The sequence below is a fragment of the Adiantum capillus-veneris genome, chromosome 30 (genome assembly GCF_014529385.1).
Source record: "Adiantum capillus-veneris isolate H3 chromosome 30, ASM1452938v2, whole genome shotgun sequence".
In the NCBI taxonomy this organism is placed as follows: domain Eukaryota; kingdom Viridiplantae; phylum Streptophyta; class Polypodiopsida; order Polypodiales; family Pteridaceae; genus Adiantum; species Adiantum capillus-veneris.
This window is the reverse complement of record NC_140960.1, coordinates 8,933,807-9,077,985: the sequence shown is the minus strand read 5'-3', so window position 1 is coordinate 9,077,985 and position 144,179 is coordinate 8,933,807. Positions and strand designations below refer to the sequence as shown.

General features: G+C 43.3%; 2 protein-coding genes across 5 annotated transcripts; one reads left to right on the top strand and one right to left on the bottom strand.

Annotated features, from left to right (window-relative positions):
- Window positions 1-39,476: 39,476 nt before the first annotated feature.
- Window positions 39,477-111,335, top strand: LOC147417518 (Chlorophyll A-B binding family protein). Of its 4 annotated transcripts, none has more exons than XM_086507531.1 (8): window positions 39,477-39,780; window positions 39,862-39,942; window positions 40,030-40,196; window positions 56,841-56,987; window positions 58,220-58,352; window positions 58,540-58,632; window positions 92,230-92,452; window positions 110,843-111,052. In XM_086507531.1, the coding sequence occupies exons 1-8, from the start codon at window positions 39,721-39,723 to the stop codon at window positions 110,911-110,913; spliced, it is 975 nt and encodes a 324-aa protein (XP_086363657.1). In that variant the 5' UTR covers window positions 39,477-39,720; the 3' UTR covers window positions 110,914-111,052. The 4 variants fall into 4 exon arrangements, with proteins under 4 accessions (XP_086363657.1, XP_086363658.1, XP_086363654.1 ...); XM_086507532.1 differs by having other exon boundaries at window positions 39,478-39,780; window positions 92,230-92,462; window positions 110,843-111,019; XM_086507528.1 differs by having other exon boundaries at window positions 39,480-39,780; window positions 92,230-92,466; window positions 110,843-111,335.
- On the bottom strand, window positions 92,489-95,980 carry LOC147417519 (uncharacterized). The gene has a single exon (XM_086507527.1). The coding sequence runs from the start codon at window positions 95,577-95,579 to the stop codon at window positions 93,939-93,941; it is 1,641 nt and encodes a 546-aa protein (XP_086363653.1). The 5' UTR covers window positions 95,580-95,980; the 3' UTR covers window positions 92,489-93,938.
- Window positions 111,336-144,179: the final 32,844 nt, after the last annotated feature.

Genomic DNA, 144,179 nt, shown 5'->3' with positions numbered 1-144,179 from the left:
TAATATCCTCATGTTAGAGAGGATAGATGAAAAATTCTTCTTTGTCAACGTAGCTTTGAACATGAAGCCTCAACTTCCCAATCAAGGGAGTAACGGAGGCTTGCTGTCCCTTGAAATCTCCATTGGCAGTTACAGTATATCCCATCTCAAAATCTTGAATGCCCAACTTAGTGGCCAACTCCATTGATATGAAGTTGTGAGTAGAGCCAGGGTCAAACAATATGAAGGCATCATGCTCCCTTACCTTTCTCCAAGCATAGGAGAGAGGTGATCCTTTGCAATGAACATCCTCTTTTGGAGAATCAATCATGGAATCTCTAGGAGTCTCATTGTGGGCATTTCTTTTTGGGCAAGAACGGTAGACATGTCCTTGCTCCCCACACTTGAAGCATTTTTGGTCCTTACGAAAAGCTTCTAGCTCTTCAAGAGAGAATTTGTTATTACCTTCTCCTTGGATTGATTGTTGTTGTTGTTGTTGGAGTTGTCTTGGAAGAATTTTTGGCATTGTTTTTCCCCTTTGCGTCACTTTTGTCTTTGCTTTCCATGGGCTTGGCATTCCTTCTAGCCCCTTGTTGGAAATTGATACACAAAGCAACCATAGTGTGGTGGATAACTTCAGTGATAGAAACATGCCATTGAGAGTTGACATACTCGGCCATTTCTTTAGGTGGAGAAACTCATTGGAGAGAACCTTCAAACTCCACCATTCGGTAAGCACTTTGTCATTTGCATCGCTTGCAATAAATTGCTTCATGATGGAAACTCATATAGTTTTCCATGTCTTTGGGGCTTTGCCATTGCCACAAACGCTAGCCCATCATTGTTCACTCTTCGTGTTATCATAGAGGAAAATTGGTTGAAAGGCAAGCGATTGCATTGCTACTTTGTGGACTTTAAGAAATCCTTTTATATGATTCCATGTAGCAATTTGTGGAGAAGGATGGAAGAATTTCAAGTGCCAAGTGAGTTTATGCTTCCGGTTTCTCGAATCTATAAGAAGGTGATGTGTTTATTGTGCATGTGAAGAGGAATTTTAAAAACTTTTGCAAGCACTATTAGGGTCAAACAAGGATGTCAATGTCACCAACTCTCTTTGGTCTATGCATCGATCAATTGGAACAAATGGTACTTGAGTTTATGCAAGAAGAAGGCATTGAAGAGGTCACTTTTTGCAATGCAGTAATCATGATTTTTTTGTATGCAGATGATGTAGTGCTTCTAGCACACACTTTAGAGGATGCAAAAAAGTTTATGGGTGCCCTTGAGAGCTTTTGTTTCATAGTGGGCTGATTGTGAATGAATCCAAAACAAAGGTTATGTTTGTGAAAACCAACCATAAGGAGAAGCCATGCATTATGTACAACAATCAGGCACTTGAAGTTGTTGAGAGATTTAAGTACCTTGGCCTTGAGGTTCTAGCCAATCACAAGTGGCATGAATGTGCTATGCATCATATGGAACCGGGAAAGAGAGTGTCCTATACATTTGAGAACATGTTTAATGCGAGAAACATCAAGCGTTGGGTTCTCAAGAAGTACCTTTTTGACACATTGGTGACAACGGTTCTTCTTTATGGAGTTGAAGTGTGGGACGGAAGCATCTCAAAATCTACTTGAAACGAGCTTGAGAATGTCCAACAGCATTTTCTTACAAAATTTCTCCAAGTTAAGATACAAACACCATATATGCTCCTACTTCTTGAGTCAGGATCTCTTCCAATTGAGGTTATGGGCATGGAAAGGGTTGTGGAGTACATGATAAAGATGCATCAAAACCCCTCACGTCGACTTCCTACAATTGCATGGGAAGCAAGCCAAAAAGTTCAAAAGATGCATAAAAGCAAGATCTTGAGCACAGGATGGATGCAAGACATAAAGAAGTGGTTTGGGAGATGGGATGCATTACACTTGCTACATGATGCCTCAATTGACTCCCAAGTGAATAAAGCTTTTCTACAACGCCAATGTATTACGGCCTGGGAGGAATCCGGTGGGTCATACTTCATACATTACACCACCCATATTGTCCTCAACTACAAAACCATGTTCTTTGCTGAAAGAAAAAATTGTACTCACCCTTACATGCTTGAGCCTATCCCTGGGGGATTCACCGTGGAAAACTTGCCGCACCATGTAAGTGCAAGGGAGGGGTTTTTTTTAATACAAGCTACATAAGCGTATAAGTTATGGGTAAGCCCCCAATAATTTATCTTCCAAACTTAAAAATAAGGGGGTTGGGGTATCATATTTATGGGGGAGAGTGAGAAAAAGGAGAAAATGAGAGGAACTTTTTATGTTTCAAAATTATGGCTTCCCAAAAGAGTCTGCGCTCAAACTTTTGAGTCAATAGCTACAAAGATACATGCAAGAACTAACATTGCTTTATATCAATTGCTTGTTTTGTGATTATAATTCATTTGTTGAGGGATGAAAGCTATAAAGAGTTTGTATAGATACAAATTTACACGAAGAACCTAACACGACTTATAGCCATGTTTTTTGAGTAATTTAGATGGGTCAAAATTGTACGAGTAGCTAGAGTGCAGGCCGAATGAGCACATAGTTTGAAAGTGAAACTAAGACACATTGAGGGTACATCTAGTTATCAATAGAAAGGGTTCCTTAGTACGTTGACAGTCACTATGCTACACTCTCTTTGACTAGTTTTACTCAGTTAGATAATGTGAGTCCTAGATTTTATATGTAAGATAAGGGTATGATAGTTTTCTGCATTGATTGTCATCTAAGCGTAGAAAGGGGGGTCATATTCCCTAATATGAGTCGTATATAGGGGTTTTATCAAAGTTGTCCGCTCGCAGGTGGCATCCTGTTAGGTATATAGAGTAAATCCCCCGGGAGCCTATTCCCTTGTCAACGATACGCACTATCACAGCCATTCTGCTTGGCTCCCAATCCCTTCCGATTCAAGACAGGGCGTTGGGGAAATGGAGAAGAGTCAAATCAATTGTGCACATTATGCTCTTTGCAAGTTCAAGAGTTTGAGTACCACACACTACTAGAGTGCTTAGCTTTTGGTCACCTTCTAGCTTGCTTCCCTCACATTTTTTGCCATGACTTTGACCTACATACTTTCCTCTCCCAGAACAGTGTGCCCTCCATTGCAACTCTCATCACCACAATTTTGGAGCATCGAGAGTCACCATCAACCACACACATAGAACATCACATGTAATTGTGGTCCCATAGGTCATATTTGACTTCCAAGGATAATAATAAAATTTAACTATCTATTTATCTATATTTGATTTGTGTCAGTGCATTTAAGGAGATGCAAACAATGAAAGAATTGTATATAGAGATGGCTCATTTGAGCTAGTTTTTTTCTTATACTAGTGCTCTTTCCTCCTTTAGATGTCCACATATCCATCCAACCCTCCTTCTCTCTCACACCCATTTTTCTCTCACCCTCCCTCTCTCTCACCCCTCTCTCCACACTTTCTGACCCCCTCGCTCCCTCCTCAACCCTCATGGGACCCCCATCTGCCTTCAGTGTTCTCTCTCTCTCTCTCTCTCTCTCTCTCTCTCTCTCTCTCTCTCTCTCTCTCTCTCTCTCTCTCTCTCTCTCTCTCTCTCTCTCTCTCTCTCTATGTTGTCCTCTACCTTTACTCTCACTACATCCCTCTTTGCACTCTCCTCCCATCTCTTTCTTTCTCACCCTATCCCTCACTCTATCTAACACACTCGCCCTCCTCCCCCTCTCATATCCCCTCACACACACGTCTCTCTGTCTTTCTCTCTCTCTCTCTCTCTCTCTCTCTCTCTCTCTCTCTCTCTCTCTCTCTCTCTCTCTCTCTCTCTCTCTCTCTCTCTCTCTCTCTCTCTCTCTCTCTCTCTCTCTCTCTCTCTCTCTCTCTCTCACACACACACACACACACACACACACACACACACACACAATAGAAAGCTCTTGTTTCATCATTCATGTGGGTGGTGTAGGGGTGGGAGAACAACGATGTCTGTTGTCAAAAGACACACAGTTGGTTCTTTCAAGAGCTTATATGAATGCACCGATTGGTTTTAACATGTTTGTATTAGCGTACAGTGATCAAGATGAACATATATCGTTGCCTTTGCAAATGCACAGAAAGGTAATAGCTTTCCTCTATATGTTTTGGATGCTAGAATTTCAGGTGAGTGGGAGTTGAGTATGTATCACTCTTGGATCCCCTTGTGAGACCTCCTACGTTGCAAAATCTTGATTTAGTGTTACTTTTTTTCCAATGAAGAAGAAGAAGACTTCCACTTCAACCCCAACAACAAAGTAGCCAAGAATGGGGTGATCGACTAGACTCTCAATTGTGAGGGCATCATAAGAGAGGCTGGGGTCCTACCAATAAATCTTTTAACATAGTCAAGCTAGCTTTACATCCCTCCATTTAATCCTTGAAGCTGAAGACATTGATCACATGATCCAAATGGGAGTGGGTGGAAGAAATCCCATCATGCTACAGTGGAAACGTGATATTTGAATTGCCACCCTGGTCAGATATTGAGAAGTCAGCTATGGACGGAATGGAGCAATCAATGGATGGTATGTGAGGGACAAATCCAACTACCACAAACTTCACATTTGCGACAACTATACGGAAAAGCTTTTGTGGAGTGGATTTTGAATGTATCTTTGCAGAGTTCTCTCAAGTGTTGTCTTCTGGAGTACCCAATTGATCATCTTGGATAGGTATTCATCATATATGGTTCCTTATTATTTTACTTTATGTACAAGGGCTGAGAAATGAAATGACAAGTATCGAGATGTGATATATGGTTAAATTGAATGAGAGATTAATGCTAAATGGTGACTTGTGAAAGTATGGAACCTTGAAGTGCTTTTATTGTCAACATGTGGTTGTTATTCAAAAAACCTACAACGCCAAGCATTCTACACTATGCAAATTGACAAATGCCATACTCATGCCATGGTGCACCAAGAGTTCCATGACCATGAAGTCAAATTAGGGTCATCCAAAAGGATCAACGCAAGGGCAAAGAAATTGGTGGCTAAGGATGTGGATGCACTTGGCATACAAGTTAGCCCAAGAAAAATCCAAATGGAGGTGGTTAAGGTCATTTCCCAATCTGTCCTTCAACCTTCTTTAGATGAATGCACATTGGTTAGAGAAGTTGGTTTGTCTATTCTGATGCAAGTAATATTTTCTCTCATTAAAAGTCAAAGGTATGGAAATTGCATTTTTTCCAACTAGAAGTGTTATATGTTTCTAATATTTCATCATGACATCCATAGGATAAAGAATTGGTTGCATAGATTCCATGGAGAATCAACTGCTTGCATGGAAGAGCCACTAGTAATTGGTGCTTGACATTTTCGTTTATCCACAGCATGCTCTTTTTTAAGGGCAATCTCATAGAGAGGAGGACAAATGTTTTCTATTCAAAATGTCGACAATAGGGCTTGGCTCTGGCATTAATTTTTTCAATAGAATGCAAAGATCTAGAAATGGAGATCTAAAAAGAGCGTGGGTGTGATTTGATCATGTTCCATGGGTAGAAGGATTGACGGCTCTGGCGGCACATGTTTACAACTCGAGGCAAGTTGTCTTTCTATGTTCACTCCAAGATTGGATAGCACAAATCACCTCTATAAACATTGATGAGGAATGAATGTTAACGTGGAGTTGTGTTGGTATTTAGTGGCCAAGAGTTAATGACGATTTCCATGTGCGAGATGAAAGAAGAGGACACTATAGCCTAAATGATATTTTGGCAACAAATGATCAATATGGCAGAGTGCAATGGGTTTATGGTAGATGAAGCTCGAGCAAACTGAAATGCGGTATGCACTATCTTCAGCAAAGGGACATATAAGGTGATGGAAGGTAGGGAGCAATCTTGCTTTTCCATTTGAAAAAAATCTAGGGATCCACACCATGAAATATGTAGTCAATGCATTTCAAGATGAGCACAAGCAACTGTATTGAATGTGGTAGTGTGTGCAAAGCACTGAATTTGTAGAGACCCAATATCTATTCATTCGAGCTTGGTGGGAAATAGGGAAGGTGGCAGATGGGAATCTAGGCCCAATAGAGTGCTGGTTAAGTTGGTGGCATGTGAGGTACCCTCATTGGAGGAAGGTAATCATTGGGGTAAGTATTGATTTATGTTTTTGGATAAATTTTAGGATGTCCATCTAATTAATCCTTATATGACGTCAATTACATATTTTTCCATCATTTTATAGTCTCTAGATGAGCACTGCATCAAGGTCATCCCTTGAAAAAATCTTCATAGTCACGTCATGCATCATGGCTAGTAGGTGAAGGTCACAAGCAAAAAGATCTTTGTACAATGCAAAATTTCAGTCATTGGAAACACACTCCTTAAGCTATCAAATTGTATAGCATATATAGAGGGTAAGTATATAGCACGGGGACCAAGCATAAGCAACATGAGAAACAAAGTAGCTTCACGACAATTCCACACACCTACTCCATCACAGACTAGCCGTGTTGTGAACGATGCAATAGGAGGCACCAGTCTTCCAAGGATGCCTGAGTTTTTTGGAGACAGGGTTATAGTGATGAAGCGGCACAAGACATTCGCCAATGTTAAAGACGTGGAGATGAATAGTTTGTATAGACCAAAGCATGCCACTCAAAACATCACTCATCAAAAAATTGTCATTTGGTGGTGCAACATAGACAATGAAAGTACCCCCTATGGATGAAGAGAATTCCAGGGAGAGGATTTGGTCCATCGAGGTTGACATAAATGACACCATGTGGTGGTGGGCCATCCATAGGAAAACCGGGGTATAGATTCACTTCCCAAGGAATCATCAAAGGAGGAAAGTGTAAGAAGAAGGTGAACCTATGTGTTGAAGGAACATCGACACCAAGTTTTTGGAAAAAACACAACTGAGAGGGATGAAACACTAACACATGGATATAGTTTTATAGCGATGATGTCAAACATGTCTAGAAATTTTCCAACATGGGTTTTTTAATTTGCCAAATTCCTAAAATCGATCTCTCTCTCTCTCTCTCTCTCTCCATATATATATATATATATATATATATATATATATATATATTCTTGCAATGGGATGTCCACATATATTCAACCTCCACTTGGTTTCTTAAGTACGCTTCACATTCAAGGGTAGCACTAGTAGCTAGGTACCTCTGGATGCAGTCGGCTCATGGCCTAAACTCCATGCTAGGTTGGGTGTTGAAAACTCCTCCCCTATTGTATCATTTGCACACTCTAATGAATATTGAAATTGTATTGAAGTGTAAATTGTGTAATTTTTGCATAGACCCTTGGGAGGGGTATCTTTCAATATTTCTACCATTGGATTTTGAAAAATCCTTTGACAGAATACAATGGGACTTTATATGTAGAATCTTAACTACGATGTGCTTTGGCCCTACGATGAGAACATTTATTTTTATGATGGATCAGGGATCTACTTCTAGAATTCTTGTCATTGGAAAGATTTTCAAATCTATTCACATTGTGAGATCAGCTAGAAGAGGGTGTCCATTAAGCCCTTCACGTTTGTATCACTATAATATAAACACTCTGGTGGAGCATAATGCCAATGTAGTTGTCCCCTCTATAAAGAAAAAAGATTTTATGTATTGAACCAACACCATAGAAAAGCTTGTTTATGCTCTTGTGCTGCATCATAGTAGCCTCTCGTAGCCTCCTCAAACATTTTACTAACTCTCTAAAGTAAGAACCAAGTATATATCGTCACCACAATTTCAACTATAAAAAGATGGTGTGTATATATATATATATATGTATGTGTGTGTACATACACATATAATATATATATATACAGACACACACACACATATATATACACACACACACATATATATATACACACACACATACATATATATATACACATATATGTATAAATACACACACACATATATGTATACACACACACACACATATATATATGTATTATATATATACATACATGCGCACGCACACACACACACACAATGCTCCAACCACTTTGTGTGTCTGCTCTTCTTTTCCCTTGCACTTTGCAAGCACCTGCCAAAAGAGTCTGGATCTCTTGGGGAAAACTAGCAATAAAAAAATCTCGTATGAACATGCAACTTGTAGGTGGGCATGTTGAAAGACCTCTAGGATTGTTGGAAGTAATAGCCACCACTTGTGGGATCATGAATATACTTTTGCCATCATATATTTTGGGACCAAATCAAACTATGAAATCATATTGGGGAGATTGTTCACAAGAAAACTCCATAAGATTCAAGTTGGGCCTATGATGACATATATCATAGGCAATCTGGGGTTATAACAAGAATGAGCTTAGTGGACCATTCCTACAGGGATGTAAACAGGACCCTAATGGAAGACTTGGATACCAAATCACTTGCCTCTAGTAATATGAAGCTACCATCATGTCTTAAAAATGATACACCCATGTGGATGTATGTAGCCTGAGAACATAATACTCTGCAAAAGAAAGATTGTATTCTAAAAGGAATGTGGTAAATGATGCATATGTTTTGGAACCCTTTCTAGAACACTTGTCAATCCATTTGGATGGATGGATATTTTAGCCATTATGGATGTATGTTTCAACGAATCTAAATAAATCAAATTCTACGACAAAAAAGGAAATGAAGTCATACCCATTTAGATTATTTCACTTGTAAACACCATTGGGATTGAAGTAGAAAAGGAAAGATCACGGGCTAGAATGTTGAATATAAAATGGAGAGAAAAAATGATTGGATTGATGTGGTGATCAGTGTATCATATATGGAACCTCAAGGATAGATGTCATGTATGGAACGTCAAGGATAGATGTGGATGCATCCACATGATAAACTTGTAGATGAAATCATGAAAACAAATCAACCAGTTAGACCAAGAGCAGAGCGTATGTCCAAAATTTTCTATTTCAAAAAAATAAAAGGAGAAATTAATAAATCAACTCATAAAATCACGTGATAATTTTCAAACTTAGAACACATTGTTAGAAAGTCGTGATAAAAATATCATGATCTAATATTTAAAAAAAGGAAAAAAATAATAGATTAGATCAAAAAATTATGTGATAATTTGTGGAGCTACAAAGTACTGTTGAAAAGCTGAGATAAATATATCTTGCCAAAATATTTAGTTTAGATAAATACTATGCTTAACCTTCTCTATTTTTTATCATAAATCAAAAAGAAAAAAATTAGTAAATTAGCTTTAAAAAACTATGTGCTAATTTGCAAAGATAAAACATGTTGTAGTGAATCTAAGATAAAAGTATTTATAGTTTACATAATTATTATGCTCAAATTTCTCTATTTTTGTTATAAATTAAAGGGAAAATTTAGTAAATTAACTAAAAAATTATTTCATGATTTTTAGAGCTAAAATAAGATATTAGAAACCTATGATAATAATATCATAATAAGAAGAACTATCTATAGTACTATTATCCAATAGAAGATTTAGATTTTGGAAAAATTGAATTAAATAAACTAGAGAAAATTTGTCGTGGAATTTCTTATGGTAAATTTTAAAGTTTTTGATAATTTAGCCAATGGTTAAGCATCCTTCTAGATAAGGAAAAAGAATATGTCTCCACTAGATGGAGGAGGCGGCCACTCCAAAAAGGGCTAGGGCCACTAATGATCGTGAGGCTGGTCCAAGAAGCATCACAACTTATAAAAGTGTTTGTGCACTTGAGCCGTAGTAGGTCCCAACTTTGGATCAATCCCAAGAAGGTCCTTAGCTATTAGGATTGTATAAGTTAGCGTAAGTTTTTTAGTTATAACATTACATCCGTTAGGAAATAGACACCTGGTACTTAAGAAATCATAAAATTGAATGAGAAAATTGACCAAGAACGGAATGATATCTTCCAAGAAACATTGTGCACTTGTTTGCAAAACTAAGAAAAAAAAATATTTTGGTCCAGTTGGATGAACCAAGAAAGAACAATTTGATCATCCTTAAGACAACTTATTTCAAGACCACCTATGATTCCTTGATATACTTTTCACTTTAGATGATGAGCAATGATGTCTATATGGCACCTTTTAAGTCGACCAACCCCATGAACGATGAGTCTCTACTATGTTTATGTCTATGTCTCTACATATGTTAGGATATTGTTTTTTTATCTTATGGGATCCATCTAAATGTATGGGCAACTGATTAGGGTGTATGGATGCCCGAACTTTTGCGTGACGCTTCTTTCATCCTCGGCTTTTGAATTAAAAAATGGTGCCATTGTTCACCCCTGTATAGGTTATCTTGAGACAAGTTGATTATCAATCATGATTGTTTAAGTGCAAACAATATCTTTTCTTAAGTTTCAAGATGTTTGCTTACTGCTTCAAGGATTTTTTTTTAAGAAACACTATTATGAAAGTATTAAAAGCATGCGGTAGTAATTTAAAAATCAAGAATCCCACATGGGTGTGGGGTCGTAAGTGGGGATTGACTAAAGTTGTCGATCATAGACAGGTGGATCCAATTAGTTGGGTATCTATCCATCCCCACTGCATTAAATGTCTAGGAGACTTTTCTCTTGGAAGGTGAATCCACCAACGGTTGTGATCTCACGTACATATAGAGAAAAAAGCATTGGAACAAGATTCTTTGGCCCCTATATGGAGGTTATAGGGTGGAAATAGCTTTAGGTCTTTTAGGTTTTTGTCCCGTTTCTACTAGCGAGAGAGAAGTAGGTCTTTTTCTAGGGCTATAGATTCAAGCCATTGTCAATGGTGAGGGCATCTTGTTCCCTAGATTTTTCTTACTTAGGGACTCTATTTTTCATTAGGCTTATATACATGACAAGAATCCCATCATGGCTTTTGAGTCAGTGGGTTGGGAACCTCTTACTTGGTACCAAAGCATGGTTATTTTAAATCGTACATCTAGAAAAGAATTTGAGAATGTGATTGAAAAATGTTACTTTGTGAGTACATTGGTGGTATATATTGAAAAGAAAGAGAGAGAGAGAGACAGAGAGAGAGTCTTTCCATAAATGCATGAAGATATCCATCAAACCTACCGTATGTCCATGATTTTCAAAATTATGCTTGAGGGTGCATGTAGATCTCTACACTATTCAGTCTACAAAAGTGTGATGCATTGCTAGACAAGATGTTTTCTCCTCCCTCCTGGGGGATCAGCTGGTCAAGATCTAGTGGAATCTTCCTCATTGATGTGGGACAGCTAGGAGGCCTTGCATGAAACTTGAAGAGACTCAAATGGCTTGAAGTACTCATGGTTATTGAAGTCTAGTTTTTTATTAAAATAGAGAGCCTAGATGAAACCATAAAACTTAATGGTGTGCAAGTATCTCTGGATCAATGCGTATTTGATCATGTATCCAAGGTTATTTACCTAGGTAGGACTAGACCCATGGGTGTATCCCCAATCTTTAGGAGGCCAAAATACGTATTTTTTTTCCTTCCTCTAACCCACCCATAGTCCACATGATTCTAGTTTGGGATTGTTGCTACCCTTGTACATAGAGGATCTTCACGGATTGTATCGACTCGTGTACATGCTAAGTATAGAATGAAGCTAATTAAAAATATATAATGAAGCTAATCAAGATTATGAAGAAGCTTAATCTTTTTTAATTTATGGTATAAGTATAAAAATGAAACCTAAACTTATTTTTCTTTTACTAATCTACAAAGTTTATGATTAATTACCTCGATTAGTTCACTTAAAGTTTTGCTCTCTTAGTGAATTTGAGAAAACTCTCTCTAAGCTAGAGAGAAGATGATCGAATCTCCGAGTTTGAGAGAAATTGTGAGAGTTATAGGGTTTTTTATAGATTCTCAGCAAGCAGGGGTTGTCCATAAGCACACTCCCACCTCCCCAAGAGGTGGGAGGGTTATAGGGATTTTTATAGATTCTCAGCAAGTATGCTTATGTGATAAAATTTTTGCTAGGCCATGTGATTTAATATCTTCTAGCTAGTGTTATAATATCTTCTAGGTTTTTCAATTATTTAAATATTTGAACTAATCGTATAACCTTCTAGATGTGATTCTGAGGTTGGTTTCTACTCGAATTGGATTCAAAAAATTTATATGCTTAAGATTCCAAAAATACCAAATTTGACTACTTTTATGTTAAGGGTTGACCAATTTTTATTCCCAACATTCTCAATTTAAGATCATGACACATTTTCTTCATCCTAGAAAGGTGGAAACCTTACAATCACAGCAACTTAAAAATTTGAGATGTCCTCATCACAAATGAAGTTACAAAAATGTTTACAAAAGGAGATTTCTTCCTCCCATGTAGCATCTTTGTTGCGGTATCTTTGCATTTGACAAAATGCTCTCTGATCACTCTATTTCTAAGGGTTCTTTCTCTGGTTTTGAGAATACAATTTGATTGAAGTTTCAGCACTCCTTGATTTTTCATTACGATATGTTCATCATCCAAAGCATGGTTGAGGTTTGAAATATAAGACTTTTCTATGAAAAGAAGAGTTATAAGCAAATTCCACTATAGGAAGAAATTGTATCAACTTACGAGGCTCTCTCAGTTGCAATAGGCTTTGAGAATGTTTTTGATTGCTTGATTTACTCGTTTAGTCTTGCCATGAGCCTGAGGAAAATAAGCCAAACTTTAACATAGTTGGGTTCCTAAAGCTTCTATAAGGCCTTCCCAAACTTGGAAGTGAACTTCAAATCTCTATCACTGGCTATTCTTTTGGGCAGCCCCTGAAGCCTGAAGATTTCTTTGACAAAGAGACAACTTAAATATAATTCTATAAAAGTTATTTTTCATTGGCATCAAGTGAGATACCTTTGTGAGTATGTCTACAACTACTATACTGGAGTCATAGCCTCCTTGAATGGTGGGAAGGCTTGTTACAAAGTCCATGTTGATGAATTCTCATTTCATTTGAGGGATATCTAGTGGATAATTTTTTCTAGGCATCATCACATCCTCAGCCTTAATCCTTTGAGAGGTGGGCATCGTTTCATGTAGCAATGTTATAATTTCTTCCATGGGAGTTTCCTTCTGCTGCAAGAGGTTTGGCCCTGAGAAGGGAATTCTTAATTAAGGCTGTCCTCATAGCTTCAAGGTGCATACTCAATGATTTGTTAAGGCCTTGACAAAATTGGCAATCTATTGCTTCATTGTCATTTGGGATGCATAGCATCGTAAAGATGTGCACTTTGTGTAATACTCCTTGAGTGTAAGTCCTAATTAGCATAGGGCATAAAATTCATTCATCTTAATGGCTTGATGTTTAGGGGGGAGAGCGCTCTTTGACTTACTGCTTCATCTGGACTACTGGTGGGGTTGTCTCTACAATGCTATTTCCAGCAAAGTTTAGCATCTTTATTGAGATGAAATATGCCTAGCATAGCTTGATTTTCTTGGGCAGTCCTCACTGCTAGAAAGTAATCATCCACAAAGGAGGTACCAGCTAAGATAAATTCAAAAAATGGAGCATTAGTGAGAATATGCTTGCGACGAAGTGGTGAGTCAATGGGTGTGTCTGACTTGGAGCCTTGAGATGCAACCGAAGAGGAGGGGCAATCTAGGTGGAGGCCATGCCCCTTCCTTTCCATTTTCTCTCCCTCTCTTGCAATGACCCTAGGCAAGCTGCTTGAGGGTGATCTATTAAACTCCTCTCTCTCTCTCTCTCTCTCTCTCTCTCTCTCTCTCTCTCTCTCTCTCTCTCTCTCTCTCTCTCTCTCTCTCTCTCTCTCTCTCTCTCTCTCTCTCTCTCTCTCTCTCTCTCTCTCTCTCTCTCTCTAACTCGCACACATCAAGGTTCTCTCTTGCCGAGACTCTCTCTCTCTCTCTCTCTCTCTCTCTCTCTCTCTCTCTCTCTCTCTCTCTCTCTCTCTCTCTCTCTCTCTCTCTCTCTCTCTCTCTCTCTCTCTCTCTCTCTCGCACGCGTCAGGGGCTACAAAGCTTGTTTGCGTCTACGAAGTTAACGTGCAATTGAAGGCATTTCAGGATCAGAAACCGTGAAAGGTTGAGAGAATTCAATGTCAAAAGTATTTTCGCAGGGTGGGGAGGTGCAGGTCAAAGGAGGGAGGAAAGGGTGAGGAGAGGAAGGGGCAGACGGGGGGGCTGAGGTGCAGCAATGATGGCCAGGGACGATGGTGAGGGCCTCAGTGGGACTTAGGGGAGGAGAGAATCTTGAAAACAAAGTAATGGGTTTTATTTAACGTGATCCAGTACGAATAGGCTTTCACTTTCCCTTTTAAACTAATGTGAAACTCTCTCTCTCTCTCTCTCTCTCTCTCTCTCTCTCTCTCTCTCTCTCTCTCTCTCTCTCTCTCTCCTCTCTCTCTCTCTCTCTCTCTCTCTCTCTCTCTCTCTCTCTCTCTCTCTCTCTCACACACACACACACACACACACACACACACACCTGTTATTGAGGGAAATGTCTTGAGATTATTATTCCTCTCCTTGCAGTGATAACCTCTCATTCACCATCATTTGCAGCCTGGCACCACACACTCGGCCCTTGTCCCCTTCCTCCTTGTTTGCACACTTGCCTTGGCATTTGCCTTGGTCCATGCTTTGCCCTCCACATTGCACCCTTGCTACGTGCTTTGCCCTCTACGCTTTGTAGCTTGCTATGCACTACTACTTGAGTGCCCTCCTATAGCTCACACCCTTCTCATGCCCCTTCCACCCCCCCCACATAGACAATGTCTGGCAACACAGAGAGGCATTGAGGCTATCACAATTGTGTGTGATAGAGGGAAAGGCTGAAAGAGACAAAGAGAGAGAGAGAGAGAGAGAGAACATGATTTGTAGAGTGGCAAGTCAACTGCGTACGCCATCTTGCACCTCTCACCCTTGTCATGCTCTCCACACACACGCACATGTACACACATATAGACACACACAGTCTAGCAACACAAACAAAGCTTTGAGGCTAGCATGGTTGTATGTGCCAGAGGGAAAGAGACAAGAGAGACACGACACTCCATACATGAGATCGTTTTCCAACATCCTTGCCAAGAGACCTTTCCCTTCACTTGATTGCCGTTGTATCCGTCTTCATTTTGCTTTTCCTTGCACATTACCTCATCATCGCCACCTCGCCATCATGTGTCCCTTTTCATTCCCTTCCCAAGCAAGCCTTTTCCTTTTCATTTCATTTCTATGGGGTATCTCCTTAGATGCCCTCTATTAAACCCTTTTGTGCAACCTTCTCTCTCTCTCTCTCTCTCTCTCTCTCTCACACACACACACACACACACACACACACATGCGCGCGCGCACACACACACATGCAAGCACGTTGAAAAAACCAAAATTTAATGTATTTTTAATTGGTTGAGATTACCAAATCTTACCTAGATTCTCAGCTTTCTTTGAGAAAAATCCGATAAAATTTCACAAGTTTTATCGACAAATGTTTGAGAGTTTTAAGCATGCCCTTATTTTCTTCCAGCAGGACTTATGCTACCTTATGGCCTTGCATCTACACATTCTATTCTCTCTCTCTCTCTCTCTCTCTCTCTCTCTCTCTCTCTCTCTCTCTCTCTCTCTCTCTCTCTCTCTCTCTCTCTCTCTCTCTCTCTCTCTCTCTCTCTCTCTCTCTCTCTCTCTCTCTCTCTATCTATCTATCTATCTATCTTTCCACTCTCACTATGTCCCTCCCACGTTATTTCTCTCTCTCTCTCTCTCTCTCTCCCTAGATTTGCCCAAATCCGAAACACAATGATAGGTGTGTGTGTGTGTGTGTGTGTGTGTGTGTGTGAGAGAGAGAGAGAGAGAGAGAGAGAGAGAGTCTAAAAGGAATGCCCATTTTTCTTTCAACATTAAGAAAAATGATCTTTTGAAATTAATGAAAAAAAGAGGACTTTGAGATACCAGTAGCACCAGTACTTTGTCCCCTCCCACTCTATATTTCTCTCACCAATACCCCTTCCAACCACTAATCCCCCCCGCCCTCTCTTCATCGAATTTTCCCATTAACAATATCACTAGTCGGGAGGTGATAGACAAACACACACATATACCTGCGTGTGTGCGTGTGTGTGTGTGCATATATTCTAAAAGAAGTTTCATGACCCAACATAAAGACACATGTGCTCATCTCATAGCTAAAGACTATCTTAGCTCAAACTTTGGATAAAAGTTCCATTGTACTATGTCAAATGCTTTTGCAAAGTCCAATTGTAGAAGCACAATGTTTTTTGTGATTTAATTGCCTCTACTATACTCATTCTCTCCCCCCCCTCTCTTTGTCCATGGAGAGAGAGAGAGAGAGAGAGAGAGAGAGAGAGAGAGAGGAATGGAAGGAGGGAGAGAGGGAGGGAGACATCATCGGAGTGGGATCTTTCTAGAGAAAGGGATGGAGAGAGAAGCAATGAGGAAAGGTGTGGGAGAGGGATGAAGCTAGGCAAGCTGATGGCCAGAGGAGAGAAGAAGAAGAAGAAGAGAATTGTAATGTTGTAGGTAACTATCCCAAGAGACCTCAAAGATCTACTATTCAAGAAGGAAATGGCGTAACCAATCTACCACACTTTGGGGGGGGGAGAGAGAGAGAGAGAGAGAGAGAGAGAGAGAGAGAAGAAGAAGAAGAAGAAGAAGAAGAAGAAGAAGAGTACTTTAACATCGTAGGAAACTATCCCGAGAGACCTTAAAGATCTATCCAATGAGGAGAGTTGAACTCAAGACCTGTTATTCAAGAGGGAAATGGCATAACCAATCTACCACACTTGGGTGATAAAAAGGTTATACCATTTTCCTCCTTTTATTAGCACACACCAACACACCTGAGAAGAAGAGTATTTTAACGTTGTAGGAAACTATCCCAAGAGACCTAAAGACCTATCCGCGAGAGAGAGAGAGAGAGAGAGAGAGAGAGAGAGAGAGAGAGAGAGAGAGAGAGAGAGAGAGAGAGAGAGAGAGAGAGAGAGAGGATTATGCAAGGGAGGAAGGGGAAAAGAGAGAATGGATGAGAGAGAGAGGAAAGAAATAAGTTAAGAAGACATGTGAAGGTCAAGGGAGGGAGAGAGCAAGAGAGGTATGTAACGAGCAAAGGAAATGACAGTGATATCAAGGGTTGGTACACACACACACACACACAGAGGACATTAGTGAGAAAGAGATGTGTAGGTATGAAGAGGGAGAGAGAGCAGGAGAGTGGAGGATAGAGGATAGGGAGGATGAGAGGAGATAGGTGAAGATGGTGGAGGAGGAGAGTGGGTGACTTTGGTGGCCAAGGAGGGCGGCAATAGTGGTGCACCAATGGCTTCCCCGCTCCCAAACGCTCCATATCCTTACTCAAAGAAGACATACTTAGTTCTTATCAATGAAGTAACTTGCCAATGAAACACCCACATGTTTCGAACCACACAAGCTATTTCTCACACAATTTTAAGATTGTTTTATAAATGAATTGTTGTCTGAGTTACCATCCTCTAGACTAAAAGACCACAGAATGAACATTTTTCTTAGAAATGAACCATTGTGTCATGTACTTTATCCTCGGGGCGTCCACTAAGAAATATGTAAGATAGCACATGCAAAAAAAATAAGGGATTTATAATTAGGTACATTTACAGAAAAATGTACTTACATAAAAGGTTTTTTAATTGAGAAAGTGAATATTTTCATACATAAGGGCTAGTTTTTTTTACAAAAATGCATACATAAGGAGTACATATAATACTTGAAAATATACAAATAAGAGATTATTTAAATACCTCTTGTTTGAACGTGCTATATGTAATTTTTACATAGTAGACTTCCCGGGACTTTATCATGTAAATCTACTCACATACAAAGAGGTATATACCTTGTTAGATAGGGGACTTATTAGAACTAGTGGTTCACCATATGGAGCGTCTATTATTTTTTCAAGAAGAAGAATTGAGCCTTCTATATTTGTTTATACTTAAGAGCTTTGATAAGACTACAATAAAAAACAAATTTCCTATCCCTCAAATATACGACTCCTTAAAGTGAAAGGAGATTTTATTTTTAGTAAGCTTGATCTCAAATCCCAATACCACCAAATCAAATTGTACATGAAGACATCTACAAAACTCCACTTAGAACTCAAACACGGCACTATGAATAATTTCTCATAAACACATTAAGTGGGCCTCTATCCTTCAAATTTTTTAGGTACTAAACTTATTATTTAGTACCAACCTATAAAAGAAAATGTCATGGATGATGCTTTAAATGAAAGACTCTATCTTAATAATCTATCTACCATTGAAAGTACACCCATGCCTTGTTGGGGTTTCAAGTGAACTAAGCCAAACACCCACTATTCCATCACTAACATAATTCACTTATTGGTTTAATAGAACAATAACGAGTGGATGAGGTTTCTTCTCATCCTATGCTCCACCAAGCCCAACCCTTGCACTCTCCTTCCTTGCACGTGCACACACACACACACACACACACACACACATGTGACACATGGTATCAAATCTGTGAAAAGTCTATACCTATTTCTTGGCATGCGTACACCTCCCTTAGTCTCAGGCAAAGGTTGAGGTCAAGGAAGATCAAAGTTCTACTATTGCAGAATTTGAAGCTCGCTTGGTTCATTATATAGGAGCTTGGAGTGTATTGAATATGTACGTTAGAAAGGAAAGAAAGGTTCTATGAGAAATCATAGGCACACATAGGTGCATGTAGAGGACCAAAATCAAAATCAGATCTACAACGCTGAAAGCCAACATTTAAATATCATCGAGCACAGAGAGGAAAAGCCAGAGTTGAATTTTGGGTAAGGCAAGAGAGGGAGAGCTCACTCATTACCTATGCAAAAGAAAGGGGCACATAGCTTCAACATCCTAGCTTGTGAGCAACCACTTATGACACACACTCAGCCCACAATAGCGTATTCAATCAACATGAGGGAGTGGGATCTCTAGCTCAAACAAGCCCACAAGAGAGGGGACAATAGAGGGGTTGGGAGCATGCCTTTTTTGCACATCACATCATCAAGTGAAGGATCCCATTAGATCAAACCCCATTCAGCCCATGCTCTAGCACCAGCAACCCAATCGACATACCTAGGGGGTGGGCATATGGCATAACAACCCATGCTGCCATAAAATTAGCACAACTAGCCATCTCCATGCGATCGCCATATATATGGCACATAGCTCTCGCCAACCTCTTGGCCCTTTACATGCCTATGATGGCTCTTCAAACATTTGACAAGAAAAATTAGCACCCTCAACTTCAAGTTCCCTATAGCCTCCTCATTGACGACCACCCACAACAACCACCTTTTATTAACATCATCCTCCCTACTCACCTACATGCATGCTCTCCGATAGCGTGTGAGAGTGAGATAGGGAGTGGGTGATAAAAACTTTTTAAGGCCTGATCTTGCAGTGGGAGTGCATCTACCCTCTTAGTGTTTTACTCATGAGATAGCGATTATATGTGAGTTTGTGCAGTGATTTCCTGCATACAAGTGTTTTTATGCTCTACATACATTTTAGAGCAATTTATGCTGCCATATACACTTATCTAGCAGTGATGTATATGCCTATGGTTCTAGTATTGATCTTTGTACTCTACTTTACAATTCATTTACAAGCACATTGTGCACATGTGGCTAGATAGAGATTTTGCAAAGGCGATTCTTGATCCTTGTGGGAGTTTATTCATAATTTTGGCAAAGGTTATGTGCTGTGAGCTCTCTTAAGAGAGTTATCCTTGCTAGGATTCATATACTGCTTGTATCAAATTTTGGCGCCTGTTTGTGCATAATTTTTTATTCATGTAGTTGCAAACATATCCTGTTGGAGCCATTTTTTGGATTGTTTCTGAGACTCAAGCCAGAAGACCCCTTCTAAGACTATGGCTAGTGTTTTGTGTCTGCGTAGCTTTTTGAAGGGTTCTACGTGAGGTTTATTGAGCTGTGATATTCTCAAATGTTGAGATACCTTTGGTGATAAGTTTCTAGTGTTCCTTATTTCAATATCCTCACCATAGACTATGTATAGAGGGGTATAGGTGATTTGACACCATGTTGCCAGCTACTTGTCAGTGAGATTTGTAGTTTATGCCCAGTTTATGTTCTTTTGCTTTATATATTGCTGATTTTTTGTTGAGACTTTGTTCTTTGTGCAAAGGAGACTCTATCAAAAGTTTTACAAAAAAATTCCAATAAATATGGAGTTTGGTTCTCTTGTATTTTCTCTTGCAAGCTATGGCTAGTTCTTTTGAGAAAGATAAATATTACATCAAAAAATTTGATGGCACAAACTTCACAATTTGGAAAAATTGCATGTTAGATATGTTGATCAATGAGGGTTTTGCAGCACCATTGAAAGAGCGCAAAGAGAATGCATGCGTTGATGATTGGTGGAAGGAGCTTGATGCTTGTGCTAGAGATACTATTTGCTTGCACGTTGAGTAATCCATATTCTTCACTATTATGGACAAGATGAATGCAAAGGATTTATAGGAGTCTTTATGCTCAGCATGGGATGGTAAAAGTGCTTTTAAGTGTTTCTTAGACAGAAATTTATGCGTTTAAACATGAAAGAGGGTAGCAATGTCAACTCACATTTTAATGAGTTTGATAACTTGTTTACACATCGTACTTCATAAGTACTCAATTTTGATGATGAGATGAAATCCGTCTTCTTGCTACGCTTTTTGTCATCATCATGGGATATGTTTTACATAGTCATTAAGTAACTCTCCCCCTAGAGGGAAACTTGCATTCAATGATGTTACTAGTGCTTTGCTCACCAAAGAGATAAGACATCAATCTCTTGATTCTAGTGGGTAGAGAGATGTGTATATGGATAGTGGTGGTTATCAAAGTCAAAGAGGTCGTAGTTGTAGTCATGCTCATTCTAAAGACCATCAAAATGGTCATAGTAAGAGCCATGGATGTGACATGCTTAATGTGGAATGCTACCATTGCCACAAGAAGGGCCATTTAAAGAAAGATTCTGTATTTTGATACATGAGTAAGGGAAATCCATTCTGAAGTGTAATCCTCCAAAGAGCAGTGTGAAGATTTTGAACCTCAATGTATCTAAGTCTCCACTCATTGAGTTTGTTCCTAACATGCCGCAACCATTGAATGTGTTGATTTTCACTGCTTATTTGAGTCTAGATTCATTATTGACTTTAGATAACTTCAGATTCATTAACTTAGATGCCAGTTTTCATGTTACTCCACATAGTTTAGTCAAGCTTAGTGATTCCTATCAACTTGAGATTTGTGGCATTGGAGATGTGAAACTATGTATACATAACGGAATTAGGTTCATGCTTCTAGGTGTGGGTCTACTCTTGAAGAGGAAAGACAAAGTTTTGCTACTTTTCAAAAATTCCTTGCGTTTGTTGAGAACCAGTCGGGCAAGAAGCTTAAGGCTTTTCACACTAACAATGGAGGGGAATATTTGTCCACAAAGTTCAAGGATTTTTGTAGAAAACAAGGCATTGGGCGGTAGTACACTGTGCCCTACACACTTGCTCAGAATGTTGTAGCATAGCGTATGAATAAAACCATATAGGAGAGAGTCACAACAATGCTATCTATGGAAGACTTACCCACAAAGTTTTGGGGAGTGGTTGTTCTTACATCAATTTACGTTATCAAGAGAGTGCCTATAGTACGCCATTGAATTATACAATTCCAATGGAGATATGGACTGGTAGGGAAGAAGCCAAACTATGATAGACTTCCTGTATTTGGGTGCTAGGCTTTCTCACATGTGCCTAAAGATCTATGTAGAAAGCTAGACCTCAAATCACACAAATGCATCTTCATTGGTTATGGCATCGATGGAGAAATGGGATATGAAGCTCGCATGTTATCTTGAATGAATCAAACATGGAAAAAGATCCCGAGCCTAAGTGTAAGGTTAGATTGGTTGCTAAGGGATTCAAGCAATAAAAAAGGTGTGGACTTTTATGAGTTTTTTTCTCCAGTAGTCAAGATGACTACTTTATATCTTATGCTTGGACTAGTTGCCACTGAGGACATGGAACTTGTTTGAATGGATGCGAAGACGGATTTTCTTCACGGGGATCTGGAGGAGGATGTTTACATGAAGCAACCAAAGGGTTTTGAAGTTAAATCTACCAAGCATAGCAAGGTAGAACTCATGTGTAGACTACGAAAGGCATTATATAGCCTTAAGAAAGGTTCAAGGTAGTGTTACTAAAAATTTGACAAGTACATGCAATCCCAAGGTTATGTGAAGAGCCAAGAAGACCATTGCTTGTATACTCAAAATTTGAACGATGGTTCACTAATCATCTTGATACTTTATGTGGGTGATATGTGCATTGCCAAGAACTCTAGGGACGATATTGCCATCCTATAGAGATTACTTAGCACACAATTTTCTATGAAGGATTTGGGAGATGCAAATCACTTTCTTGGTATGTGCATCAAGAGAGACAGAAAGCATAGAATACTAGAGCTATCTCAACAAAAGACATATATCCAGAATGTCCTGCAACATTTTAATATGCGGCCGGGGGGGGGAGAGACTTCATTAAGCACCCAATGCAGGCATATGAAAAACTTATCACAGATGATGCTCCAAAATTTGATGTTGAGAAAACGAAAATGGCAAAGATTCCATACTCTTTAGCAATGGGTACTCTTCTATACACCATGGTAGCCACGAGACCAGACATTTCCTTTGCAATGGGAGTGGTTAGTAGATTTATGGCAGAACCTAGCAAAAAGCACTGGGAAGTAGTGAAGCACATTTTGAGATGCCATAAGGGTACAATGAGCGAGTGCTTATGCTTTGGGAATAGCGATGCATCCATAGTGGGTTACACAGATGTAGATTGTGCGGGCTCTATGGATAGTCAAAAATTCACATCTGGCTATGTACTCTTGTTTTTTGGATTGATCATTTCATGGAGGTCATGTCTCTAGGATTGCACTTCATCTTCCACCACCACAGGGTCAAATTATGTTGCAATTTTGGTTATCTCCTCTAGTGGGAGATCTTGACATTCATCAGACTCTAGTGTTGCATTGTGAGTGCTATAATGTTAGATAAGAACCTCATGTCTCACTCTAAGTTGAAACACATAGAGGTGAAGTATCCTGTGATACGAGATATATTGGCTAGCAAACGCATCAGGCTTGTCAAAGTCCATATAATAAGGAGTGGATGAGGCTTCTTCTTATCTTACGCTCCATCAAGCCCAGTGCACTCTCTTCCTTACACACATGCACACGCACAATCACATGTGGTAACATCCCTCAATGACCATACCAACCTGATAAATATGCACACTATGAAGATTTTAAGACTACATGGCTGCACATCACTACGCATGATATACACATTCATTTTGGGAGTACACCATTCAAGATCGATTTCTGTATTTTAAGCAAAAACTTTGTGTTACTCAACCATTTCGTCTCATGGTGTAATGAAAATGGCCTATGAACTTTGAGAATAGAAAATTAAGAGAATTAGAGTGAGCATTTTTATGAGACTACTTTGAGAACATAGAGGGTGAACTTAATTAGCGGTACCAACATAACCATTATACGTAATTAACTTGGCATGAACAATACTTCTGCAAGAAAGATGATCAGAGATCTTGACAACAGTTGAGGACCGGATTTATGTGGAGCCACCGGTGTCCCCTCCAATATGCTTTTGTATTATAGATTCTCCCATAAAGAGAGACTTGGTACAATACAATCTTTGTGTTCCTTGTGACCTTGGTGATGCTATAAAGATGGAAAGCTTCATGCATCACGAGCATAACATAAAATTTTTAAAAGCATTCACCATCCCCGGCCTCAGTCCCAAGGCCTCAAACACCTTCGAAGGTGGAGAGAGCTAGCGGGGAATAAGGGTAGGGAAGAGCAAGAAGAATCATTCATAGGAGAAAGAAATAGTTCCTCACTTATCATCACTCTTCTTGCTTAGTATAGCATAATAGCATAGTATAATGAAGATGGCAAGCTTAAGCATTGAAGCATGGCTCTTGGTTGGATTTGCATTCCATAGCCAAGAGTGTTGGTGTAGGCTGTCAACTTCTCAACAAGCATAGCATAAAAATTTTAAAAGCATTCACCATCCCGGCCTCAAACACCTTCGAAGGTGGAGAGAGCTAGCGGGGAATAAGGGCACGAAAGAGGAAGAAGAATCATTCATAGAAGAAAGAAATAGGTCCTCACTTATCATCACTCTTCTAGCATAATAGCATAGTAATGAAGATGGAGAAGATGGAAAGCTTAAGCATTGAAGCATGGCTCTTGGTTGGATTTGCATTCCATAGCCAAGAGTGTTGGTGTAGGCTCTCAACTTCTCAACAAGCTTGGAGAAGGAGATGGAGTTCTTGCACTTTCACCAAGTGAGAATGTGTGAAAAATGAGTGTGTGAGAGGGTGTATACCCCCAAGCACACCCCTTGCTTACCTTGGTCAACCCCTCCTTGTAGCTCAAGCTTGAAGCTCATTGGACCCCTCTAAACCTAGCCAATCACATGCACAATGCATTTCAAGCAACATGGGTAGTCTTTGGACAAGTGTCCTCCTTACCCCTTTGAGAGAGAGAGAGCTTGAAGATATCTAGATATTTGTTGAATTGAATGAAAAGCTTATTGGACTCCTCTTTAGCCCAGCCAATAGGATTTAAGCATAGGGAGAGCATGACATGTGTCCATATGTCCCTTGAGAAAGGGTGTGCCCTTTGGGTGAGTGGGAGGTTAAGTCAAAGCTTCCTCTAACTTTGGGGCTTTCCCCCTCCTTTGTAGTGTCTCTTTTTGACTCAAGCCCCTCAAGCACCTTACCCCCCATGCATGGGAAGCTTCTCCAGCACCTCACTCATTAAGCATGACAAGCATCTTAGTCAGCAAGCTCGACAAGCACCTTACTCATCAAGCATGACAAGCACCTCAAGCACCTTAGTTAGCAAGCACGACAACTTACAAGCACCTGAAGCACCTTAGTCAGCAAGCACGACAAGCACCCCAAGCTTGTGTCGGGTTCCCACCTCAAGCACAGCCCTAGCCTACCTAAGGTCTAAGGACTTTTACACTAACCTTTGGAGGTCTTTAATGAAGCTAACCCTAAGGTCTTTAAGCTCCATTAAATGCGAGTTTCTCTTTGGTAGACTATCTCCTTTTGGACCCCTATTGAGATGTAACCATTTCTCCTCTTGGTCCCCTACTGAGATAAATCTAGAAGCACTTATTACACGTTGCTCTTTGGTAGAAAATCTCCTTTTGGACCCCTATTGACATGCAACCATCTCTCCTTTTGGTCCCCTGCTGAGATAGGTCTAGAAGCACATGTCTCTATTCTAACTCTTGTTCCCGTTTATTCTCCCACATTAAATGATCCATTTAATATGAGAAAAGCATTTGGGTTAGCTAGATATTAGATTTTATGACATTACCTCTCTCTTGAAATCATAGTCATCCTTGACTATGAGGTAGAGAAGATAAAGCCTAGTGATTAGTCAATGTTTCTTAGCGGGTAGAGGATCCCCTTTTTCCCTACGACATCATTCTAGAATGGTGCTTGGGAGACTTAGATGCCGCAAGCATGTCTGCTCTTGAGTCCATATCATATTTCCAAAGTAGAGTGACAAAGTCTACTTGGTGTTTGAGAGACGTTGTCATCACAAACATGATTCTAAACATGCATACTATTTAAATTTGTGCAGAATAAAAAGAGAACTAGTCTTATAAGACAAAAACATTGTTCATTTAAAATGCATTTTCATTGGCTTACTCTAGTGTAGCATTGTAAGCATTGACAAGATTCATATTATCCTTAAGCTAGGTTCCTTGCATCCATCTAGCATCTTTCAAAGGATAACTCTTAAACTTAACAAGATATCATTGGATAATCTTATTATTTCTTAATACCTTGTCTTCATGTCATAGGATGCTAGGATGGACTCAGATTGAAGTACCTCTTCTTGATCTTCGGTTTTTGGAGGATCTGCTACTATTGCTTCTTTTGGTGGCGCTCCTTTGTAAGGCTTAAGTAGGCTCTCATGGAAAACATTGTGCATGAGCCAATGGTTGGGCAACTTTAATTAATAAGACATCTCATTTATTGACTTAAGAATTTTAAAAAAAGGACCATAGTATATTTTTGATAGTTTAGCATAATACTCTTGGTGGTCCGTAGGATTCTTGCCCGTAGTATGCTTAGATGAGCCTTGAGAAACTTTAGCAAGACCCAATCATTTTCCTTAAAGGCTAAGGCTCTTTTGTGCTTATTAGCAGCATCCCTTTTTGTCTTTGTTGTGAGATGGATATAACCTTTTTAATCTTTGGAAAAGATTCTTGTAAGTCTCGGCTATATTCATAAGTAGAGAGGATCTTCCCATGTACTTTAAGTAGTAAGGGACTTTTGGATTTTTCCTCTTTATCCTCAAAAGGTACTTTCCCCATAGAAGTATATACAATGTCGTTGTACGCATACTCTATGAGAGGTAGGTACTTCTCTCATTGAGAACGTTGATCTACTTCTATGACATAGGTAGGCTTTTAGTAGATCAAGAATCATTAGATTAGTTATTTCACTTTGGTCATCCCCTTTGTGGATGATAGGCCAAAAGATAAATTTAATCTAATTCCTAGATTCTCAAAGAGACCCTTCCAAAAATTACTAGTCATTCTAGGATCTTTGTTTGACACTATGGATGTTGGCAAGCCATGATACTTGAAAATTTGAGATTTGAAGAGGGTTGCCGTTTGATGTGCCTTAGTAGTCTTTTTGACGGGCATAGACTGTGTTTTCTTGCTAAGCCTATCGACTAAAATTATCCAAGTTCCTTCCCTCGGTCAAATGTTGACTTTTGGCATACCATGCATTTTGAAACATACTCTTCATGGTATGTTTACTTTTCATGGTAGGCCAACATAAATACATTTTTACTCCTCAAAGAGTAGATTATGAAATCCTTCTTTGCCCCGCATAATGAGAAGCATGGGTTTCATACTGACTTTCTCATTGTATGGGTGAGTAACACATAGCCTATTGCCGTTTGTAAGATAATCATCCTCCAATGCGAATGGTTCTTTTTTCTTCCCTAATGCAAAGGTTGTAATTGCGTGCTTAAAGACTTAGTCAGTAGCATACTCATCTATCATAAAAGATAGATCATTGTGACTTGCTATAGACACCACATTTACCCTTGGCCGTTGTGAAAGTGCATGGACCACTTGATTGTGCTTGCCAGCAATGTGAGCAATATGAAATTTAAATCGAAAGAAAATGTGCCGACCTCATTTGTTTGTCGGAGAGCTTGGTTTGTGTCATGAAGTTCTTGATGCTTTGTGAAACATTCGTAGGATAAATAGAACCCCCAAGAGATATTGTATCCACGTGTCTAGGGCATATAGAACGGCTAGTAGCTCTTTTTCATATTTGCCCAATACTCACTTATCAGAGTTGATTCTTTGACTCTCATATGCTATGGCATGCCCTTGTTGGATCAAAACAGCTCCAAGGCAATGACCTCAAATGGCTTTGAGAGATCTAGTAGTATGAGCACATGTTGAGAGATAAGCTTCTTCTTAAGCTTCTCAAAAGCTTATTGCTATTTTGCAGTACACAAATACTTAGTTGTTTTTCATTAATCATGTACTTGGCCTCCTATTAGCGATAATTTTTATATGAAGTGTCTATAGTATGCACACATACCTATAAAGCTTCATAGCTCCTGTAGATTCCTTGGATTAAGCCATCCTTTTATCACCTCTAACTTTGTTGGATCCATACAAGTGCCATCTTTAGAGATAATGTGACCTAAATTTTGAATCTCTTGTAGGAAAAATTCACTTTTATTTTAATAAATAAAAAGCTTATTTTCTCTCACAACTTGAAAGATTACTTGGAGGTGTCGCTTGTACTCCTCAAGGGAATTTGAGTGGCATGAAGATTTTTGTCCATCATGAGTTTGAATGCGGCTGGAGCATTTTCAGGCCAAAACTTCTAACTTATCAAATAGACCTTCTACCCGGGGCGGCACGGGAAATCTTCTTTTATAGTGATCCTATTTAGTGCTCTATAGTCGACACACATGTGATATGTGCCATCTTTCTTTAGCAATAAAAGTACTGGTGAACAGAATGGAGAGGAGCTAGCCCTCACCATCCCTTTTTCCACCAATTCATGCACTTGCCTCATGATCTCCTCTTGTTGAGATTGTAAAACTCAATAAGGAGGTTTATTAGGCGGTGAGCTTCCTAGTAGAAGCTCTATTGCATGGTCATCATCCCCTCGTTTTGGAAATAGCTCACTAGGGATGTCATCAATGAAAACATCTTGGAATCCCTTTAGGAAATTAGACAACTCTAGTTCCTCTTGATTCCCTTAATTTCTACTTGTGGAAACATTAGAATCATTTATAGATTCTCTAACAAAAATCATATACGCAAAAATAGAGCTTTTCATTGACTTATCAAAAGCAAGCATATTTACCAGGGATATGGTGTTCCCCGACTCATTAGCATCTATGTACATGCTCTTTTCCCTGTAGGTGAAGTAAATTCTCCTTTCAGGGAACTTCATGTTGGCAGCCATGCGGTTGAACCATGCTGCCCCAATGATAACATCCTCATGTTTGAGAGGGGAGATGAAGAAATCCTCTTTGTCCACATAGCTTTGGACATGAAGCCTCAAATTCCAATTAAGGGAGTAACCAAGACATCTTGTCCCTTGATAGCTCCATCAACTTTCAATGCATCTCCCATCTCGTGGGCCTCAATTCCCAATTAAGGGAATAACTAAGACATCTTGTCCCTTGATAGCTCCATCAGCTTGTATGCCTAGCTTGGTGGCCAACTCCGTGGATAAGAAGTTGTGAGTTAAACCATTTTCAAACAAAATAAAGGCATCATGCTCTTGCATCTTTCCCCAAGCATGTTACCATATACATGTGGTAGTGATGTGTGTGAACACATTAGGACCGCCGGGGCATTTTTTCCCTCTTTAGGAGGTTTATTCCCCCCGTGCATTGTATATACGCCCATCACTCTAGGGCTATCTATCTTTCCATTGCACACTAAGTAACACTCTCTCTATTGTGTGCCTTGAGCTTCCTTCGTCTTCTCCAAGCTGTGTGCGTTTCTCTGCAACCCTAATTCCAACAATTGGTATCAGAGCAGGTTGCGTCCTCTCGGGCTTAGTCGCCAGCTGCTCTAGCACACGCCTGCTCACTTTCTCCGATTATAGTGAGGTTTAGCGAGCGTTCGCTGGTCAACAAATATTTCGGGATAGCTCAAAGAGCTGAGTGTGCTCAGATTTTTTATTAGGGCTCATTTCGGCCTCCGTTTCCACTACAGGCAGGTCTGCACAGGCAATTTCGTCATTTTGTGCAAAATTTCTATCAGTGCCGATTTTTTCATAACAGGTGCCTTACAGTCTTCTATGGTTTGTGCTATATAGCACGTGTTGTTCCCGCTCCGCTTCTCCTATTTTCGGGCAGTTTTCACATCAAGTGCATCATTTACCATGGCTGACAACAACACAGATGTCTTCAAGATGTTTGTTGCTGAGGACAGGTTGGATGGGGACAATTACCCTATGTGGGCTTATATGATGCAACACATTCTTGTGTCAAAGGGCGTCTAGGATATTGTGCAGGGCATTGACGTACGTCCTGATTCTGAGGATGCAGGCGATGTTGAGGATGTTGCGGGTCTTGCTGCAAGGATTGCTGCTATTAGAGTTGGTTTGCCTAGGCAGAACAATCTCGTTGGGATGTAAAAGATGCACAAGCTCATGCATTGATTGCCTTGTCTGTGAAGCGCACCATTGTTCCTCAAATTAGTTCAGCAAAATCTGCAAAACAGGCTTGGGATATATTGGCTGGTCTTTATGCAAGTCACAATGAGGCTAAAATTGCTTTGATGCATAAAGAGCTGGAGTCCAAGATTATGCATGAGGAAGATGATATGGAAACTTTCCTTGCTGGTGTCAAGGATATCAATGAGAAACTTATTTCTGCAGGTGAAGTCATTTCAGACAGTTCCCTTGTGCAGACTGTTCTTGATGCCTTACCATATTCCTACCAGACTTTTGCTAGTACTTGGAGACTGATGACCCAAGGAAATCCTGAAGTTGTCAAGTTTGATGCATTATGCACATTGCTATTGCAAGAGTCACTTTCCAGAAAAAACAGGACTAGGCAGCGTGCAGTTGAACACGCTTTTATTGCTTCTCAAAGAAAGGGTGGTAACAACAATGCAGCCACTTCTTATGGTTCTGCTGCGAGTGGCAAAACTTTTGTTCCTAATGCTTTTGCTGGCAGCAATTCATTTGGAAATTCTGGTGATAAGGGCAAAAAGAAGATGTGTTGCCATTATTGTAAAGCTAATGATCACTTGATCAAGCAGTGTCCTAAGTTGAAGGCAAAAGAGGCTAAGAAGAAAGAGGGTGGTTCCACTGCAAATGCTGGTTCCACTACAAATGCAGCCATTATTGAGTCTTCTGTAAAAGGAGACTGTAATGTTGATGTTGATGCAGAATGGTCTTTTAGTGCAGAGCGTACTTACAATCCTGTTGTCCATGATGCATGCTTGTCAGTTGCTGCAGATTCACATGTGTGGTGTTTTGACAGTGGTGCTACAAAGCACATTACCTCACATCGTGAATTGTTCACCTCTCTTGAGTCTGTCCCTCATGGGAATTCAGTCACTTGTGCCAACAATGCCTCTTATCCGGTTCAAGGAGTTGGAAAGATTGTGCTTACTGCTGCAAATGGAAGTTCCTTCACACTTGTTGATGCACTTTATGTACCTAGGATCAAGAAGAATCTCTTGTCTATATCCACACTTGCTAGACTTGGACTTGTAGTCAAATTTGTGGATGATAGATGTACAGTTCATGATCTCAGTTTTGGTGATGAAATTGTTGCATCTGGCCTTTTGTGCCGTGGGCTGTGTATAAGCTCACTTTGTATGACAAGTGTGGACAAAATTTTGCAAATGTTGTTGCAGATTCAAGGGCTATTTAAGATGCAAAAATTTGGCATGCACGTTTTGGTCATCTGAATTTTGCCAGTTTGTTGCGTTTGCAGAAATTTGATATGGTTGCTTCTTCGCCGCCTCTTGAAGCACCTGTCAAACATGTTTGTGAAGGCTGTATTTTGGGTAAGATGCAGTGTTCTAAGTATCCAAAGGTTGGTTTAGTTCGGGCCACATGCAGGTTGCAGCTTGTGCATAGTGATGTTTGTGGGCCCATACAAACTCCGTCCTTGGGCAATTACCTTTACTTCATGACTTTCATTGATGATTACTCCAGGCATGCATGGGTATTTCCACTTAAAGCGAAGTCCGAAGTTTTTATGTGCTTCAAACAATTTCTGGCTATGGCTGAAAATGTCTTGAAATGTACTATGGGCACCCTCTGTTCCGATTGAGGGGGAGAGTATATGTCTCATGAATTCAATGCATTTCTGGCTAGTCATGGGATAAAACACCAATGTACAGTGCCTTATACACCTCAACAAAATGGTGTTGCTGAGAGGAAAAACAGGTCACTTACGAAAATGACATGATGTATGGTCAAAACTCAAGCTTTGCCGCATTCTTTTTGGCTTGAGACCATCATGTGTGCCACTTATGTACTAAACAGGTGTCCTACATAAGCTTTACAGTCTATTACTCCATATGAAGCATGGCATGATAGAAAGCCTTCATTTGAGCACATGCGTGTTTTGGCTGTTTGGCATATGCTCTGGTGCCACAAACATAGCGCAGAAAATTGGATGATAAGACTGTCAAATGTATTTTTGTTGGTTATAGTGCTGAAAGCAAAGGTTACAGGTTGTATCATCCACAAACAAAACGGATTCTGGTTTCACGGGATATAGTGTTTGTGGAAGATTCTATTCAGCCCTTGCTGTCATGTACTAGAGACAGTAATGTAAGCTCACGGGACATTTATGTCACTTTGCTGCCTCTTTTCAATGGTGGAAATATGAATGTAAGTTCCAATGAGGCAAATGTACAGCCTATGTGGGTTTCTGAAAATGTTACAGATCAGACTATTACTAATGCAAATGTACATGATGTACTTGACGAGGAAAGGGCTGAAAATGAGCAGGCTAGAGGTATGGCTGGTGCACACTTTGCGTGACAGTAAATTGGATGCACCTTTGTCTAGTTGTACTCGTTCAGGCTCTCGCCATGCATCTTATGCATCAGATTGTTATGCTTTGGCTGTGTCTAGCTTACATGATGTTGATGAGCCTCTGTCTTTTGATGAAGCACAGAATTCAAAAAATTGGATGGCTGCCATGCAATTAGAATATGATGCACTTATAGAAAATGACACATGGACTTTATGTGATTTGCCTCCTGGCAAAAAGGCCATTGGTATGAAGTGGGTTTACAAGTTGAAACGCAAGCCGGGTGGTGAGATTGATCGCCATAAGACTCGACTTGTTGCAAAGGGTTATGCACAGCAAAAAGGCATAGATTATGGAGAGACTTTTGCTCCCACTTGTCATATGACTACTGTGTGTTTTCTATGTGAATTGGCAGCCCATTTTGGTTGGGATGTACATCAATCAGACATTGTTACTGCTTTCTTGAATGGTGACATATTTGAGGAAGTTTATGTAACACAGCCTCGCGGGTTTGTCATAAAAGGACAAGAGGACAAAGTGTGCAGATATAAGAATGTTTTGTATGGTTGAAACAACCTCCTCGTGCTTGGTATGAGAAAGCTGACACTCATTTGGTCAAACGAGGCTTTCGTAACAGTCCAACAGAAAGCACATTGTATGTAAAGCGTGAGGGTGATGTACTTCTCATTGTGGTTCTTTATGTTGATGATTTGCTTATCACTGGCCCAAATGAGAGACATATTGCTGAATTTAAGGCTGATTTGAATGCTACTTTCAAGATGAAAGATGTGGGGCTGTTGCATCATTACTTGGGTATACAGTTTAAGCAATGTGATGGTGGTATTGCCTTGTGTCAGAAAAGTTACATAGAGACATTGCTATGTAAGTTTGGACTTGAGGATTGCAAACCTATTGCCACTCCCATGGAAACAGGTTTGAAGTTGAGTCTACATGATGCTAGCGATCCTGCTGATGTCACTCTTTATCAACTACTGTTGGCTGCCTCATTTATGTATGCAACACAAGGCCGAATATTCAGTTTGCAGTCTCACAAGTCAGCAGATTATGCATAGCCCAAGGTCTAAGCATTGGCAGGCTTTCAAGAGGATTTTTCGCTACCTTAGTGGCACTTTACATCTTGGCTTGTTTTTTCCCAAGGGGGGATCATTGCCGCCAGACTTACATGCTTCTTCGGACTCAGATTGGGCTGGTTGTTTTGACACTCGAGTGTCCACAAGTGGTTTTTGTTTCATGCTTGGTAGTTCATGTATATCATGGTTGAGCAAGAAGCAACCTACTGTGGCCACTTCGACTTGTGAGGCTGAGTACAGGGCAGTCTTCACAGCTACGGTTGAGTGTGTATGGCTCAGATGCCTTATGGCTGATTTGGGTGTTGGACAGGACACTGCCAACTATCTACAGTGACAATCAGAGCGCATTGGCAGTTGCGAGGAACCCAATTTTTCATGCTCGCACAAAGCACATTGAGGTGAATTACCACTATGTCAGGGCGATGCTCTCAGCAGGAGAGATCAGCTCGGCTTATGTGCCAACACAGGACAACCTTGCAGATCTTTTCACAAAGGCATTGTCTCGTGAGAAGCTCGAAGCTTTCCGCAAAGCTTTGGGCTTATTTGTGGAGTGATCATGAACTTAGGGCATGGCACTTCCCTTTACTCATGTGCCAGCTCTCGTTCATCTCATCGCTCCAGGGAGGATTTGTTATCGTATACATGTGGTAGTAATTTGTGTGAACACACTAGGACCGCCGGGGCATTTTTTCCCTCTTTAGGAGGTTTTTTCCCCCGTGAATTGTATATACGCCCATCACTCTAGGGCTATCTATCTTTCCATTGCACACTAAGTAGCACACTTTCTATTGTGTGCCTTGAGCTTCCTTCATCTTCTCCAAGCTGTGTGTGTTTCTTTGCAACCCTAATTCCAACAAAGCATAGGAAACGAGAAATTCTTGGCAATGAGCATCCTCTTTTGGAGCTTCAACCATAGAGGCTCTAGGAGGCTCATTGCACACATTTCTTTGGGGGCAAGCATGATAGGCTTGTCCTTGCTCCCCGCACTTGAAGCACTGGTTATCTTTGCGATAACGCTCTAGCTCCTCGGGAGAAAGTCGATTCTTGCCTTTGTAGACTCCTTTCTCCTTAGCTTTATTGTTGTTGGTAGAGTTTCCTTGGGAAGAATTTTGAGCATTGTTCTTCCCCTTTGCTTCATTTTGATCTTTGTTTTCCATGGGCTTGGCCTTCCTTTTAGCCCCTTGTTGGAAATTGATGCGCAAGCAACTATAGTGGGTGGATTACTTCCGTGATAGAACCAAGCCGTTGGGAGTTCATACTCGGCCATTTGTTCAGGTAATTCTACACATAATTGTCGCTTTTGCTTGGTGAAGTCTATTTTTTGAAAAACAGTCTTGATATGTAAATCCAAAAACTTGTCCATTTATTTGTGGATAGACTCGTTGGAGAGCAGCTTCAAACTTCGCCATTCGATAAGCACTTTGTCACACTTTGTCCTTTGCATCACTTTCAAGGAATTGCTTCATGATGGAAACGCATAGAATTTTCCATGTTTTTGGGGCTTTGCCGTTGCCACGAAGACTAGCCCACCATTGACGAGCAGATCTCTGGAAGTGCATAACTACATGGCATAGCTTGGACTCCGTGAATCCCTCGTCTCCAAAGGCTGCATCAAATTGCTGCATGAAGGCCAATATCTTGTCGGTAGCACCAAAGGTGCCATCATAGGTGAGAAAAGAAATACTCTTTCCTCCCTCTTTGAACTTCTTGAGCTTTTGAGACCTTCGCCATGCAGGGTAAGATTTGCAATGTCCTCCCCTCTTGTATTTTCTAGGAGAATAATAATTGCTTTCGTCGGAAGAGGAGGAAGGTGAAGAAGAGGGTAACCTCTTTCTTACCGTTTCCTTCCTTTGTTTCCTCTCTTCCCTTTCAAAGTGACGAGGAGGAGGAGTTGGTGATCGTCTAGACTACCGTCTTCGTGTGGAGCCACATCTTCAGAGGAACTTATGGATTAATTACTTTCTCATTCTTTGGATTCCTCCTCTCGTATGCAAGAGAGTCTTCTTTTGGGGTTCTCATCAAGAGGCCTCCTAAGCTCTCTCTCCTTTTGGTGAGGAAGGGAAATTTCATAAGCACAAAGTTGTTGATTAACTTCGGCTTACAAAGCAGGGTTGCCCATAGCTTGCTGCAACCTAGTAACAAGATACTTGACAAACATGGGGGCATCATCTTTAGCACCTTCATGTGCAAAATCAAAGTTATCAATGTTCATTCTACTCTCTTGGTTATTGTCAGCCATGCTAATTAAATTTATGTATAATATTACTTTGTGCTTTGAAACCCTCAAAAACCTTAGTCGCTACTCTTCTTTACCTTTGAAAATCAGTTCTCAAGTAGCCACACCCGTGGTTTAGACACGGTTGATTGCAAAGACTACTGGAGAGGGTTTAACATTGCTCGATTGATTATAGTTCCTGTTGAGCTTGCTAGTAGCTCAATAATGGTTAAGCCAAAGTCAAGCCCTAAGAGACTCCATTATTAAAACAATAGTTCCCAACAGTGTACCTCGAACTAATTCCTTCTCAACCAAGATAATAAATCGTTGTCCCACTTATCCTATTGCAATAAACATGCCCAACCTTTCATGGAAAACTTAAGGACCTCTCTTCTTAAGCAAGAAAACAGAAGCCAATAGCTCTGATACCAATGTAATGGAAATGGCCTATGGACTTCGAGAATAGCGAAATTAAGAGAATTAGAGTGAGCATTTTTATGAGACTACTTTGAGAACATAGAGGGTGAACTTAATTAGCGGTACCAACATAACCATTATACTTAATTAACTTGGCATGAACAATACTTTTGCAAGAGAGAGAATCAGAGATCTTGACAATAGTTGAGGACCGGATTCATGTGGAGCCGGCACACCTTCGAAGGTGGAGAGAGCTAGCGGGGAATAAGGGCACGAAAGAGGAAGAAGAATCATTCATAGAAGAAAGAAATAGGTCCTCACTTATCATCACTCTTCTTGCTTAGCATAGCATAATAGCATAGTAATGAAGATGGAGAAGATGTCAAGCTTAAGCATTGAAGCATGGCTCTTGGTTGGATTTGCATTCCATAGCCAAGAGTGTTGGTGTAGGCTCTCAACTTCTCAACAAGCTTGGAGAAGGAGATGGAGTTCTTGCACCTTCATCAAGTGAGAATGTGTGAAAAATGAGTGTGTGAGAGGGTGTATACCCCCAAGCACACCCCTTGCTTGCCTTGGTCGACCCCTCCTTGTAGCTCAAGCTTGAAGCTCATTGGACCCCTCTAAACCTAGCCAATCACATGCACAATGCATTTCAAGCAACATGGGTAGTCTTTGGACAAGTGTCCTCCTTACCCTTTTGAGAGAGAGAGCTTGAAAATATCTAGATATTTGTTGAATTGAACTAAGGACCCCTATTTAGCCCCCCTTTAGCCAAGCCAATAGGATTTAAGCATAGGGAGAGCATGATTGTGTCCATGTGCCCCTTGAGAAAGGGGGTGCCCTTTGGGTGAGTGGGAGGTTAAGTCAAAGATTCCTCTAAGTTTGGGGCTTTTCCCCTCCTTTGTAGGGTCTCTTTTTAACTCAAGCCCCTTACCCTCCCATGCATGGGAAGCTTCTCAAGCACCTTACTCATTAAGCATGACAAGCACCTCAAGAACCTTAGTCAGCAAGCACGACAAGCACCTTACTCATGAAGCATGACAAGCACCTCAAGCACCTTAGTCAGCAAGCACGACAAGCACCTCAAGCTTGGGCCGGGTTCCCACCCCAAGCACAGTCCTAACTTACCTAAGGTCTAAGGACTTTTAACACTAACCTTTGGAGGTCTTTTATGAAGCTAACCCTAAGGTCTTTAAGCTCCATTAGTTGGACGTTGCTCTTTGACAGACTATCTCCTTTTGGACCCCTATCGAGATGTAACCATTTCTCCTCTTGGTCCCCTGCTGAGATAAGTCTAGAAGCACTTATTCCACATTGCTCTTTGGTAGACAATCTCCTTTTGGACCCCTATTGACATGCAACCATCTCTCTTTTTGGTCCCCTGCTGACATAGGTCTAGAAGCACATGTCTCTATTCTAACTCTTGTTCCCGTTTATTCTCCCACATTAAATGATCAGTTTAATATGAGAAAATCATTTGGGTTAGCTAGATATTAGATTTTATGACACATGGTCATCAAAGAATTACGTACCGTATGCTGCTCATCGAGGTTTTGCTCCTACGTACCAAAAATTGTGTTTTGATTTTTCATTATTGGTTTTCCTCTTATTGCACATAGGCATGATATCGCACAATAATTACTGGTTTTCCTCTTACCGCACAATGATTGACCAATTTGGTATACAAACATATTTTATTCCATGTAACATTTATTATATGTCAAATGTCATTCTTGTATTTGAAATCTATTTTTCTACATCATGGTTTACGCAAATTTATGATTTTTGATCAAGATCCAAAGATTTGTGGTGCTTTCTAGACCACTCTTTTTGAAAATCTAGACACTCCCCTTGATTTCACATCATCTTTTCATCTTAACTCTAATGGATAGACTGAAGTGACTAAAGACACAATTATTGATTTGTTGAAAGCATATGTGCACTCATAACATATAAGGTGGGAAGATTACTTACACATTTTTCAATTTGCATGTAGCAACAAATAAAGTGGTATGATTACTTACACATTTTTCAATTTGCATATAACAACACCACTCAATCTGCAAATAGGAAACTCCTTTTGAAGTTGTTTATGGACATCCAATCCTTAAACTAGATTCTCGATTGTTTAATTCTGTTTTATGATAATGTTCATATTGCCATAAAACACCCACAAGAACAATACACTAAGCATGCAAACAAACACTGCAGGAATCATGTTTTCAAAGAAGGAGATTAAGTTACATTGAGAATTGAAAAGTGTAGGATTCAAAGTGTTGATACTAATGCCTTCGTTAAACTTGCTCCTTGCTTTTACTATAGACCGTTTTGTATCTCACATGTCATCAAAAATACTTCATCAATGATATTTCATTCAAATTGTATTTGCCTTCACAATGGTACATACACAATGCCTTTCACATTAGTCTATTAAGACCATTCAAAGGACCCCTACCATCTCATCCTGTTTATGATGAACCACCATTACTAAGAAGAAGCACTTGTCTCTGACACTATAGTGGATCAAGAAACCACCACTTCTCACACTGGCAAAGTTTATAATAGACATCTCTTACCATTTAAAGGTAATCCTAGAGTAGATGCCCGCTAAATCTTTGAGAAATTCTTTCAAGGTTTTCCTGGCCTTCTCTCCACCGTGAATTCATCATTTATGAACAACTGAGAACAATTGGTATCTCTGGCGAGAGAGATGTTGTGATTTTGTCTGCCCTCTCAAGAGATTGACTTGGGACCTGGAAAATCATCGTGTGATTTAGCATCATCATTTAAATGATAGAATAACTGGACTTGTTTGTGTATACTTGGGTTCTATTCTTGTGGTTAGTGGTTTAATTAATATGTGGATGAATGGATTGTAGATTGGAGCTAGAGCTGCCATGGGGGTGCTTTAGAGTTCAAGGATTGAGGTGGGACTGTGTGTTAAGAGCCTCGTCCCGCCCAATGCTTGCAAGGGTTGGAGCAAAAAGCATTCTCATGTGCCATAAAACATTTCTTGCAATCACACAGCATTATGATTCAATCTATATGTAGGGTATGTGGTTGGTGTCAATTTGTTAGGGGTTGCATGGGTTGAGGTTGCCCTTATTTTGGAGGGAATCTATGGTTGGAAACACATGTGAGTAAGAATCTCGACCGTTGATCTAAATGTATAGTTGGTGTGAACTAGTTTGTGAACTAGCTGTGAGCTTTGTTGGCACTGCCGTAGGCAGTCACCAATGCAATGATTCAATTTTTACTACAAAAAGTGTGGCCCTGTATTTCGGGCCAGTAATAGTAATCTCCCTTTTAAGAGTTTCTCTCTCTCTCTCTCTCTCTCTCACGTCTTGTTGCTCCTAGAGCTTGCCAATTGTGAGTTCGCACGGGATATGGCAGCGGAGCATTTTCATCAGGCGCAGCTGCAAGACTCCTTGGCTATAAAATCTTACATCGCTGTGGCCATTATCGAGAATCGAGCGGAGGAGATACGCGAGAGAGAGAGAGAGAGAGAGAGAGAGAGAGAGAGAGAGAGAGAGAGAGAGAGAGAGAGAGAGATGCTTCTCTCAACCGATAGTGCCACTCGTCCGCAGGACGCCTTGTTAATTGTGAACTTGCTGCAAACTACGATACCATAACCATAAAGAATGAATTGGTTTGAATATCCAACCTCTTCTATCCTGAGTCACGATATGTTCAACAACGTAGGTGTCCAATATTGTGCCGAGCATAGAGCCTCCGGAACATTTGCGGGGCTTTAACGAAGTAGTAAAGTGCTCTTCCTCCTCCTCACCTTCCGGCTGTCTGCCAAGTGGTTGCAAACTAGAACAGCAACTTCCTATGGTGTCTGATGCTTCTTGGTGAGGAGCCTGGGCCCTGAGGCAAATGTGGTGTGCAGCTTGTTGGTAGTCGGACGAGCTAGAGTGGAGAATGACCCTGGCTTCATCCCACTTGCTGCAAGCCTTCCCGTGTGTGCACCCCCAACTGCATGTGCGTTTATTACGCTTTGCTTCTGTGTGACAGTATCCGCTCTTTTGTGGTTGATTTGGGAAAATAAAGCTCCTTTTACAGGGCCGAGTGCGTTTAAGCAATGCCCAACGGAGATATTTTGACAGAAGACGCGGTATGACTTGCAGGGCATCTTGGCAGGAGGTGAATTCAATTTGAGGGTAGCAATTTTTCAATACCATTCCGGCTTGTTGTGACTCCTGATCATCAACCTTCCTGCCTTGTTCTCAGCTGGCAGGCGTCCTCGTGCTCTCAGCATTTCCTTTCACGGTTGTGAAAGCCATTGCAAACAGTCCTCTAGGAAACCAGCTTCAAGAGAGGATGCAAGAATACAAGGCTAGATCAAAAGAAGTGGCAGGGGAAATCCAATCAGCAAAAAGAAAGGCCAGAGAAGAGAGGTAACCTCACTTTCCATTCTCAGATCACTCTAAAGGTAACCTTCACACAGAGTGAGATTATTTGCAGAATTTCTTAATTCATTCGCATAATTGGAAAGAAAGACTAGGAGTAGGGAGTACGGAGTGATGTGGATTTGCCAGCTGCGAGCTGCCTCTGCGATTCTTTGATGGGATTGCAAAGACTCTTTGGCGCATCTCCAAGTCATTCTCTAATTTGGCGACTGTTAGATATAGTAATTTGTAGGTGCAACAATAAAGAAATGTCAATAGGTTTGTCCAATATACCAATAATTTATCTATAATCTTTGGTGAAATTCTTTTCAAACAATCAATTGGTATCCTATGGGCACCAATTGTGTTGTTTTTCTTGCCAATTTCTATCTATCTGGGTATGAGTTTGATTTTATGGAGTGTCTTGTCTTGGCTGACGCTTGCCCAATATTTTTGTGTAAGTCATGCAATGTCAAACGCTTTATAGATGATCTTTTTGTTCCCGACATTCCTTCGTTTCAAGATTTTATGTGCTTGAATTCATGCATAGTTTGAAACATACGAGAAGCATACGCATACACATACACATACGGGGTTGAAAGTATGTTTCAAAGGGACTGCTTGAAACATACAATTTTGTAGGTAAGTATGCTATTAATAAAACCGTTAAAAGTTCAAACAATGTTGAACTTTCAAGCTACAAGTTAACATTAAACTTTCAGTACTAGCTTTTATTGCTCATAAAGCTCCATTGCCTGAAGAGAGTACTGGGAAGGGGGCAGCATGTCCATGGTGAAACCATGCGTCTGAAACCATGATGTCATCTGTGCATACCAGCATGAAGTGTCCCATTGAAGAGCTAACTGTCTGGAAGACTCAAGGGCCAGTCTAGCATATCTGTCTCTAGTAGTATCCCACAAGCTGTGCACAAAGGAGACTGATCTGGTAAGCGCCTCAATCTCCATAGGAGGGGCAGCTAGCTCTGCTCGAATGATAGCGTGGGGTACGGAGGCCTTAGCTTTGATCAGTTGAGAGATCATAGATACCAGGGGCCTCTCCATACGTCTCCAACCATCTTGGTAGAAGGTCCCCATGTCTGCACCCCATACAACATAGCTGAGGCTACTAAGGTATCAAAGAGCCATAACTTTGTCCAAGGTTCGTGGAACTGAACCTGCGAACCCATCCTCTCCAAGCCTCCCAAGGCCGCAAAAGCTCTAGTCAGTCTAGTCTTTGCTGCTCTCCCCAAAGAAAACCTTGGCCCAGTGAAGACAACGCCAAGGTAAGTGTATGCATTTGTATACTCTACAATCTCTTGACCATGTGTGAAAGTCAATGCTGATCTCCTGATCCACTGTGGTGTGGTGTTAAACACCATAACCTTGGTTTTACCAAGGTTTACAGACAATCCACTATCCTCTGCAAATTTGTGTAATGCATGCAACTGTCGCTGCATACCTTCTGGTGAGTCAGAGATCAACACAATACATTAGCATATAACAACAATGGGATCCACGCCCCTGCCAGCTGGGCACCTCTATCACCCTCTTTGTCAATGTAATCAGACACCTCATCCACATACATACCAAATAGAGTAGGAGACAATGGGCAACCCTGTTTCACCCCAATGGTGGAGTGAACTAAATCATATCCCCTCCGGAGTGCGTACATGTCCCATCACTGATCTGTATAGAGCCATAATCCCCCAAATCAACACTATGGGCACCCCCATCTCCTGCAGTCTGCGTATGAATCGAGCTCTCGGTACCATGTCAAATGCTTTGCGGAAATCCACAAAGCTACAATAAATTCGTCTCCCATGTGACCTGCCTTCCTCAATGATGGCTCTGAGTGTCAGAATATGATCAAGAGTGGAGAACCCCTCCTGGAACCGGCTTGGCCCTTTGCTCGTACATCCTCACCCTCTGCCCAATTACTCAACTGCTGCTCAAGAATGGATGCATACAACCGTGCCAATGTGTGCCCAACCATAATAGTGAAGTAATTCCCAGGCTCTGTAGGATCACCTGCTTTGAAGATAGGCACAATAGTAGACAATCTCCAAGTCTCAGGTAACCCCTCACACATGGCACGATTGAACAACACTGCAAGAACCTCTACCAACATATCTCTAGCATGTGTAAAGTGCTCTTCTACTAGACCATCATGATCATATGCCCTGCTGGTCCTCATCCTGTCAATGGCTCTCTTTACCATCTCAGTGGTAAAGAAGGTGCTGGTAGGTGGGCATGGCTCTGTAGGATCTGGAAGGGGGTCCTGTCCAGGAAACGTATATAACGATGAGGCATATTGGCCCCACACATTAGGAGAAGTAATGATTGGGGGAGGGGAGTGCTCATGAAAGAATCGCCATGCCTCTCCCGAGTCTCTACTCAAGAACAACTGATACAAGCCTCGCTCCATCTGGGCCAAGTAAGCTCGTTTCTTCCGTCACACAAGGCGTCGGGAAGCAATCCGAGATTGTCTGTAAGTGATGACTGCTAAAAGAAGATCCCTCTGAAGCTGGGCTCTCATCTCTCTGCACTCCTCATCATACCAACTATTCTGGGGCATGCTCCCAGAATATCGCCTCCGACCCGGCTGAGTGTGTGGGTATGCCTTTGATGCTGCACCTCGCAGTGTCTCAGTCAGTAAAGTGGTGCACTCCTCCATTGAGAGGCCAGGACCAGTTGTGCATAGACGGCTATAGATCTCCTCTGTATAAACTGAGTCTGTATAAACTGAGTCGGTCTCTGGTGTAAATGTATTACGGCTATGTGACCTATCTCCTGATGTCTGGGTTGTACTATACTGAAATGAAACAGAAAATGTCAAAAGTGCATGATCAACGCCCACTGGTCTGGCTCCCACTATGAAATCCTGAATACAAGGAATAAAGCTCGACTGTGCCATAACATAGTCCACTAGAGAGAGAGAGAGAGAGAGAGAGAGAGAGAGAGAGAGAGAGAGGACTAGGAGAATGGATCTCCCAACTACATGGATCGCCTACAGACACGCGTCGGACGAACCACCCGACCATAGCCACCATCCGGCAGCTCCCCATGCTAGGGCCAGTGTTCGAGGACGTAGGCGTGCACCTGTAAGACCGAGTGTCCCATACCACCCAGCCTCACCTCCTCGAGGTGACCTCGCGCACTCCTAGCCTCGCGGGCTAACCACTGGCACTCTGCCAGTGGGGGTCGATAACTGCAAATGAGGCCTTGGCCTCCCTTTTATAATAATGGCCGGCCACACTGGCCGTGTTCACACTACGTCCGCCCGGACACTGGACGCCCATCTTGACGGCATCTGGGCTAGATTCCCTCTCCCATGAGCGGGACATAACATACTTCCCCCCTTAAGAACCATTGATGTCCTCATCAATGAAGCGGGGATACTGATCCTTCAAAGCTCTAACAGGTTCCAAGTAGCAAACCTTTCAAATTGACCCTTCCATTTAATTAAGTACTCATCATAAGCCTTTTGACGCGAATGACGGGTACGATGATCCAAAACTGCCTCTGGTTCTCAAGGAATATACTCAGCTTGCATATCTTGCCATACATTTTCCTCGATAGGCACAACAACGTCGGCTTCGCCCAATTTCACTTTAAGGCGGCTGACATGAAACATTGGATGTACACTAACATCCGAAGGAAGAGCCAGTTTGTAGGCAACTTGGCTAATTTTCTTTGTGATCAAGAACGGACCACAATATCTAGCTGAAAGCTTATAATGCTTTCCTGTTTGCATAGTCTTGGAATCCTTGGGTATCTTCAGATAGACCCATTGTCCCACATCTAGAGTCCTTGGAGACCTCTTTTGAGTAGCATAAGTAGTAACTCGGTCACCAGCTGTCCTTATACTATCCTTAGCCAATTCGAGCATTTTTTGCGTGTCATACAGGAAATCACGAGCTTGACGTTCCTTGACTTTCTCTAAGCCAATAGCAATTGGGGATTTAGGCTCAAATCCATACATCAGCATGAACGGGTTAAATCCAGTAGCAGAATGCTTGCTACTATTATAGGCAAACTCTAACTGTGGAAGATACGTTTCCCAATCAGACTGCCTGTGAGAGACATAAGCTCTCAACACGTCCTCTAATGTCTGATTCATCCTCTCAGTTTGTTCGTCGGACTCAGGATGGTCAGAAGGCGATATACTCAACTTCGTCTGAAGATGAGCAAACACATCTCGCTAAAATCGGCCAGTGAACTTAGTATCTTGATCACTGACGATATCCTCTGGTAGACCATATAGCTTATAAAGCTGATCGACAAATAAAACCGCCAACTCATGGCCTTTTACTGTCGACTTGTTGGTATAAACTTTGCCATTTTTGTGAGTCTATCGACCACAACCCCAATAGCGTCATTGCCCCGACTAGTATTTGGCAAACCAACGATGAAGTCCATGAAAATACTTTGCCACTTGGCATCTGGGATTTCCAATGGGTGTAGCAGGCCAGCTTTTCTAAGGCGTTTTGCCTTATTGACTTGATACTGAGCGCATCTCTTCACATAGCTCTCTATGTAAGAGCGCATTCTTGGCCAATAGAAATATCGCTTGACCAAAGCAAAAGTTCTTTGGATGCCTGGGTGCCCAGCGCTAGGAACATCGTGGTATTCACACAAAATCCTTTGTCGAATCTCGGCACGCAGACTTTACCATTTCTGAACAATAGTCCACCTCTAATGGAATATTGTCGCTGTCTCGTCTCTCCAACACGACTCACTTGGGTCTCCGGACCACCCAAGCTCGTATACGAGTCATGCCCTGCTTCGACCTCGTTCCATATCTTGTCAAAATGGCCATCGGAATGACATAGCCCTCGGAGAGAGAGATAGAAATCCGTCGAGATTTCAGCCATAGACAAGGCATTGATCTCAGGAATCCTGCTGAGCGCATCGGCAACTCGATTGCTGGATCCTTTTCTATAACGATCTCAAAGTCAAACTCTTGCATAAGCTCAACCCATCTAGCCTTCCGGCCTCTGAGATCACCCTGATCACAAATATAGCGCAAGGAATGATGATCTGTCCATGCAACAAACGTAGAGCCATATAAGTAGTGCCGCCATTTCCTCAAGGCGTGGACATACAGCAATAAAGCTCCTTCTCGTACGTTGGATAACGCGTTTCAGCGTCGGAAAGCTTCTTACTTTCAAACGCGACAGGACGTCCATCCTGGTATAACGCCGCACCAATAGCATAGTCATTAGCATCCGTTTCAACCACAAACGGTTTGCTAGGATCCACAATGTGTAAAATTGGCGCAGTGGTCACCAAGTGCTTTAGTGTCCGAAAGCTCTTGTCCAGACGCCCATTCCAGACAACAGGGGGATTACCTTTACGATGAGGACCCGAAGTCTTCGGCCCTTTCACCCCCCCTTTTAAAAGTTGCGTAAGCGGAGCAGCAACTTTAGAGTAATCCTTGATAAACTTGCGAAAGAATCCAGTAAAGCCTAAAAAGGACTTTACTTGGCGTACATTCTTCAAAATGGGCCAATTTTCGCACTTTATCCAATTTTTTAGGGTCGACGTGAATTCCATCGCGAGTAATGATGTGACCCAAGTACAGAAGCTCTTTCTTAAAGAATTCACACTTAGAAGCCTTAGCGTAAAGCTTCTTAATTCTCAGTACTTCGAGAACAGTTCGTATATGCACTAGGTGCTCAGATAAACTTCGGCTGTAGATCAAGATATCATTGAGAAATACAACAACGAAGTTGCCTAAAAATGGTCTCAGCAGATCATTCATCATTTGCTGAAACGTAGCTGGAGCATTGGTCAAACCAAAAGGCAAGACAAGAACTCGTAATGACCGTAACGCGTATGGAAGCCTGTCTTAGGAATATCTTCCAGTTTGATCCGTATCTGATGATAGCCTAATCTCAGGTCTATCTTCGTAAAATACAACGCTCCATGGAGCTGACCTATCAGATCGTCCATGCGCGGGAGCGGATACTTGTTCTTGACAGTGAGCTTATTCAACCCCTCGTAATCCACGCAAAAGCGCATAGTGTTATCCTTCTTTCGAGAAAGTAACACTGGCGCTCCCTACGGGGACTTACTTGGTCAAACGAAACCCCTGTCGAGATAATCTTTCAGCTGCCGTTGAATCTCGTCCTCTTCGGTTTTACTAAACCGATAGGGTTACTTTGAGAAGGGCTGACTACCAGCCACCAACTCAATGCCACGATCGACTCCTTTTGAAGGCGGCAAGCCAGGAGGTAGATCATCAAGAAAAACATCCTTGAAATCAGTCATGATTTTGTGGATAAGGTTGGATTCGTCGGAATCCCCAAGTTGAACAGAACATGAAACATTTTTACGAAATTCAATGACAGAAGTGCCAAGCACTAATGAATCAAGCCAAGCAGATGGTACACATTGATAAAAGTCAACATCAGAAGACTTTATTGCTTTATACATTTCCACAGCAGTAACAACTGGTATTACAAAACCATTATTTACAGACTTCTGATTACAAAGCGACACAAATACATGAGGCATGTTCTGCTTAACAAAAACAAGAGAGTGATGTACATAGTCTATATACAATGAGTCTTGTTTATCATAAAACCATGGAATTCCTAAAATAACATCTGCTCTGTCCAAGCGCATGATGTGGAAATCCAGGTTCTCTTTGTAATCAGCCAGGTCGAGCGACAAATCTGGAACCATCCGATTCCATACATCCGTATCCACGCCACCAGCCATCTTCACGCGATACTCATGGTCACTGTTCCGCGTTCGCAGGCTCAGTTTCTACACCAATTTTGCATCCACAAAATTGTGTGAGCTTCCATTATCAAGGAGGTACGGTCACGTCGTGACCATTGATCTTCTCGGGAAAACGGAGAAGATCGTGCTTACCAAACACTTTGGTGCTAAAAGTACAATTAGTGCATGAATTGTGCGCTAAATGATGGATTTCAACTTGAATGACATCAGAGTTACCTGAGATCTCGTGAATCTGAACCGAAGGACGACCTTGCGGTTTTTGTGTCTTCTTCTTCTTGGGGCAATCCTTGATTTGGTGACCTGTCTGGCCACATCCGAAGCAAGCCCCCTTCTTCACTGCATCAGCAACTGAAGCATTTTTGGCTTTCTTCTTCTCCTGAGAAGATCTCGGCGGTGATTTGGACTTATGTTGGAATCGGGGTCGCTTTCTTGAAGCACCCTCACCGGATTGATGGTCTGCAGTTCTTTTCTTCTCATAATTTGCTCCATCTATTAAATGGAACGTCCTGGCTTTTGCCACTGCATCCTCGACGTCAGTCGGGGCTTTGTCCTTGATTAAGGCCCAACGGTAATCCTCATGCAATCCCAGCAGGTACATGTGCACAGCGTGCGTAGAATCCACCTTGCAGAAGGTGAGCGCCTCCTTGAAAGCTGTCATATACTTATCAAAAGACAGAGTTTTCATCAAAAGACTCTGCGGTTTGGCATAAGCTCTCAAAGGGTCCATTTCGGCGAAATCCCTCTTGAATTTCACACAAAAATCAGCCCACGTTGTAGGCTTCTCTGTCATGTCGCGCCACCAGGTAAGCGCCTTACTGCGCAGATAGAGAGGATTCGTCCGAATCCTCCGTTCATCATGCTCCCCATGGAGATCAAAGTATGTGGTCCACTGGTGCAGCCAGTTATTTACGGCCAGTTCCGTACACTCCTCCTTCTCCCTTGAGAAATTTGTAGTTTTGTACTGAATCGTGGCAGTCAGACCACCTTGTGAGCGCCCAAAAGAAGCAATCTGCATCCGCAATTGCTGGAGATGGGTTTCGCCCTCGGAAATACGCGCAGTCGTCGATTGAGCCATATTTTTGAGAGTAGAGAGTCAGGAATTGAGCCCTTGCACGACCACTTCGAGAGAGGCCAAGCGAAGGTTCGTCTGAACGTTCGCGTTTTCCAGAGCGGTAACACGTTGGTCGAAACTCTGGAAAGTACTTGTAATCCATGTGTAGAGAGCATGCGTGAATGGAATTTGAACATTACCTGGCACGTCGTCACGTTGCACATCCGAGCTGGAGGAATCCATGGCGGAGTGCGTGAAAAACTGGAAGTGTCACGCGAAACCGGGCCTTTTCTGCACTTTTCGGTCGCGGAAAGTTGAAGTTCGAAGAGCTCCACGCGTCGGCGTGAGCGTCTGAAGGCAAGTAGGTGATGGCGGAAGCGCGGGAGCATGAGCAGGTGAGGGAGAGCAGGCTTGAGAGAGGAGCAGGAGAGCCAAAATTGAGTTCTCTGTAAACTTCTGCAAGTTCCTGTAAGTGAGTTTTAATAAACTCAGCTTTCATACCTTCTTTAAAAGAATTCAAAGTGTCCATGCCCCCCTTTTTTCTTTTAAATAACTCAAGTGACCTTGGACATTTAAATAGAAGGCCACTTAGGAGAGTGAAATAAACCAGGCAGCGTGGAAATTTAGTGGAAGGCTTAAAAACTGGCAGCGTAAAAAAAAATTGAGCGAGGCCTGCAAATTACGCCAACACGTGGGTCCTGTAATCCGACGCGTGGAGAGAGAACCTTGCAGGCAGTGCATGTAGTGAGAGAAGATCTTGGAGCTCGTGGTGGAGGCTTGTGTCCAGCACGCAAAACAAGCTCCAACTAGGAACCAGCTCTACAAAAAAAAATCCACGCTGGCCTCTCAGCGCTTCTCCGAAACACTTCTCTACAGGCTGCCACAGAGAGAGGTAACTCTCTCTCTCTCTCTCTCTCTCTCTCTCTTTTCCTCTCTTTCTTCTTTCTCTCTATGCTTTGCACAGAGAAGGAGATTACAGAGAGGTTTTTTATTTATTTAAAAAAGAACATACTCTATGCTGAATTTAATCCAAAATCAGCAAATTAATAAGTAATATATTGATTTTCATCGAAAACCAGTAAAATCAATGAGTAACCCTCCAATTTTCAATAGTTTCACCAGTGAACATAGTATTGATTTACACTTGCAAACATACTCATGAGAAGAAAATAATCAATTAGACAATCATATCATCAAAAATTGCATGAAATAAAGACTATCCGACATAAACCAGTTTGTAGGTGTGCACACAGTCCATCCCGTAGCCAAGCCGGCTCTGATACCATGAAACGAACTAGGAGAATGGATCTCCCGACTAAACGGACCGCCTACAGACACGCGTCGGACGAACCACCCGACCATAGCCACCATCCGACAGCTCCTCCGTGTTGCGGCCAGCGTCCGAGGACGTAGGCGTGCACCTGCAAGACCGAGCGTCCCACCATCGGGCCTCACCTCCTCGAGGTGACCTCGCCCACTCCTAGCCTCGCGGGCTAACCACTGGCACTCTGCCAGTGGGGGTCGATAACTGCAAATGAGGCCTTGGCCTCCCTTTTATAATAATGGCCGGCCACACTGGCCGTGTTCACACTACGTCCGCGCGGACATTGGGCGCCCATCCCGACGCCATCTGGGCTAGATCCCCTCTCCCGTGAGCGGGACATAACACACACAGAGAGAGAGAAAGAAAGAAAGATTTTATTTACGTCTTCAAAAGGCCAAAGAGAACTGGCCTATGAGACAAATCAATGTACAAAGTATATATCCGCTGGATATCTTGTGTGCGTGCAAAGTAACAAAAATGTGGGGTGTGACCGGGTAATAATCGAACATCCGGTATATACAATGGGGTGTGTGACCGGGTAATAACAAAGCATCCTGTGTACAAAATGTAGTGTGACCGGGTAATAACAAAACATCCGGTATACATGATAGAATATACAACTGTGATAGGAGGGTGTAGGGTGTATGTGGCTGAGTCAGCTCCAGCTAGTGGTGAGGGTAGGGTGTAGTATCTGATACCTCCGCGAGCCTGATGTGATGAGTCTAGCTATGTGAGCTAGGTCAAGCGTCTGCTCTGAATGTGGGCTGCATGTCGTGCCCTGATGGCCTGAACCTCTCTCCTATGTCTCTGGGATGCTCGAGAGCGATATCCTGGTAACCGTGGTCTCCGTCTAGCTCTCGCCTCCTCAGCTCGTGCTAGAGTCATCCCCTGGTATGTGGGTGGCTGTGGCTGCGTCTGTGTAGGTGCTAGAGCCTAGAAGTAATCCGTGAGCTGTCTGTCTGTCCTCAGCTCTACCCTCCCCCATCTCAAGGGCTCGCTCTCTATGCTGGTGCATCTCTATCAAGAATCTCCCCAGCAGCCTCTGATCCAATGATGTCATCATTGACTATAGTGAAACTCTCGGTCTATCAAACAGGATGGGGTATCGTGATCTGATCTCAGCATAGTGGGGACATTTGCACAGGAAGTGGCTCTCACACTCTACCTCCTGTCTGCACAATCTGCATAGCCTGGCCTCTCGTGGGATGCGGGCTGCTCTGCCACTCTCTATCTCTAGCTGATGTGATGATACTCTGAGCTGTCCAATGGCCACCCTCGTGCCATGCGGTAGATATATGTCCATGTATCTAGGCCGCTGTATGAACCCATCCTCAGTGAGCGTGAGGAAGTGGTCTCTGTAGTATGCCATCTTGGTGGCCAGTGACCGCGAAGGTGTAATCCAGGTCTGCTGTGTGTATCTCTGTATGAGCTCATACCTGATGACTGTGTTCCTCTCAGTGTGTGAGAGGACCTGGCGTGGTGCATCTGGATCATACTGTGAAGGAGGCAATCTGTCCATAGAGTAACCATAAGTCTGAAGCCACCTAGTCACACTGGCATACCATGACCTCTGATCTCCTGAGTCTGCTAGCTCTCGAGACGCCTCTAGAGCAAGCGGAGGTAGTCTGTCTGCTCTCATGTCTCTCAATCTGTGAAGATATCCCACAGTTTGGAATAGTGCCTCCACTACCATAGGTGAAGCACCAAACTCTGCTCTCACAATATCATGGGGAACTGATGGCTTACTCCGAATCATCCGGGCAAGCATCAGTATCTGTGGCCTCTCAAGTCTGCTCCACATCTGCTCTGAAAGACCTGGGGTCCATACTGGGGCAACATATAGTAGGGCTGGAGTGACTAAGGTGTCAAATAACCAGCTCTTCGTGCGAGGCTCCTGAAAATGTGTCTGATGGCAGCCCCTCTCAAGCATAGCTAGCACTGCGTATGCTTGGGTGGTGCGGTCTCTAGCAGCCTGTGCCATGGAGAAGCGGCCCGTCCTAGCAGTGAACGTGATGCCCAAGTACACATATGACTCTACCACCTCAATCTGGCTATCTGCAAAGGGGAAGACTGATCTCCTCCGAACAATCCCTGAAGTGTGGAATATCAGAACCTTGGTCTTGCCAGGTTCACTGTCACCCCTCTGTCTGTACAAAAGGAGCCGAGAGCGTGTATGTGGAGCTGTAGATCCTCCTGTGACTCTGCAAGTAGGACAATGTCATCTGCATATAACATAATATGTACCTAAGTGCCTGAGAGGTCGGCACCTGCTCCTCCACTCTGTCTTATGTAATCTGCTATCTCATCTATATATAAGCCGAAGAGGGTAAGGGAGAGCGGGCAACCCTGCTTCACCCCAATGGTGCTAGTGATGCTATCTGAAAGTCCGCCAGGGCATCTGACTCTGCCTGATACTCTCTCATACAAAGCATATATGGCCCATATCATGTCTGGCGGTATACCTAGATCGTGAGTGTATGATACATGTCCCACCACACTGTCTCCTCAAAGGCTCTCCTCTTACGTCTAGTAAGAGTGCCCATCTGTCTGTGCATCTGTCCCTCTGAGATCTGTCCAGTGACATGCTATGCTTTGAGGCTCCGGTATAGCTGTCTGCACTCGTCGTCATACCATCTGTTTTGGGGCATCGTCCCAGGGCGTGGTGCATCACTAGAGTGTGTGGTAAAGGGGAAACTCTAGTGTGCCGCAGAGTGGAGAATGGTAGTCAGCTCACTGGTGAGTGTTGAGAGTGGGGCGTCTGGGTCTAGCTGTCGAGTCCCTGCATACACATGGTATCTGTATATCTTTGATAGCTCCTCACTGATGTGTATAGTGGTATGCTGTGTGGAGGGAGGAGGAGGTAATGTGGGTGAACTAGTCCTGATAGATAGACTGAGGTATGTATGGTCTGCCCCAATGGGTCGTGGTGGGATGGTGAAAGAGCTAATAATATCCATGGCCCCTATGGAGCCTAAAATGTAATCCACTATGCTCTGCCCTCTCCTGCCACCATGCCGCATCTTGCCCCCTTTCTGGAAGCACGTATACCCTCCCGATGTCGGCCAACGGGACATCCCGTTGTAAATCAAGAGGTGGTGTGCTGAGCCCAATGCCAATAAGTGTGACCCATATCTGGTGGAGTCACTCCCTCTATCCTCTGAGGTCCGCCCTAGTCCCACGTCCTCTGCTGCTATGGTGTGTAGTAAGGTGGGATTATCGAAGTCATATATCTCACACTGTCGGCTCTGTGTGCGGGCATTGAAATCCCCTACAAGTAGGATCTCTCCCAATGCCGCGTAGTGAAGGATATCCTCTGATAGAACTGAGAAAGGTGACTATGTCTGCGGCCCCTCCTCCTCCTCAGCTACACTCTCCTCCTCCTCATCCTCCTCTAGAGTCTCCCCCTCCAATGTAGGCTCATGCTGTGTCTCTGCATGCTCTGCAAAATGTGATCTGCGCGGAGGGAAATAGCATAGTGCAACATGGATGGCTCTATCCGGAGCTAACTGTATACGTACCCACATGAAGCGGGCCTCTGTGTCCCTGCTCATCACTGTGACTCTGTCCTGTAGCTCTCTCCGTACTAGGAGGGCGATCCCCGTGATGCTGGCTGCCTCCCTGTGGACCGCCTAAATGAAGACTTCCAATGATACACGCGAACATGTGGGAGACCTCTCTCCTGGCGCTCATGTGTCTCTGTGAGCATGATGATATCCCTCCCCTCCATCACCTCCTCTAGACGTCCTGGCTGAGTCCATAAACAACCATCACAATTCCATACCCCAATGGTGATCTCAGAAGGTGCCGCTTCCTTGATGGTCTCCATAGTCTCATAGGCCGCGAATCCCTATGCGATGGGTTTGCCATCCACAAAGATCCGACCATCCCGATAGAATGCCTTCTTACCCTCCCTCCTTGCTTGCATGATTTTTGGCATGCAAAGCTTTCAATGCTCCACTTGGGTTTTGGTGAGGTCCTCATCAATGTATATTGGCTCTCCCGCCAATCCTCTCAATGCGATCCTCTTTTTTAAGAAGGCAATCTTGTCCATGAGGTCCTTGAATTGTAGCATGAGGACCCTCTTTTGCGGGTCTTTCCCTACTCTCCATGCTTTAGTGAAGGGGGTTGTTGTGTATCCCAACTTGGCACCCATCGCTCTCCGGTGATGCCCCACCCTCCTCCTTGATGCCGTTCACCCGCACATTAAGCATGCGGGCCTCTCGCATTTTCTTCTCTTCGAGGGTGGCGTGCATCCATAGTGTCTCTTCATTCTTCTTCTCCTCCTTCACTTCCTTTTTGATTTTGTTACGGACTACATCCACCCATCCCTCCTTGGTGGCTTCCATCTTGACCTCCATTGCTTTGGTGAGCTCCTTGGTGATTTCTTCTTTGATGGCCACCTTGTCGGCTTCTTGTATTTCTCCTTCTTCCTTGAGCTGTCTTGATGCGGCCACTTCTTCCTTCAAGGAGATGATCTCCTCCTTGAGTTTCGCATTCTCTAACTCGAGGCTTTTGATGGTCTTGTCCATTGCTTCCATTTTCTTCAATAGCTTGTTCTCGATGTGAGTGAGTGTGGAGTCCGTCTTAGTCTTGTTCTCCTTCACAAGGGCATGGAGCCCCGCCTCGATTTTCTTGAGTCGGTCCTCCATGGAAGTCATGGCGACCTCCAATAGTGAAGGAAGAAGAGAGGGGGGGAAGGTGAGGGGGGAGGGTCACTCCAACCCCTCCATGTTGGGTTGGCTAACGGCGTGGGGTTGGATGGGCTGGATGGGGAGGCTGGACAATCGGGATGGTGCAGAGCTGCTGGACTGCTGACGGATGAGGGTGCTGCTGCCTGCCGTGATGGAGCAGACTTCAATATGCAGCTGCAGGTGCGATGGTAGTGTGCACAGTTGGCGCAGCTGTGGGTAAAATGGCAGGGGAGGCAGGTCTACAGCAGCCTGCGATGGCAGAGAGAGAGAGAGAGAGAGAGAGAGAGAGAGAGAGAGAGAGAGAGAGAGAGAGAGAGAGAGAGAGTGAGTGAGTGAAACGAAACGAAACGAAATGTTATATTAACGAATGAGTGTGGGCCGAGCTTTGCAACGATGACTGCTCCTTTGGCTGTCCCATATCTAGTGAAAAAAAATATGTAATCTGTTTTGGGACTGTCTCTCTCTATCTCTCTCCAGTAAAGTGTCTCTATATCTGTGTAACTCAAGTAGATATAGCCCAAGACATCTCTGATCCTCATAACTCATGACCCTAGAGAAAGGACCGAAACCCTCTCTGAATAAGCAGTGGAAACGGCCCTGTATCTCATAGTACACTGTGCAATGACATATAATGTAGCTCTGTCTCTGGCTCTAACCGGCATAAGCGGCATATCCTGCTATCTGCTGGTATCCCTCTAAATCTACTAGTCTCAATCTCCAGCTGATGTGAGGATGTGCGTATCTGACCAATGGCACACCGCTAACCATGAGGCATATGTGTGTCCATGTAGCTGGGTCGAATCACAAACCCATCTCCTGTGAGGTGGAGAAGATGCTCTCTATAGAAAGCCATCTTCGTGCCCAACTCTTGTGGCGGCTCTATCCATGTCCTCCTAGTTTCCAGCTGGATTAGGTCCTGACGAATGAGTCTAGTAATCTCCACCCGTGTAAGAGACATCGAGGGTGCCTGAAGAGAGTACTTGAAAGGGGGCAGCCTGTCCATGGTGAAACCATGCGTCTGAAACCATGATGTCATCTGTGCATACCAGCATGAAGTGTCCCTCTGAAGAGCTAACTGTCTGGAAGACTCAAGGGCCAGTCTAGCATATCTGTCTCTAGTAGTATCCCACAAGCTGTGCACAAAGGAGACTGATCTGGTAAGCGCCTCGATCTCCAGCTGGTGCTCGAATGATAGCGTGGGGTACGGAGGCCTTGGCTTTGATCAGTCGAAAGATCATAGATACCAAGGGCCTCTCCATACGTCTCCAACCATCTTGGCCTACAGAAGGTCCCCATGTCTGCACCCCATACAACATAGCTGAGGCTACTAAGGTATCAAAGAGCCATAACTTTGTCCGAGGTTCGTGGAACTGAACCTGCGAACACATCCTCTCCAAGCCTCCCAAGGCCGCAAAAGCTGTAGTCAGTCTAGCCTTTGCTGCTCTCCCCAAAGAAAACCTAGGCCCAGTGAAGACAACCCCAAGGTAAGTTTATGCATCTGCATACTCTACAATCTCTTGACCATATGTGAAAGTTGGTGCTGATCTCCTGATCCACTGTGGTGTGGTGTTAAACACCATAACCTTGGTTTTACCAAGGTTTACAGACAATCCACTATCGTCTGCAAATTTGTGTAATGCATCCAACTGTCGCTGCATACCCTCTGGTGAGTCAGAGTTCCACACACACACACACACACACACACAGAGAGAGAGAGAGAGAGAGAGAGAGAGAGAGAGAGAGAGAGAGAGAGAGAGAGAGAGAGAGAGAGAGAGAGAGAGAGAGAGATGAAATGTTATATTAACGTCTTCGAAAGGCCAAAATGACCTATGAGACCAAAAAGACCTATGAGACCAAAAAGTTACAATTGGTGAATCTGATATCACGTCTGAGTACGGAAAGTACAAAGAACTAACACTAAAAACATTAAGGAAATGAATCTGAAGCTGACTTGGAATTGAAATGAGATTGAGGCCGGGGGGGGGGGGGGGGGGGGGAGAGAGAGAGAATGAGAGAATTTTAACGTCGTAGGAATCCCAAGAGACCTTAAAGATCTATCCCAAGAGAGAGAGATTCTGTGACCAGCCAAACAAACACATTGATCAGTAGCATCTCTGACCTAGACCCTAATTCTAAAACCCATCACATGCATGCTCCAAAATTGAAGCTATTGTCCTTGAATGGGGGTTCAAGCAAAAGAGAGAACTCTGAAAAGTAGATTATTCAGTTACTTGGAAGGAGTGATTTAGACTCATCAAATCAAAAGGTTGATGACACAACTTTTCAGAATTTTTTTATTCCTAGGTTATGATGGGACGAGAGATACATGTGCCTAGGTGGCTTAGCGAATAGAGGTTATGCTTGCTGTAGGGGAGGTTTGGCAGCATTGATCTTGAGATGGAGAGCCGTGCATCGCTATCCAAGCCCCTTGTCTATTTCCTGGGCCTGAGGATTTCTCACCTGTTTGCAGGTCAATCTTCGAGTTGAGAGAAGGCAGAGACGTTGCCATCTCTAATCTACGACCATTTTTTTATTATTTCCATGAGTATACTAATATGCTGATCAGACACTTGCCATGCCTGTCCAAGTGCAACCATGTGAACACCTTCTATGGATAAATAATATGCGTAAGAGACATCTGGGATCAACCACCATGCAAACACATTTAGTCATAATTTAATTTAATTATCAGAAGTTGTTTGAAGTGCAAACAGTTTGGAGGAGACTTAAGGTATCGATTCATTTGCTTGAACTAATTGTAAGTTCTAGTTGCAAGCTAGAGTGTAGTGTAACAATCTTGGACTATGCATATGAATCTATTTTCATGACGTCCTGCAGTGTCTGGTATGGTAAAGACAGGCCAAAGTGGTTGGGACCCATTCCCTTTCAGTACCCAGATCACTTGACCGGTGAGGCACCAGGAGATTATGGGTTTGACATTTTGGGGCTTGGAAGCAACACCGATAACTTCAACAAATATTTCAAGTTAGTATGAAAGCCTCAAGTCATTGTTGTGCTTTATTGCATTATACATACGAAGAATAGCAATCCTAGATGTAATAGTGGAGAAGATCATTGGTATTTTCATGTCTTCAGAGAGCATGAAACTTGGCTAGCAGGCTGCATCTGTCTCATGAACTATGAAATAAGTTCCTGCCTAGGTCATTCATGTAAATGACTGACAGGTTCGTGCAAGTGCCAAGAATAAAGCGTGCAAGGTGAATTTTTTGACATATCGGTCTAGAGAAGGCAGTTCTTCAAAGAAACCAGTTCTTACCCTTGTAAACCTACTTAAAATGTCGGCTTTTATGAGTAAACATGATGAACATATTGCTGCCAAATTTGTTTAACGTAGCTCCAAAACCTTCTGCAAGTAGCGCTTTATATCTGCTCTTTGCGCTATAGCTTTTAATCACTTAGTCAAGCTCACATAATCTGATAGGTTCGCCATACATTGCAATATTCTTATTTTTGAGGTAGGCTTTGCCTCGTCTCTTTTTTCCTGAGATACTTTCTAACATTAATTTTGAAGATCTTGGACAATTTTCCACTTCAAGATTTTGTTCACCTTTTTTTAATCTGCCCCACATACCACTTCTTATGCCTTCAACAAAACTTGTAGCATTTTATTATCTTTGGATTTAAATTTTAATTTCCCATCATGAGCAAAGATTATGGGCATTTATTTATGTTTGAACTTAACTAATGACGTCATCTAAGCACTTGAAGATGGGAATCCACAGAAGCAATTTTTTTTCACAACTACATTGGTTCATTGCTATATTGACTGCTACATTTGCACAAGCCTTACCTTTCTGTAGGTCAGAAGAAGACATGTCATATCTAATTTCATTTGTTCGTTAGTGTTCTGTATAATATCTGAGGAAATTGTGTGGAGTTTGTTGCTATCAAATTTGCTAAATCTATGCTTGTTTTTGCCTTTTTAACTGGATTGAGTGTATGCTTTAGTATCCATATTGATAGCATCGCCTTTGAAGTGATGGATTGCCACCTTTAGGCACGTGGCTCTAAGTTATCTCACTACCAGTTTTCCCAGATCGTGTATGCCTGTGTGCACTACCAGTTTTTTCCGATTGTATATGCCTGTGTGCACTACCACTGCAAGAGCCATCATGCGATGTTTGTCATGACTTGCTTGTCCCTGCCATTTGGCAAAGCGACCGTTCAATGCTACAAGGTGGTTAACATTTTTTCAGTTTCGAAATTCTGCATGCTCGATGGGCAATGCTAGCTGCACTCGGTGTTGTCATTCCTGAAATACTCGACCGGTTTTGCAACATTGATTTTGCTGAGCCTGTTTGGTGGCGTGTTGGTTTTTCAAAGCTCCAGGCAAGCAACTAAGCCTCCAGGTTTTCTGTTTTCCTTTGTTAGAGTTGCACATCATTATCAGCTCAAGAGCATTGCATGTCACTCATATACTTGTTAAATTTAAGATTGTCACAGCTGTTTTTAAGCAAGAGCTGACTATCTTCACTCGGCAGGGCTATAATACTGTCTTTTTCTGGATTGCTGGCAGGGAGATACTTTGGATTATCTCGGCATACCAGGCTTGCACATTGCTGGAGGACAAGGCATTTTGGTGATTGCTGTGTGCCAATTCCTTCTCATGGTTCTCTCTCTCTCTCTCTCTCTCTCTCTCTCTCTCTCTCTCTCTCTCTCTCTCCGCGCCTGATGGCGTAAACTTCTCCTACACTTGGGTTTGCATGCTGGCAGGTTCATGCTGCAGGCTGAGCAAGACATGTGCGTTGGAACAGCAGCCTTAACAACAACAAAGCAGCTCTCACCACCAGGTTCAGACCAGCGACTGTGCAGCACGCCCTCACGGCAGAAGCAAAGGAAGGGGGACTCGTGTAGATTTAGGCCTTGCAGGAATAGAAAAGAGGGGCCGTTAGGATGGAGGTCATGAGCGCTTCACCAGTTTGCAAGTCCCGTATGAAGGCAACCTTCATGCTTACAAACAAGTGGATAACACAAGTGGAAAGGGAGATGAAGGAGTGGAAAGCAGAGATAGAAGGATGGTGGAAGGAGAAGGCAAGCCTTCTTCAAATGTTCCTCAACGAAGGCACGCAATGGAAGAAGGAGAAAGAGGACCTGCACGTAGAGACACAAGCACTTAAGGCGGGTTCACAAGCACTCAAAGAAGAGGTCTCAGCCCTCAAGCGAGAGCTTCTTGATAGAGCAAGCAACGGACTAGAGGAAGGTGAATTCCAACCCTCGGTGATCGAGGAAATCAAGGTTATCAAGGAACATGTACGGATGATCAAAGAGGAAGAGAAACAGAATGGGGCAAAGACTTCTTCGTGGGTGGATGTTATCACGAAGACAGAAGAAGGCGGATGAGGCCGAGAAATGGATAGAAGTTGCTAAGAAAGGGAAAGGGAAAGAAACCACATCTATCCCCACTCCTACAATCATCAACATGACTTAGAAGAAGAGCAGCGAAGGAAGACTAGAGCTCTGCACATACGAATAACCGGTCTAAAAGATCGAGATGATGTGGAAGGGGAAGTCAAAGAACTTCTCCGCCTGATGGGTAGTGAGGCTACTCATACAAAGGCATGGAGGGTAGGGAAGAAGACACAAGGAAATGGGGAGACTTCAAAGGAAAGAGCTCTAATCATGCGCTTCCCATCCATGGAGGCAAAGAAGGACTTCTTGAAGAAGCGTCCTACACTAAAGAAAACGGGCATATTTCTTAGAGACGACCTCACACTCACACAGCTTGCTCATATGAAAGAAGTTATGCTCGAGATAATGACAGCTCGAGAGAAGGGGAAAGTGGTCTTCTACAGGGACGGACGAGTGGTTATTCTGGAGAAGCGTCCCGCATGACGGTGCGAGACCTGTGGGACCACACTCAGAGTGGCTACATGGAATTGTAATGGATCTTTGTGCCGTGATGTAGGGGCCTTTGAGGATAATTTCACAGGGAAAGATATCATTTTCTACTGTGAGATGCATTAGGTCCTGGGGCAGTCCATGCCCCATGTGAGCGGATACAGATGGGAGACAACTTGCAGACAGGAGACTCTATCAAAGCACAGAGGACGAGGTTCAGGAGGAGTGGCAGTCTTATTCAGGGAGGAGCTACAGTCTCTGATACATATAGCTCGGAGGGATGAGCATGCTAGGTACATGTGGGTGAGACTGAAGGCAAAGACGGGCAGATATCTATACATCACTATTTGCTATTTCCATCCTAGCACGTTAGTATATGCATCATCTAGAGGACAATCTCCCTTCTCTATTTTGGATGATGATATGTGGGAGTTTTCCAGAGATGGCGACATTATTATCTTGGGAAATTTCAATGCTAGGACTACCCATCACCAGACAGTATTTTATGATACCTCAGAGGAGTTGATGCGAGAGCTTGATATTATAGAAATGGGCCTGTCTAGATTATCACAGGATGAGGAGCACACTGAGTATGGCAGATACTTGATCGATATGGGGATTGCACATGGATTGGCCATTTTGAATGGCCTACAGAGATTCCTTGCAGCAGGTGGTTTTACATGCTTTCCATATCGGCATGGCGCTAGTACAGTGGATTATGTTATGGCTCCGCCAGGACTCATTCCTTCCTTTCAAGATTTCATGGTGGGAACTAGGCTAGTTGGGGTAGCAGTAGATCATGCTATCTTGTCTTTCACTCTATCGTTCCAGTTCAACACAGCTCCATTGGGAGAGGCCTTTACACGTACTCGATATACCTTCACTAGGGAGACGGATCCCATGTACATTGATGAGATATATAGGAAGCTATGCACTCAAGAGCCAGGACGACCACTAGATGAGCTCACCCAGATTCTGACAGAGACGCACCACGATGCAGCCTTAGAGGCATATCCCCACAGCCAGCCTACACGCATACGATCTGGGAGCATGCCTTAGAACAGTTGGTATGATGAGGAGTGTAGAGAGACGAGGATCAGATTACAGAGATAGGTGCTCATGGGTACTACTACACATAGACAATCACGGATTATCTTTCGCTGCCTAGTGCGACGAAAGAAGAGGGCTTACCTATCTCAACTAGAGCGTGATCTGTATCAGCTGTTTATGAGTCAGGAATCTAGTGAGGCATGGAAGCTTTTCAATGAGCACTCTCCACCGCCAGCCATCACTTCCACAGAGACATGGGGGGAATATGCTACATCTCTCTATACAGCGTCGGGGCAGCCACCTTTGCCTGACCCTCCAGAGGCATGCCCAGAAACATGTACTTTCTTTACTTCTGAGAGGGTAAGGAAAGCCATTGACAAGATGAAGACAGGAAGAGCACAGGATCATGATGGTCTGGTAGCAGAGCACTTTATCCATGCCTGAGATATGCTTGCAGAGCCTCTTGCTAAAATGTTTAATAGAGCCATGTACGAGGGTTTCCTTGAGACTTGGAGTATGTCCACTATTGTGCCTATCTTCAAGTCGGGACATCCTATGCTTCCCGGGAATTACCGAACCATCATGGTTGGTCACACTTTGGCTAGGCTATATGCATCAATTCTTGAGCATGAGTTGAGTGGATGGGCAGAGGGAGAGGGCATACGGGCGGCAGGATAGGCAGGGTTGAGGAGAGGTTTCTCCACTCTTGACCAGGTTTTGACACTTAGAGCCATTATTGAGGAGGGTAGACACCATCGTAGGAGGATATATTGTAGCTTTGTGGATTTCCGCAAAGCCTTTGATACAATGTCATGAGCCAGACTCATACGTAGATTGCAAGACATGGGGGTGCCCACAAAGCTAATTTGGGGGATCTTAGCTTTATACAGGACTGTGGTAGGACAGGTACGCACTACTCAGGGCATGTCCGACATGGTTCACTCCACCATTGGGGTGAAGCAGGGTTGTCTCCTATCTCCGACTCTCTTTGGGGTATATGTAGATGAGTTTTTAGAATATGTACGGGCAGAGGGTGATAGAGGTGCTCAGCTTGCAGGGACATGGATTCCGTTACTATTATATGTTGATGATATTGTGCTGATCTCAGATTCTCCAGAGGGGGTGCAGCGTCATTTGGATGCATTGCATTTGCACGGGACAGTGGATTGTATGTGAACCTTGGTAAGACCAAGGTAATGGTGTTTAACACCACGACACCGTGGGTAAGGAGGTCCGCCCCCACTTTTACATATGGTCAAGAGACTGTGGAGTATGCAGATACATACACTTATCTTGGGGCGGTTTTCAGTGGTCCAGTATTTTCCCCGAGGCGTGCAGTAGATACGCGATTGACCAGAGCCTATGCAGCATTGGGGAGACTTGAGAGGATATGTTTGGCAGGTTCAGTTCCAGAAACCTCGGACAAAGCTTTGGCTCTTTGATACTTTGGTTAGTTCGTCCATGCTGTACGAAGTGGAGATATGGAGCCCCTCAGTTGATCATCATAGCAAAGCTAGCAGTACTGATGGATGGAGATGTATGGAGAAGCCCTTGGTGTCTATGATTTCTCGGATGATTAGGGCCAAGGCCTCAATACCACATGACATTAGTAGGGCGGAGCTCGCTGCTCCTCCATTGGTAGTGGAGGCACTCACTCGATCATTTTCATTTATGCATAGCACTTGGGCTCTCCCTATAGACAGATATTGTAGGGAGATAGATCATGTTGGTATATAGAGATGGCATCTTGGTTTTAGTTACATGGCTTTAGTATTGATCGGCTACCCCCATTTCAGTACTCTCTGGATGCACCACCCATCTTCCTCACTAGGGCAGAGATTACCAGGCTCATCAGACAGGACTTGATTCAACTGGATACGAAGAGGACATGGATACAACCTACACATGAGCTAGGTATGAAGATGACTTTCTATAGAGAGCATCTTCTCCAACTCACAGAGGATGGTTTTGTGATCAGACCAGGATACATGGACACTCATCTATCTCACGGGATACGATGTGCTATTGGTCAGATACCCACATCCTTACATCAGCTAGAGATCGAGACAGTCAGATTTAGAGGAGTACGCGCTGAGTCCAGGATTTGTCAGGTGTGCCAGATAGAACCAGAGATAGAGCTACATTACATATGTCATGGCCCAGTATACTATGAGATACGAGGCCGCTTTCACTCTCTATTCAGAGAGGGTTTTGGGCCACTTTCTAGAGTCATGAGATACTAGGATTCAGAGATGCCTCGGATTATACTTACTTGAGATTCGCAAACACAGAGAGGACCTCTTGAAGAGGGGCACAATGAGAGATCCAGCAACAACGGAAGATTACAGATTTCTTTCATTCATAGACAGAGGAGTGCGAGCAGTCCCAACAACATAACAACACCAGAGGCACCAAAGACATACTACTTGATCGGGCGATAGAGTTGGGGCGGTCCCGTCGCCCACGGATGAGGAGGCCCTCTCGACATCGACGCAGACTGCGACAGAGGATCCATACCATACTGGCGCGACATAGGAGCCGTCCTGACAGAGTGCCTACCTTGGAGGACATTGAATCTATATAGCCTTTTGGATACTGATGTATATGTATATGATGCCTCGACTGTCAGAGAGCTCCATTGTATCAACTCACCCTTTGTATTCCCCTTGTATGAGCTTTCACCCCACCCCTACCCATTATTTTCTTTTCTCTTTGTACTTTTTGTACCCAGACCTGGTATTAGATTCATCACATGTAACCTTTTGGTCTCATAGGTCATTTTGGCCTTTTGAAGACGTTAATATTACATTTCATTTCATTTCTCTCTCTCTCTCTCTCTCTCTCTCTCTCTCTCTCTCTCTCTCTCTCTCTCTCTCTCTCTCTCTCTCTCTCGCCCGCGCGCGCGTGCAAAAAAAGGAGGGCTGGATCCTTTCGTGTGACATAACCAAGTTATAGGCCCATAGACTTACGTCAGGCTGTAGGCTTCATTCAAAACTTGAAGTGGTAGTGAAAACCCCCCTGAAATATAACGCTACAACAAAACATAGGGGAAAAACCATGACTGATACAGAGTTACCAAAGATCGGTGATACATCAAAGGTTGGGGTTAGAGGCAAGGAAAATTGTAGTAGAGAGTTGAAGCAAAAACAGGCCACCCAAACTTCGACGAGGAGGCTGAAAACTCCACGAAAGAATCTCCAACATGAGATTCCAGATCGCCAAGGCCCATGGCGTACCCGAGCAGAATAAGCATCACTATCGCACCACACTGCACCAAAACTTTGGGGGAGAGAGAACCTCAAGCCATCCTTGGCAGTATTGTCACGAGGCTATGGAAACCACTAATCTTAGTTGTTGGTTTCTTTCCCTTGATTTTTTATTTGATTTTTGGGACCCTCTTTTTGAAGTCACAAATGGTCGGACATTGTGTGGCGAGTGTGAAACGGCCGACGGCCGAGAGTTTCACCCGCAACAATCAAAGGTAGGTCGACACGAGTTGATTGGGCCAATCGGCACTGAAATCCGAGCAATAAAAGTATGTCTAGGCTCAATTCAAAGTCATTTAGGCCCCACACGACATTTAGAAGTTGGTGGGTACAAGGAAATTAACACAAGGAAACATGACATTAAAAAATCATGAAACTTCTTGAGCATCTTGTTAGGAGGTTTCTAAGAGTGCTATTTGAGCTCACAATGCTAAAAATAAAAATTTTACTTTTTTAAAAAGAGCCTTTTTTGCGTAGAATTGTAATTTACTATTTAACTTGGGCGAGTAGTAAATGTTGTCAGTCTTTATGTAAGCAACATAGAAGTGTGATAGGCTCATTACATACATATGAGGATTTTTCAAAGACGTTTAAGTTTATTTAAAATCAAATTGGTCTACCATTGAGTCAATTTAGTAAAATTATACGTATTTTACCAAATTAGTCTACAAAGATGGCCATGCAAAGACAACTTCAACCCTTGATTTATATTCTTGATATTTTTTATTATCTTGTACTATATGTTGGGCGTATTTCCTTGAGACGGTTTTTGGTTTAGACATCTCAATAGTTGTTGAATGATTTTTTTAGAAAAGCCTCTTAAAGCCACAAAAGTGGCTATTTTTTTACAAGACTAGTGTTAATTCAAAAGAGGTAAAGTGGACACTTGGCGGCTCCGGGTGGATTTGCCAGATTCATCAGCAAGAGGAGGCGCCCAAATTTGAGAAGGGGGCTGATTTTGTCATTGTGACTATAGTGTGTGTGTGTGTGTGAGTATTTGGTGCAGGTGATCACAACTTTAATGGAAAGCTTGCCTTCTCCCTTATTTCATGTAGCGCGATGATTTGCTCTCGTGCATCTCTCTTTTCCCCTTTGCACATATGGTAATGCCCCACTAGTTGGGCTTTTGAGATGACCATGTACAGTTTTGGGGGTTTTATGCACGTTGGCCAAGGAAAGAGCCTTCTGTATAGGAATCAGATTAGCTAATTGCTAATCCCCCACAGGTACGCACAATTTCATCACGAAGGATTGCGAAATCGGAGAGTTTTTTTGCGTGAAAACTCGTCCAATTCAAAGGGAAACTGTTCCACTGCGTGTGAAAGCACCTGAGACGTGCGTAGACGTGTTCACACCGCCCAAAACGATCCAAAACAGAAAATTACAGCATGCTTTGTTTTTCTACAGGTTTAGGGTTTCACACGTAAACTACAGGACATCGCCAGGGAGCCTCAGGAAAGCCTTGGGATGCTTTAAAAGGGCTTTGGGCACCTGATAGTGGCAAAACAGGGACTTATATCACACTGAAATTGACTTGCAGCTCATTGGAAAGCTTCCAAATTGCAAGGGAAAGTGTCCTTGACGTGTACTTTACATTGTGTTGTTATGTTGGCGAAATTGGGTCAAAAACTTGCAATTACAGCCATGGACAGGTTTGGTCAGCTTGGTGAGAGTTCATTGAAAGCGTTCAGATGGTCTATTTGCAATAAGAATAAAGAAATATCGAAAGGGGCGCCAGTCGTTGTGTGCTTGGAAGCACTCCACCTAGACCGGGCTGATCTCTAACAGGTGTCTCGATGCACTAAAATCACATACCCAGGCGCTCTAATCCAATTAGGAATATATTCAGCGGTGACACATCACAATGCAACAAGAATGCTTACTTATGTATGTTACAAGACATAGAAACATAAAGTCGCTAATGAACACTGCCCCCACAGATAACCATCCAGGTTCGCGGGCCATGAGTTGTTCATCAACTCCCTCTCATCACTCCTCTCGCAAATAACCTAAAAAGGTCCGGGCCATGAGATATAGAGGTCGTTTACAACCAAACGCTCCCTAGATCGAAGCTTGCGTTGTTTGGAGATGCTAAGAGTAACCACTACTCAAACTACTTAATACTCCCCTCGTACATAATCATCCAAGTCCGGGCCATGAGTAACAACAACAATACTCCCCCCGTATATAACCGCAAGGGTTTAGGCCTTGAGTAAAAACAACACTTTTAAAACGTTCAATACCGCCTCCGCAAATAACCACAAGGGTCCGGGCCATGAGTATGTGCAAGCATTCTCAAACATCAATTCTCTTCAGTACTCCTCCCGGGAGTAAATCACCAATCAATGAAACCAGTATTACAATTCAAATCGACACCGAGACAAATACCATCCATATCAAACAAATTCCAAACATGATCACCAAACAAGTTCTTAGACAAAATTCAGAAAACTGCTAAATCAAACTGAAAATGCATTCTCGGCGTCATCCGAACTCGAAAAAACGAACGACTTTCCATTCTGAGACCTGCATCAAAAATTTGGGCTAGGTTTCTTTTCAGATTTGTAGTCGATCGCAACATGATCCATAAGCTCTTGAATCGTCGTACGTGGCTTGGTCAGACAATGTTCTTGTAGCGGTGATAATAGCCCCAAGATATAGCAATCACATTGGGCCCCCAAGGTTATCAGCTCGAGAAGAGACACCTGGGTCATGGTGAGAGAGGTCCAAAAGTTTCAAGTTGTAATCTGCCAGGGTTTCCATGGCAAGCATTTCAAGATAACCCACTCTGCCTGAAGCTGCACTCCGAAGGAAGATGTCTGAAGGCATGTAACTTCGGGCAAAGATTTTCTTGAAAGCTTGCAAAGTTCTAGGAGTGTGCGACTTGGTAGCTATAGTCATCCACCACTTCATGACATTGCTTTTGAGAAAAAACGGCGGCAATAAAAAAATATCTTTGATCCTTCTCTTGCAAGTGGTCTTTATGGATTATGCCCTGTAAGACAGAGCAATGAAGTCGGAAGCGCGCTCGATGTATGATGGACTAAGGGTGGGAGTGACTAATAAGTCCGGTTTCAGGGCACGAGGATTCTGGGGTTCGGGACACGAAGATTCTTTACTAAAATTTCGTGTAAACTTGGAAGCACTATCTTGCTCCGTCTCCTCTTTGGTAGGATCGGATTGCTTTCAGAAAAGCACACGCCTGAAGCTCTGATACCACTGTAACTGTCACAAACGGGAGAGCATAACAATATAAAATACATTCGGATAAATAGAAATTATCACTTATTACTGAAGCCAAAGGATATAGAGAGAAATAGATAGAGAGAGAGATAGAGAGTGAGAAGATCGACACAGTACTGGGGACCAGAAGATGGGCTGGTCCCCTGAAACCGGCCTGTTCAATCCAAAAAGGGCGGTAGACTTTACTTTAAACCTTGATTTAGTTTTCACCCATTATTAGTCGTCTATTTTACCTGTACTTTCAAGACACATCAAAGGGGAGAGGGATACAGGCTGCTAGATTGCACCTGTATGAGTAGACGGACACCAGATTGGCCCCTAACTTAGGCGCCCCTTTCGGTATTTCTTTATTGTTCAAAAGAGGGAATAAACGCTGTGGTTCCTACAAGCTGCCCCGCACAAACTCGGCTGAATTTCCACTGTTCCAGCCCGATTTCGGCAGCATAACTGTACTAGAACCCTTCACGGTCAGTATTCCCACGCATTGACTGACTTTCCCGACGCATACGGGCACTTTGCAAAACCTGGCGAGAATCTGCAGCACGCTGAATTCTCTGTTTTCAGCCCTGAAAATGCGCCAGATCGCCTGTACAGCGGTCCCCTTGCGTCCCCGAACCTCCTGGGGGTATTAGGGTCCGTTTAGGGCCAAAACCCTAAACCTGCAAAAATACACAGCAGGCTGTAATTCACTGTTTCGGGCTCCGTTTCGCGTGCCGGTCGCATCCCTAGCAAGTCCTCGAGCTCCCGCACCTGTAGGGCTACTTGCCCTTTGAATCGGACGAGATTTCTGGCGTGAAACCTCTCCGAATTCACCTGTACCTGCGGGGGGATTAGCCGCTAGCTAATCCAGTACCTGTGCAAGAGGCTCTTGCCTCGGCAATCGCGCATGAACCCACACAATTGTACATTGGTCAAATGAAGAGCCCACTAGAGGGGCATAACATACTGCCAAAGGGGAGAGAGAGGGCAGTGCGTAGCGTGCAGGGCATCACTCCTGGCACCGCACTGTGCATAAGAGGGAAAGCAAGCACTCCATAGCTCTTAACCTGTGACAGAGACTTGCAAAATGAGCCTCCCAGCTATAAATCACGTTTTTGCCTTCTCTATAAGTAGTAAACTGGCCTCAGAGTGCCAAGTGTCACTCATTTGTGCATTTTCCCGCTTTAGACCCTCGGGTCTAAAAATATCTCACCTGCAGCCTCTGTTGACTTGGCCACAGAGTAACAAAATGATCCCCATGTCAAACTGCACGTAATGACGCGAAGACATTTTCAGGTCCCAAAATAGCAGTTCCCTAAATTTTAGGAGATGCTGCCATTGTATCTTTCTAGGTCATCCGACCCTCTTTGTACACTGCGGCCACATCCAGAACTGAAATGTAGCCTCTGTAGCAAAGGATTCCACTTTGGCTAGTCAATGACCCCACTTGGCTAACCATAGTCCTTGTCCAACCTTAGTGCTCTCTTGCCCTCAGGCCTGGACTCCCTCTGGACAGTTCCACACTAGCTATGCAATGCAGGGCAGTTAGATTTCCCGAGGGGTGTTTCCAAAAAGTGAAAGTAAATAGATAATAAGAAAGAAATCAACAAAAAGGATAGATAGTAGTCACACGCTGGTGACATACCCCCCTCTTGAAATCTCAAACGTCCTCGTTTGCATCTATGTCGTCCATGCTTACTGTCAACACTGATGTATTCAACACATGTCGACACATATACGACACATACATGCTCATTGTCAACCCTGGTGTATTCAACACCTCGTCGACTCATGTATTGCTTGCGTGTGAACCCTGTCCCAATGACATAGTGGTAGCTTCGCACTCTGCCATTGCTTTGAGTCACTAACTTTCCAATGACAAAATGGTAGCTGCACATTTTGCCACTGTCTTATAGTACACGTTGGATCCCGTAACACTTTCGAGCATACCCAAACCGACAGTTTAAGAATGCAGTTACACATGTACTCCTGAATAGAAGCAATCATTGTATCCTTGACAAACTGACAAGAAATACTCACTTCTATAGCACTAACCAAACTTTTGGACATTCCATAAGAGCAATTGCCAAACTGACAATCTGTACAGCTCTAACATTCATGTAACAGGTATTTGATTTGAGCTCACTTTAAATACCATGTACATCATTTGTTTCAGAAGCCATTGTCACACTGACAATCCATGTAGCTTTGAAACTCAAGGGGTCAAGGTAGGTTGCAAATCGAAGGCTTCCAGGTAAAGTGATAACACAGTTGGTGACTCTGCAAGTTCACCTTCTTCCATCCACTTAGCATCCATTGGTGGATAGTTTTTAAACTTTACCAAGTAACGCCTAGCAACCTTGCCTTTCACTTTCCTTTCTTTGTGTGCCAAAATCTGTTCAGGGAGCAAGATCTCGTCAAGTTCCTCGACTTCCGGCTGATCTTCAGCTGGCATATCTTCTGGCACATCACCCACATAGGGTCTGAGAAGACTCACATGAAACGCATTGTGAATCTTCCAACTGTCAGGCAATTTCAGCCTATATGCAACATCACTGATTATGTCGCATACTTGAAAAGGCCCATAGTAACGCATGCTGAGCTTTGGAAACAGTCTTTCCTTGCCCTTCATCTTCTTTAACCTTGCCTTTTCAAAACGTAAAAGCACCCAATCACCAAGTGAATATACCACTTCACGACGGTGACGATCAGCTGCTTTCTTTTGCTTTGCCTGAGTCCTTTCTAAGGCCACTTTGACCTTCTTGTACATTTCATCCATGTCCTGAACATACTTATCTGCTTCAAATATCTTGTCCTTTGTATGCAGTATGGGAGGAACTTTCTTGCCACCTTCAACTATCTCAAAGGGTGCCTTGCCAGTTGATGAATGCACTGTATTATTGTATGCATACTCCACCAATGGCAAATACTGCTCCCACCTTCCTTTATGCTCTGACACATAGCACTTCAGCAGATCTAGGACAGTAGAATTTGCCTCTTCTGACTGCCCATCTGTTTGAGGATGAAATGACGAAGAGAATTTGAGCGTGGTGCCCATATTCTCAAACAAGCCTCTCCAGAACAAACTAGTCATGCGTGGATCACGGTCGCTAATAATCGACTGTGGCATGCCATGATACTTGAAAATATTGCTCATAAACAAGCGTGCCATCTGATCTGGCTTTATCTTCTTCCTGACAGGAATAAAATGAGCCTGTTTGCTGAATCTGCAAATAATGGTCCAAATACCATCATTTCCTGTCTGCGTTCTTGGAAGATCAAAGATAAAATCCATAGCAATACTTTCCCATGGTTTATCTGGAATAGGTAGTGGTTGCAATAACCCTGGTGCCTTTTGCCTGTCAAACTTGACCTTTTGGCATATTAGGCATTCTCGCACAAAGGCATCCACATCCCTTCTCAATGTAGGCCAATAGAAGAATGTCTCAACCGCTTTCACTGTAGCATCGATACCACGATGCCCTGCATACGGTGGGACATGACTCTCTTCCATAACTTTGCGTCGCAATGGCTTTGTGACACACAATCTGCCATGCATCATCATGAACCCGTCTTTAAGAAGATAGTGTTCATGACGTTGTCCATCCATTAGTTGCTCGAAGACCCTTGCAAAATCTTCATCATTTGCATACTGTTCTCTCATATCATCAAGTTCATGATGATAAGGAATCGACACAGCTGAAATTTGTGGCTTTCTTGACAAGGCATCAGCCACAACGTTCTTCTTGCCTTCCACATGCACAATCTGAAAATGGAACATGGACAAGATATTTGCCCATCGCATATGCTTTTCAGATAACTTTGTCTGTGTCAAGAAGTATCGCAAGGTCTGATGGTCCGTTTGGACAACGAAATCTGCACCTAGCAGGTAGTGTTTCCAACTTAAGAGCGCATGAATCACAGCCAGTAACTCTTTCTCATAGACCTGCATGGTCATCTCTGGCCCTTGCAAAATTCTGCTCTCATAGGCTACTACCCTGCCATCTTGCATTAGCACAGCACCAATGCTACTACCGCAGGCATCACACTGGACCACAAATGACTTCCTAAGATCTGGCAACACAATGACTGGATCCGAAGTCATCTTTTCCTTTAAGAGATTAAAAGCTAAAATCTCTTTTTGTGTCCATCTAAAGGTGACTGCCTTCTTTTGAAGAGCATGTAAAGGTGAAGCAATCTCAGCGAAATTTCGGATAAACCTTCTGTAATAGGAGCATAGTCCCAAAAAGCTTCGGACATCATGCACCGTCTTCAAATTTGGCCATGACTTGATCGCTTCGACTTTTGCAGGATCCATTCTGACACCGTCCTTTGAGACAATGTGTCCCAGAAAGTGAATCTCTTCCAGAAAAAACTCACTTTTCTTTGCATTGATGAGCAACCTATGACTGCGTAGCTCTTTGAACACAATGGCCAAGTGATGCCTATGCTCCTCTTCATTCTTTGAATAGACTATCATGTCATCAAAGAACGTACCAACAAACTGCTGGTGTGGACGGAAAATTCTGTCCATCATCCTATTAAACGTAGCAGGAGCATTTGTGAGACCAAAGGGCATCACTAAAAATTCGTAAAGGCCAAACGTCGTTCTAAAAGCAGTCTTGTGCACATCCTCTGATCTAATGCGGATCTGATGATACCCACTCTTTAGATCTATCCTGCTAAACATAGCTGCTCCTTCTAATTTGTCCATAATATCATCAATTCTAGGTATAGGAAACCGATTCTTGATGGTATTCTTGTTCAGTGCACGGTAGTCGATGCACATACGCCATGAGCCATCCTTTTTCTGCACCAACAACACTGGAGAACAGAATGGAGATGAACTGGGCTGAATCAGCCCCTTTTCTAACAGCTCCTGTACTTGGCCCATTATCTCTTTCTGCTGAGCCGCACTAACCCTGTACGGAGGCTTATTTGGTGGGCTACAGCCTGGCACCAAATCTATCGCATGGTCCTCGGGTCTCTCTGGCGGTAATTGAGACGGTAATGAATCGGAAAAACAGTCACTATACTGTTGTAAAAACATTGACCTTTCTTTATCTAGCACAGATAAATTTGATTCATCACAATCTGACACTTCACGTGCAAAAACCAAGTACGCAGAAAGATGCTTTTTCATTACAGAAGTAATAGCAGAAGCTGATACAGTAGGAATAGACTCCCCTTTAAGCTTTACATCCAGAATGTGAGTCTTTCCCCTGCTCTGTACAGTGATCTTTTTGTTGTAGGCATCCATGATTCCCTGTACACGAAACAACCAAGGAATACCTAACAACACATCACATCCGTCCAGTGGCATGATGTAAAATTCTTCAGCATCTACATAGGACTGGATATGTAGACGCAACTTTCCAATGATGGGTGTCACAGCCTCTGTATGGCCAGGACATGCCAAACCTGCCTCTGCTGTATACCCCATCTCTTCCGGTCTGATTCCCAACTTTGAAGCCAATTCTGGGGAAATGAAGTTGGCTTTGGCACCCGGATCAAAGAAGATAAGCACTGTTTGATCCCTAACCTTTCCCCATGCTCTGCAAAGCTCACTTGCATCTGAATTTGGCTTGTCGCCCACCATATCTGGCACTAGACCAGCCATGGGCTTCTTTCCTTTCTTGTCTTCCTTGTCTTCAGAATCAGCTGGCCTTTTCTTTGTAGGACAATTGTAAGCAATGTGGCCAGGCTGCTCACATATAAAGCATTTGTTCTCTGTCCTCAGGACCTTCTTTTGCTCTTCTGACTTGCGAGGAAAACGTCTTTTCCATTTCTTTGCTGGTCCTTTTTCTGATTCAGCCGTAGCTTTGTCTTTCCCTGTGTTGGCCGACTCCTGAGTCCCTTTAGGAGCCTCATTGGGAACGTGCTTCTTGGCTGAATTTTTCTTGCCTGATCCTGCCTTGACGCCAGTGTTAAATTCACAATCTTCTCCCTTGAGCAAACCATTGCCAGTGTTTGCTACCTCGATGAGCTGCGTCAAAGTAGTGACTTTGGTCTTTGTGCAGTATTTTCTCAATCCTTTGGGTAGGCCACAACAGTATTTTTCTATCTGTTCTGTCAATGGCACAAACCTATAGGAAGTTACTGGAAGTAGAGCTTTCCAAAACTTCCGATTGTAATCATCCAGATTTCTGCAAGTGGCAGCATTTAGCTGGTGCCATTCTGTCATGACATCTGCTTCGAAATCATCAGATAACCATGCTGCTGCAAAAATCTGCTTGAAGTAAATCCATGTGGACGGAGCTTGCCCTTGAAGCAATAAAGTTGTCCACCATTGTCCCGCATTCCCTGTCAAGAAAGTGGCTGCCTTGCGGACCTTTGAAGCCTCTGTAAAGTTTCCCCCTGCATAGGCCTTGTCAAACTGCTGGAGGAATGAAAGAGCCTTCTTCCTGTCATCAAACCCTGTAAAGGTCGTGAATGACACACCTTTGCCACCTTCTTTGTACGGAGTTGGCCTCTCCAGCGGCGTTAAATTGTCATATGGAAGTGACTGAAACATGGGAACACTATTAAGGTTCATCTGTGTTCCTTGGCCGCTATTAACTTGACCTGGAAATGCCATATTTGGCTGCTGATTTGTAATTCCAGCCATACCAAAATTTGCTTGTGGCATCCCAAATTGTCCCTGAGTGCTTTGAAACCCTGGTTGCATACCCATGACACTGTACATGGGGTTAGGCATCATCGTTTGAGCACCCGCAAACACTGTTCCTGGCGTATAAAACTGATTTCCAGGTGCATGACCAGCCATGCTCTGAAATACCGATCCACCTCCAAAATAGCCAGGGTGTACTGAAGGTGGTGGGAAGACCTGTTGCATAGCCTGTAAGTTGCTTCCCTGCCCATTAGAACCAGCTATAGGCTGCTGAAAGGTGGCGGGCTGAATTGGTACAGCTTGAAAAACTGGCATCTCAGCCACCTGTTCTTGCACCTTAGGCATACGTTGTGGAGACTGCATGTTCTCCGTCAAGTGTACAGGTGTTTCCATTGACTGTGCGGTATGAATCACCTGTGCTCGAGCCTTAACAGGCTTTTGAATATGATCCAGTGACCCAACTTGCTGAGACGGAACCGGAGGTTGCAGAAAGGCTAAAAACCTCGGATTCTGCATTACTTGTGTGAACATAGCCACAGCAGTAACCAACTGGGTCCTGAATATATCATCATCAGTCTGTGGTGGTCTTGAGGACTCACCCACTTCATGTGTCTGTTGACCCTGTGAAGAGGAAACCTCTTCAGTCACATCATCTGGTCTGTCAGCCATAATTACAATTCCCTGTGTCTCGTCTATGATCCCCTGTGTCTTCAAGCCGAAAACTGCCCAAGGCTCACTTCTATGGGAAAAAGTGATTTAATCCCGTCGATGGAACCATGAAACCGGCCTGTTCAATCCAAAAAGGGCGGTAGACTTTACTTTAAACCTTGATTTAGTTTTCACCCATTATTAGTCGTCTATTTTACCTGTACTTTCAAGACACATCAAAGGGGAGAGGGATACAGGCTGCTAGATTGCACCTGTATGAGTAGACGGACACCAGATTGGCCCCTAACTTAGGCGCCCCTTTCGGTATTTCTTTATTGTTCAAAAGAGGGAATAAACGCTGTGGTTCCTACAAGCTGCCCCGCACAAACTCGGCTGAATTTCCACTGTTCCAGCCCGATTTCGGCAGCATAACTGTACTAGAACCCTTCACGGTCAGTATTCCCACGCATTGACTGACTTTCCCGACGCATACGGGCACTTTGCAAAACCTGGCGAGAATCTGCAGCACGCTGAATTCTCTGTTTTCAGCCCTGAAAATGCGCCAGATCGCCTGTACAGCGGTCCCCTTGCGTCCCCGAACCTCCTGGGGGTATTAGGGTCCGTTTAGGGCCAAAACCCTAAACCTGCAAAAATACACAGCAGGCTGTAATTCACTGTTTCGGGCTCCGTTTCGCGTGCCGGTCGCATCCCTAGCAAGTCCTCGAGCTCCCGCACCTGTAGGGCTACTTGCCCTTTGAATCGGACGAGATTTCTGGCGTGAAACCTCTCCGAATTCACCTGTACCTGCGGGGGGATTAGCCGCTAGCTAATCCAGTACCTGTGCAAGAGGCTCTTGCCTCGGCAATCGCGCATGAACCCACACAATTGTACATTGGTCAAATGAAGAGCCCACTAGAGGGGCATAACATACTGCCAAAGGGGAGAGAGAGGGCAGTGCGTAGCGTGCAGGGCATCACTCCTGGCACCGCACTGTGCATAAGAGGGAAAGCAAGCACTCCATAGCTCTTAACCTGTGACAGAGACTTGCAAAATGAGCCTCCCAGCTATAAATCACGTTTTTGCCTTCTCTATAAGTAGTAAACTGGCCTCAGAGTGCCAAGTGTCACTCATTTGTGCATTTTCCCGCTTTAGACCCTCGGGTCTAAAAATATCTCACCTGCAGCCTCTGTTGACTTGGCCACAGAGTAACAAAATGATCCCCATGTCAAACTGCACGTAATGACGCGAAGACATTTTCAGGTCCCAAAATAGCAGTTCCCTAAATTTTAGGAGATGCTGCCATTGTATCTTTCTAGGTCATCCGACCCTCTTTGTACACTGCGGCCACATCCAGAACTGAAATGTAGCCTCTGTAGCAAAGGATTCCACTTTGGCTAGTCAATGACCCCACTTGGCTAACCATAGTCCTTGTCCAACCTTAGTGCTCTCTTGCCCTCAGGCCTGGACTCCCTCTGGACAGTTCCACACTAGCTATGCAATGCAGGGCAGTTAGATTTCCCGAGGGGTGTTTCCAAAAAGTGAAAGTAAATAGATAATAAGAAAGAAATCAACAAAAAGGATAGATAGTAGTCACACGCTGGTGACATCCCCCCCCTTAAAGAGAATCCTTTATTAGGGAGAATCTTTTTACAAGCACAAGAACCGGAGAAAACCCCTCCGTTCTAATTCTGTGACTCGATGGCCGTTCCTTCCCGTAAGGGAAATCCGAGAGACGAGCTCTCAATCCTCGGAGTTGAGACTCCGATGACAATTTCCGAATTCCATTTCCGGAATCCCAAGCGTAGGCCGAAGCCTTCTCGCTTCTCCTTCGCGATGAAGTACCTGCAAACACACGCGCAAACACGCGACAGCAATTCGTATGGCGAATCCACAATAGATACCTGTCGCTCTTGCGCGGGAAAAGCGATTTCCGTGCTTCATAGTCTCGCGATCTCTTGCGTTATCTGGCGGCAGAGTCTTCTCTTGCTGACGTTGGTAACTCCCCTTTCAGTGAGGGCATGTGGTGCTTTTATAGCTCCTTGGCCACGGCAAGAATAGCTGCTCGCGTAGAGATCGCGGCCGTTTTTTTTTTTTTTTTGTGCTGCTCTACCCGAAATAGGGAGAGAGAATTCGCTGGCTGGTTTTGTTGATTTATTTTCTAAGTGGCTGCCCACTTATTAAGTGGGTGGCCGGCATATTTTAAAATTGATCTGAACCTGCCCAAAAACTCAATAAAACCTTATAAGTTTAAAACAATGCTTTTCACAACACTTCCCAGGCGTCCTTGGATGCAATCACATGCACAATTGCAATGCAGACATAGATTTCCTTGCGGGAAAGCGTTTGCTCTTCCCGGAAAACTCGTTCAAATTTTTCGCTTTTTAAGAAAAGCTTCTCAGAACCCATCTTTATTCTTGTGCTTGCGTCTTTACACGTATTCCTCTTTCCAGTTCGGATTTCCTCTCGACTATGGATATCCCCTTTCTGATGCACTTGTCACCCACCTTGTGACGCATCAGGAATACCCATCACCTAGTCCTTTCCTACCGAACTTACGGTACAATCTCCTTCACAATGCTCTATGTCACCCATCCTATGACGCATCAGAGATGTCCGTTCCCGGATGGTCGGATACTTTACTGATGCTCCCTGTCACCCATCCATTGTGACGCATCAGAAGTACCCGTTCCTGGTGGCCTTACAGATATTCCCTTTCACAGTGCTCCTGTCATTATTTTGAATGACGCACTAGGGATACTCTGTACTCGGATGTCTCGAGTGAGAAAAACCCTCTCACTTAAAATTCCAATAATTCATTTAGAATTATTTTCTTGGTGTTCCAAGCGAGAAAACCCTCTCACTTATAAATCCAATAATTCATTTAGAATTACTTTTATGTCAAATAAAGCCAATTTAGCAGCAGTAACGGGACGGGCGCCACGTGCCAACTTTAAGCACTTCAAATAACATTGAACTGAAAGAGAGACACGACACACGAGACATGAAGTGGCAGTGTTCCACCCCAAGAGAGCACTGGCCCCAAACCTTGGCCCTCCTCCCGGTATTTTTTTAAATTGCTTCAACTCAGTACAACTCCCATGGCTCTGCTCTGCATCTCCTGCAGGTAGATTGCTAGAGTGAGAGCCCATGGGTCATATTTAAAGAGACATCAAGTTCTAAAAGCATCTGGCCTCCCAAAATCAGCTAACGTAGATTCTGGAAATCCATAGGATCTGCCACGTCAATGATCAGCGCGAATTGCGGCATTCAATCCAGTGCCACATCATCATGTCAGCAGGGCGGTCGTATGGTTGCCACGTCATCATCTTTTACGCCAGTCCTTTGTGTGTGCTCCTGCTTTATTTTAATATCCTTTGTGTCACTTGGGCCCCTTCGGGCGGGGTCCCATAAGTTGGTGGCTCTTTAATAATTGGTCCCATTCAGTGAGAATTTGTAAGCTGGTGAGAACTTCTGCTGCTGCTGCTGCTTCTCTTAGGGTTTAGGCCCTTCAGCCGGGATTTGCAAATTGGCTCCGTTCTTTAGTGGCTTGACACGTCAATAGTGTGTGACACAAGATGTTCCCACCAACTGCTGACACTGCATGCATACCTGTCATACGAAATATCGAGATAAATCTGTTGTTGGACATCAAGAATACGGTCCATACAAGATTGCAAACCTATCTTGCAACTAGTACTGACAAGCTCACAACAGAGCATAGGAGTGATGGTGCTGCCAAATTTGTAGGGCCACACTACCATCGGTGAAGAGAGAACATGGAGATAGGAGTAGTCCACACTCCAACAAAACCCCCTCAAACTATTTTTATAGTCGGGCACCACATACTCCACCTCTAGACCTCATTCTTTGAAGTTGGATGATCGTACAAGAAGTGGTACTGCCTCTCCCTGTCAAAGCCAACTTCAATACATCCATTTATCTCCAAATGGTGAGATGAGGTGCGTAGTTGACCAATAACACATCTAATGCCATGAGATAGGTGTATGTCCATATACTTGGGGCATAAGATAAACCCATCCTCTATCGTGCGGAGAAGATGGTCTTGATAAAAAGCAGCTTCGTCCCCAACTCATGTGACGGAGACAGCCAAGTCCTCCTAGTACCCAGCTGAATGAATCATGTGTGATAATCTTGCTAATCTCTGAATGTGTGTGGGTGAGGGATGGTGCATCCAGGAAATGAAAAGTGACAGCCTGTCCATACTAAATCCATGTAGCTCAAAACCAAGTTAATATATGTGCAAACCAACATGAAGTATCACCCTCACCTCCGACACCCGCCTGCATCGCGGCTCCAGTTTTGTCAAAAACTGGCTCTCAGCATTGTGAAGCTTTACTCTGCTACCTCCTGTCTTGGCTTGTGGTTGTTGCAGATGCTCCTCCTGGTTCCTTCATATTAAGCCTCTTCTCGCCCACCCTCTTACCTCACGACTTGGTGTCCTTTTTGGCACTTGGCGCGTTTGTGCTTGGCAGGTTTTGGGCAGCACAGCAGCTGCCCCCTCACCGACTTCCTGAAGGTTCCACTGTTTGTCAGCTACGAGGTGCCTATCTTTCAGAGGCCCCTGGAGTTACCGTCACCTTTCTCTACTCTATCTAGTTGCCAGGGCACTTTTACCCTCATTAGGAGGGGTTGTTTTTCCCCTGGTGTTTTTTCAGTTTTACAGGATTTTACAGTTTACAGGTTCTATACCTGCGGACAGCCTTGTAGTTTCAGTATTTTCAGTTCTTCCCAGTTTACAGGTTCTATGCTTACGGGCAGCCTTGTATTCTTGCCTTCGGGCGTTTTGTATTAGTTTGTATGTCCCTTGAGCAGGCCACCCTGGCACTTTGGGGATTAGCATACTCAGTAATACAGTTATGGATTTGGTTTTAAAAAAAAAAAAAAAGTATCACCCTCACTGGCCAGTTGTCGCGATGACTCAAACGTTAGTTGTGCATGTTTGTCATGTGGTAGCCTCCCATGTGCTATGAATGAAAGACACTGACCTAGCTACAATTGGTGGTGCACTCACCTCAGCTCTGATAATCTCACGTGGCACTGAAGCTTTCACCTGGATCGGCCTGGAGATCATGGATACAAGTGGTCTCTCCATGAATCTCCATCCATCACATGTGCGCCTTGATCTACTATGATGATCCAGGCTAGGTCCCTCATATTTGCACTCCATAAAGCGTGGTAGAAGTGACCAAAAGCGTCAAATAGCCATAGCTTACTACGTGGCTCCTGAAACTACGCATGTGAACATATCCTCTCTAGTCCTCCTAATGCTGCATATCCCCTCAGCAATCTCGCCTGTGCAGCACCTCTCGTAGAGAAAGTGAGTCCACTGAATACAACACCAAGATATGCATAAGAGTTGACATACTCCACTATCTCTAGTCCATATGTAAAAATAGGTGCAGATCTCCTAACCCATTGCGTAGTAGTATTGAATACCATCACCTTGGCTTTACCAAGGTTGATGGAGATCCCACTGCTATGTGCATAATCTTTTAACACATCTAGATTTCTTTGCATACCCTTTAAAGAGTTTGAAATAAGCACAATATCATTGGCATAAAGCATTAGAGGTATCCATGCACTTAACAAATGTGCCCCTCTATCCCCTGCAGTCTCAATATAATAAAAAATCTCATCAATTTATAATTCAAACAAAGTTGGAGAAAGTGGGCATCCCTGCTTCACCCCAATAGTAGAGTGAAGAGGGTCTGAAACTTTGCTATCCATACTCTCCCTATAACTATCTATAAAATGCCATGATATCCCCTACAAGCTCATGTGGGACTTGCAAGTCATGTCGTCACTAACTTGGCTCTTGGGATTGCGTCAAAGGCTTTGCCGAAATCCTCAAAGCTACAATGAATCCTCCTCCCATGTGCTCTACCCTCCTCAATGATTGCTCTAAGCGTGAAGATACGATTAAGTGGCAAGTGTAGAGAGAGAGAGAGAGAGAGAGAGAGAGAGAGAGAGAGAGAGAGAGAGAGAGAGAGGCGCGAACCCTAAGCCTGCTGCGAACCCTGTGCCTGCGCGCGAACCCTAACCCTGCTGCGAACCCTAACCCTGCTGCGAACCCTGTGTTTGCACGCGAACCCTAACCCTGCTGCTGCGCGCGAAATTGCTGCATGCGCGTGGCGAAACCTGCTGCTGCTGCGCGAACCCTAACCCTGCTGCCTGTGCGAAGCCGCTGCAACATCTGCCCCCTGTCACGCGCCCTGCTGCTTGCTGCGCGCGAAACCTGTTGCTGCCTGTTGCGTGCCCTAATTCCCGCAAACCCTAATTGCCTCTACAAACCCTAATCCCGTTAACCCTAATTCCCAGAAACCCTACTCCTGTACACCATACCTGCCTCAGCCTCAAACCCTGACTACCACCTGCAAGAGAAAGAGAGAAAGCGAGAGAGAGAGAGAGAGAAAGCGTCCAAGATTCCTTTCGGGTCTTCCTTTTCCTGTTCGTCAGTCTAGCCCATTCTTCATGGCGGCTTTGCCGGTCTCGAGTGCTACGCACGGCGCTCCATCACCACTTGCCTGTCGCGTGGACTGTACTCGCGACCTGTTGACATGCATTGACTTCAAAATACAACACTTGGCACAGCATGCCTTGGTTGGTCGGATGATTGGACAGTCTCCACCTCGCTCTTCCATACGTGATTGGTGTCAGACTGCATTGGGCACTACTCAAGGACGGGTCTCGGAGCTTACGTTGCTTGGCAGAGGCATATTCATGGTACGTCTTTCAGATCCCGCCACTGTCTCAGCTCTCCTGGCTCGGTCTCCGATACTCTCTGATCGCAGGATGATATACTTGATGAGGTGGTATTCCGAGTTTACTACTGAGGAGTTTGACAATCGACACCTTATTCCCAGATTCCCTCTGACGCTCTCCTTCCCGGATATGCCTCTCCATTTTATTGATGAGCATCTCCTTCAAATGATTGCTGCTCATTTTGGCACAGTAGTTCCAGGATCCTGCATTTCTCCTCTGGTCCACCTCGCATTCAGGTCCTGGTGTTTGGGGATACTTCATTACCAGATACAGTTACCGTGGCTGTGCGCGATCGAGACTACTCTTGCCGAATGGTAGTCACTGGTCGCCAAGGGCAGTGCTTACGTTGTCACGAGATGGGACACTTGGCACGAGATTGCCCCGCCATCGGCGACAACAACAGCCAGCTCCTGGCACTCATGCTCAGTCACGTGGTCAACGTCAACAACCGGTTCCTCCTACTACTACTCGAGCACCTCGACAGCCTGCAGGTGCTCCTCGAGCTTCGACCCTCCATGTCCCTCCCTCTGCTTCAGTTCCTACTGAGAATGCATGGCAGACAGTGGGTCGTAACCATTCATTCCGTCCTCGTCAGCAATCTACACTGCATGCAGCCCCCACTGTTACCTCTCCTGCTCCCTCTCAAGTTTCCACCACCCCATTACCCCCTGCTTCTCCTCGCCATTCTTCCTCTTTAGCACAGGATCACTTACCTCTACTACCAGCTCCTCCTTCTCTTGCCGTTCTCCCGCCCGCTCCTCCTCCTCTTCCCGAGATCCCTATTCCCATGCAGATGGATCATTCCCCGCTATTACCTCTCCCTTTTCCTCCTCTCCCTCTCGCCCTTGCTCCCCCCCCTCCACCTTCTGGTCCTCCCCCTCCTTCAGCCGCTCATACTTACGTCCCACGCAGTTTTCTCAACTCCTGTCCTCTTTCCTGGGGCACTCATCGGGCTGAAATGTGTGGTGACTCAGAAGGACCACTGCGGGTACAGCTCTACCTTATGCATCACAAGCCAGGTTGTGTTCCCTCTTTAATAGGCAGTTGCTCTCAGCCCACCCATTCCTTTTTCCTTCCATTCCACGCAGCTCAGGAATGGTCTGAGGATCAGGTTCTACATTTTGTGCATGCCCAACCTATGGATCAGCTTCATTCATGGTTGTCTACTTACGCTCCGGATGTACTGTCTCCACACTTCCCTTCCTGTATTGGTGCTATGGAATGGAGTGATGTTTATGCTTGCTATTCATTGCCTATGGTCATTCATGTATCCTCAGATGTGGTGCTTCCTATGTCTATGCGCATTTGGGGTGTCAAAGTTGCAGCATCAGTAATGCAATGTAAACAAGCTGAGGTCCATAGTTGGTGCAATGAGACGCCATATTTTAGAGAAGGCTTGCGGATTGCTTTCCTACTGCCCGAAGCTCACCCCTTGGATGGCCCAGCTGCCTCCAAGAAGATGCGCAGTTAGTCAGATGCTTTACCAATTCTTTCATGCAGACTATGGATTTACATGTAGTTTCTTGGAATGCTAATGGTTTACAGACTTCTCGGGTAAGAGGTTCCCGCAAGCTTTTACTTCGCAAAGGTTTGCACGCTCATGTAGTAGGCACTGTGGATATATTACTAGTACAGGAGCATAAGATTGCCACTCCCTTTGGTAATCTCATGCCCTCCGGCGCTCACACTTTTTGGGAGCCTGCTCTAGGCATTCATGGACAGAGTTGCGGTGTATGCATTTCAGTGGGGCCACGTTACTTGGCCTCAGTTCAGCAGCATGGCCCCCTTGTCGCTGGCAGAGCAATCTATGTGTCTCTTCGGATTCAGGACTCTATCATTGGTTTTATGTGAGTCTACGCACCCACTACTCCTCGGGAGAGGGCTACTTTTTGGGCCTCTTTGGCTACTGTTCTACCTGCTGTAGACTCTTGGGTTGTAGGAGGCGACTTCAACAATGTCGAAAGCGACTCTGATTGGCGATCCATCACTCCTCCTGTTCTATCATCCATCTCTCCCGATGAGCAGTCAGATTGGGATCGATTTCTTCTAGCTATTCAAGGTGTTGATGCATGGCACATACCCTCTTTTGGTCATCACCCTGCTACACTTCATTACTCGTGGGGGTTTCAGAGACAGCAGGGGAGATTATTAGAGCGACTTGATCGTTTTTACATTGGCCCTTGGGCAGCAGCTCTAGGTGGATTTACTACTATTTGGAGAGGGACCAGCCTCTCAGATCACTTACCCATCTCATTGTTTATCTCCTTCACTAGATCCTCTACACAGAAACGGGGCTGCCGCATCCCTGACAGTGTTCTCACCACTGCAGTTTTGCAGCAACAGATTCGTGACTTATGGTCCACGGGTGCTTCTTATTGTGGTCCCCCTGGAGAGTTCCTTGCTCATTGCATTACTCAGTCTAGTATTTACTGCCGTGATCAGACTGCTATTATTCATCGACAGTTGAGAGTACGTGAGTCTGATCTTCACATTCCTCTTGGTTTCACACAGCGCTTGCTTGAGGGGAGAGGATGGCCTCACTAGAGCTTTCTTCTTGACTTATTGGGATGTATTGCATATACCACTGCTTCGCGGTTGTCAGGACATCTTTGCATCAGATATATGCATCCGGATCTATGCTCAAGTCTCATATCTCTTATTCCGAAAGGGGGTGACACAACTCAGCTCCGCCAGTGGAGACCTATTACCCTACTCCCTTCGGTCTATAAGATATTAGCGTTACTGATCAGCCATCGCTTGCGACCGTTCTTACCAGATATTATTCATACTTCTCAGACAGGCTTTGTCATGGATCGATGCATACTGGATAATATCTTCACTTTTTATGAGGCAGTAGAGTGGGCCAAATCATCTTCTGAACCTCTCGCTTTTTTCATTCTTGACTTTGAGAAAGCATACGATCGTGTTGAGTGGGACTTTCTCGAAGGATCATTAGCCAGGATGGGTTTCCCCTCGCGATGGATCGTAGGCATTTCCGCTCTCTTCAGGACTGTCAGCAGTTCTATTACTATTGGTGGTCGTGTCAGTCGCAGTTTTGAGCTCTCTCGATCTGTCCGACAGGGATGTCCTTTAGCAGCATATCTATATCTGTTTGTTGGAGAGACTATGTCAGATTTTCTTCGTGCTCAGAGTCATGCATTTCGTGGCTTGACCATGCCAGTACCTTCAGCACTGGACCTTATTGATCAGGAGTTCGCAGATGACACTATGCTGATGTTACACTATTTGCTAGCAGCTCTTGATGCCATGCGGGAGGCCTTGACGGTTTTTTGCATTGCCAGTGGTGCACGTATTAACTGGCATAAATCCTATGGGTTACTGGTTGGCAGTGATGACATACCTACTTGGGGGGTAGCTGATGGTTTCACATGGCTGCAGCCGGGTCAGACATGCAGATATCTGGGCTTTCAGGTTGGATTTGATGTTTCCTCACAGCAGCAGTTTGCACCCGTTCTACAGTCTATTCGCAGGAAGCTATGTCATTGGTCTTCACGTCATCTGTCGTTGGCTGGCCGTGCATTGGTCGTCAACCAGGTCATTCTGGCTACAGTATGGTATACGGCCTCTTGTTGGATGCTACATTCAGGAGTGACAGCTCAGCTCCACAGACTAGTGCGGAACTTTTCATGGAGTGGCACAGATGGGACTACTGATACTCGTGCTCGGGTTCGCTGGTCCACGATTATTCGAACTCGGTCAGAGGGCGGCCTTGGCATTATTGATCCAAAATTACAGAGTCGCGCCCTTCTTACCAAGCTTATTGTTCGAGGTCTTTTTCCCGGCCAAGAACCTTGGAAGATGCTTCTTCAGGCCGCTATTTGCACAGCAACTCCATGCCTCGGCACTAGAGATGGTCATACTTGGCGTACAGGGTATCGTTTTCTCTTTACGGATGCCCCCTTGTCCACCAGCACTCTCTCACCCTTCATCCGATCACTCCTTCAGATTTGGGTTTCCATGCGACGAGCTCTCATACGCTCACCTCCCTCATGTCGTGAGGAGATTGAGCGCCAGCCTCTCATTTGGAATGATGCAGTTCTTGATTCTTCGGTTAACCCACCCCGTCAGCTTGGAGAGAGGACTCACATTGATTGGGCTGCTAGGGACACTGGCCCTGCTGCCTCTATGCGGTTGTTTCATGAGACGCGTATGCTGGATGCAGATTTTGTAGCAGAACATTATGACATTGGTCGCGGGGTGACAGACGGACTTCTTGAGATTGACTCCGCCATTCCTTCACAGTGGGACGCAGTCATGCGAGGCACGGTTCAGATGCCTCCACATAGTGGCTGGGAAGGTCTCTTTGCTCAGAGCACTCTCTTATTAGTTCGTTTAGACACCATGCTGTTCACAGTTGATTCAGACTCCTCTCAGGGGATTCATGCTAGATTGACATTTGCTACCACCTCTCTGCACCTTGTCTACACCGGCGCTCGATGGGAGGCCATACGAGTAGTTGGCTCTCGCGGAAAGCGTCGTTGTGTTGACCCCCGTTTCGCATCCGTTGATGCCGCCCTTTGGAGGCTTTGGGTGTGGGAGGGTCGTGCCTTATCTCAGCTTTATTGGGACCCAGGAGAGTGGCATTGGCCTCACTCTAACCCCACCGGTGCACATGTATCATCTTTTGAGTACACTGTCAGAATTGGAAGATTAGCATTGATGAGACAGCACCCAGAGCAGCCCACTCGTATGCGTTTCTGGTTACATTCAGGTCTCTCCCATGCCTATCTACAACAGTTTTGGTCAGCCATTTGGGATTTACATGCGGCTCGTCGTATTTCTTTTTTCATGTGGATGATTGCACATGCAGGACTTCCAGTTGGGACTTGGCTAGCTACTATGGGTCATGATTTGTTATGCACTCGATGTCCTTCGCGACTACATGAGTCACCGGCCCACTGTCTTTGGTCATGCTCCTCTTCTCATAAAGTGTGGCTACCAGTTTGCTTTTTACTTAGCAGAGCAGGTGTTCAGGATGGATTTCTCACTTGGGGCTCTGTCTCATGGTTGATGCTGATGCCCGGACCGCATCTTTTCTATGAGGGCTCAAACACAGATCCAGCTCTTATGCTTACCTCGACTGGTTATCGGCGAGGAACTTTGGCTATGTTACCACAGATCGCATGGCAGGGGGATCCTCAGACACGTGATGAAGTTTTTTCAGTCATCACTAGCATTACACTATGGAATATTTGGAGAGCTCGTTGTCTTCACATTCTCAGTGCGGCTTCACAGCTCCTTCAAGATATCCTTACTGCCATTTGGCTGGACATCATTCACACCCTGATTTGGCAGTGGGATTCTTCCTCAGGTACATCTAGAGCAACCGAGGCTCGACGATTTGCCTTCCTTCGGCGTTGGGCCCGAGCTCCACTCTTTTTCACACTTGCAGGTGGTCAGATTATATGGCATTATGCCCCCCCTCAGTGGTTTCTACTCCACTCATCACACAGACCACCATGAGATTGTACTAGCCGAGTTGTCACTATAGTGGCTCTCACCCTTACATTCAGCTTGTACTCCCCATGTGACAGGCTATTTTGGCATCCGTTGGGGATCATATTGTACTCAGTAATATATAGCCCTGATTTTTCCAAAAAGAGAGAGAGAGAGAGAGAGAGAGAGAGAGAGAGAGAGAGAGAGAGAGAGAGAGAGAGAGAGAGATGAAATGAAAAGGAAATGTTATATTAACGTCTTCAAAAGGCCAAAGTGACCTATGAGACCAGAAAGTTACAATGTGGTGGATCTGATACAAAGTCAGAGTAACAAGATGACAAAATGACAAAATAAAATACTATAGAATCCTAAACTGCTAGGTGTGGACTAAGCAGCTAAACAGCTAGCTGGGATAGCTAGATCACAGGAGATCCAGCATCGGTCGCTGGCGGATCTCATCAATCTCCTCCATGGTCAGTAGTCTGACCGGGCGTCGTGCATGTCGAGCCAAAGTGATCCTTTGATGCAGCCTCTGTCGATGCTGTGTAGTCCTCCGCAGTCGTGGGCGTGTCTGGATCTCCCCAGCTCAGTCGCTCGGTCGATCAGTATGCCTGTGGTGTAAAGCGACGAGCAGAGTGCCTCTGGTGTAAAGCGACGAGCTCTGCTATGGTAGTAACTCCTCCGGGTGTCCAGTGGCAGCTCTAAAGAAGTCTGTGATCTGTCTCTGAGACTGGCTAGCCTCTCCTCTCATCAGGCTCTCTCTTTGTCTGCGCAGCTCGAGCAAAAACAAACCCAGGCATCTCTGATCCTCGTACTGCATGAGTCTAGAGAATGGTCCAAAGCCCTCCCTGAACAAGCAATGGAAGCGGCCTCGTATCTCGTAGTAGACGGGGCAGTGGCATGTGTAGTGCAACTCTGTCTCAGGCTCGATGTCACATAGGGGGCATGTCCTGGCCTATGCTGGTACTCCGTTGTATCTCCCAGTCTCGATCCACAGCTAGTGTGAAGATGTGCGTATCTGGCCAATAGCACATCGTATCCCATGAGACAAGTGGGTGTCCATGTATCTGGGCCTAGTCACAAAACCATCCTTCGTAAGCTGGAGGAGATGCTCTTTGTAGAAAGCCATCTTCATGCCCAGCTCCTATACTGGCTGTATCCATGTTCTCTTGGTGTCTAGCTGAGTCAAGTCCTTGCGAATGAGCCTGGTGATCTCGGACTGTGTAAGAGTCAGAGAGGGCGCATCCAGTGAGTACTGGAAGGGAGGCAATCTGTCTTTACTGAATTCATGCGCCTGAAACCATGATGTCATCTCCCCATACCAGCATGCCGTATCTCCCTGCATGGCTAATTGTCGAGAGGACTCAAGTGCAAGGCGTGCATATCTATCTCTGGGAAGTTCCCACATGCGGTGTATGAACGAGATAGGTCTGGTGAGCGCCTCAACCACCAGTTGGGGGGCAGCTAGCTCTGCTCGTCCAATAGCACATGGTACTGAAGCCTTGGCTCTAATGAGACGCGAGATCATAGAGACCAAAGGCTTCTCCATGTCCCCCCATCCATCACTGCGGCCTATCCTCCCGTGATGATCTAGTGAAGGTCCCCAAATCTCAGCTCCATGATGCAATGCAGAAGCCACCAAAGTGTCAAAGAGCCAGAGCTTCGTCCGAGGCTCCTGAAACTGAACCTGTGAACACATCCTTTCCAATCTACCCAATGTTGCATGGGCTCTGGTCAATCTAGTCTTTGCTGCCCTCCTCAATGAAAATGCTGGCCCACTAAAAACCACTCCAAGGTAAGTGTAAGCATCTGTATACTCCACCTTCTCCTGGCCGTATGTGAAGGCGGGCGCTGACCTCCTGATCCACTGTGGGGTGGTATTAAATACGATGACCTTGGTTTTACCAAGGTTGACGGACAAACCACTTTCCTGGGCAAACCTATGCAAAGCATCCAAGTGACGTTGCATCCCCTCCGGAGAGTCGGAGATCAACACAATATCATCAGCATATAACAATAGTGGAATCCATGTCCCTGCCAGTTGTGCACCTCTATCACCATCTCTCTTTATGTAGTCAAAAACCTCATCTACATACATACCAAATAGAGTAGGAGAGAGCGGGCAGCCCTGCTTCACCCCAATAGTGGAGTAAACCGGTGTGGATAGACCCTCTGGGATGCATACATGCCCCACTACTGACCTGTATAATGCCATGACCCCCCAAATGAGCTCTGTGGGTACTCCCATCTGCTGTAATCTGCGCATCAATCTAGCTCTAGGCACTGTGTCAAATGCTTTGCAGAAATCCACAAAGCTACAATAGATCCGTCTCCCACGCGATCTGCCCTCCTCAATGATGGCTCTGAGTGTCAAGATATGGTCAAGAGTAGAAAAACCCCTCCTAAAACTTGCCTGCCCGGCTGCGCGTATCCCCTCCCTCTTTGCCCATCTACTCAGCTGCTGCTCAAGAATAGATGCGTACAACCGTGCCAATGTGTGTCCAATCATGATAGTGCGATAGTTCCCAGGCTCCATAGGGTCTCCCGACTTGAAGATAGGTACAATAGTAGATAGGCTCCAAGTATCAGGCAAGCCCTCACACATGGCACGGTTAAACATCACTGCTAGAAGCTCTGCTAGTAGATCTCTGGCATGTGTGAAATGCTCAGCCACTAAACCATCATCATCGTATGCTCTCCCAGTCCTCATCCTGTCAATGGCCTTCCTCACCATCTCCGCTGTGAAAAAAGCACATGTGTTTGGGCATGGATCGGGAGGGTCGGGAAGGGGGGGCTGCTCAGGAACTGTGTACAGAGATGATGCGTACTGGCCCCAGTCTTTGTAGAAGTGATGGCGGGGGGGGGAGAGTGCTCTTGAAAGAGCCGCCATGCCTCACGTGAGTCCTGACTCAAGAACATCTGATATAGATCTTGCTCTAGCCGAGCCAAAAATGCCCTCTTCTTCCGCCGCACTAGGCGTCGGAAGTCAATCTGTGACTGTCTGTGAGTGATGTCCCCCAAAAGCACCTCCCTCTGAAGTCTAGTGTCCCGGCATTCCTCATCATACCAACTGTTCTGGGGCATGCTCCCCGAACGGCGTCTCTGCTCAGGCTGGGTATGTGGGTATGCCTCTGCTGCTGCATCATGTAGTGTCTGTGTCAATATAGTAGTAAGCTCCTCCAGAGGTCGCCCTGGCTCCTCTGTGCATAGGCGTCTGTAGATCCCATCTAGGTATACAGGGTCTGTCTCCCGTGTGAAGGTGTAGCGAGTAGGGGCTGCTGTCCGTAGCCTGTGTGCTACACTAAACTGAAAAGAGATGGTCATTGACACAAGAGCATGATCCACTGCCACACCAACAGGTCTGGGTCCAACCGTGAGATCCTGGATACTAAAGATGAGGCTCGGCTGTGCCATGACATAGTCCACTGTGCTGGCTCCATGTCTGTGTGGAAAGCATGTAAAACCCCCTGAGGCGGGAAATCTCTGTAGGCCATTCAAGATGGCCAATCCATGTGCAGTCCCCATGTCTATCAAGTGTCGTCCATACTCAGTGTGTTCTCCATCTTGTGATAGTCTGGATAGGCCTGTCTTTGCAGCATCCAGCTCTCTTAGCATCTCCTCTTAAGTATCATAAAATACTGTCTGATGATGGGCAGTCCTAGCATTGAAATCCCCTAGAATGATGATGTCACCATCTCTAGAGAACTCCCATATGTCATCATCCAAAATAGAGAAAGGGGACTGTCCTCTGGGTGGTGCATACACTGACGTGCTCGGGGGAAAGTAGCAAATAGCAATGTAAAGGTATCTGTCTGTCTCTGCTCTTAGTCTCACCCACATGTACCTAGCTTGCTCATCTCTGCGGGCTATATGTATCAATGGCTGCAACTCCTCCCTGAATAACACTGCCACTCCTCCTGATCCCCGCCCTCTGCGCTCTGATCGTGTCTCCTGTCTATAGGCAGTCTCCCATCTATATCCACTGATGTGAGGCATAGACTGCCCATGGGCCTGATGTGTCTCAGAGTAGAAGACGATGTCTCTTCCCCTGAAACTATCCTCAAAGGCGCCCACATCAAGTAGCATAGATCCATTACAATTCCACGTGGCAACTTTGAGGGTGGTCCCACGGGTCTCGCACCGTCATGTGGAGCGCCGCTCTACAATCACAACCCGGCCATCTCTGTAGAAGGCCGTCTTTCCCTTCTCCCTTGCCGCTTGAATCTCTGGCATTACCTCTCTCATATGCGCAAGTTGTGTGAGAGTGAGGTCATCTCCAAGGAATATGCCCGTTTTCTTTAGTGTAGGACGCTTCTTCAAGAAGTCCTTCTTTGCCTCCATGGATGGAAAACAGATGATTAGAGCTCTCCCTTTTGAAGTCTCCCCATTGCCTTGTGTCCTCTTCCCCACCCTCCATGCCTTTGTATGAGTAACCTCACTACCCATCATGCGGATAAGTTCTTCAACTTCCCCTTCCACATCATCTCGGTCTTTTAGACCGGTTACTCTTACATGCAAAGCTCTAGTTTTCCTTCATTGTTCTTCTTCTAGAGTCATGTTGATGATTGTAGGAGTGGGGACATATGTGGTTTCTTTCCCTTTGCCTTTCTTAGCGACTTCTATCCACTTCTCGGCATCATCCGCCTTCTTTTGCGTCTTCGTGATCACATCCATCCACGAAGACGTCTTTACCATCTTTTGTTTCTCCTCCTCTTTGATCATCCGTACCTGCTCTTTGATGACCTTGATTTCCTCTACTACCCAAGGCTGTAATTCCCCCTCCTCTAGTCCACTGCTCGCTCTATCGGCAAGTTCTCGCTTGAGAGCTGAGACCTCTTCTTTAAGTGCTTTGGAGTCCGCTTTAAGTGCTTGTAGCTCTGCGTGCAGGTCCTCTTTCTCTTTCTTCCACTGCGCGCCTTCGTTGAGAAACATTTGAAGAAGGTTGGCCTTCTCTTTCCACCATCCCTCCATATCTGCTTTCCAGTCTTTCACTCCCTCTCCATTTGTGTAATCCGCTTGTTTGTAAGCACAAAAGTTGCCTTCGGATGGGGCTTACATACCGGCAAAGCAGTCATGACGTCCATCAAAAATACAATTTGCACTTCTGCCAAGTCAACCCACTATGTCCACATCACACAACATCCCTGTCCCGCATGATGCATACATGTGTGTTCCCCATATCAATCATACATTTTTGATTTTCTGCAATTTTTGCAATTTCCTGCAATATTCTGTCAATGCTGAAAATTATTTAATTCTGAAATTCTGAACTTTCCCTGCAGGAAATCTGAAAATGTGAAAATGTGAATTCTGTGTCTGAAAAATTCTGCAGGTCCGCTCTGTAATGCACCTGCGGGCTTGGGGGGTGGGGCGGGTGGGGCGCAGTCCAGCCACGAGTAAGCCCGCGTGGTGGGGGGCGGCGCACTGTCACAACAGGGGGCGAGGAGGGCGCAGTCCAGCTGAGCAGCAGGGTGCAGCCCAGGTGGCGCGCGGGTCAGCAGCAGGCAGGTGGCGCGCGAGAGAGAGGGAACAGCCCACGCAGAAACAACCCGCAGGTAGCAGCAGGCAGGTAGCGCGAGAGAGAGAGAGAGAGAGAGAGAGAGAGAGAGAGAGAGAGAGAGAGAGAGAGAGAGAGATGAAATGTTATATTAACTTCTTTAAAAGGCTAAAATGACCTATGAGACCAAAACGTTACAATGTAGCGTTACAATGTGGTTAATCTGATACAAAGTCAGAGTAACAAAATGAAACGACAAAATGGTAAAATGATAAATATAAGTACTATGGGATCCTAAACTGGTAGGTATGAACTAAGCAGTTAGATAGCTAAATCACAAGTCACAGGAGATCCAGCATCGGTTGCTGGTGCGTCTCATCAATCTCCTCCATGGTCAGCAGTCTGACTGGGCATGCTCAGCTCCTGTGCTGGCTGTATCCATGTCTTCCTGGTGTCTAGCTGAGTTAGGTCCTGGCGGATGAGCTTGGTGGTCTCAGACTGTGTAAGAGTCAGAGAGGGTGCATCCAGTGAGTACTGGAAGGGGGGCAATCTGTCTATACTGAACCCATGTGCGTGGAACCATGATGTCATCTCCCCATACCAACATGCTGTATCTCCCTGCATGGCTAACTGTCGAGAGGGCTCAAGTGCAAGGTGGGCGTATTTGTCTCTGGGAAGTTCCCATATGCGGTGTATGAAGGAAATAGATCTGGTGAGCGCCCCAACTACTAGTGGAGGGGCAGCTAGCTCTGCTCGGATAATGGCACGTGGTAGTGAAGCCTTGGCTCTAATGAGCCGCGAGATCATAGAGACCAGAGGCTTCTCCATGTCCCCCCTTTCATCAGTGCGACCTGATCTCCTGTGATGATCCAATAAAAGCCCCCATATCTCAGCTCCATAGAGCAATGCAGAAGCCACCAAAGTATCAAAGAGCCAGAGCTTCGTCCGAGGCTCCTGAATTTGAACCTGTGAACACATCCTCTCCAATCTCCCCAATGCCGAATGGGCTTTGGTCTCTTGTCTCTGCTGCTCTCCTCAAAGAAAATGCTGGTCCACTAAAAACCACTCCAAGGTAAGTGTAAGCATCTGTATATTCCACCATCTCCTGGCCATATGTGAATGCGGGCGCTGACCTCCTGATCCACTGTGGGGTGGTATTAAATACCATGACCTTGGTTTTACCAAGGTTGACAGTCAAGCCACTTTCATGGGCAAACCTATGCAAAGCATCCGAGAGAGAGAGAGAGAGAGAGAGAGAGAGAGAGAGAGAGAGAGAGAGAGAGAGAGAGAGAGAGAGAGAGAGAGAGATTTTTATAACGTCCATAGGAGGCCGAAATCGGCCTATGAGACAAATCAAAGTACATGGGGTGGGTGTCCTCTGGATATCGTGTGAAGGATGAAAAGGTACAAAGCAAAAATAGCTATCCTGTGTAAGGACTGAGGGAGGAGGGAGGTGGTACAAGGGTGGGGTTCTAAAAACAGGGGAGAGATGCAATCCTATATGCTGGGGTATATACAATCATGAAAGAAATGCTATCATATCTCTAGCTCCATCCAGTCCCGTAATCAGGGTGTAAGACATGATACATGGGTGGGTGAGGTGTGAACAATCCCCGTAGGATGGCGGCTGGATCTGCAAAAGCCCCGATGCGTCTCTCCTCTAGAGATCTGTAGTAGCGCTCCTGGATCTCCTGGATCTCTCTCTGGTGAAGTCGGGGTGCCCTACGCCGATGGGGACATGGACGTCTGCGAGCTCGGACCTCCTCAGCCTGCTGTAGAGTCACTCCTCTCTGAGTAGTCTGGGATGGTGGTACTACTGTGCCCCTCTGGAAGAAATCTGTAAGCTGTGTCTGGCGCTCGTCTCTCACGACTGATGATGTCTGAAGGAGAGAGTCCCGGTGCTGCTGTGCCTCTATGAGGAAGCGGCCGAAAAGTCGCTGGTCTCTGGAATGAAGAATCTGGTGTAAGGTGGGCTGATCTGCAAACAAAGTCGGATATCTGCCTGTGATCCCCTCATATGCTCTACATCTGTACACAAAATGCTCCTCACTCTCAATGTCTGCTCTGCAAAGTCTGCATATCCTCTCTGCCCTGGGGACATGTGCAGCTCTCCCTGCCTCAATCTCTAGCTGGTGTGATGATACTCTGAGCTGTCCAATGGTGACCCGTGCTCTATGTGGCATGTGGACATCCATGTATCTCGGTCTCTGGATGAAACCATCTGCTAGGATGGTCGGGAAGTGGTCTCTGTAGTATTGCCTCTTCGTAGGAAGAGGCTCTCTGGGTGTGATCCATGTCTCTCGGATGTATAGCTGCCAGAGATCCTGTCTGAGAACTCGATTCCTCTCATGGTGTGAGAGGCGTATGTATGGGGAGTCAAGATCATACTGAAAAGGGGGCAAGTCTGTGATGTCCAAGCCATGGGATGTGAACCACTCTGTGACCTGTGAGTACCATGCTCTGGTGTCCCCCTCCTGATGTAGCTGTATCGATGCCTCGAAAGCTCTGCGTGTGAGTCTATCTGGTGGAAGCTCTCGCATGCGCCGGATGAAGCAAACTGTCTGGAAGAGGGCGTCTACTAGCATCGGGGGTGCCGCTAGCTCTGCTCTAATGATGTCGTGTGGTACTGATGGTTTGCTATGGAGCAAACGAGAGAACATAATGATCTGTGGGCGCTCTATCTGTGTCCAGAGAGATGCTGAGAGTCCTGGTGCCCATACTGCGGCAGCGTACATCATGGCAGGTGCAACTAAAGTGTCAAAAAGCCACCCCTTGGTGCGGGGCTCCTGGAAGTTGGCCTGGTGGCATCTGCGCTCTAAGGTGGCCAGTGCCACATATCCTCGTGTAAGCCGGTCTCTGGCTGCCTGGGTCATGGAAAATCTGCTCGTGGTGCCAGTGAAAGTCACCCCCAAATATACACATGAATCAACTACCTCAACGCGTCCACCTGCTACCATGAGCACTGCTCTACTCCGGGCTGTCCTGGAGGTGTGGAAGATCATGACCTTGGTCTTGCCAAGGTTCACTGTGAGCCCTCGATGTGTGCAGAAATCATCCAAGGCGTGTAGGTGGCTCTGTAGTCCCTCCTGTGTCTCAGAAACTAGAATAATATCATTTGCATAGAGCATAATATGGACTAGTGTATGTGTCTCAGAAACTAGAATAATATCATCTGCATAGAGCATAATATGGACTGGTGTACCTGCCAAGTCGGAGCCCGCCCCGCCTGCTTGTAGGATGTAATCTGCTATCTCGTTGATGTAGAGGCCAAATAGGGTCGCAGAGAGGGGGCATTCTTGCTTCACACCAATGGTACTAGCAATGGGGTCCGATACTCCACCTGAGCCGCACTCTACCTATGACCTGTGCATACAAAGAATGAATGGCCCATATCATCTCAGATGGTATCTGTAGCTCCTGGAGATGCTGAAAGAGTCTCTCTCTAGGGATGGTGTCACCAGCGTGTGACTACTATCTATCCTTTTTGTTGATTTCTTTCTTATTATCTATTTACTTTCACTTTTTGGAAACACCCCTCGGGAAATCTAACTGCCCTGCATTGCATAGCTAGTGTGGAACTGTCCAGAGGGAGTCCAGGCCTGAGGGCAAGAGAGCACTAAGGTTGGACAAGGACTATGGTTAGCCAAGTGGGGTCATTGACTAGCCAAAGTGGAATCCTTTGCTACAGAGGCTACATTTCAGTTTTGGATGTGGCCACAGTGTACAAAGAGGGTCGGATGACCTAGAAAGATATAATGGCAGCATCTCCTAAAATTTAGGGAACTGCTATTTTGGGACCTGAAAATGTCTTCGCGTCATTACGTGCAGTTTGACATGGGGATCATTTTGTTACTCTGTGGCCAAGTCAACAGAGGCTGCAGGTGAGATATTTTTAGACCCGAGGGTCTAAAGCGGGAAAATGCACAAATGAGTGACACTTGGCACTTTGAGGCCAGTTTACTACTTATAGAGAAGGCAAAAACGTGATTTATAGCTGGGAGGCTCATTTTGCAAGTCTCTGTCACAGGTTAAGAGCTATGGAGTGCTTGCTTTCCCTCTTATGCACAGTGCGGTGCCAGGAGTGATGCCCTGCACGCTACGCACTGCCCTCTCTCTCCCCTTTGGCAGTATGTTATGCCCCTCTAGTGGGCTCTTCATTTGACCAATGTACAATTGTGTGGGTTCATGCGCGATTGCCGAGGCAAGAGCCTCTTGCACAGGTACTGGATTAGCTAGCGGCTAATCCCCCCGCAGGTACAGGTGAATTCGGAGAGGTTTCACGCCAGAAATCTCGTCCGATTCAAAGGGCAAGTAGCCCTACAGGTGCGGGAGCTCGAGGACTTGCTAGGGATGCGACCGGCACGCGAAACGGAGCCCGAAACAGTGAATTACAGCCTGCTGTGTATTTTTGCAGGTTTAGGGTTTTGGCCCTAAACGGACCCTAATACCCCCAGGAGGTTCGGGGACGCAAGGGGACCGCTGTACAGGTGATCTGGCGCATTTTCAGGGCTGAAAACAGAGAATTCAGCGTGCTGCAGATTCTCGCCAGGTTTTGCAAAGTGCCCGTATGCGTCGGGAAAGTCAGTCAATGCGTGGGAATACTGACCGTGAAGGGTTCTAGTACAGTTATGCTGCCGAAATCAGGCTGGAACAGTGGAAATTCAGCCGAGTTTGTGCGGGGCAGCTTGTAGGGAACCACAGCGTTTATTCCCTCTTTTGAACAATAAAGAAATACCGAAAGGGGCGCCTAAGTTAGGGGCCAATCTGGTGTCTGTCTACTCATACAGGTGCAATCTAGCAGCCTGTATCCCTCTCCCCTTTGTTGTGTCTTGAAAGTACAGGTAAAATAGACGACTAATAATGGGTGAAAGCTAAATCAAGGTTTAAAGTAAAGTCTACCGCCCTTTTTGGATTGAACAGGCCGGTTTCATGGTTCCATCGACGGGATTAAATCACTTTTTTCCATAGAAGTGAGCCTTGGTCAGTTTTGGGCTTGAAGACACAGGGGATCATAGACGAGACACAGGGAATTGTAATTATGGCTGACAGACCAGATGATGTGACTGAAGAGGTTTCCTCTTCACAGGGTCAACAGACACATGAAGTGGGTGAGTCCTCAAGACCACCACAGACTGATGATGATATATTCAGGACCCAGTTGGCTACTGCTGTGGCTATGTTCACACAAGTAATGCAGAACCCAAGGTTTTTAGCCTTTCTGCAACCTCCTGTTCCGTCTCAGCAAGTTGGGTCACTGGATCATATTCAAAAGCCTGTTAAGGCTCGAACACAGGTGATTCATACCGCACAGTCAATGGAAACACCTGTACACTTGACGGAGAACATGCAGTCTCCACAACCTGTGCCTAAGGTGCAAGAACAGGTGGCTGAGATGCCAGTTTTTCAAGCTGTACCAATTCAGCCCGCCACCTTTCAGCAGCCTATAGCTGGTTCTAATGGGCAGGGAAGCAACTTACAGGCTATGCAACAGGTCTTCCCACCACCTTCAGTACACCCTGGCTATTTTGGAGGTGGATCCGTATTCCAAAGCATGGCTGGTCATGCACTTGGAAATCAGTTTTATACGCCAGGAACAGTGTTTGCGGGTGCTCAAACGATGATGCCTAACCCCATGTACAGTGTCATGGGTATGCAACCAGGGTTTCAAAGCACTCAGGGACAATTTGGGATGCCACAAGCAAATTTTGGTATGGCTGGAATTACAAATCAGCAGCCAAATATGGCATTTCCAGGTCAAGTTAATAGCGGCCAAGGAACACAGATGAACCCTATTAGTGTTCCCATGTTTCAGTCACTTCCATATGACAATTTAACGCCGCTGGAGAGGCCAACTCCGTACAAAGAAGGTGGCAAAGGTGTGTCATTCACGACCTTTACAGGGTTTGATGACAGGAAGAAGGCTCTTTCATTCCTCCAGCAGTTTGATAAGGCCTATGCAGGGGGAAACTTTACAGAGGCTTCAAAGGTCCGCAAGGCAGCCACTTTCTTGACAGGGAATGCGGGACAATGGTGGACAACTTTATTGCTTCAAGGGCAAGCTCCGTCCACATGGATTTACTTCAAGCAGATTTTTGCAGCAGCATGGTTATCTGATGATTTCGAAGCAGATGTCATGACAGAATGGCACCAGCTTAATGCTGCCACTTGCAGAAATCTGGATGATTACAATCGGAAGTTTTGGAAAGCTCTACTTCCAGTAACTTCCTATAGGTTTGTGCCATTGACAGAACAGATAGAAAAATACTGTTGTGGCCTACCCAAAGGATTGAGAAAATACTGCACAAAGACCAAAGTCACTACTTTGACGCAGCTCATCGAGGTAGCAAACACTGGCAATGGTTTGCTCAAGGGAGAAGATTGTGAATTTAACACTGGCGTCAAGGCAGGATCAGGCAAGAAAAATTCAGCCAAGAAGCACGTTCCCAATGAGGCTCCTAAAGGGACTCAGGAGTCGGCCAACACAGGGAAAGACAAAGCTACGGCTGAATCAGAAAAAGGACCAGCAAAGAAATGGAAAAGACGTTTTCCTCGCAAGTCAGAAGAGCAAAAGAAGGTCCTGAGGACAGAGAACAAATGCTTTATATGTGAGCAGCCTGGCCACATTGCTTACAACTGTCCTACAAAGAAAAGGCCAGCTGATTCTGAAGACAAGGAAGACAAGAAAGGAAAGAAGCCCATGGCTGGTCTAGTGCCAGATATGGTGGGCGACAAGCCAAATTCAGATGCAAGTGAGCTTTGCAGAGCATGGGGAAAGGTTAGGGATCAAACAGTGCTTATCTTCTTTGATCCAGGTGCCAAAGCCAACTTTATTTCCCCAGAATTGGCTTCAAAGTTGGGAATCAGACCTGAAGAGATGGGGTATACAGCAGAGGCAGGTTTGGCATGTCCTGGCCATACAGAGGCTGTGACACCCATCATCGGAAAGTTGCGTCTACATATCCAGTCCTATGTAGATGCTGAAGAATTTTACATCATGCCACTGGACGGATGTGATGTGTTGTTAGGTATTCCTTGGTTGTTTCGTGTACAGGGAATCCTGGATGCCTACAACAAAAAGATCACTGTACAGAGCAGGGGAAAGACTCACATTCTGGATGTAAAGCTTAAAGGGGAGTCTATTCCTACTGTATCAGCTTCTGCTATTACTTCTGTAATGAAAAAGCATCTTTCTGCGTACTTGGTTTTTGCACGTGAAGTGTCAGATTGTGATGAATCAAATTTATCTGTGCTAGATAAAGAAAGGTCAATGTTTTTACAACAGTACAGTGACTGTTTTTCCGATTCATTACCGTCTCAATTACCACCAGAGAGACCCGAGGACCATGCGATAGATTTGGTGCCAGGCTGTAGCCCACCAAATAAGCCTCCGTACAGGGTTAGTGCGGCTCAGCAGAAAGAGATAATGGGCCAAGTACAGGAGTTGTTAGAAAAGGGGCTGATTCAGCCCAGTTCATCTCCATTCTGTTCTCCAGTGTTGTTGGTGCAGAAAAAGGATGGCTCATGGCGTATGTGCATCGACTACCGTGCACTGAACAAGAATACCATCAAGAATAGGTTCCCTATACCTAGAATTGATGATATTATGGACAAATTAGAACGAGCAGCTATGTTTAGCAGGATAGATCTAAAGAGTGGGTACCATCAGATCCGCATTAGATCAGAGGATGTGCACAAGACTGCTTTTAGAACAACGTTTGGCCTTTACGAATTTTTAGTGATGCCCTTTGGTCTCACAAATGCTCCTGCTACGTTCAATAGGATGATGGACAGAATTTTCCGTCCACACCAGCAGTTTGTTGGTACATTCTTTGATGACATGATAGTCTACTCAAAGAATGAAGAGGAGCATAGGCATCACTTGGCCATTGTGTTCAAAGAGCTACGCAGTCATAGGTTGCTCATCAATGCAAAGAAAAGTGAGTTTTTTCTGGAAGAGATTCACTTTCTGGGACACATTGTCTCAAAGGATGGTGTCAGAATGGATCCTGCAAAAGTCGAAGCGATCAAGTCATGGCCAAATTTGAAGACGGTGCATGATGTCCGAAGCTTCTTGGGACTATGCTCCTATTACAGAAGGTTTATCCGAAATTTCGCTGAGATTGCTTCACCTTTACATGCTCTTCAAAAGAAGGCAGTCACCTTTAGATGGACACAAAAAGAGATTTCAGCTTTTAATCTCTTAAAGGAAAAGATGACTTCGGATCCAGTCATTGTGTTGCCAGATCTTAGGAAGTCATTTGTGGTCCAATGTGATGCCTGCGGGAGTAGCATTGGTGCTGTGCTAATGCAAGATGGCAGGGTAGTAGCCTATGAGAGCAGAATTTTGCAAGGGCCAGAGATGACCATGCAGGTCTATGAGAAAGAGTTACTGGCTGTGATTCATGCGCTCTTAAGTTGGAAACACTACCTGCTAGGTGCAGATTTCGTTGTCCAAACGGACCATCAGACCTTGCGATACTTCTTGACACAGACAAAGTTATCTGAGAAGCATATGCGATGGGCAAATATCTTGTCCATGTTCCATTTTCAGATTGTGCATGTGGAAGGCAAGAAGAACGTTGTGGCTGATGCCTTGTCAAGGAAGCCACAAATTTCAGCTGTGTCGATTCCTTATCATCATGAACTTGATGATATGAGAGAACAGTATGCAAATGATGAAGATTTTGCAAGGGTCTTCGAGCAACTAATGGATGGACAACGTCATGAACACTATCTTCTTAAAGACGGGTTCATGATGATGCATGGCAGATTGTGTGTCACAAAGCCATTGCGACACAAAGTTATGGAAGAGAGTCATGTCCCACCGTATGCAGGGCATCGTGGTATCGATGCTACAGTTAAAGCGGTTGAGACATTCTTCTATTGGCCTACATTGAGAAGGGATGTGGATGCCTTTGTGCGAGAATGCCTAATATGCCAAAAGGTCAAGTTTGACAGGCAAAAGGCACCAGGGTTATTGCACCCACTACCTATTCCAGATAAACCATGGGAAAGTATTGCTATGGATTTTATCTTTGATCTTCCAAGAACGCAGACAGGAAATGATGGTATTTGGACCATTATTTGCAGATTCAGCAAACAGGCTCATTTTATTCCTGTCAGGAAGAAGATAAAGCCAGATCAGATGGCACGCTTGTTTATGAGCAATATTTTCAAGTATCATGGCATGCCACAGTCGATTGTTAGCGACCGTGATCCACGCATGACAAGTTTGTTCTGGAGAGGCTTGTTTGAGAATATGGGCACCACGCTCAAATTCTCTTCGTCATTTCATCCTCAAACAGATGGGCAGTCAGAAGAGGCAAATTCTACTGTCCTAGATCTGCTGAAGTGTTATGTGTCAGAGCATAAAGGAAAGTGGGAGCAGTATTTGCCATTGGTGGAGTATGCATACAATAATACAGTGCATTCATCAACTGGCAAGGCACCTTTCGAGATAGTTGAAGGTGGCAAGAAAGTTCCTCCCATACTGCATACAAAGGACAAGATATTTGAAGCAGATAAGTATGTTCAAGACATGGATGAAATGTACAAGAAGGTCAAAGTGGCCTTAGAAAGGACTCAGGCAAAGCAAAAGAAAGCAGCTGATCGTCACCGTCGTGAAGTGGTATATTCACTTGGTGATTGGGTGCTTCTACGGTTTGAAAAGGCAAGGTTAAAGAAAATGAAGGGCAAGGAAAGACTGTTTCCAAAGCTCAGCATGCGTTACTATGGGCCTTTTCAAGTGTGCGACATAATCAGTGATGTTGCATATAGGCTGAAATTGCCTGACAGTTGGAAGATTCACAATGCGTTTCATGTGAGTCTTCTCAGACCCTATGTGGGTGATGTGCCAGAAGATATGCCAGCTGAAGATCAGCCGGAAGTCGAGGAACTGGACGAGATCTTGGTCCCTGAACAGATTTTGGCACACAAAGAAAGGAAAGTGAAAGGCAAGGTTGCTAGGCGTTACTTGGTAAAGTTCAGAAACTATCCACCAATGGATGCTAAGTGGATGGAAGAAGGTGAACTTGCAGAGTCACCAACTGTGTTATCACTTTACCTGGAAGCCTTCGATTTGCAACCTACCTTGACCCCTTGAGTTTCAAAGCTACATGGATTGTCAGTGTGACAATGGCTTCTGAAACAAATGATGTACATGGTATTTAAAGTGAGCTCAAATGAAATACCTGTTACATGAATGTTAGAGCTGTACAGATTGTCAGTTTGGCAATTGCTCTTATGGAATGTCCAAAAGTTTGGTTAGTGCTATAGAAGTGAGTATTTCTTGTCAGTCTGTCAAGGATACAGTGATTGCTTCTATTAAAGAGTACATGTGTAACTGCATTCTTAAACTGTCGGTTTGGGTATGCTCGAAAGTGTTACGGGATCCAACGTGTACTATAAGACAGTGGCAAAATGTGCAGCTACCATTTTGTCATTGGAAAGTTAGTGACTCAAAGCAATGGCAGAGTGCGAAGCTACCACTATGTCATTGGGACAGGGTTCACACGCAGGCAATACATGAGTCGACGAGGTGTTGAATACACCAGGGTTGACAATGAGCATGTATGTGTCGTATATGTGTCGACATGTGTTGAATACATCAGTGTTGACAGTAAGCATGGACGACATAGATGCAAACGAGGACGTTTGAGATTTCAAGAGGGGGGTATGTCACCAGCGTGTGACTACTATCTATCCTTTTTGTTGATTTCTTTCTTATTATCTATTTACTTTCACTTTTTGGAAACACCCCTCGGGAAATCTAACTGCCCTGCATTGCATAGCTAGTGTGGAACTGTCCAGAGGGAGTCCAGGCCTGAGGGCAAGAGAGCACTAAGGTTGGACAAGGACTATGGTTAGCCAAGTGGGGTCATTGACTAGCCAAAGTGGAATCCTTTGCTACAGAGGCTACATTTCAGTTTTGGATGTGGCCACAGTGTACAAAGAGGGTCGGATGACCTAGAAAGATATAATGGCAGCATCTCCTAAAATTTAGGGAACTGCTATTTTGGGACCTGAAAATGTCTTCGCGTCATTACGTGCAGTTTGACATGGGGATCATTTTGTTACTCTGTGGCCAAGTCAACAGAGGCTGCAGGTGAGATATTTTTAGACCCGAGGGTCTAAAGCGGGAAAATGCACAAATGAGTGACACTTGGCACTTTGAGGCCAGTTTACTACTTATAGAGAAGGCAAAAACGTGATTTATAGCTGGGAGGCTCATTTTGCAAGTCTCTGTCACAGGTTAAGAGCTATGGAGTGCTTGCTTTCCCTCTTATGCACAGTGCGGTGCCAGGAGTGATGCCCTGCACGCTACGCACTGCCCTCTCTCTCCCCTTTGGCAGTATGTTATGCCCCTCTAGTGGGCTCTTCATTTGACCAATGTACAGTTGTGTGGGTTCATGCGCGATTGCCGAGGCAAGAGCCTCTTGCACAGGTACTGGATTAGCTAGCGGCTAATCCCCCCGCAGGTACAGGTGAATTCGGAGAGGTTTCACGCCAGAAATCTCGTCCGATTCAAAGGGCAAGTAGCCCTACAGGTGCGGGAGCTCGAGGACTTGCTAGGGATGCGACCGGCACGCGAAACGGAGCCCGAAACAGTGAATTACAGCCTGCTGTGTATTTTTGCAGGTTTAGGGTTTTGGCCCTAAACGGACCCTAATACCCCCAGGAGGTTCGGGGACGCAAGGGGACCGCTGTACAGGTGATCTGGCGCATTTTCAGGGCTGAAAACAGAGAATTCAGCGTGCTGCAGATTCTCGCCAGGTTTTGCAAAGTGCCCGTATGCGTCGGGAAAGTCAGTCAATGCGTGGGAATACTGACCGTGAAGGGTTCTAGTACAGTTATGCTGCCGAAATCAGGCTGGAACAGTGGAAATTCAGCCGAGTTTGTGCGGGGCAGCTTGTAGGGAACCACAGCGTTTATTCCCTCTTTTGAACAATAAAGAAATACCGAAAGGGGCGCCTAAGTTAGGGGCCAATCTGGTGTCTGTCTACTCATACAGGTGCAATCTAGCAGCCTGTATCCCTCTCCCCTTTGTTGTGTCTTGAAAGTACAGGTAAAATAGACGACTAATAATGGGTGAAAGCTAAATCAAGGTTTAAAGTAAAGTCTACCGCCCTTTTTGGATTGAACAGGCCGGTTTCAGATGGTATCAAAGCCTTGCGGAAATCCACAAAGCAGCAGTAGAGTCGTCTCTTCCGTGCTTTCGCTCCGTCGATCAGGCAGCGAAGCACGAAGATGTGATCGATGGTCGAGAAAGTGCGTCGAAACCCTGCCTGTCCAGGTGCACGTAGCCCTGATGCCTCTGCGTATGTGCTGAGCTCTCCCTCAAGAACTGCCCCATATAGTTTGGCCAATGTGTGGCCAATCATGATAGTCCTGTAGTTCCCTGGGTCCCTGTGAGAGAGAGAGAGAGAGAGAGAGAGGGAGAGAGAGGTAGGAAAAGCTGCATGTACAAGTGACCAAGGGGTGGTGTGGCATAGATGTGACATGTCCTTGATGGATAGATCCCTGGTACACACAACTGATATTGTCACTACCATCTGCTCGTGCACATGAGACCACTGATTCGATCTCCACATGGGCAAAACCCTAGCTTGCTCTGAGAGCAAAATACTGCTGCACGTCCTCCCCGCACCAAGAAGAATAAAGAGATAGAGACTCATCCCTCAAGGCTACCCTCCAAAGGACTGAGGAACTTTGCTCTCCCAGGCCTACACCCTCTGCGGGATGCTCTGCCTCTGCATGGATCAGATCTACGTAGGTGTCGTGAAGCGAATTTGCTAGGGAGATTGCCCAAATACCCATATGCACTCGGTGATGCTTTGCACTGGAAGAATTGCCCAAAACGCAACCTGCAGCTGGTCCCAAAACGCTTGGCTGCTGCCAAGAAAAACGCCAGGCTGCACCAACTCTAGGGCTGCCCTCAGGGGCATCTACTGTCTACAACATACACAAGAGAGCCCCCCCTGACCCCTACTATATAGTCCTGAGCAAAACCTGCCTGACCCACATGTCCAGTCCCATGACAAGGAAAATATAGGGCAAAAGTGGGAAAAAGGGGGAGAAATGAGCAGTACACCCATCTAGGGTCTGGGGACAAATAGGGGAAGGCTGGGATATATTGGGACGTGCAGTCACGAGAGAGAGAGAATGAACCAAATTGAGCGCGTCTCTTCCCCGAGAGGGCACCTCCTTATATTATGCTTAGGTAGTTACATGTGGGCATTCACACCATGACCTATCCGGCTTCTTGGCACACTTGACATGGGTTCACACCAAGGCCGTCCAGCCACACACCACAATGCGACGTGCAGTCACGAGAGAGAAAATGAACCAAACTGAGCGTGTCTCTTCCACGAGAGGGCACCTCCTTATATTATGCTTAGGTACTTACAAATGAGCATTCACATCACGACCTATCCAGCTTCTTGGCACACACAACATGGGTTCACACCAAGGCCGTCCAGGCACACACCACACCTCCCCCCTTAGGGGAAAAAGATGGACATCTTTTTAGAATTCTGGGCTAAGAATGGACTCGACAAGAAAGATCGACTTCGAGGCATCATCCGGGGGGAGTGATCGTACAACGGCTTAGGGGCTAGGGATTGAACTTGGGGGCTAGACTCGACATCATCAAGGCATCGAACTCATACATCTTGCTCATGGAAACATTAGATCGCTATCCCAATGTAATGGACAAGACCAGGGACTGCGCTATAACGACATAAGCGCGATCTTTTTATGAAGTACATCCCATCCAAAAGGGGCTTGGTGTGATGATAACGATTATTCAACCAACACTAGATTGCGAAATGAGCTAGAGGTGAAAAGACTATCACTAAACACATAAAAGGATGAACTGTGGGGTTGAGACTTTGCATCACAACTATGAAAGCGTAAAGACCGGGCACCTCTGCAACAAAGCTGCAACAACTCCCTTCTCTTCGAGCATACTCGAGAGTCGAAACAAGAACATTTGAAAACCATCTGCAAAGCAAGACAACATATATCCCAAGAGCATGGGTCGTGTGGAGCACGTTGAATGCAGGTTGTTGCAAGAAACACTTGGAGAAATCAAGATGTGATAACCAGCTAGTTAGTGCTTTGGAGGGGGAATCAGCAGGGAAAATTAGTCCAGCTTTGATCATTGCCGTTGTGCTGAGATTAGATCTCCTCTCATCCAGAAGCAAATGACCAGGAGAGCCTTCTACTGCCGTGATCTTTGGTCCCATCTGTTGGTCAGCTTGTGTGAGGACAAGAGATCTCGCAATACCTGTGCGCACACAGTTCATGAGGACGTCAGGTTTGGCTGGGGGATCAAGGACATCAAGAGAGTACTCCCCTTCGTCAAGACCTCTTCCTTCGCAGATTGAATGGTTACAATGGAGCTATTGGCTGCCATCACTACTGCTCGAGAAATCTTCCACGGGTGAAGTTGAGACAGGAGCAAGATTCGGTTGTTTTGCAACCACCTGAAGAATTAACCAACAGCAATTGGGCAACGAGGATCAACTGAACAAATGCAGAGAGTGTAACAGTCTACGCAATTTAACAAGAGAGTACTCCCCTTCGTCAAGACCTCTTCCTTCGCAGATTGAATGGTTACAATGGAGCTATTGGCTGCCATCACTACTGCTCGAGAAATCTTCCACAGGTGAAGTTGAGACAGGAGCAAGATTCGGTTGTTTTGCAACCACCTGAAGGATTAACCAACAGCAATTGGGCAACGAGGACCAACTGAACAAATGCAGAGAGTGTAACAGTCTACGCAATTTAACAGTGAGTGCAAGTGTCAAGACCCTTTCCAGGCCAGAATGGTCCACACCTTTTTCCACTTGTAAAGGTGGAAAAATGCTCCGCTCTAATCCTAAGGGCTTTGCTAGGCCCTCATTTGTGTGGTCTAATTTCTTAATCTGAGCTTTGAAGCACAACCAAGGTCCCGTAGGAAATCGTATTAAAGAAATAGAATATTAACAATGGAAGGTGTAAAAGCCTTGGATACAATCACCTATTGCTTAGGCTGGGGCTTATGTCTAGAAGTTTTAATAGGCATAGCTACTCCACCCAGGTTGGCCTTGAAAAACACATGGCCGACTTTCGATTATGACGATAGGCGTACTGACAAAGGATGCCTGGAGGTAGTCTTTAAGGTGTGTGCCTAAGAACCTGTAATCAACCACCTCGCAAACTAAGCAGCAAGTCTTCAGAATAGTCACTAATCATGAATCGTGTAGAGGATGTTTGGCGAGATTCTGACTCCAATGGCTGAACCACGGGAGTCCATAATAAGTTGGTAAAGCGATCGCCAATAATGGCATGACATTGGTGTAGTACCAGATGACCGAGGCTCTCCTATGCCCTCTTAAGGACCAATTTCCTTGCTTAGCAGAACACGAACCTGTGAAAAGAAGAAAACACTCAACACTGCACCTTGTTTCCCTCCGAAAGCTGATGGCTCAGAAAGTGGGAGAGGAAATTTCACTTCACAATGCTCTGTGTAATGTATTGACCAAAGGATAAGTTAGATAGTCAGCGCGTCGACCAAAGTGTATTGGACCATCAAGTTTGTTGCAATCGGCTATCAACCAGAGTGAAGAAGCCCCAATCTCCCAAGAGCGGTGAAGAGGCTGTGGGAATTCTGCGTAGAAGGCTACAGGGGAGGGCTGGGTAGGGAGGGGCTGTGGCTGGCTTGAGGGATCATGAAGAAGCTGCAGGGCTAAGGCTGTAAGCCTGTGGGGGCTGCAGGACTTGAACCGTAGGGAGATGAAGTCTGGGCAGTGCAAGAAATGGCAAGGGGCTACTGTTGACAATTGATAGCATGTGCTGCAAGCAAAAGTTGCAACATGCAGGGGCGACAGTTGGAGAGGATAACTTGCACGATAACTACTGGGCTTGCGATGGCATGTGTGGCAGTGAAGAAATGAAATGAAATGTTATATTAACGTCTTCAGAAGGCCAGAATGACCTATGAGACCAGAAAGTTAGAATGTGGTGGATCTGATACAAAGTCAGAGTAACAAAAATGACAAAATAAAATGACAGAATAAAATGCTATGGAATTTGAAACAGCTAGGCGTGATCTAAGCAGATAGGTGGGATAGCTAATCACAGATCACAAAAGATCCAGCTAGGTGGGATAGCTAAATCACAGATCACAAAAGATCCAGCATCGGTTGCTGGCGGATCTCATCAATCTCCTCCATGGTCAAAAGCTTGACCGGGCGTCGTGCATGCTGGTCCAAAGTGATCCGAATCCTCTGATGCAACCTCCGTCGATGCTGTGTAGTCCTCCACAGTCGTGGGCGTCTAGATCTCCCTAGCTCGTCGCTCGGTCGATCAGTGTGCCTCCAGTGTGAGGCAGCGAGCTCTCCTGTGGTAGCAGCTCCTCCGGGTGTCCAGTGTCTGCTCTAAAGAAGTCTGTGATCCGCCGTCTCTGAGAATGGCTGACCTCTCCTCTCATCAGGCTCTCTCTGTGTCTGCGCAGCTCGAGCAAAAACAGACCCAAGCATCTCTGGTCCTCGTACCGCATGACTCTGGAGAGTGGTCCGAAGCCCTCTCTGAACAAGCAGTGGAAGTGGCCGCGTATCTCGTAGTAGACGGGGCAGTGGCATGTGTAGTGTAACTCTGTCTCAGGCTCCAGGTCACATAGGAGACATGTCCTGGCCTCTGCTGTATCTCCCAGTCTCGATCCGCAGCTGGTGTGAAGATGTGCGTATTTGGCCAATAGCACATCGTATCCCATGAGACAAGTGGGTGTCCATGTATCTAGGTCTCGTCACAAAACCGTCCTCCGTAAGCTAGAGAAGATGCTCTCTGTAGAAAGCCATCTTCGTGCCCAGCTCCTATGCTGGCTGTATCCATGTCCTCCTGATGTCTAGCTGAGTCAGGTCCTGGCGGATGAGCCTGGTAATCTCGGACTGTGTGAGAGTTAGAGAGGGTGCATCCAGTGAGTACTGGAAGGGTGGTAGTCTGTCTATGCTGAACCCATGCGCTTGAAACCATGATGTCATCTCCCCATACCAGCATGCTGTATCTCCCTGCATGGCTAACTGTCGAGAGGACTCAAGTGCAAGGCGGGCATATCTGTTTCTGGGAAGTTCCCAGATGCGGTGGTGAGCGCCTCAACCACTAGTGGAGGGGCAGCTAGCTCTGCTCGTATAAGGGCACGTGGTACTGAAGCCTTGGAGAGAGAGTGTGTGAGGACACAGATTAGGCTGTACTCTCTCGCGTACAAGAAAGGAATCTTTTAAAAATACCAAGACTACTGCTCGGCTGTCATCTCTCAGATCTTTTAACATGGGAACTCCAAGGCATGGAAAATTAGCTTCATAGTATGTCTTAAGAACAGCCAGAGCAAGATGCAACCACCCTCAAGATCTACAGGGGAAACAGAGCTGAGGGGAAGAACCTAAGCATTAGGACATGAAAGGCTGAGATGCAAACAGGGAGCTGAAGATCCACCGGGGAACCACATAAATCTGCCTTCAAGCCTCCCCAAGCGAAGCAGCTCTCTGAGAAGATCACGACTTTCTGAATCCCTGACTTACCAGTGACTGAACTACTAGGAAAGCACAGCGCTGAATCCTCCAACCCCACCATATATTCTTGCCCCCCTTCCTCTTTCCTGTGTGTGTGAAAATAGACGGAATTACCCATTCATGTTACAAGCAAATTACAGGATAGTACTAGTTGACACAACCCTTGAGTCTTGAGATTTTGAATAAACACTAACCGTAGGGGAAAACCAGCAGTGATGCAAATTTAATAACAAATATGGAGGTTACAAACATGGAATCAGCAGCAGATTGAGAGGTGGCTATATATTGTTGTAGAGCTACCACAAAAGCTACCACAAAAGGCAAACACATTCCACCCCGAGAAGCCTGCCTGATGCAGAAGGATCCAAAACATCAGCCTCTTTTCTCTGGCCCAAAGGCAAACCAACCAGTGGTAGACCGCAATCTCTGTAGCAATCCTCCGATATCTGCATTATATCTCAAACCACCATAAAGCTGTCAAACAAGATCAATCAGGCCTCCCAGTTTTGCATTAAAAAAGCCCAGCAGCAGGACAAAGCTGGGGGAGTTCAGCATCAAGAGAGAGTACGCCACCCTGGGCGGGGTTGATGGGGTTGTGGTGACACTCAAGCACCTTCCCTCCTGTAACTAGCACCAGCTGAACTACTGTGACGACCTCAGAAATCTTCTCGTTTCAGCCATAATTGGCATTAAACTTTTGAGGATTGGCCACTTTTTTGACTCTCTCTTTAAGATTTGACAAGCAACTATGTTTTAACTATGAATGATATGGAAGGTGGGGGGTGTTGGGGGGTTTGTTATTTGGTAAATTGGGAAGGTAGCAGAGGACATTTTGAAATGCATGGTACTTAAGTTGCTGGAGCTTTCATGGTATAGTTAACAGTTATGTGCTCCAGGTGGGACCAGAGTATGCAAGGTACTGTGGTATCGAGGCGCTAGAGCCATTAGGAATCTTCTTGCCCGGTGACATAAACTATCCGGGGAGTTTCCTGTTTGATCCCTTGGGGTTATCCAAGGATCCGGCTGCCCTTGAAGAATTAAAGGTGAAGGAGATAAAAAATGGGCGCCTTGCCATGGTGGCATGGTTGGGTTTCTATGTGCAAGCAGCAGTTACAAAGAAGGGGCCTCTGGAGAACCTATTTGACCACATTGAAGATCCTTTTCACAACAATTTAGCGGCCAATATTTTCTCTGCATTTTGAGAAACCTATTTTTGTAATGGTTACTATGTTGCACACATGCCTAGCGGTGTAAAAGCTGCAGCATGTTGGGAAATAAGGTGACTTGGTCTCTGGTCTTTTCTGTGCACAATGTTCCAGCTATGTGTAATATAGCTTGTAAAGGTCTTATATGTGCTTGTATATCTAATTAAGCTGCTTGCGTTTACCATGTGCATTGTTCTTGGATTGCAAATCTAAACACATTCTATATATATATGCCTTCTCAAAAGGCTTGCAACAAATGGCCAATTATGAACTCTTTCGTAATAGAACTGAAGCTTATTTTTTCTATATGAAGAGAAGCTATCACCTAGAACCTTACTAAAGCATCATTTATCCAAGTGGCACCTGCTCCTATCGCATGTCCTACTTTTTCACAAAGATATTTTGTCATGAAGAATCCTCTCGGTAACCCTCTAGCTCTATATTACTATATATGTGTGGCCTTCACTACTATCACAATCGATCTATTTATCGTTCCTCAAGTATCATTCTTGACAAATGCAATGGAAAAAATGAAGCTTGGAGTGACAAGTTTCCCTTTGTACGGAATTTCCTTTCAATATTTGTATTTTTACTTCTCTTTTTGACCTACATAAAATTTATTTGCTGACATACATCCATAGTTAGTGCCAAGTTGTTATCTTTGTGGGTCTTTGCTTTATTCTTTTTGAAAATTGAGATACCTTACACTCAAAGAAAGGGGATATGTGGAGGAGAGAGAGCATTCTACCTCTTTGTGTGAGAAAAGATCTCTTCATAATCAATGCCTTTTTGCTCTGCATAACCTTTTGCAACACTGGTCTAGCCTTATAGCGATCAATCTCACGATTCGGATTACGTTTCAACTTGTAAACCCACTTCATACCAACAATGTTTTTGTATTTTCAGGAGGTAAATCACATAAAGTCCATGTCTCATTTTCTACAAGTGCATCATATTCTGATTGCGTGGCAACCATCCAATTATCTGAACTTTGTGCTCATCAAAAGAAAGAGGTAAATCACAATTACATAAATTAGAAATAGCCAAAGCATAACAATCTGACGCACAAGATGCATGTCAAGAACCGGAATGAGTACAACTAGACATAGGTGCATCCAATTTATTGTCACACAAAGTATGCACTAGCCATTTTGGCATACCTCTAGCCTCTTCATTCTCAGCCCTTTCCACATCAAGTAATCATGTACATCTGCATCAATAATAGGCTAATCCATAACATTTTGAGAATCCCCCATAGGCTGTACATTTAACTCATTGGAATTTACATTCAACTTTCCAATATTAAAAAGAGGCAACAAAGTGTCATAAATGTCATGTGAGCTTACAGTACTATCTCTGGCACATGATAACAAAGTTTAAATAAAATCTTCCACAAACACAACATCTCGTGAAACCAAGATACAATTTTTTCGTGGATGGTATAACCTGTAACCTTTGCTTTTAGTATTGTAACCTACAAAAATGCATTTAACAGCGTTATCATCCAATTTTTTGTGTGCATTGGTGGCACCAAAGCATAAGCTAAAAAACCAAAAAATCTGCATATGATCAATAGATGGCTTTTTAGCATGCCATGCTTCATAAGGAGTCATAAATTGCAAGGCTTTGATAGGACACTTGTTAAGTACATGAGTAGCACACATGATAGCCTCAAGCCAAAACAAATGTGACAAAACTTGACTCTTGACCTTACATCATGCCATAAGCGACTTGTTTTTTCTTTTAGTAACACCATTTTGCTGAGGTGTATATGGCATTGGTGTTTTATCTATGATTAGCCAGAAATGCATTAAACTCATGAGACATATACTCCCTCTCTCGATTTGAATGGAAGGTGCCCATAGTAATTTAGAGACATACATACATCATGCCATAAGCGACTTGGTTTTTCTTTTAGTAACACCATTTTGTTGAGGTGTATACGGCATTGTACATTGGTGTTTTATCCATAATTAGCCAGAAATGCACTAAACTCATGAGACATATACTCCCTCTCTTGATTTGAATGGAGGGCGTCCATAGTAATTTAGAGACATTTTCAGCCATAGCCAAAATATGCTTGAATCACATGAATACTTCAGACTTATATTTAAGCAGATACACCCATGCATGTCATCAATCAATGTCATCAAGTATAGGTAATTGTCTAAGAATGGAGTTTGCATAGACCCACAAACATCACTATGCACAAGTTGCAACCTACATGAATCCCTTACTAAAGCATCCTTTGGAAACTTTGAACGCTGCATTTTATTCAAATTACAGCCTTCACAAACATGCTTGGAATGCGCTTTAAGAGTTGGCAAAGAAGCAACCATATCAAATTTTTGCAAATGTAGCAAGCTGTCAAAATTCAGATGCCCAAAACGTTTATGCCAAAGTTTTGCATGTGAGACAACCTTAGAATCCACAATCGCATTTACAAAACTTTTCCCACACTTGTCATACAAAGTGAGCTTTTATAACCCATGGCACAAAATTCCAAATGCAACTATTTCATCACCAAAATTGAGATCATGAACTGTATATCTGTCATCCACAAATTTGATGACAAGACCGATTCTTACAAGTGTAGATGCAGACAAAAGGTTCTTTTTGATCCCTGGTATATAAAGTGCACCAACAAGTATAAAAGAACTACCATTCGTGATAGCATAATCTTTCCAACTCCCTTGACCAGATAAGAGGCATTGTTGGAAAAAATGAATGTATTTCTACGAGGGAAAGACTTGAGAGAGGTAAACAAGTCGCAATGTGAAATAATGTGCTTTGTACCACCACTATCAAAGTACCACACATGTGAATTTGCAGCAATTGACATACACACATCATTTACATAAGGGTCATAAGTGCACTTTGTACTAAATGCCCACTTTGCATCTACATCAACATCATAATATCCTTTCCCAGAAGATTCTACAATAGTTGCACTTGTAGTGGATCCAACCTCTTTCACCTTCAACTTAGGACATTGCTTTATCAAGTGATCATTATCCTTGCAATAATGGATATGCATCTTCTTTGTGCCCTTTTCAAAAGAATTCCTAGATGACGTGCTATCGTTAGAAGCATTAGGAACATGTGGTTTGCCACTCACTGAAGAACCATCAGAAATGCCTACATTGCTATTACCACCTTTTCTTTGATAAAAAACAAAATCATATATAAGTGCACATTGTTTAGCCCCGTTCTTTCTTGAAAGTGAATCTTACAATAGCAATGTGCATACGGCATCAAACTTGACAGCATCGGGTTTTCCTTGGGTCATAAATCTCTAAGTACTAGCAAAAGTCTGATAGGAGTATGGAAATGCATCGAGAATAGTCTGCAAGTGAACTGTTAGAAATGACTTTACCTGCAAAAATGAGTTGCTCATTAATATCCTTGATACTAGGAAGGAAAGTGTCCATGTCATCTTCCTCTTGCATAATCTTTCACTCCACCTCTCTATACAGCAATGCAATTTTAGCCTCATTACGACTTGCATAAAGATAATCCAAAGTATCCCAAGCCTATTTTACTGATTTTGTCGAGCTAATGTGAGGAGTAATAGTATGATTCATAGATAATGCAATCAAAGCATGAGCCTGTGTATCTCTAACATCCCAACAAGACTGCCCAATAGTACACTTCATAGATAATGCAATTAAAGCATGAGCCTCTGCATCTCTAACATCCCAAGGAGATTGTCCAATCGTAGGCAAAACAACTCTAGTAGCAATAGACTTGCCAAAACCTGCAACATCCTCAATAGAGCTTGTATCTATAGAAGGAAGATGTACATCAATGATGTGCACAACATTACCCTTTGACTCAAGAACATGTGTCATCAAGTAAGACCACATCGGTTAGTTATCCCCATCCATCTTATCCTCAGACAACAGAAAACATCTTGAAAACATTTGTGTTGTTGCGATTGACTGCACCTAATGTGAAAGCTGCCTAGAAAGAGGATAAATAAAGTAGAACTAACATTGCTATATAGAACAGTCCAAAGAGGATTGTAAGGAACATGTTCTGTAGAAAATTGCACTGACAAAAATCCTCCACAAAAGAACAAAATTGCATGTGCAATACTGCATGTAGAGGAAACATAGGCCAAAATGAGCCGAATCAAAATTTTGAGCACACTAAGCTCTTTGGGCACTCCCAAAGTATGAACCAACTTTGATGATGCTCACCAAACCTCACCCAAATTAGAGAAAGTGAGCAGGTGGGTGCTAGCGACTATGTCCGAGAGGATGCAACCTTCTCTGATACCAATTGTTAGATTTAGGGTTGCAGGGATGCACATACAACTTAGAGAAGATGAAGAATCTCAAGGCACACAACCGAGAGTATATTGCTTAGTGCACTATAGAAAGATAAGTTAGCCTTAGAATGATGGGCATATATACAATGCGTGGGGGAAAAGACCTCCTAGTGAGAGAATAAATGCATCGGTGGTCCTTAGTGTATTTTCACACATCACTACCACATATATGGTAGCAATATCCTTCCGTTCTTGGTCAATTTTATCATTTCTTAGTACTAAGTATCTATTTCCTAATGGATGCAATATTATAACTTAAATAACTTACACTTAATTCCAATGTTATAACTGAAGGAACTTACACTAAATTCCAATGTTATAACTTAAGGAACTTACACTAAATTACCAAGTATCTTTTTTTAAAAAATGGATTCAACTTAAAGAACTTACACTAAATTATAGAAATCTAATAACTAAAGACCAACTTGGGATCTACTTGTGGCTCAGGTGCACAAACACTTTCATAAGTCAGGATGCTATTTGGACCAGCCTCATGGTTGTGAGTGGCCCCAACCCTAATTGGAGTAAGCTCCTCCTCCATCTAGTGGCTCCATGCATCCTTTTTGAGGCCATAACCTTTATTCTTATCTAGAAGGATGCTTAATCATTAGATAAAGTATTGAAATCTTTACAATTTACCCTGAGAGATTTTATGGTGACTTTTTTTAGTTAATTAAATCAAAGTCTTCATGAATCTAAGCCATTTATTGGATTATAATACTGCAAACAATTATTTTTACTATGATGTTGTCACCATGGGTTCTCATTATCTTCTTTTAGCTTTAAATATTATCACAAATGTTTTTGAGCTGATTTACTAGTTTTCCCCTTTACTTTGTAGAAAAAAAGAAGACGTAATAATCACCTATATAAACATCTCAATAAGATATTTTAATCCTAGCTATCTAATAGTGTATTTTAACTCTAAAAATTATACATAATTTTTTAATCTAATTTATTAAACTTTTCAGATAAAGCTTAACAAAAAGAATATTAGATCTTAGAATGATTTAATCTAGATATTTGATCAAGATATTTTTATCATAGCTTTGTTAACAGTGGCTTCTAAATTTACAAATTATCACATTATTTTTAAAGTTAATTTACTAATATTTTCCATTAATTTTTTTGCTAAAAGCAAAAAAATTGGATGTAATAACTAGCTAAACTAAATAGTTGATCAAGATAGTTTAATCATACTTTTCTACTAGTATATTCTAGCTTTGAGAATGATCATATAAGTTTTTGAGCTAATTTATGAATATTCTCTTTTAATTTTTTTTGAAGAAAACAAGGGATTTTGGTCCCAATAATTATCAAAATTATTGACATATATACCATAACTTTTCAATACTGTGTAGAGTCTTTGAGTTTTAGTGCTATTTTTTTTTTTTTTTTTTTTTGTTTAAAACTAAAAACATATACTTTCTTTTGTAATAATTATATAAATTATGAATGTTATTTTGACATAATTTCCACAGCATTTGATAGTGGTTGGGACTTTGGAAATTATCTCATAATTATTTGAGATTTTTTAAGTATATTTTCTTCTACTTTAAGCTAAAATCACATAATCTTAAATCGAATATAATCAAATAAGTATTGTTCGTGATCAAAGAATCGTTGTAGTTCATCACTTGATAAAGGAGAACTAGGTGTGGAGGTTAACTCTATACTACCGTCATTGGAGTGAGAAGGATCCCTCTTTTGAACATGGCTCCACACTTTGGAATATGCTTCATCATGCTCATATTTGCCCTTGAGAGAATCTAAAAATTCACTACGAAGATCCGTGAACAAGAGCGAATTGATGTTTGGCATGCGACTCAGAGCGTTTGCCACTACATTGTATCGGCCTGTACGATATCTTAGCTTGGAGTCATATTCCTGAAGGATCTCGGCCCACCTTGCTTTTCAACCCTTTAAATGTGTTTGTTTTTTACGCTTTCATGGTCAAACACAATCTCGAACTAAGCACGATACAGATAATGCCGCCATGTTTTTAAGGCAGACACTATTGCATAGAGTTCGTGTTCGTAAGCAGAATAGTTCTGCTAAGCTGCATCAAGCTTCTTACTTTCAAATGCAATCGGCCATCCGTCTTGTAACAGGACTGCTCCAATAGCACGATCACTGGCAAGAAACATAAAAGCCTTACTTTCCTTTCAACATTAAGGAAAGTAAGCTTTCAGTAATGACTTTAGTTTCATGTTAATAAGGGAAAAAAAGATTTCAGCCATACCACTAGTGCTAGCGGTATGGCTCATTTTTATTCTTATTTTTTTATTAGTTTGAAAGGAAAAAATGAGGATGAAGTTTTCTTTGAAAATCTCTCCCTCTCTCTCTCTCTCTCTCTCTCTCTCTCTCTCTCACACACACACACACACACACACACATGCAAATGTATTTCGGCTTCGAAAGAATCCGATGGGTCGCACTTCGTACATTACACCACCCATATTTCCTCCAACTACAAAACCATGTTCTTTGCTAAAAAATGGAAACCTTTGCTCACCCTTAGATGCTTGGGCCTACCCCCTTGTCAGCGTTAAGCACTATCACAACCCTTTAGGTTAGCTCCCACTCCCTTCGATGCGAGATGGGTCACTGGACAATGGAGAAGAGTCACGTCAACTATGCTCAAGCTCAAGAGTGTAAGTACCACATGCTACTAGACTGATCAGCATTTGCTTACATATGAACTTGCTTCCCTCATAATTTTAGCCATGACGTAAACCTTCACAATTTCCTCTCCCTACCACATTGTGGGTTCTCCATGTGATTCTCATCACCACGATCTTGGAGCTTTGAGAATCACTTATCAACCCCATACAAAGTGCATCACATGTATCTTTGGTCCCATAGGTCATATTTCACCTTTGAGGATGATAATAAAATCCCTCTCTCTCTCTCTCTCTCTCTCTCTCTCTCTCTCTCTCTCTCTCACACACACACACACACACACACACACACACACACACACACACACACACACACACACACAAGGTCTGCATTATCAACCTTTCCGATGGAATACAATACCCTCAATTCAAAATATCAACCAAACATGAAGTAGTGTCGATGATTGCATAGGCAATAATTTTTCTAATGACTTTTAATCATAGCAATCAATAACAGCTCCATTTGGCACTATATGACGATTTGCTGACTTATAACCTGCATTATGAGGAAAGGGGATGCTTGCAATACATTGTAATCTGCACGAGCTTTTGTTTCTTTGTCTCTCTAGCACGTAAGGCTTTATTATATCGTACTTCCTTTGGTACACGCACACACCTCCCTCTGCTCATCGAAGTTGGACACATAATCTCCAAGCACATGATGAAGACTATGAAGACTGGTAGTTGTGGGTCTACCCCACCTACATGATGCTAAAAATAAATAAAGAGAGGTGAGGAAGGGTTCTAATTCTCATATGCTTCACTATATTACATTCGTAATAGAAAATTGTTTATGTGCTCATGTAATTCGGCCTCATACGGACACACGAATATGCATAGGAATAGTAGGTGGAAGTGTATGATCACCATACAAGCACCTAACTTGCACATGGGCAGGCACACCGACTATGATTCTTGATGGTGATAAATTGGGTGTTTGCAAACATAGATGGCTTGGTCACGGATGGTCTTTATCCGTCTCTATGTATACATATATGCTTCGTAGATTTCATTAGTAGGTGGTTAAAACTCCTTGCTCGAAAATACGTTGGATCTTCTTGGTGTGTACATGCCCTGGCTCGTCAAATGATATACTTAACACTCGGAATAGTGCAATAGTAATGGGAACCTCCTCCTATGAGGAACATTGTTAGCACTGAAGTGCATAGATGGAAAGCATAAACTCACCTATTTTCTTGGTAGGAAGAAGGAATAATAATATTTGAGCACTAATTCTCAAAACAAACTGGCAAACACAGACCTTCTCGACCTTTGATCTACCTCTCTTTCTCACACTTCGTGCACATCACACAACAACCCTTCATCCTCACCCTGGCTTGCTCACCCTCATATCTCCTTCACACACTCCCGGTGCTGGCCTTTTGGGTTATCTCATACGAAAAAAATGCATGTGTACCTTCGCACACACACTCACACATGTTGATGTAACACTGGCCCATGTGGTCAGATGAACATACACAATGTTAGTAGGTGGGATCACACCTAAAAATTCGTGTCGTTTGAGCGAATTTTTAATGAGTATCTATCCTCTTCGCCATGTTGACATTTGGCACCCTCTTTATACACGATCTGCATCGCTTCTTTTCTCTATACGTTCTCTCTATCTCTGCATTCTCTCTTTCTTTGCGTTCTGAGGCGCCCCCTCATGATGCATTCTCTTTATACATGCCAAGGGATTCTCCACTTGGTATGTTCTCTTGGTGCGTTCTCCTCTCAATCAGGCGTTGTTACTCAACACACACACACACACACACACACACACACATCTTCATCTTGTTGGATTAGTGACATGGAGATTGGCAAAGCTTGTTCATTGATACATAGTTGATTAGAGACTCTCTTGACCCTCGTCATCTATTGGTAGGCAGAACAACATTGCTTTCCCGATCACAGCCGAATGATGTCTACGTCCAACATCAACACGCTAATCTAGTGCTCAGCTATCTTGCGAAACACATCATTTATCAAGATGGCATGCATATTTGATACCACAATGGAGGAAGTTTATGCTACCATATACATGTGTTCGTGATGTGTGTAAACAAACTTAGGACCGTCGGGGCATTTTTTCCCTCACTAGGAGAGTTTCCCCCCTGTGCATTGTATATATGCCCATCACTCTAGGACTATCTTATCTTTCCATTGCACACTAAGTAATACACTCTCTATTGTGTGCCTTGAGCTTCCTTTGTATTCTCCAAGCTGTGTGTGTTTTCCTACAACCCTAATTTCAACAATTAATATCAAAGCAGGTTGCATCCTCTCGGGCTTAGTCGCCAGCAGCTCCAGCACCCGCCTGCTCACTTTCTCTAATTTCTGTGAGCTTTGGCAAGTGTCAACATGTCGACAAATGTTTTGAGCAAGTTCATAGAGCTTGGTCTGCTCATATTTTTTATTTGGGCTCATTTCGGCCTCCGTTTCCACTGTAGGAAGTATTGTGCAAGCTATTTTGTCAATCCGTGCAAAAATTTTGTCAGTGCCGTTTTTTCATAACAGTTTTCTTACAGTCTTCTACAGTTTTTGCTATACAAAAGGTATTGTTCCTACTTTATTTCTCCTCTTTTCAGACAATTTTCACATCAGCTGCAGGCATTCGCCATGCCTGACAACAACACAGTTGTGTTCAAGATGTTTGTTACTGCTGAGGACAGATTTGATGAGGACAATTACCCTATATGGGCTTACATGATGCAATATGTCCTTGTGTCAAAAGGAATTTGGAACATTGTGCAAGGCATTGATGGATGTCTTGGTTCTAAGGATGTAGGCGATGTTGAGGATGTTGCAGGTTTGGGTGACAGGGTTGCTGTTGTCAGAGCTGTTTTTCACATCAGCTGCAGGCATTCGCCATGCCTGACAACAACACAGTTGTGTTCAAGATGTTTGTTACTGCTGAGGACAGATTTGATGAGGACAATTACCCTATATGGGCTTACATGATGCAACATGTCCTTGTGTCAAAAGGCATTTGGAACACTGTGCAAGGCATTGATGGATGTCTTGGTTCTAAGGATGTAGGCGATGTTGAGGATGTTGCAGGTTTGGGTGACAGGGTTGCTGTTGTCAGAGCTGTTTTTCCTACAACGGAGCAAGCTCGTTAGGATGTAAAGGATGTGCAGGCTCATGCATTGATTGTGTTGTCTGTAAAGCGCACTATTACTCCTCAGTGAAACCTGCAAAACGGGCTTGGGATATTCTGGCTGGTCTTTATGCAAGCCACAATCAGGCAAATATTGCATTGTTGCGTAAAGAGCTGGAGTGGAAGATTATGCATGAGGAAGATGATATAGACACTTTCCTTGCTAGTGGCAAGGATATCAATGAGCAACTTATATTCACAAGTCAAGTCATTTCAGACAGTTCCCTTGTGCTGACTATTCTTGATGCCTTGCCAAATTCTTACAAGACTTTTGCTAGTACTTGGAGACTTATGACCAAGTAAATCCTGAAGTTGTCAAGTTGGATGCATTATGCACATTGCTATTGCAAGAGTCGAGTGAACATGCCTTTATTGCTGCTCAAAGAAAAGGTGGTATCAACAATGTAGTCACTTCTCATGGTTCTTCTTCGAGTGGAAAATCACCTGTTCCTAATGCTTCTGTTGGCAATTTGTCTGGGAATTCTGGTGATAAGGGCAAAAAGAAGATGCATTGCCATTATTGATCACTTGATCAAGCAATGTCCTAAGTTGAAGGCCAAAGAGGCTAAGAAGAAAGAGGTTGATTCCATTGCAAATGTTGGTTCCACTACGAATGAAGCTATTGTTGAATCTTCGGTGAAAGGAGACTGTGATGCTAATGTTGATGCAGAATGGGCTTTTACTGCAGAGTGCACTTATGATCTTATTGTCCATGATGCATGTTTGTCAGTTGCTGTAGATGCTCATGTGTGGTAATTTGACAGTGGTGCTACAAAGCACATTACCCAAAAAGGACTAACCTTTCGCAAACCCAGCAACACTCTTGGTCCAGAGCGTTCAATACTAAATCAAACTTATACACAAAGAACATTACCTCTCATCGTGACTTGTTTACCCCTCTCAAGGATGTCCCTCATGAAAATCTTATCACTTGTTCCAACAATGCTTCTTATCTTGTTAAGGGAGTTGGAAAGATTGTGTTGACTGCTACTAATGGTAGTACTTTTACACTTGTTGATGCACTTTATGTACCTAGGATCAAGAAGAATCTTTTGTATGTATTTGCACTTGCTAGACTTGGACTAGTAGTCAAATTTGTGGATGATAGATGTACAGTACATGAACTCCGTTTCGGTGATGAAATTGTTGCATTTGGCATTTTATGCCATGGGATATATAAGCTCACTTTGTATGATAAGTGTGGGTAGAATTTTGCAAATGTAGTTGTGGACTCAAAGGATATTTCATATGCAAAACTATTTCAGTTTAAGCAGTGTGATGGTGGTATTTCCTTGTGTTAAACAAGTTATATAGAGACATTGCTACGTAAGTTTGGACTTGAGGATTGCAAACCTATTGCCACTCCCATGGAAACAAGTTTGAAATTGAGTCTTCATGATACTGGTGATCCTACCAATGACACTCTTTACCAAACTGATGTTGGCTGCCTCATTTATATATGCAACACGAGCCCGAATATTTTATTTGCAGTCTCACAGGTAGCAGATTCATGCATAGACTAGGGTCTAAGCATTGGTAGGCTGTCTAGAGAATTTTTTGCTACTTGAGTGGCACTTTACAGCTTGGCTTGTTTTATCCCAAGGGGGGATCATTGCCACTAGATTTACATGCTTTTTCGGACTCAGATTGGGCTGGCTGTTTTGACACACGAGTGTCCACAAGTTGTTTTTTGTTTCATGCTTGGCAACTCATGCATATCATGGTTGAGCAAGAAGCAACCTACTATAGCCACTTCTAGTTGTGAGGATGAGTGCAGGGGAGTCTTCATAGCTACGGTTGAGTGTGTATGCCTCAGACGCCTTCTGGATGATTTGGGTATTGGATAGAACATTACCAACACTATCTACACTAACAGTCAGAGTGCATTGGCAGTTGCGAGGAACCCAGTTTTTCATGCCTGTACAAAGCACATTGAGGTGCATTACCACTATGTCAGGGAGAGGCTCTCAGGAGGAGAGATCAGCTTGGCTTATGTGCCAACACATTACAACCTTGCATATCTTTTCACAAAGGCATTTTCTTGTGAGAAGTTCAAAGCTTTCTGCAAAGCTTTGGGCTTACTTCCCTTTGTAAACTGATCATGTCCTCAGGGCATGGCACTTCCCTTTGTAAATTGATCATGTCCTCAGGACATGGCACTTCCTTATACTCTATGTGCTAACTCTTGTTCACTGCATCACTCCCAGGGGGGATTTGTTACCATATACATGTGGTAGTGATGTGTGTGAACACACGTAGGACAACCAAGGAATTTTTCCCTCACTAGAAAGTTTTTTCTCTGATGCATTGTATGTACGCCCATCACTCTAGGGCTATCTTATCTTTCCATTGCACACTAAGTAATACACACTGTTGTGTGCCTTGAGCTTTCTTCATCTTCTCCAAGCTGTGTGTGTTTTCATGCAACTCCATATTCCTCACACGTATGCAGAGGAAGACATATCAAGTAGGTATTTTTCACCTATGTAGAAATGCTATGTTAATTTGATCATTTTTTAACAAAACAATGTTAGGCGGCATACTATTTGTAAGTTAACTTAGGCATAATGCACTCTTTAAAATAATTATTGTTTTTGCTCCCTATCCGTATACCCCTTATGGATATAGAGGTTGGTAGTGTATGTATTATGATGAGACTTCATAAACGGTTTCTCAAACCTTCATGATATTATACCTTGTTTTGCATAAAACTTGAATAGTACTTTTTCTCTTAAAATCTAAATTAGACTCATTCAAGAATGTTTTTGGGGATCCATGAAGGTAATGTTATCCATTAATTAATAGAAATTGATGACATAGAAGAGGAACATCGGAACACAAACAGCCTTTGCTATGAGGTTGTGCCATACTTTTCTTACATGGCTTCAAAGTAACATTTTATGTGTTATAACATTGGTTGTATGTGATGGACATCTATTGGAAACTGGCTTTTGATCACACTCGATATCCACTACGTTTGGCAAACCGTAAACCTCCCATGGAGGGTCTCATTGCGAGATAGAATAGATTGGAATTTTTGAAAATTTGTTCAAATTACAGACAAAATGTTGTCCAATTTTGGTCAGGCAGGTAGTATTAGCTTTTTACCTTACCTCTTGAGATTTTGATCTCTTTGATTCAAGCAGGTAATGAAAAAGTGACTCCTATAAAGAACACATAAAGCTTGTCTCAATTGGAAGATACCTTTTTGGTTGTTGTATGCATGCACTAATTTGACAGTGGTGGCTAAGTTGTATGGATAACTATTGTTTTTTAAAACTGACACTCATATGTAGATACAAGCATTGGTAAAATGGAGATCTCATCCACCTTCCCCCCCCCCCTAATGATGATCACGCCAACACTTCTTTCTCTTGGTCTCCTTTTTCTCATGCTATGCCATACCCCCCCCCCCCCCCCCCCCCCCCCCCCCCCCCCCCCCCCCCCCCCCCGCCCTCTCTCTCTCTCTCTCTCTCTCTCTCTCTCTCTCTCTCTCTCACACACACACACACACACACACACACATCCTTGAAATGCTTCTGACCAAAGACAAAGCTATCAAGAAATCAGGGTTGATGGCTATAATTCTTAGCTAATTATGGCATTGAGATAGTACAAAAATCAAGCAAACATAATGTGATGCGTGATTCTTTGAGTGGATTGCCAAAGATTATTGTTATTAGTTTAGGATGCCATTTTTCTTGATAGAATATGAATGGCTTTAAAGAAACATGCCATGTATCATATTCTCATGTTCGTTGCTTATCCACCTCCCTTTAATGCACAAAGATGAAAGAGATAGGGTACACGAGAGAGAGAGAGAGAGAGAGAGAGAGAGAGAGAGAGAGAGAGAGAGAGAGAGAGATATTATATTATCATCCTTGGAGGTCAAATATGATCTATGGGACCAAAGATACATGTGATGAACCATGTATGGGGTTGATAAGTGATCTAGATGCTCCAAGATTGTGGTGTTGAGAGTCAAAATGGAGAGCCCACAATGTTGCTAGGAGAGAGGAAAGTGTGTAGGTCAAAGTCATGGCTGAAACTATGAGGAAAGTTAGTTTGAATGTGAGAAAAATCTGAAGACTCTAGCAATGTGTTGTACTCAAACTTTCAAACTTGCAATAAGCATAATATGCATAGTTGATTTGACTCTGCTCCATTGCCCCTTTGCCCTGTCTCCCATTGAACAGAGTGGGAGCTAAGCCGAATGGTTGCGATAGTGCATATCATTGACAAGGGGATATGCTAAATCATATAAGGGTTAGTACGGTTTCCTCTTTTGATGAAGGACATGGTTTTGAAGTTGGGGGCAATATGGGTTGTGTAACGCAACCCACTGGAATCGTCCCAAGGTGAAATACATTGGCATTGTAGAAAAGCTTCCTTCACTTGGGAGTCTATTGAAGCATCATGTAGCAAGTGTAACACATCCCATCTCCCAAACCACTTCTTTAAGTCTTGATCCATCAATATGTGCTCAAGATCTTGCTTTTATGCATCTTTTGAACTTGTTTGCTTGCTTCCTTTGCAGGTGTTGGAAGTTGATGTGAGGGGTTTTAACGCATCTTTGCCATGTACTCCACAACCTTTTCCATGCCCATAACTTCAATTGGAAAAGATCTCGACTCCCACCCCACACTTCAACTCCATAATGAAGAGAGAGAGAGAGAGAGAGAGAGAGAGAGAGAGGACGTTACCTAAGAAAATTAGGGAGACCTTAGATATACACACACACACACACACACAAAGTGGGGGGAGATGGGGGGGTATAGACAAAGCGGATGAGAAAGGATGAAAAGAAGAGGAGAGGGAGGGAAGAGAAACCAAGAGAAAGAGTGTGAGAAATGGAGAGGGACATAGAGAGAGAGAGAGAGAGCCTACAGGTGACCTTAGAAAATCAGGGAAACATAGGGAGATGGATAGATAGGGATGGTGCCCATCGATGTATGTATATATCTACCAAAGAACAGGTAATTGAAAAAGAGGTTAAATTCAGTGAACCAGAAATTGAGAGAAATCATGAGTGCTCGTGAGGACTCTCTACATCTTTGGTGAGAGCAAACTGCCTCTTTCTGCCGTCGTCGCTTAGGCGTTGTGTGCCGCTCAGACATAGGCTTTCCACAGGCGTGATAAGTCTCTCTATACCCCACTATGTAGTGTTTCGACATATCCGGAGTCCATTGACATTAGAAGGGCCTTCATTCTCTAAAGTCAGCAAGCAATTTCAACAATGGTAATGATCGTATCTTCCTTCAAGAAGCTCCTCTCTAACAGCATGGAAGTCGAAGAGCAGAACCCTTCGGGCAAATGGAGTCTACCAAAAGTAAATACCAACGAGATCTATAAACATCAGAAGGTATTTACCCTATCTGCTCATACTTTGTTCCATGAAACCCATGGAAAATTAATTATAAAAGATAGTGATGCTGATAATTATGTCATATATCTGTTCCAAGAACTTGAAGAGTTTCGAGCAAAGGCTCTTAGTAAATGACATCAGTTTGTACATATAGGTTCTATCACTATTGGTATAGCTCCCTTGTTTAGACAAGGATTAAATGTATCTTGTATCGGTGCTCTCTTAGATACCCGACACAAAAACCTACAAGATCAAACCATTAGCATAATTCAGGGTAGTCTATCTAATGGTCCCATTTACATCGAATATTATCCTAACTTTCCTGTTAATCTAACAGATCGTTATTTCAGTGAGATAGTATCTCTTTAATTAAAACAAATCTGATCATTTACAAATAGCCTACCGAATGATAGTTAGAACTATCAATACATGTCTCCCGTCAGTCTATAATTCTGGATATCTATGTAATGATCAATCAAATGAGAAAGGCCAGAATATCGTAATGAAGGTTGATCCAACTTCCCAAGGATCTCTACCAAAGATCGTGCAGTGGCAGGAAGTTGAATTCCCCTCTGAATGGAAACTAGATATTTCCAAAACTCTACTGAATGAAGCCCAACAACCCATGAAGATGTCAATTGAAAGATTGGGGCTCACATATCAGTATAAGCTTCTTGGAAAGTCTAAGTCTCGCATAGCTTTATGACTACTTCTGCAAAGACCTCAGTATAAAGAACCTGTAAGTGAATCTTTTTCATCCAGCAGACCATCGACCAATAGTCGACGACATGCAAAAGAAATGATGATTTGTCTGCATCCTAAAACATATAAAGATACTGAAGACCTTTACATGTGCAAACTCTGTAATCGACTTGTCACTTCTGATTCTCTTCATAATGGAGTTACTGTGCTACACAAAGAACAGCTAGCTGAAAAAGAGCTTAAATTTAGTGAACCATATATTTTGCCTCCTGATAATTCTCGTCTGCAACCAATTGAGTCTGCCTCCAATTGGCATACCAATGCATTAAAATAAATTGCAAAAATCCAATATGATATTCTTAGCAGGATGGAAGCACTGGTGAAAGCAAAACAGTCTGCTACTCCATCAACAAGTAAGGTTAGTACATCTGAAGTGACTCAGTTATTACCCCTGAGCTACAGTACCACAGGAAGTAGCTCTATCATTCCTCGCATGTTTTCAACATTACAACCAAGCTACTTCGTCCTACAATGCAAGGGTTCCTCAGCCTTCGGATTCGCTATTTGCTGATGATGATCTCGCTGGCGCCTTCAATCCTTTTTTACGATGGGGGAGTCAGGCACAAATTATTTTTGACACACAGGATAGGTATGAGCGAGATGAAACGCTATGCCAATTGTATAACCCTGAAGATTATCTTTGGCAAGGATTTATGGATGATCACTGCATGACCTATGAGGAACAATTAGTAGATGATCTAGACTTCAATCTAGCTAATGCTTTTCCAGAACCCGATTCTATTTCAGAATCAGAACCAGAAGTAATTGAAGAAGAAGCAGAAGTCAGAAGACTTAACCCTGTTAGAATGGAAACAGATGAAGTCAAGGTGGAAGAACCTTTTACCTCTACTTCGGCATCTTCATCACTCAAAGGACTCTGCAAGATTGGAGATATGACCATAATCGACATAGATGGACTTAATCAGGAGCATGTATGTAAAGTATTTGAGTTCATCTATAATTCTGTGCACTATGGAGTGCAATACAAGGAGTTGACCCAACACCAAGCTATCACAATGCTGACAGCAGGATTCAAGGAATTTTGCGATATTGGTGGGATGACTTAAATGAAGAAAGCAAAGTGTTCATTCTGCAAAGAGTAATTCTTGAAAACTTTGATAATGTTATTAATCTGTTTTTTGCTGCAATAGTAATGCAATCCTTAGGATCAAAGCAAAAGATAAAGGAAAGGTACAGGGAAGCTTTTTTCCATGGTAAGCTGTGTGATCTTACAAAGATCAAAGCCTATCAACAACATATGACTCACATGATGTATCAGTTCCCTGGAGGTTACTCTAAAGCAGAGTATAAGCAATATTATGTAAACTCTTTCCCTCCCAAAGAATGTATTAAAGCATCTGGTTTATAGCTTGGCGACCAAATCACATTAGGACTGCTTGGTTAACTTCACATTCCTGCAGCTCTAAACACCATTTCTTTTTCTCTTGCTCAAACTAACTAAGGTACTGGAGGTCTTTGGCTGAATTTGGTAGTTTTGGCATAACTCCCTTCACAAGAAAAGTTCCACGTTGTTTTGTTGGTATAGTATAGGGAAGAGAGTGCAAGGTAAAGAAATGGCACATGTTGGTTGAATAGCCCACGGAGTGAGCTTGGAAATTAAATCAGCCCCAACAGACAAGTCAGTATTGGGATGCGGGTGTAAGTACAATGTAACCTGGGCTTTGAGGTTAGCCAGGCCTATTCTACAATGAACAATCTGATTGATTTGTCCTCGAGAAGTAATCTGATTGATTTGTCCCCGAGAAGTATTAGCATAGGAAACTGGGATGCCATGTTGTAACTTTTGTCGGAGATGTGGAGGCACCAGTTCTTGATTGAGGTAAGACAATGTTGAACCTGTATCCCAAAGAGCATCTACCCGAAAGGAGGGATAGTTGGGCAATTTAATCCAAATCTCTGGAAAATAAGAGACATTTTCTTTCTCATTCAAAGGGATTACCTGACAGGTATTTACTGTTCGTTCTAGCTTCCAGTCTGATACTGTTCGTTAGCAATATCATTCGTAGCTGCTTTGTCAATCAGATATTCAAGTTCTCCATGACATTGATCCACTTTAGCTTCAATAGCAGCTAATTGTGATTGAGTATTAAGCACTTGTTTGTACACTTGCTCAATATGATTGTTAGCCTGATCCAACGCTCAGAACATGGCTTGGATTGCTTTTGCTTGGTGTTCCTCAGCACAATATCTATCCTACTTTTCTGTTCCTGACTTACTCGGTCTTTGAGAAGTAATAGGAGTCTGCAATGTAGTAGACTCAGGTTGACGACTAGCAGGAGTGAGAGGTGTCCCTAAACTCTATCTAAGTCCAAGATGGACCATTCTTCTCCATTTCTCTGTTTTGGTCAAGGCTTCAACATGTTCTATCATGTTGCTAAATAGTGGAAGTGGTTTATAATCTTTCTGTTCTTTTTTGGACAGATTTAATGTAGAAGGTCTTCTTTTTCCCATCCATGAGGGTTTTGAATCTTCTGTATCTGTACTAGGAGTTTGAGAAGAAGAGGAAGATTCTAATTGTACCTTTGCTTTCTTTGAAAATGCATATGGTTTTCTGACCATATTAAACATTACAGAAGAGTAGTCGTCAGAGAAGGCTGAAGCTACTTCAGTGACTGATTCAGAGGTCATAGAGTCAGAGGTTTCTTCGTCATCTGAATCATAGTCTATGTATTCATTGATAGAAATATCATGTTTCTGAAACCTGTTACAGTAGACTACTTCATACTCATATTTTTCTTTGAGTAAAGCATTCCCAAACCTTTTTTTACGCTTAGGGCATTTTGAAGCAATATGCCCTTCTTTCTGGCAGATGTAGCACCGGATTGTCTTTCTTTCTTGTTTGGACAACTTTCTGGTCCTACGAGCTACTTTGCATTTCTTTCCAAATTTGTTTTTGCGGTTCTTTTTTTTGTAGGAACATTTCTTTCCAGCCGCAGCACATCCAAAGTCTTTGACCATTGTTTCTTTGCTGCAGAAACTTGAATTAAATCCCTTGACCTATTTAAATTCTTTCCTCATTCTAAGTCAAGCACATTCAAGATATGTGACTTCGTCAATAAAAGAATTTATCTGTGCTAATGTGATTTGTTCGTCAAGTTGTAAACCAGATGCTTTAATACGTTCTTTGACCAAATTTGAGAATGACGGAGGAAAAGAGTTTACATAATATTGCTTATACTCTGCTTTAAAGTAACCTCCAGGGAACTGATACATCATGTGAGTCATATGTTGTTGATAGGCTTTGATCTTTGTAAGATCACACAGCTTACCACGGAAAAAAGCTTCCTTGTACCTGTCCTTTATGTTTTGCTCTGATCCTAAGAATTGCATTATTATTGCAGCAAAAAACAGAGTAATAACATTATGAAAGTTTTCAGGAATTCCTCCTTGCAGAATGAACACTTTGCTTTCTTCATTTAAGTCATCCCACCAGTATCACAAAAATCCTTGGAATCCTGCTGTCAGCATTGTGATAGCTTGGCATTGGGTCAAGTCTTTGTATTGCACTCCATAGTGTGCAGAATTATAGATGAACTCGAATACTTTCCATACCTGCTCCTGATTAAGTCCATCTATGTCAATTATGGCCATATCTCCAATCTTGGAGACTCCTTTGAGTGATGAAGATGCTTAAGTAGAGGTAGAAGGTTCTTCTACCTTGGCTTTATCTGTTTCCATTTTAACAGGGTTAAGTCTTATGACTTCTGCTTCTTCGTCAATTACTTCTGGTTCTGATTCTAAAATAGAATCAGGTTCTGGAAAAGCATTAGCTAGATTGAAGTCTAGCTCATCTACTAATTGTTCCTCATAGGTCAGGCAGTGATCATCCATAAATCTTTGCCAAAGATAATCTTCAGGATTATGCAATTGGCATAGCATTTTATCTCACTTATACATATCCTGTGTGTCTGAAATAATTTGTGCCTGACTCCCCCACCGTAAAAAAGGATTGAAGGCATCAACAAGATCATCATCAGCAAATGGCGAATCCAAAGACTGAGGAAGCCTTGCATTGTGGAACGAAGTAGCGGATTGTAATGCCAAAAACATGCGAGGCATGATAGAGCTACTTCCTGTGGTACTGTAGCTCAGGGGTAATAACTGAGTCACTTCAGGTGTACTAACCTTACTGGTTGATGGAGTAGCAGACTGTTTGGCTTTCACCAGTGCTTCCATCCTGCTAAGAGTATCATATTGGAGTTCTGTAATTTCTTTTACTACATTGGTATGCCAATTGGAGTCAGACTCAATTGGTCGCAGACGAGAATCGGCAAGAGGCAAAATATATGGTTCACTGAATTTAAGCTACATGTTCTTTGGTTATCACAGTAACTCCAATCTGAACAAAACCAGAAGCAACAAGTCGATTACAGAGTTTGCACCTGTAAAGGCCTTCAGTATCTTTATATGTTTCAGGATGCAGACAAATCATCATTTCTTTTGCATGTCGCCGATTACTGGTCGATGGTCTGCTGGATGAAACAGATTCACTTACAGGTTCTTTATACTGAGGTCTTTGCAGAAGTAGTCATAAGGCTTTGCGAGACTTAGACCATCCAAGCAGCTTATATTGATATGTGAGCCCCAATCTTTCAATTGACATCTTCATGGGTTGCTGGGCTTTATCCAGTAGAGTTTTGGAAATATTTAGTTTCCATTCAGAGGGGAATTCAACTTCCGGCCACTGCACGATCTTTGGTAGAGATCCTTGGGAAGTTGTATCAACCTTCATTACGATATTCTGGCCTTTCTCATTTGATTGATCATTACATAGATATCCAGAATTATAGACTGACAGGAGACATGTATTGACAGTTCTAACTATCATTTGGTAGGCTATTTGTAAATGATCAAATTGATATTTCAAATCTAGCCCATTGGTTTTAATTAACATAGATGCTATCTCACTGAGATAATGATCTGTTAGGCTAACAGGAAAGTTAGGATAACACTCGATGTAAATGGGACCATTCGATAGACTACCCTAAATTATGCTAATGGTTTGCTCTTGTAGGTTTCTATGTCGGGTATCTAGGAGAGCACCAATACAAGATACATTTAATCCTTGTGTAAACAAGAAAACTATACCAATAGCGATATAACATATATGTACAAACTGATGTCCTTGTCTCCAAGATTGGAGATATGACCATAATCGACATAGATGGACTTAATCAAGAGCAGGTATGGAAAGTATTCGAGTTCATCTATAATTCTGCACACTATGGAGTGCAATACAAGGACTTGATCCAATGCCAAGCTATCACAATGCTGACAGCAAGATTCCAAGGAATTTTGCGATATTGGTGGGATGACTTAAATGAAGAAAGCAAAGTGTTCATTCTGCAAGGAGGAATTCCTGAAAATTTTGATAATGTTATTACTCTAATTTTTGATGCAATAGTAATGCAACTCTTAGGATCACAGCAAAAGATAAAGGACAGGTACAAGGAAGCTTTTTTTCGTGGTAAGCTGTGTGACCTTACAAAGATCAAAGCCTATCAGCAACATATGACTCACATGATGTATCATTTCCTTGGAGGTTACTTTAAAGCAGAGTATAAGCAATATTATGTAAACTCTTTTCCTCCCTCATTCTCAAATTTGCTCAAAGAACATATTAAAGCATCTGGTTTACAGCTTGACAACCAAATCACATTAGCACAGATAAATTCTTTTATTGACGAAGTCACAGATCTTGAATGTGCTCGACTTAGAATGAAGAAAGACTTTAAACAGGTCAAGGGATTTAATGCAAGTTTTTGTAACAAAGAAACAAGGGTCAAAGACTTTGGATGTGCTGCGGCTGAAAAGAAATGTTTGTGCAAAATAAAGAACCGCAGAAACAGATTTGGAAAGAAGTAAAAAGTAGCTCGCAAGACCAGAAAGTTGTCCAAACAAGAAAGAAAGACAGTCCGGTGCTACATCTACCAGAAAGAAGGGCATATTGCTCCAAAATGCCCTTAGTGTAAAAAAAAGGTTTGGAAATGCTTTACTCAAAGAAAAATATGAGTATGAAGTAGTCTACTGTAACAGGTTTCAGAAACATGATATTCCTATCAATGAATACATAGACTATGATTCAGATGACGAAGAAACCTCTGACTCTATGACCTCTGAATCAGTCACTGAAGTAGCTTTAGCCTTCTCTAACAACTACTCTTTTGTAATGTTTAATATGGTCACAAAACCATATGCATTTCCAAATAAATCAAAGGTACAATCAGAATCTTCCTCTTCTTCTTAAACTCCTAGTACAGATACAGAAGATTCAGAACCCTCATGGATGGGAAAAAGAAGACCTTCTACATTAAATATGTCCAAAAAAGAATAGAAAGATTATAAACCACTTTCATTGTTTAGCAACATGATAGAACATGCTGAAGCCTTGACCAAAAAAGAGGAATGGAGAAGAATGGTCCATCCTGGGCTTAGAAGAGTTCAAGGACACCTCTAACTCCTGCTTGTCGTCAACCTAAGTCTACTACATTGCAGACTCCTATTACTTCTCAGAGACCGAGTAAGTCAGCAATAGAAAAGCAGGATAGATATTGTGCTGAGGAACACTAAGCAAAAGCAATCCAAGCCATGTTCTCAGCATTGAATCAGGTTAACAATTGTATTGAGCAACTGTACAAACAAGTGCTTAATACTCAATCACAATTTGCTGCTATTGAAGCCAAAGGAGATCGATGTTACGAAGAACTTAAATATCTGATTGACAAAGCAGCTATGAATGATGATGCTAATGACCCAGTATCAGACCGGAAGCTACAGCGAACGGCAAATACCTATCAGGTAATCCCTTTCAATGAGAAACAAAATGTCTCTTATTTTTCAGAGATTTGGATTAAATTGCCCAACTATCCCTCCTTTCGGGTAGATGCTCTTTGGGATACAGGTTCAGCATTGTCTTACCTCAATCAGGAACTGGTGCCTCCACATCTCCGACAAAAGTTACAACATGGCATCCCAGTTTCCTATGCTAATAATTTTCAGGGACAAATCAATCACATTGTCCATTGTAGAATAGCCCTCGCTAACCTCAAAGCCCAGGTTACATTGTACTTACACCCGCATCCCAAAACTGACTTGTCTATTGGGGCTGATGTAATTTCCAAGCTCACTCCATGGGCTATTTAACCAACAGGTGCCATTTCCTTTACTTTGCACTCTCTTCCCTATACTATGCCAACAAAACAGCGCGGAACTTTTCTTGTGGGGGGAGTTATGCTGAAATTACCAAATTCAACCAAAGACCTCCAGTACCTTAGCTCGTTTGAGCAAGAGAAAAAGAAATGGTGTTTAAAAATCTAGAAATGTGAAGAACAGTTAATCAAGCATACGCGGCTCCCAAATTTTTTAAATTTTTTTTACTTTTATTTTTTATCTTGTTGCGAATACGGATTCCGATGCACGATTTCGGTTCTCCAATTTTAGAAGAATCTTGGGCTCCAAGACAAGAACTCTAAACTTAACTCCCTCTTCTTTCTTTCCTAAAAATACTTCTCCTTTCCTAAAATTGCTCTCTCTTTCCTAAAGGGTCAACTCTTATCATTAAAAACAATCTTGAGGCTTAAGTTTCCCATCAACCTATAGTTTTCAAGTGAATAAGGATCATAATTCATAGTTCAGGACTCCAATTTTTGATTCGATTGTTCCGTTGGAATGCTTTTTAACAAAAGGTGAACCTTAAATTTTTGCAAAGTAAATAAAATACTTTTATTGAAAAATGTTGGGTACATTACATATCCGGAGTCCATTGACATTAGAAGGGCTTTCATTCTCGAAAGGCAACAAGCAATTTCAATAATGGCAATGATTGTATCTTCCTTCAAGAATCTCCTCTCTAACAGCATGGAAGTCAAAGAGCAGAACCCTTTGGGCAAATGGAGTCTAACAAAAGTAAATACCAACCAGATCTATAAACATCAGAAGGTATTTACGCTATCTGCTCATACTTTGTTCCATGAAACCCATGGAAAATTAACTATAAAAGACAGTGACGCTAATAATCATGTATATATCTGTTCCAAGAACTTGAAGAGTTTTGAGCAAAGGATCTTAGTAAAGGACATCAGTTTGTACATATAGGTTATATCCCCTCTGAATGGAAACTAGATATTTCCAAAACTCTACTTAATGAAGCCCAACAACCCATGAAGATGTCAATTGAAAGACTGTGGCTCACAGATCAGTATAAGCTGCTTGAAAAGTCTAAGTCTCACAAAGACTTAGGACTACTTCTGCAAAGGACTCAGTATAAAGAACCTGTAAGTGAATCTGTTTCATCCAGCAGACCATCGACCAGTAGTCGACGACATGCAAAAGAAATGATGATTTGTCTGCATCCTGAAACATATAAAGATACTGAAGGCCTTTACAGGTGCAAACTCTGTAATTGACTTGTCGCTTCTGATTTTCTTTAGAATGGAGTTACTGTGCTAACCAAAGAACAGGTAGCTGAAAAAGAGCTTAAATTCAGTGAAGCATATATTTTTCCTCCTGCTAATTCTCGCCTACAACCAATTGATTCTGCCTCCAATTGGCATACCAATGCATTAAAAGATATTTCAAAACTCCAATATGATATTCTTAGCAGGATGGAAGCACTGGTGAAAGCAAAACAGTCTGCTACTCCATCAACTAGTAAGGTTAGTACACCTGAAGTGACTCAGTTATTACCCCTGACCTACAGTACCACATGAAGTAGCTCTATCATGCCTCGTTGATGATGATCTTGCTGACGCCTTCAATCCTTTTTTAAGATGGTGGAGTTAGGCACTAATTATTTCAGACACACAGGATAGGTATGAGCGAGATGAAATGCTATGCCAATTGCATAACCCTGAAGATTATCTTCGGCAAGGATTTATGGATAATCACCGCATGACCTATGAGGAACAATTAGTAGATGAGCTAGGCTTCAATCTAGCTAATGCTTTTCCAGAACCTAATTCTATTTCAGAATCAAAACCAAAAGCATTTAAAGAAGAAGTAGATGATTTTGTATGCTATTTGCTTCGTTTTCTGCTTCCGCTTAAAATTGGTATCAGAGCCAAAACTTGTTATTGTTGTTGTGTAACCGTGAGAGAAACTGAGAGAAATTGAGAATGAGGGAGGAAAAGAGTTTATATAATATTGCTTATACTCTGCTTTAAAGTAACCTCCAGGGAACTGATACATCATGTGAGCCATATGTTGTTGATAGGCTTTGATCTTTGTAAGATCACACAGCTTACCACGGAAAAAAGCTTCCCTGTACCTCTCCTTTATCTTTTGCTGTAATCCTAAGAATTGCATTACTATTGCAGCAAAAAATAGAGTAATAACATTATCAAAGTTTTCAGGAATTCCTCCTTGCAGAATAAACACTTTGCTTCCTTCATTTAAGTCATCCCACCAATATCGCAAAATTCCTTGAATCCTGCTGTCAGCATTGTGATAGCTTGGCGTTGGGTCAAGTCTTTGTATTGCACTCCATAATGTGCAGAATTATAGATGAACTCGAATACTTTCCATATATGCTCCTGATTAAGTCAATCTATGTCGATTATGGTCATATCTCCAATCTTGGAGACTCCTTTCAGTGATGAAGATGTTGAAGTAGAGGTACAAGGTTCTTCCACCTTGGCTTTATCTGTTTCCATTTTAACAAGGTTAAGTCTTCTAACTTCTGTTTCTTCTTCAATTACTTCTCGTTCTGATTCTGAAATAGAATCAGGTTCTGGAAAAGCATTAGCTAGATTGAAGTCTAGCTCATCTACTAATTGTTCCTCATAGGTCATGCAATGATCATCCATAAATCCTTGCCAAAGATAATCTTCAGGGTTATGCAATTGGCATAGCATTTCATCTCGCTCATACCTATCCCATGTGTCTGAAATAATTTGTGTTTGACTCCCCCTTTACAACTTGACAACCAAATCACATTAGCACAGATAAATTCTTTTATTGACGAAGTCACAGATCTTGAATGTGCTCGACTTAGAATGAAGAAAGAATTTAAACAGGTCAACGGATTTAAAGCAAGTTTCTGCAACAAAGAAACAAGGATCAAAGACTTTGGATGTGCTGCAGGTGAAAAGAAATGTTCTTGCAAAATAAAGATCCACAGAAACAAATTTGGAAAGAAATACAAAGTAGCTCGCAGGACCACAAAGCTGTCCAAACAAGAAAGAAAGACAGTCCGGTGCTACACCTGCCAGAAAGAAGGCATATTGCTCCAGAATTCCCTAAGCGTAAAAAGAGGTTTGGAAATGATTTACTCAAAGAAAATTATGATTATGAAGTAGTCTACTGTAACAGGTTTTAGAAACATGATATTCCTATCAATGAATACATAGACTATGATTCAGATGACGAAGAAACCTCTGACTCTATGACCTCTGAATCAGTCACTGGAGTAGCTTTAGCCTTCTTTGACGACTACTCTTTTGTAATGTTTAATATGGTCACAAAACCATATGCATTTCCAAATAAATCAAAGGTACAATCAGAATCTTCCTCTTCTTCTCAAACTCCTAGTACAGATACAGAAGATTCAGAACCCTCTGGATAGGAAAAAGAAGACCTTCTACATTAAATATGTCCAAAAAAGAACAGAAAGATTATAAACCACTTCCACTGTTTAGCAACATGATAGAACATGTTGAAACCTTGACCAAAGCAGAGGAATGGAGAAGAATGGTCCATCCTAGACCTAGACAGAGTTCAGGGACACCTCTACGTCCTGCTAGTCGTCAACCTGAGTCTACTACATTGCAAACTCCTATTACTTCCCAGAGACCGAGTAAGTCAACAACAGAAAAACATGATAGATATTGTGTTGAGGAACACCAAGCAAAAGCAATCCAAGACATGTCCTCAACATTGGATCAGGTTAACAATCGTATTGAGCATCTGCACAAACAAGTGCTTAATACTCAATCACAATTAGCTGCTATCGAAGCTAAAGTGGATCAATGTCATGGAGAACTTCAATATTTGATTGATTAAAGCAGCTATGAATGATATTGCTAACGAACCAGTATCAGACTGGAAGCTAGAGCGAGTAGCAAATTCCTGTCAGGTAATCCCTTTCAATGAGAAAGAAAATGTCTCTTATTTCTCAGACATTTGGATTAAATTGCCCAATTATCCCTCCTTTTGGGTAGATGCTCTTTGGGATACAGGTTCAGCATTGTCTTACCTCAATCAGGAACTAGTGCCTCCATATCTCTGATAAAAGTTACAACATGGCATCCCAGTTTCTTATGCTAATAATTTTCGGGGACAAATCAATCAGATTGTCCATTGTAGAATAGCCCTGCCTAACCTCAAAGCCTAGGTTACATTGTACTTACACCCGCATCCCAATACTAATTTGTCTATTGGGGCTGATGTAATTTCCAAGCTCACTCTGTGGGCTATTCAACCAACAGGTTCCATTTCCTTTACTTTGCACTCTCTTCCCTATACTATTCCTACAAAACAGCACGGAACTGAAAATCATAAGCAACAAGTCGATTACAGAGTTTGCACCTGTAAAGGTCTTCACTATCTTTATATGTTTCAGTATGTAGACAAATCATCATTTCTTTTGCATGTCGTCAACTATTGGTCGATGGTCTGCTGGATGAAACAGATTCACTTACAGGTTCTTTATATTGAGGTATTTGCAGAAGTAGTCCTTAATCTTTGCAAGACTTAGACTTTCCAAGCAGGTTATACTGACCTGTGAGCCCCAATCTTGCAATTGATATCTTCATGGGTTTCTTGGCTTCATTCAATAGAGTTTTGGAAATATCTAGTTTCCATTCAGAGGGGAATTCCACTTCCTACCACTGCACGATCTTTGGTAGAGATCCTTGGGAAGTTGGATCAACCTTCATTATGATATTCTGGCCTTTCTCATTTGATTGATCATTACATAGATATCCAAAATTATAGACTGACGGGAGACATGTATTGACAGTTCTAATTATCATTCGGTAGGCTATTTGTAAATGATCAGATTGATATTTCAAATCTAGCCCATTGGTTTTAATTAACAGAGATTCTATCTCACTAAAATAACGATTTGTTAGGCTAATAGGAAAGTTAGAATAACACTGGATGTAAATTGGACCATTCGATAGACTACCCTGAATTATGCTAATGGTTTGATCTTGTAGGTTTCTATGTCGGGTATCTAAGAGAGCACCGATACAAGATACATTTAATCCTTGTCTAAACAAGGGAACTATACCAATAGCGATATAACCTATATATACAAACTAATGTCCTTTACTAAGAGCCTTTGCTAGAAACTCTGCAAGTTCTTGGAATAGATGTATGACATGATTATCAGCATCACTGTCTTTTATAGTTAATTTTCCATGGGTTTCATGGAACAAAGTATGAGCAGATAGGGTAAATACCTTCTGATGTTCATAGGTCTGGTTGGTATTTACTTTTGGTAGACTCCATTTGCCCGAAGGGTTTTGCTCTTTGACTTCCATGCTATTAGAGAGGAGCTTCTTGAAGGAAGATACGATCATTGCCATTGTTGAAATTGCTTATTGCCTTTAGAGAATGAAAGCCCTTCTAATGTCAATGGACTCCGAATATGTCACAACACTACACAGTGGGGTATACAGAGACTTATCAGCCTATGGAAAGCCTATGTCTAAGTGGCACACAAAGCCTAAGCGACGGCGGCAGAAAGAGGTAGTTTGCTTTCACCAAAGATGTAGAGAGTCCTCACGAGCACACAGGATTTCTCTCAGTTTCTCTCACGGTTACACAACAACAATAACAAGTTTTGGCTCTAATACCAATTTTAGGCGAAAGCAGAAAACGAAGCGAACAGCATACAGAAGCTTAAACGCGATGAACAGTTAGCGCAGAGAGACAGTATGTGAGTCACAAAGACAAGCAGTATATTGATACTCAAGAAATTACAAAAGGCTCAGTCGTAAAGACCCCCCCTGTGAGAATGCAAGGCTTCGCTTATATATGTGATTGAGCACTTGCATGAAGGATACAAAAGCATCTAGTAAGTGCGTCTCAAGGTGTGATGGAGACATAAAGGAGTGAGTGCGCAAAAAAGTAGAAATACTTTATTCGTTTGCTGTTCTTAGTGCTTATGTCAAACTTTATTCCTTTATGTGGTGTCATTACTGATGTCATCTTTTTTCATCTCCTTTGACTCTGGACAAAAGGTCGGCAATGTTATAGTTTTATTCTTGGGACATATTCGTAAGTGATGTCAAAATGACTCAGCTTATAATCCCAGTGATAGATCTTGGCAATGCTTACTTTTCCTGCATTTTTCTCTTTAAGAAATTTATCAAAGTGCTTTAAATCACTTCTTAAAGCATGTCCGACTAGAAACAACCAAAAAGCTGATACAGTATTGACACCAGCAAGTAGTTCCTTCTAAATAGAGTGATACCGTGTTTCTATATCGCTAAATCTGCCTAATGCCCATCGACAAATAATAGGATCTTCATTTTCCATTTCACAAAGTATCCCTCCCCAAGCTTCTTTCGAAGCATGTGAATAAACAACTAGGGGTTTATCTGTAGGGATCTTCAGTGGGGGCAGATTTAAACAAACTTGCTTGATTGTTTGTACTGCAAGGGTTAGCCGGTCATGCTAGGAGAAATTCTTGCATTTGTCCAACTCTTTAAAAATTAATAAATCTTTAGCGAGTTGCGGGTATTGCGGAGCAATCCACTGTAAGCAACCCACAAAAGTTTCCAAATCTTTTTGATTGGACAACTGATCAGGATATTGATTAATTTTCTGTTGTACATGCTCCAACATCTTAATTTTTCTTGCAAAAATTTTGACTCCTAAAAAGGATACTTTTGCTTGGCAGATTTCCATTTTCTACAAGCTAAGTACCAATCCTGTATTCTTTAATTTTGCAATAAAATATGTCAAATGTTGGACTTGACTTTTAACATCTTTTGAGTATATCAAGATGTCATCAATGTAAAGTAACACAAATTGCCTGCAATCTATAAAAATGCGTTCGATCCTTTCCTGACATAAAGAAGGGGCTGTCTTGAGCCCCATTGGCAAGACATTCCACTGGAACATACCTTGGCTTTGATCTTTATAAGATCACACAGCTTACCACCGAAAAAAGCTTCCCTGTACAGTCCAAGGGTCCTGCTGACACGCACATGCATGAGCACATTGCTACACAGGGGCAAGGCCCTTCTAATTAGGGACAAGGTCCATCTGCCGATGCTTTGCACACTCTCACTGCAAAAGAGGTGGATGAGTTGTTGAAAAACACCAAACCACCGACTTTTAAGGGAGAAGACCGAGATCGCAATAAAGATGCAGTGAATATCTTTCTCAGCAAGTGGGATGGAATTCACGCCTTACGGCGTACTTCGGACGTAGTCAGAGCGCTGCAAACAAGTTTAACTCTGGAAGGCAAGGCCTACAAATGGTGGATGTCTCTCAAGGAGAAGAATATCATACCACAGAGTTGAGCAGCTTTTGAAACTATGTTTTGCAAAGAATTCTTGCCTACAAATGAGGCAGATCGAAATTGGACGGCTTGGGACATGTGTTCCATGCGCCAATACCCATCATTACTTGAATATATATCTCACTATCGGGATGTTATCCTCAAGTTGGAAGGCCTAGACACCGTTTAGCAAGTACGTGGGTTTATCCGTGGGCTGGCGCCAGAGCTTAAGAAGCACGTCAAGACTCAAGACCCTAAAACACTTGAGGAAGCCATAGTGAAAGCACATATTCACGATGATCTAGATGAAAAGAAACCACATCATAATCACGAGCCTGCTAATACACATGGTAATATACGCACACAGTGCAGGCACAATAAAAGGAAATTTATAGTAGCCAATTCAGAAGCAATTAAAAAACCCAAGTGGTCCAGAGGTCCTCTCTCTCCTGAGGACTTTGATAAAGCTAAGAAGGAGAAATTATGTTTTCAATGTTTAAGAAGCGGTCATGGAAAAAAGGATTGTCCCAAGGGAAAATCTGCTGCTCATGGCAAGGAGAAAGCAGTGCACATGGTGCAACTGCTGCCTCTTGAGTCTTCCTCACGATTCTCTACAGTGGAAGTAACACACGCCGAGGTGGTGCATGAATGCTGTCTCACAACTTTCATTTGGCAACAGACCTTCGGACCACATGAGTTAGTACGTATGCACAGATCTCTGCAAGGGCAAAAGGTGCGCATCTTGGTAGATGACCACAATTTTATCAATTATGGAATTGGTGAAAAAACTCAAATTGCCTCAATCTCCGAGTACCCACCGCTACAAGGCAGTGATGATGAACGGACAAGATACCAAAATCTGGGATACTCAAGTCCGAGCCGTCCGTTGGAAGTACAAGGCTACTCCACATCCTTGGATTTTTAGGTTATGAACATGGAGAGGGTAGACGTGGTCCTTGGTAGGGAATGGTTGCATAGCCTAGGACCATCATTGAAGCGTAGCTATGAGCACAACAGCTTGATGTTCGAATCCCATGGTGCACATGTGTTGTTGTTAGGAGAGAAGGATGTACCTTCTTCACCATTGATATGTACAGATGAGCTTATGCAGCTCGTTTCTGATAATGAAATAGATCAGGTTTTATTGTGTTACTCATTGTCTCATTTTCTCTCTAACATTGAATCTATTGAACATTCCTCAACACAGCATTCTTCTCTCTCATCTCTTCCACCAATGGCTACTTCCCAATAAGCAAAACTTGCTAGTGAACTAGAAAAATTTATTAAAGGAATTTCACGATGTTTTTCCTAATGATTTGACACCAGGATTACCACCGACACGATCGGTGCAACATAGCATCGATGTGGTTGCAGGAAATAAACCTGTCAGTAAACCGCCCTACCGCATGAGTTACTCTGAAGCTTCTGAGGAGAACGTCAGCTTGCTGACTACCTTAGCAGAGGGTTCATACAACCCAGTTCTTCACCATGGGCTTCTCCTATCCTATTAATGAAGAAAAAAGATGGCAGTATGCGCATGTGCATAGAGTACCGTGGCTTAAATATGGTTACTGTTAAGAACAAGTACCCATTGCCACGCGTGGATGAGTTGTTCGACAAACTCACTCATGCTCGTATTTTTACAAAAATAGACTTACAGGTTATCACCAAGTTCGTATTCAACTTGCTAATATACCCAAAACTGCATTCCGAACAAGGTTTGGACACTACGAGTTATTGGTTATGCCTTTTGGGTTAACCAATGCGCCCGCAACATTCATGACACTTATGGATAGTGTCTTGAAGCCGTACTTGGGCAAATTTGTCATCGTTTTTCTTGATGACATTCTAGTCTACAGTGCTTCTGAAGAAGAACACTTACAACATCTGAGGCAGGTGTTCGAATTGTTACGAACAAATAAATTATATGCCAAGGAACCTAAGTGAGATTTTCTAAAAGAAGAAATTCACTATCTTGGGTATGCTATTTCAGCTAATGGGCTACATATGGATCAATCCAAAGTGGATACAATCTAGAAGCGTCCTTCTCCTAAAAATCTGAAAGAATTACATATTTTTAAAGGATTTGCAGGTTTTATCGAAGGTTCATTAAAAACTATGCTAATATTGCGGTTCCCATGACGGACCAACTGAAAGGCAAAGGCAAAGCTTTTCACTGGGGACCCGCTCAACAACATAATTTTGATACGCTCAAGGATGCATTAGCTACAGCTCCCATAGTAGCTATTGTAGA

Bases quoted from the DNA above. Each gene is read 5' to 3' on its own strand.
- LOC147417518 (XM_086507528.1), top strand. From the start codon at position 39,721: ATGACCCTGGCTTCATCCCACTTGCTGCAAGCCTTCCCGTGTGTGCAC. The intron at 58,353-58,539 runs GCAAGCAACTAA...GATTGCTGGCAG, and splicing joins TTGGTTTTTCAAAGCTCCAG to GGAGATACTTTGGATTATCT. The intron at 58,633-92,229 runs GTTCTCTCTCTC...AAAATTCTGCAG, and splicing joins TGTGCCAATTCCTTCTCATG to GTCCGCTCTGTAATGCACCT.
- LOC147417519 (XM_086507527.1), bottom strand. From the start codon at position 95,579: ATGCTCTATGCAGATGATATTATTCTAGTTTCTGAGACACATACACTA.